The sequence below is a fragment of the Trachypithecus francoisi genome, unplaced genomic scaffold (genome assembly GCF_009764315.1).
Source record: "Trachypithecus francoisi isolate TF-2019V2 unplaced genomic scaffold, Tfra_2.0 Lachesis_group10, whole genome shotgun sequence".
Lineage (NCBI taxonomy): Eukaryota > Metazoa > Chordata > Mammalia > Primates > Cercopithecidae > Trachypithecus > Trachypithecus francoisi.
The window spans coordinates 125,547,207-125,686,531 of NW_022681455.1; the positions used below are offsets into that span (position 1 = coordinate 125,547,207).

The following is a 139,325-nucleotide window of genomic DNA, read 5'->3' on the forward strand; positions in this document are numbered from 1 at the left end:
TTCTGTCACCCAGGCTGGAGTGCAGTGGTGCAACCTCAGCTTACTGCAACCTCCGCCTTCAGGGCTCAAGCGATTCTCCTGCCTCAGCCTCCCCAGTAGCTGGGATTACAGGCATGCATCACCATATCCGGCTAATTTTTGTATTTTTAGTAGAGATGGGGTTTCACCATGTTGGCCAGGCTGGTTTTGAACTCCTGACCTCAGATGATCTGCCCACCTCAGACTCCCAAAGTGCTAGGATTACAGGCATGAGCCACTGCGCCCAGCCAGAACAGCTGACTTTTAGTGTTGTTGTTTGCTCCTGAAGCACAGAGGTTGATGTTCTCATCCCCATTCCCCAGATGAAGAAAACCAAGCCCTGGAGAGCCTGAGCCACATGCCCAGTGTCTCAAGTGAGAAAATGGTGGGCTGGAATCCAAACCTGGGAGGTGGGCAGCTGGCCACTGGGCCATGGTGCCTCCGCATAGGGTGAGTCCAGAGCCCCCAACCAAAATGGCAGATGGGCTGCAGGAGAAAGGAGGGACTGATGTGACTTCTACATGTGTCAAGTGGACAGGGTGCAGGACCAGTTTCAGGGGAGCAGGAGGGGAAGAGAGGAGTCCAGAGTCCTCGACCATGCCATATGCTTCCAGTTACAGAACATTCTAGAACAGGCAAGCAAGTCTACAGCAAAGCAACAGAAAGCAGATCCATGGTTGCTGGGGGAGGTGGGACGCAGATGGAAGGTGCAGACTAACTGGAGTGGGGCGTGGGCGTGTTGGGAACATTCTGTTTCATGGTGGTAGTTGGGCGGGTGTAGACATCTGTTTCTCATGCAGCTGTCCACTTAAATGGGTACACGTTCTTGTGTATAAACCCCACCCCCTGTAAGGTTAATGTTAAAAATGCTTCTGAGGCCTCCTGTTGGTGACATTGCTCAGGTCAGTGGACATCAGGGGATCATATTTCTTAGAACACAGGGATGTCTTTCCGTAGTTTGAATTTCCGGCTAGCTGACCTTTTACCTCCTCAGCTGGAGCCCCTACCTGCCTCAGGGGAACTAAGAAAGCTTAGCAGGACCTCAGCAAGAAAGCATCTTGTTTAACTTTTAGAGTTCTCAGTGAGACCAGAGCCCTGGGAAGGAATGGAGAGGGGAACGGGGTTGCCCACATCCTTTGCACCCCTTTTGCATCAAGAGTCAGGCCCGTGGTCCTCAGCAAACTAATGCAGGGACTGAAAACCAAATACTGCGTGTTCTCAATGATAAGTAGGAGCTAAATGATGAGAACACATGGACCCATAGAAGCAAACACCACCCACTGGAGCCTGTCGGAGGGTGGAGGGTGGGAGCGGGGAGGGGATCAGGAAACAGAACTCATGGATACTGGGCTTAACACCTGAGTAATGAAATAGTCTGTACAACAAACCCTCGTGACACACGTTTACCTATGTAGCAAACCTGCACATGTACCCCTGAACTTAAAAGTTAAAAAAACCCATTCTTTTAAAAAGTCAGTGAAAATTTGGCCGGGCGCGGTGGCTCAAGCCTGTAATCCCAGCACTTTGGGAGGCCGAGACGGGCGGATCACAAGTCAGGAGATCGAGACCATCCTAGCGAACACGGTGAAACCCCGTTTCTACTAAAAAAATACAAAAAACTAGCCGGGCGAGGTGGCGGGCGCCTGTAGTCCCAGCCACTCGGGAGGCTGAGGCAGGAGAATGGCGTAAACCCAGGAGGCGGAGCTTGCAGTGAGCTGAGATCCGGCCACTGCACTCCAGCCTGGGCGACAGAGCGAGACTCCGTCTCAAAAAAAAAAAAAAAAAAAAAAAGTCAGTGAAAATTTAAAAAAAAAAAAAAGTCAGGCCTATTGAACTTCAAACTTCTTATCAGCCAGAGGGGATGTAAAACCCAGTGCCTCATGGAAGGAACGCCTCAAACATAAGGAGGTGGAAAATCCTCCCTCCCAGCTCCAGCAAGGTGAAGGCTCAGGTGAAAAAGAGCTTCTGCCCTGGTCAGGACCCTGGAGTCACGGGAGGAGGCGGATTAAGGAGGAGGCTGAGAGCGAAAGTGTTAAGAGGCAACCCCATCCAGTGCAAGATGGAGGAGAACCCATGTGCACAGTGGAGCAGCCCCAGCCTGGGCGGTGCCCCAAGGCCTGTGGGCCCGTGTGGCCTGGTATGTCCAAGCTTGCTGGAGGGGGTTAAATGGTGGTCCCCAAAATGATATATCTAAGCCCTAATGCCCAGAACCTGTGAATGTGACCTTATTTGGACAAAGAATCTGGCCAGGCACGGTGGTTCATGCCTGTGATCCCAGCATTTTGAGAGGCTGAGACAGGTGGATCATCTGAGGTCAAGAGTTCGAGATCAGGGCCGGGCGCGGTGGCTCAAGCCTGTAATCCCAGCACTTTGGGAGGCCGAGGCGGGCGGATCACGAGGTCAGGAGATCGAGACCATCCTGGCTAACACGGTGAAACCCCGTCTCTACTTAAAAAATACGAAAAACTAGCCGGGCGAGGTGGTGGGCGCCTGTAGTCCCAGCTACTGGGGAGGCTGAGGCAGGAGAATGGTGTAAACCTGGGAGGCGGAGCTTGCAGTGAGCTGATATCCAGCCACTGCACTCCAGCCTGGGCGACAGAGCGAAACTCCGTCTCAAAAAAAAAAAAAAAAAGAGTTCGAGATCCGCCTGGCCAACATGGTGAAACCCCATCTCTACTAAAAATACAAAAGTTAGCTGGACTTGATGGACTTGATGGTGCATACATGTAATCCCAGCTACTCGGGAGGCTGAGGCACAAGAATCACTTGAACCCAGGAGGTGGAAGTTGCAGTGACCTGAGATCACACCACTGCACTCCAGCCTGGGTGATGGAGCGAGACTTCATCTCAAAAAATATAAATATAAATATAAATAAATAAATAAACAAATAAATAAATAAATAAAGAGGCTGGGTGCGATGGCTCATGCCTATAATCCCAGCACTTTGGGAGGTTAAGGCGAGTGGACCACAAGGTCAAGAGATCGAGATCATACTGGCCAACATGGCCAGTATGTACCACATACTAAAAATACAAAAATCAGCTGGGTGTGGTGGCGCACGCCTGTAGTCCCAGCTATTCGGGAGGCTGAGGCAGGAGAATCACTGGAACCTGGGAGGCAGAGGTTACAGTGAGCCAAGATCGTGCCACTGCACCCCAGCCTGGCGACAGAGCGAGACTCTGTCTCAAAAAAAAAAAAGAAAGAAAGAAAAAGAAAAAGTATCTTTGCTGTAATCAGCAGAAGGTCTTGAGATGAGGCCATCTGGGATGACCATGTGTGCCCTAAGTGCAACCATGAATGGCCTTAAGAGAAGAAGGCTACGCAAGGACAGAGGCAGCGATGGGAGTGATGCGGCCACAAGCCAAGGAACGCCTGGGGCTCCTAGAAGCTGGAGGAGGCAGGAAGGATCTTCCCTCTCTCAGCTCTGCAGATGCTTTGGTTTCAGACCTCTGGCCTCCAGAACTGGGAGAGAACACATCTCTGTTATTGGCCACCCAGTTTGCAGCAGTTTTTTTTAGGGCAGCCCCAGGAAATTAATCACGGCTCCAGTCATGTAAAAAGATCGGTGGGTGGGCTCCCCGTTTGCCTCCCTGCAAAACCATGAAGACCCTAAACTTCCTTCCCACTCACCTAGGGGGAGAGAAGAGGAAGGAGGGAAAGAGAGACGGCCCTGAGTGGCTCCGAGTACACATGGGTGGACTAGTTGCTGCAGAAACCACTGCAAACGAACAGAGATGATATAGAGAGGCTGAGGCTGGGCACGGTGGCTCACGCTTGTAATCAGCACTTTGGGAGGCAGAGGCGGGCGGATCACTTGAGGTCAGGAGTTTGAAACCAGCCTGGCCAACATGGTGAAACCCCATCTCTACTAAAAATACAAAAATTAGCCAGGCATGGTGGTGCAGGCCTGTAATCCCAGCACTTTGGGAGTCTGAGGCAGGCAGATCGCTTGACATCAGGGGTTTGAGACCAGCCTGACCAACATGGTGAAACCCCGCCTCTACTAAAAATACAAAAGTTAGCCGGGCATGGTGGCGCAGGCCTGTAATCCCAGCTACTGGGGAGGCTGAGGCAGGAGAATCACTTGAGCCCCAGAGGCGGAGGTTGCAGTGAGCTGAGATTGCGCCACTGCACTCCAGCCTGGGCAACAGAGCGAGACTCCAACTCAAAAAAAAAGAAGAAGAAAAGAAACCGAGAGATTCCCTATTGTCAAAGTTAAGTACTACCCCACCCCTCAACTGTCCTGTTAGGGAAAATAAGGAAGTTGCATTTTCAGATACCCAAGTGGGGCCCACCGAGATTAAAAATGCAAGAACTTGTTCACGGGATGCTAAGGATGATTGGGCTTCCTGTCCATCACCTGGGCCTGGCCAGAGCTTCTGCAGGCACTTCGGGCTCCCCGACGGTGGTGGTGATGCCGTGGGCGCTCGGGGACAGCGGGAATGCAGTGACGCCCCACGGAGGCTCTTGCACGGGTCGTCCCGGGCCATGCACAGCCTGGAACTGGCCGCTATCCAATTTTGCATCTGGGAAGTGTTCATCGATTCCTAGAAAAATAATCAGGTCCAACACAGGCCATTTCCGGTAAAGAGGCTCTAAGGAAGCACCTTCAGGCCAGATGACTCAGGACTGTGCGGAGCGTGTGTGGTCTGGGAGCGGCTGCCTGCTGGGCCCGGGTGCTCTCAGGGAAACAGTCGGCTGCCTGCGGGGTCATTCATGGCCGTTCCCCTTGGAAGGGCGGCACAGGAGCCCAGTTCTGCACCCCGCTGACGCCCTGTCACAGACACAGCTCTTCATGGATCTGTCTGGTTTCCCATGGCTGCGGTAACAAGTGACCACAAGGTTGGCAGCTGGGAACAGCATACGTATCCCACCTTATGGTTCTGGAAGCCAGAAGTCTGAGGACAGCCTCACTGGGCTAAAGTCAAGGTGTGGGCGGGGCTGGTTCCTCCTGGAACCTCCACGGGAGAATTGTCTCCTTGTCTTTTCCAGCTTCTAGAGGCTGCGTGTACTCTTGGACTCATGTGGCCCCTTCATCCATCCTCAGAGTGCATCACTCCAAACTCAGCTTCCATCATCACAGCACCTTCTCTGATGCTGACCATCCAGCCTCCCTCTTACAAGGGATGCTTGTGATTCCATGGGGCCCATAGGAGAATTCAGGCTGCTCTTCCCATGTTACCACCCTTAGCAGAATCACATCTGCGGAGAGCCTGTTAGAATGAGTGCTGGGTCGAATAGCATTTCCCAAAAATCCATGTCTACCTGGGACCTCAGAATGGGACCTTATTTGGAACTAGGGTCTTTGCAGATGTAAGCACATGTAAGATGATGTCACACTCAACTAGGATGGTCCCTAATCTAGTGCCTGATGTCTTCATAAGAAGAGGAAAGTTTGGACACAGATGCATCGGGAAGGTGGCCATGTGAAGAGGAAGTCGGAGATTGGAATGGCCACAGACGGGGACATCAGGCATTGCTGGCCACCAGAAGCTGAGACAGGTGCAGATGGATCCCCCCAGGGCCTTCGGGAAGAGCATGGCCCCTTTGACACGTTGATCTTGGACTCCTGGCCTCCAGGACTGTGGGAGAATGGATTTGCATTGTTTGAAGCCCCCTGTTTCTGGTACTTAGTTACAGCAGCCCTAGGAGCCAAATGCACCATGTAAGGGCACATTGGCAAGCTCCAGGAGTCAGGAACAGGCCTAGATGGGGTGCCATTATTCAGCCCTCCACAGACCCTTAGCAGGGCAGAGAAATGGGCCAAGCCCCCTGCCAAGGAAGAGCTGGAGAGTGGAGAGAGCACCTGGAAGGGGATCACAGTGGCGTGGCTCTGCAGAATGAGGCCTGTCACAGGCGCTCAAGCCCTTGTGGATAAGTGGATGCACAGGTGCAGGTGTGTGAGTTGAGGCTGTCCCATGCCAAGGTGGCCTCTGCTGCCACGCGGGCCATGAGACCTTTTTTTTTTTAGACAGGGTCTTGCTCTGTTACCCAGGCTGGAGTGCAGTGGTGTGATCTCAGCTCACTGCAATCTCTGCCTCCTGGGCTCAAGTGATTCTCCCACCTCACCTCAGCTTCCCAAGTAGCTGGGACTACAGGCGTGCACCACCATGCCCAGCTAATTTTTTATTTTTTGTAGAGATGAAGGTCTTGCTAGGTTGCTCAGGCTGGTTTTGAACTCCTGGCCTCAAGTTATCCTCTTGCTTTGGCCTCCCAAAGTGCTGGGATTATTGGCGTGCGCCACTGCACCCGGCCTGAGACCTTTTCTTTCTTTCTTCTTTTTTTTTTTTTTTAATTGAGGCGGAGGTTCTCTCTTATTGCCCAGGCTGGAGAGGTTCTCTCTTGTTGCCCAGGTTCTCTCGTTGCCCAGTGCAGTGGTGCAATCTCGGGTCACTGCAACCTCCACTTCCCAGATTCTCCTGCCTCAGCCTCCAAAGTAGCTAGAATACCAATCATGTGCCACCACACCCAGCTAATTTTTTGCATTTTTAGTAGCGACAGGTTTTCGCCATGTTGGCCAGGTGGGTCTCAAACTCCTGACCTCAAGTGATCTGCCCGCTTCAGCCTCCCAAGTTCTGGGATTACAGGCGTGAGCCACCGCACCTGGCCTGAGACCATTTTTTTTTTTTTTTTGGAGACGGAGTCTCGCTCTGTGTCGCCCAGGCTGGAGTGCAGTGGCCGGATCTCAGCTCACTGCAAGCTCCGCCTCCTGAGTTCACGCCATTCTCCTGCCTCAGCCTCCCCAGTCGCTGGGACTACAGGCGCCTGCCACCTCGCCCGGGTAGTTTTTTGTATTTTTTTAGTAGAGACGGGGTTTCACCATGTTAGCCAGGATGGTCTCGATCTCCTGACCTCGTGATCCACCCGTCTCAGCCTCCCAAAGTGCTGGGATTACAGGCTTGAGCCACCGCGCCCGGCCGAGACCATTTTTTTGAAAGTGTACATAGACCCCAACTGGGCGAGCTAATGGAACCACCTCAATATTCCAGAGCAAGACATAGAAGGGAGCTGAGGGAGGGACTGGCCCTGGGACACTGGGATCCCAAATCCCTGGTCCTCTTGACGCCTGCCTTCAACACACCTGCCTCTCCTCATGTGGGCCACCCTGGCCTCTGACTGTTTCAGACACTTACTTCTTCCCTGTTCCTAGAGCACTGGATGGCCACACCCTCCCACAGAGACAAACCTTTCCACCGCTCCAGCCCCGCCCCAGGCTCCACCCCCGCCCCAGGCTCCAGCCCTGCGCTCCACCCAGAGGGGATGCTGGGAGGGATAGCCCCTCCTCCGTGGGCCAGCCCTTAGCTCTGCTGGGGGCAGGTGCTGTGTGTCCTCCCTCCCCTAAGTGGACACATCCCTGGGGTTTTCATCTGTCTCAGTTCCTGCACCACCCCAAGTACCAAGTGCCAGCTCATGGTGGAGGTCACCGGAGGGCGGAGGCTGGGTGCCATGCCCCGTTATTGTCTATCCTGGCAATAAAAATCCTATTTTTGTTAGTATCGGTGATAATTAATCTTTAGTTAAACCTTAATAATGATGTTTTCTATGTGCGCAAGCATTTGCCTGTTTTATTTTAACTTGTTGCACTGGATTGGATGTTGGCCACCCAAAATTCACGTCCACTTGGACCCTCAGAAAATGGTTTTGGAAATAGGGTCCTTGTAGACATATTTAGTTAAGGTGAAGTCACATTGGATTAGGGTGGCCCTAATGACTGATGTGTCTATAAGAGAAGACACAGGCCAGGCATGGTGGCTCAAGCCTGTAATCCCAGCACTTTGGGAGGCCGAGGCGGGCGGATTGCCTGAGGTCAGGAGTTTGAGACCAGCCTGACTAACATGGAGAAACCCTATCTATACTAAAAATACAAAATTAGCAGGGCGTGGTGGTGCATGCCTGTAATCCCAGCTACTCAGGAGGCTGAGGCAGGAGAATTGCTTGAACCCAGGAGGTGGAGGTTGCTGTGAGCTGAGATCGTGCCATTGCACTCCAGCCTGGGCAATAAGAGTGAGACTCCATCTCAAATAAAAAAAAAAAAAAGAGAGGACACAGACACACACGGAGGAGAAAAATGCAGTGACCCGGGGGCAGAGACTGGAGTGGTGCAGCCAGAAGCCAGGGACCTCCAGGGATCTCCAGGGAACTCCAGGGGTCTCCAGGGAACTCCAGGGGTCTGCAGTCGCCACCGAAGCTGGCAGAAGCAGGGAGGACCTTCCTCTAGAGCCTTCAGAGGGAGCACAGCCCTGCCAGCATCTTGACGTCACTTCTGGCCTTTGGAACTAGGAGCGAATACATTTCTGCTGGTTTAATTCACCCGGTTGGGGATGATTCATTATGGCAGTCCTGAGAAAGGAATCCTGTCATTTATCTGCTTATCAAGCTTTGACCAGAAACTCGACTTATTTGAATTTTTTTTCTGGGGTGGCGGTGATTGGTGAAACCCATGGCAGGGTGATAGTGGTCATAGTGTTTATACAGACCACAGTGTTGATGACTCAGAGAGCAAAGATGGAAGGGAGATGACTAACAACGAGAACTTCCAATAGTGAGCCCACCTGGCACACAGTGTTAGGAAGGGGTCTTGGCTGGGCGCGGTGGCTCAAGCCTGTAATCCCAGCACTTTGGGAGGCCGAGACGGGTGGATCACGAGGTCAGGATATCGAGACCATCCTGGCTAACTCGGTGAAACCCCGTCTCTACTAAAAAATACAAAAAAAAACTAGCCGGGCGAGGTGGCGGGCGCCTGTAGTCCCAGCTACTCCGGAGGCTGAGGTAGGAGAATAGCGTGAACCTGGGAGGCGGAGCTTACAGTGAGCTGAGATCCAGCCACTGCACTCCAGCCTGGGTGACAGAGCGAGACTCCATCTCAAAAAAAAAAAAAAGAAGGAAGGGGTCTTATTATCATTCCCATTTTACAGATGCAACACTGAGGTGCAGAGATGCCAAGGCACGTCTCCAAGGTCTCAAGCCAGGAAGTGTTGGAGTTGGGGTTCACGCCCAACAGGGGACCTGGGGACCCAGCGTGGGTACTGCCGTGTCCTCACCAGGAGCTTGGCGGGAGAAGTTCCCATTCTGTCCCGGCCTGGTGCGCAGGGATCTGGGCTCACACAGTGGACCCAGTACCCACCCTGAAGCCAGGGACACCATCTACAGGACCTGCAGCATCCAGAGGCCTGCCTTCTTCCTGGTCTGAATCTTCTGGAAAGCGCACCCTGGATGTGAAGCCCAGGGCCCCGTCTCCTCTGGAGAAGCCTCCTGATTGTCCTCCAGGGGAGAAAGTGGTCACAGCCGCAGCATTTGCCAAAGGAGCCGCCCAGGGGCTGTGTTTCTGAGGAATTTCCACTCTCCGGCCATCACCCTGGTTCTCTGACTCCTGAGCTTGGATGATGAAGAAATGAGAGGGGCGGGAACTCGGGGGATGTTGGGAACCCAGGTGTGCTTCAGATATGAGCTTGGGCTGTCCAGGGGTAGTGGTTACAACGCGGCCTGAGCAAAAAGTCTCGGACGATAATCACGCAGTGGCGCCCCCAGCTTCTCGTAGAGATGCAATCATCGTTCCGTTCTGTGGTTTTCCCCCAAGGTTGAAGAGGTGCCAGACGGAGGATTCAAAGGAAAGAAAGCCAAGACGCAAAAACAAAAAAGAAACTCCCTTGTTCTAACGTTATGTCCGTTTTCACTTTTCTTTTCCGCTCTGTTGCCCAGGCTGGAGTGCAGTGGATCACGGCTCACTGCAGCCTCGACCTCCCAGGCTCAAGCAATCCTCTCACCTCAGCCTTCCGATTAGCTGGGAAGTCTGAAAGGAATGCTGTAGTTTGCCTGGGAACAGGTGCATGTCACCACATCCAGCTAATTTATTTTGTGTAGAGATGGGGTCTTGCTGTGTTGCCCGGGCTGTTCTTGAACTCCTGGCCTCAAGTGATTCTCCTGCCTCAGCCTCCCAAAGTGCTGGGATTCCAGGTGTGAGCCACCATGCCTGGCCTATTTTCACTTTTAAACTAAAGGTGTATCAGGTTTAGCCACTGTGGGTAACAAACACCATTCCCCTTCTCCCTCACCTAAATGGGGATAGAAATGTATCTTTCCTTTATGTAGAAGAAGTCTGACCTAGGCAGTGGGACTGGTGTAGAAACCTATAGTGTCAGGGATTCAAGACCCACCATTTGTACCTTCTGTTCCCAAAGCACCTCATGGTCCACCGTGGCTGCTTTGCTCCAGTCATCATACCCTCATTCCAGGCAGGAAGGAGGAAGGAGAACATGAAGGACACACCTCCTCCTCCCTTTAAAGAGGTGTCCTAGAAGTCATACACGACTGTCCCATTCACTTCTCTTTGGCTAAAACTTACTTGTATGGACAGGAGAAGCTGCAAGGCAGGCAGGGGAGTATCATCTTTAGTTGAGTGACAGTGCACACATTTAGAAGTCAGGAATCTTCCTGTTATTAAGGAAGAAAGCAGATAAGATATTGGGAGGTCACTTGAGCCCTCTGTGCCACTGATGGGGACTTTTGTGGTAGAAGGGACCTGGCACTGAGATGGAGACTTGGGGAAGCTGGTGTTAGAGTCCCAGGGCAGCCACCAACTGCCACCTGGGTGTTGATGACTTGGCAGCCTCGTCACTTTTTATAGATCTTTCCTTGGCTTCGGAGGAAGGATTCGTGAGCATTCCAGGATAATTTTTTATACTGTTAAAACCATAAAAGCTTTTCCATCCTAAGCCTTGTGGCTAAAGCCTCCATGAATATTCCAGTACTTTCTAACCAAAGAATTCAAGAGGACACCTCCCTCTGACCACCTCATTGCCTGAGCAGATGTCCATCTCTAGCAGAAAGCTCACAGTTGGAACTCAGGACGTGAGTGCTGGGAGAGAAAGGCCTGCACCTGGCCTACAAGTAATGAATGACCACATGACCAAATGGTGAAAAGGTCGGGGTTTGGAGCCTGCTGGGTTCACTCCCTCGGTGACTCTTGCTGTGCCATCCTTGGCACTTGTTTGATGCGTTGGAACCCCGGTTTTCTCCTCAACTAAATGGGGATCCTGCAGACCCCACCTCATAGCATTGACGTGAGGATGGGATGTAGGATTCCTATAAAGCTTCCATAGGTGATGAACCTGGCATTCCCAGTTCCCTCCCATGTGTTACTCAGGCAGTGAGCAGCACACGGATAGTGTAGGCTGTCCTGGTGTCCCCGAGACAGCCTCAGCAGGCGAGGGTCTCTGCCACTCCCTGAGCTGCACACCAAATGAAGCCTCTCTGGGTGAAGCCATTCTCCGGGCAGCCTGGGGCTTGCCAGGTGCCCACAGAGGAAGCATGCTGTTCTGGGGATGGGGATGTCATGCTCTTTGATGCCAGGAGCTCTTTCACCAAGCCACCCTCCCCACAGATTCCCCAGGATCTGTCCAAAATGGAAGTCTCACCTTTCTGGGGCTCTTCATTCTCTGTTCCCCGTGGGTTGAAGTCTAAATTCCTTTGCAGGCTTCACTCTAGTGAAGGTTCAAGTCTAAAATGCTTTGTAGGCATCTACCTCTCCAGCCTTGCCTCCATCCTGGGATTCTCACACGCACGCTTTCCTGCCTCCAATCTGCACACACCATCCTCTGCCCGGAGAGCCCTGAGCCTGTCTCCTGTGCATCCTTCTAGATTCATCTGTCTTGTCCATCTCTCTGCCAAGACCCCTTCCTTGGGGGAGCTGCTCCTCCCTCACTCGGATTATGTGACCCTGGCAGGGAGCATGTCACCCAGGCCAGCCAGTCACAAGGTCCCATCCCCTGGCCATGGCCATGGCCATGTGCTTGTTCCAATGGCTGGATGTCTCAAGTTGGGCTCCCTCCCAAACAGATTCTGAGACAGGATGTGGGTGCAAGTAGTTTACTTGAGAGATGATCCCAGGAAATACCAGGGGAGAGTGGGGATGTGAGCTGGGAAAGGCAGCCAATCAAGGGTGGGCTATGGAGTCAGCTGCCAGTGTGGGCCCCTGGAGCCCAGTCCCACGGGGGACTCTGGGAGCCACCGTGGAGCACACCTCAGGGTCCCCCAGAGAGGTGAGGGAGCTGGGGCACAAGTGCCCCCATGCCTGTGAAATCATTGGTTGAGGCTGCTGCTGAGTGGCGTGACCCACGTTGCTTCCAGCCTGCCACAGGTTCCCATGCGCAGAAAAAGCGCTCATACCGAGGAACACGTGTACTGGCAGTGGGAACTCAGGGTTCATCTGCCAGAGAGGTTATGTGACCCGAGCCAGCCAATCAGTGCCTTTCCCTGGGATTTTGTTTCTGGATTTGCAGCAAAGTTGGGTGTTGCCAGCCCGGCTGGTCACAGAGCTGGAGAGATTGAGTTGATAGCTGCCAGGGGCCATCCTCTCTGCCTCCCAGAGTAACAGGAGGGAATATGGCCATGGCTACGCAGAACCAGGAGGAAAGGGTTGCTGAGGAGAGGGCAGGAGACAATGGCTGTTGTGTTTGAGGTCCTGGGCTGAGGCGTGCCTGAAGCCCGTCCCTCCCCCTGGATCCTTCTGTGACTGCATTTAGTCCAGAGAACAGTGTCTGCCGGTCACCCAGAGTCCCTCCATCAAAATCTCTGTCTCACATGTGCCTTACTCATCTCTTTTCCCTCGAAATGCCTGCTCCAAAGAAAGTCCTCCATTGAAGGTCATCAAAAAGAAGAAAAAAATTGGCCGGGCGCGGTGGCTCAAGCCTGTAATCCCAGCACTTTGGGAGGCTGAGATGGGCGGATCACAAGGTCAGGAGATCGAGACCATCCTGGCTAACACGGTGAAACCCCGTCTCTACTAAAAAAAAAATGCAAAAAACTAGCCAGGCGAGGTGGCGGGCGCCTGTAGTCCCAGCTACTTCGGAGGCTGAGGCAGGAGAATGGCGTGAACCCGGGAGGTGGAGCTTGCAGTGAGCTGAGATCGGGCCACTGCACTCCAGCCTGGGCGACAGAGCGAGACTCCGTCCCAACAAAAAAAAAAAAAAAAGAAAGAAAGAAAAAAATGAACTTGCATTTCACAGCCCTCATCATTAATTTATTTTTAAAAATCTATTTACATTTTCTGTCTGTATTACTTCTTGTGGGGTAACCCGAGTTGGATACATTTGTTGTCAGCTGTTGGATGAAGAATTTCCTTTAATTTGACCTAAATTACTTAAACAGTAAGGGGGTGCCCATCATATTCTGGAATTTGGTGTTCACTTTTCCTACATGACTCATAGTTTTTATATAGTTAAATAATACTGACCAGGTGTGGTGGCTCATGCCTGTAATCCCAGCACTTTCGGAGGCCGAAGTGGGAAGATCGCTTGAGCCCAGGAGGTTGAGGCTGCAGTGAGCCATGATCATGCCACTGTATTCTGCTTGGGTGACAGAGGGAGACCCTGTCTCAAATAGTAATGAATAATAATAATACCACAGCTCAGCCTTTGGCTTCCCAAGCTCTCCTTGTAAAAAGTCCTCTCCTCTATTGCTGCATAGACTTCCTTGGTTCCTTCCTATTTCTCTCCCACATTTGTCAGTGAGTTACCGAGCATGCAGCAGACGCTCAACACATATTCACTGGCTACACGGATGAATGCATGACAGCCTATGAGAACAGCAGTGTTCCTAAGTACCTCTTCGCAAATGTTGGGTTCCTTAACTTAGTTTGGGTTCCCAGAATCTAACCTGGAGCTGAGGATTTGAGGGCAGGTAGTTTATCTGAGAGGTGCAATAAACATAGGAAAGAGATGGATAAATGATCCAGGGAAGGGAAGAGAGCTGATACAGTGTAGGTTATTAAGCCAGCTACCACATGGCCAACTGGAAAATCCCTCTGGGAAACTCCAGGAAACAGCTCTGAATCATCCCAGCCAAGGACGAGAAATCTGGGGTATTTATATCCCCAGCCCCATTTGCTGTTATTAGCCATTGTCCCAGGGGATATTAAATCCTAGGCACTCATGGGCCACCATGCTCATGCGCTGTGTGGGTTCTCATAGCCCAGGGGCAGCCCTCCAGCAAAGACACAGGTGTGCCTATTGGAAGTCAGGTCGGTCTTAACAGAGATGGCTGGGATCTGTGAGGACATGGGTGGAATGGGGACAGTCGGCTTCAGTCCTAGATGTAGATTATTTTCCCAAAGCTGTTGTCCCACTAAATTTAGGGCTTTTTTCTGGCTGTGTCTACAGACACTGCACAGACTCTTTGCTGTGATCAACCCCCCCAGCTCACAGCACTATTCCATCATGCTTGTGCAGCCTGATAACATCCCTTGGTGTCACTCGGTTGAACTGCAGGTGGACATCTGCTCCCAACAGACAATCTGAATCTCTCTGTAGGAAGTTGAAGTGGGAGATGGTGAGGCACAGCCTGAGCTGGGCCCTGGGACAGAGGAGATGCAGCCCCCCAAGCAGATGGGATGGCCATGTCCACAGGGAACAGGCGAGGCCTGGCTGCCCAGGGAGAAGGGAGCCATGTCCAGAGAAGGAGGAAATAGATGGAAAGTACTGCCAGAGGGCCTGATGCTTTTCCAGGACTCACTCTAGTTGTCTGAGAGTCTTACTTGCCTTGAGTTCCCAAATAACCCAGTAACCTCCCAAGCAGTCCGCTTCTCTGCTTCAGCTGACATGAGTGGATTTCTGTTACTTGCAACTGCAGTTGATCAAGACCTCACCGCCAGAGCTCCCCACTGGTAGGGTCTCCACTGCCCCCAAAGAGTGGCCTGCCAGTGTAAGATGTCCAAGTCTTCTGGAAAAGCCTTAGAACAATGGCACCACATCACACATTACCCATCACAAAATGGCACCCCTGTGTCTCCTTGCCTCAAATTGTTAATGGGTTTTGTTTTGTTTTGTTTTTCCTTTGAGACAGGGTCTGGCTTTGTTGCCCAGGCTGGAGTGCAGAGTGCAGTGGTGCAATCAGGGCTTACTGCAGCCTTGACCTCCTGAGCTCAAGCAGTCCTCCCACCTCAGCCTCCTGAGTAGCTGGGACTACAGGCACACGCCACCATGCCTGGCTAATTTTTGTATTTTTTGTAGAGATGGGGTTTCGCCATGTTGCCCAGGCTCGTTAGTGGTCTTTGATGCCAAATTGAAGGCTGGTGACATTCTGTGGCCGCTGAATGGGTGTGGCAGGAACAAAGGAAAAGCTGGGACTCTCTGGCCTTTGCCCTTGATGTCCAGTTCATAGAGCCTCCAATAAAAATAAATGGTGAATAAAAAATAGGTGTGAGGACCGGAGCCGTACAGCAATCACATCGAGAGGAAAGAAAAACCTTGATCTTTACATCACATAATTAAACATTTACGACTGCTGGCCCCACCCACTGTTCTGCAGACATGCATGCGGTCCTTCCATCAGCCCATCTTGGTCCCAAGAGAGAGTGGGCAGAGGGCTGGGCTCTCCAGGGTGGCCCCACCAGGCTTTCCTGTTCGTTTTTCCAGGTTGGGCTTCATTGTGACCAGAAGGATGACTTTTTTCCTTTGTCTCAAATTGTCCATGACTTAACTCCCTGCCTGGGTAGCAAATAGGAGGCTTTGCTGGGATGTCCAAGGGTGACCAGTTGCTTCCCAGGGGGCACTTGGGACGGGACTGGCCATCTTGCTCCTTTCCTTGGTACAACTTGGTGCTCTCCCATCCGGGACTTCCCAGGGGTCCCCCTTGCCTATGAAACATCTTTTTTTTTTTCAAATTCAAATGTTATTTTTTGGAAATTAGATTCTGAGATTGCAACATGATGGAAAGGTTGATCACCACTAAACTCCTCTCTCTCTCTTTGCTTTGCTGGCTCTAATAATAACGATATTAACTAACACTTTCTGTGTGTCAGGCCATATATTACTTCCCATCTATTAACCATTTGTGCCCCGAGAGAGAGACAGAGATGCCATTATTACCACATTCATTTCACAGATGGGGCATGGAACACAGAAACATTAAGTGACTTGCTCAAGGCCAACAACTTGGAAGCAGAGGAGCTGGGATTTTAATTGAGCCTGATGCTGGATGATGGCACAAACCAGCAAGCTAAGGACTCAGTCTGCCCCGTGGGTGATCCAGCCCGGATCCAGCAATCGTAGCTTGCAGAGCAGAAGTCTCTGGTTGCAGCTCTGCCAATGGTGTCCTTGGAGCGTCTGGGCTGGGATAGGTCTCCCCAGAGCCACCCTGGGCCAGTGAGGGTTGCCATACAAAGGATCTGTAAGGAGATGAGTGTTGGATTAGCAAAGTGGCAACCATTTCACTATTGACAACTGCCCATCCACATGCTGGGCCTATCGAAAGGCTGATTCTGTGTAGCTTTCCTTCGCCTTTGCTGGGGTGGGGATGGAGTGGGGACCCAGTTTATTCCATTCCCCTGCACCCGAGGTTTCATGGTCACAGGCAATGGCAGCTGAGTGGGTGAGAGTGTGAATTCAAATCCCAGCTCTTCTATTCAGAAGCTGGGTGGCCTCAGGGAAGTGACTTACACTGTCTGTGCTCAGTTCCCTCACTGGAAAAATGAGGCTAATAACAGTACCAGCCTGGAGGGTTGTTGGGGGTGGCAGGATTTCGAAGTATAATGCTTTGGGGTCAGGTACTCAGAAGCATCTGTTTTGTTGTTGTTTTTTGTTTGTTTTGTTTTGTTTTGAGATAGGGTCTTGCTCTGTCACCCAAGCTGGAATCCAGTGGCTCGATTTCAGCTCACTACAACCTCCACCTCCCAGGCTCAGGCAATCCTTCCATCTCAGCCTCCCGAGTAGCTGGAACCACAGGCACATGTCACCATGCTGGCTAATTTTCGTAGTGACTGGATTTCATCATGTTGCCCAGGCTGGTCCTGAGCTCAAGCCACCTGCCTTGGCCTCCCAAAGTGCTGGGATTACAGGCCTGAGCCATCGTGCCGGGCCCCCAAAGGCATCTGCTAACGCAGATCTCTTCTCCCCTTGGGTTTGTCCTTTGTCAGTCTAAGGACAGTTGTTCTGGAACAGTCTTATTCACCACTGAGCCCTCCAGTGCTTGAAACAGAGCCCAGAACATAGTAGGTGCTTAATTATTGGATGACTGCATGCCAATTGAGTGCATCTGAAGAATGATGCTTCAAAGACTGAGAAAAGTAAAACAAAAAGAGGAAAAAAAGATAACAGAAAACATCTGCATTATTATTACCCTTTTGAGAGGGAGTTTCGTTCTTATCTCCCAGGCTAGAGTGCAGTGGTACAATCTCAGTTCACTGCAACTTCTGCCTCTCAGGTTCAAGCAGTTCTCCTGCCTCAGCCTCCCAAGTAGCTGGGATTACAGGCATGCACCTCCATGCCTGGCTAATTTTTGTGTTTTTAGTAGAGACAGTTTCACCATGTTGGCCAGGCTGGTTTCGAACCCCTGGCCTCAGGTGATCTGCCCCCCTCAAACTCCCAAAGCGTTGGGATTGCAGGCGTGAGCCACCGCGACCGGCCAATCTACATTATTCTGTATCTGCATTTGAGCCGCACCAAAATCTTAGGCAGGGTTTCCCCGTTTGAGTCCACATCACGCAGGCAGCCTTCCATAGTCCTTGTTCCACCCATTCCCCATCCTTGTTTCTCCCCCGTGCCCTGGCTCCTGGGGGCCCCAGACTCTGAGATCCCAGAGGTGTCTTGTTTGTGCCAGCTGCACAGCACAGGGCCCGGCACAGAGCGACTCGATGGGTATTTGGGGAATGAGTTAACACTGAAGGAGCTAATTCCTGTGTCTTGGTGCGGAGATGAGCAATGCGGACAGGCCTCCTCCTGCCCTTGGGCCCCAGTAGCTCACCGCACAGTGCCTACATACCCGTCCACATTCTGTGACTGAGGGGGGAGCACGGGGGAGTCCCTTAGCTCTTAAAGAACGTGGATTTACCTGTTTCAAAGGTGATTTCGTCTGGCTCGAAATTGATTTACCTTTATACCTGCACAGGTTAAGAATGCTAAATGCCTTAGGGCAAAAGAGGTATGAACATGCTGCACTGCTCCTAGCTCCGGCACTTCGGGCACGCTCTTCTCCAAGCCTCAGCTACTGGATCTGTGAAATGGGATGATTTCCACCTCCCTGGATTCCTGGGAACGCGTCCTGGGGTCATTGAAGGTAAAGTGCGGAGCCTGGACCCCTGCGCTAGCGCCACCATCCGGTAACAAGTCTCCCTTTCTTCGTCTGCAAATTGGGAAGAGTGTGCCTAAGTTTTCTAAGCACGTGTAGAGGGTGGGAGTCAACTCAGTAACTGTGTACTCTGCACCGCGCCACAGTTCACAGCGCCCAGCCCTTGCGGATTTCATTTGCTAAAATCCTAAGAGGTCGCCTCCTTATTCCTATTTTCCAGTTGAGCTGCAGAGAGTTGGGGTTGGTAAATTTGCAAGCCCCTTGTGGAAAGCGCTTGGCACCGCGCCAGGCGCATAGTAAGCGCTCAATGAAAACTATACTTGTGTGGCCAGTGGCGAGGAAGCTGAGCGTCTCCTTGTCCCTAGCTGGCCCTGGAGGCCAGCGGCCCCGCCTTCTTCGCCCACCCGGCGCCCGCGCCTCAGCCCCCGCCTCCTTCAGCCAGCTGAGCCTGCGGGGCGGGGCCGGGGGCGGGGCCGGTGCTGATCGGTCCTACCAGCGCCGCCAGCCACCTGGGGGCGTGGCCTCCGTGCTCCTGGCAGCCTACAAGAGGCGGTGCGCTGAGCCCCGGCACCCACTGGCATCCCAGGGCGTCTCCAGCCGCCCCCTTTGAGCTGTCTGCTTGCTGTGCCCGCTGTGCCTGCTGTGCCTGCGCTGTCGCCGCTGCTACCGCTGCTCGACGCGGGAGACGCCAGCGAGCTGGTGATTGGAACCCTGGGGAGGTAAGTGTGACTTCCATGCCTCTCCCTTTTGCAAACGGTTACCCTCCCGAGAAGCTGGAATAACTAGAATAGATGCCACCTCGCAGGGCTGACTGTGTGAGGGCACCACACTGAGTGCTCTGCTTGCATCGCGGAACATAGCTTTGCGACAGGCCCTTTTGCAGATGGAGAAACTGAGGCTCAGCGAAGACAACTCATTTGCCCAGGACCTCGCAGCCAGGACTCCAAAGAGCCGGGCTTCAACGCGGTCTGAGTGCAGAATGCTGCTACTTGGGGGCTGTTTACTCTCTTGCCTTCCTTGTGGAGCGCTAGCATTTGTTGCATTCCTGTGTTCGTAGTGGGTGTCAATAACTGGGAAGCTGATGGCATGGATGTGGCAGGCATTAGAATGTGTCCTACTCATGTCTGGAGGAACAGGGTGATCTAGCGGCATGTGCATTCAGCTGCCGTTTGCTGCCACGCCCCTCTATGATTTCATTTGCAAGGTAGCCCTTCTTCCCATATTTCAGATGAAGATGCTGAGGGTCAGAGAGGTGAAGTAAGTTGTCCAGGCAGAGCCAGGACTGGAACCCAGCTCTGTCTGTCTCCAGAGCTTCAAATGGATGTGTAGAGACTTGGGGCCATGTCAGGGTTCTGCAGTTTGGGGGAACACGTTTCTGGGTTTCTTTAGCCAGAGCAGGCACCTGCATAACTCCTGCGTGGGGAGAGTTACCGTGGAAGCTGAGGGCTCGCTCTGGAGTGTGGGGGACATCAGTCGTCCCATGTGGACAGAGCCAGGGTTAGTCTCTCATGTGCTGCAGACCCAGAGCCTCCCTTGCTAAGGCTGGGCTGGTGGACAAGCCAGGGAGGACTTCGCTGATGCCTGCTCATCAACTGGAATTGGGCGTCTCTCAGCCAAAATGTGAGTTGCTGCCCTGGCTGAGAGAAGCAGCCGGGAACCCGTGCAAATGCCTGGCTTGCCTTGCAGCTGAGAGTGGGGTTGTGAGTTTCCCCTTTGGGCCTTTGGACCCCTTGTCCCGGTAGAATGGGGTGTGCCTGCTTTCCCCATCCAGGGTCTGGAGTCTGACAGTGAAGACAGCCTGCAGAACAGGACCGGGGTGTGGCCCTTTCCAGTAGACTGAGGCCATGAGCTGTGACTGTTGGCTGTCCCAGGACTCCTTGGGTTATATGCACCTGATTTTCTGCTTCTGCCCGGATCTGGCTGTTTCCACTCAGGAAAAGGAGCGGGTGTGGGACTGTGTTGCCCGTGTGGCAGGCACGCGGTCTGTACCACACACTTTACTTGTATTGGCATCGCTGCAACACTCCTGGGCAGTAGATCTCTCGATGCCCACTTCACAGCTGAGGAAACCGAGGCTCAGCAAGGTGAAGTGCTTGCCTAAGATCCCGCAGCTAGTATGGAAAGCTATCACCCCCAGGTGGGTCCTATCTGCACTCTTGACCCTGCTTTCTTTAAGACACTTCTCTGCCCACTGCCAACTCCACCTGTGAACCTGACCTTCACACAGGTGATGTTTTGTCTTAGAGGGACTCCAGGTAAAACCGCTGGACAATGTACCCAGGGAGGAGAAACCAAGAGGGTGATTTTGATTTTTACAGTCTCTCAAGATGTAAGAGTGGGAATAGTAATAATGCCATTTGTAATAATACAAGCAGCTGACATTTACATGATGCTTAGTACAGACCAGACATGCCCAGGGTTTCCGTGGAGGAGCTCACTGCCTGCTCTATGAGCTGGGCACTTTTTACAAGGAGTAAGTTGAGGCTCGGAATTATTAAGGTGTGTGCCCAACATGACACAGCCAGGGCGGGGTAGAGCTGCTGTCCAGGCTGGGCCCTGCGCCAGATTCTGGGGGAAGGTGCCCATCTAATGACCAGCCACATGACTGTCACGGCAGAGCTTGCTACTAGTTGAGGCTTTTCGTGCCATGTGGGAGTTTTTGTTTAACGTTGGCAGGGATCTGGGTCCCTGGTCCTGGCTGGGGTGAGGCTGGAAGGGGATCAACTGCCCCTGGGCTTGGACTCAACACTGCTGACAAGTACTGAGAGCCCTGTCCCAGGACCCAGATCAGTGCTGGCTCTCAGAGTCCTGTCTCCAGCCTGGAGAGGAGAGTTGGCTGGACTGGGAAGGCCTGAGCTAGGGAAGAAGAGTGTGAGGTCCCTTAAAACCTCTGCACTTCATCCCTCAAAAGACCCCAAGTTAAGTATGTGGCCCTTTGTAGGTTGCGTCTCCAAGTTTTTGGAGGCAGGACCCTCTGACGTCTTTGGAGGTCAGAAAGTTTTTGGAGGCAGGGCACTGACCTCTTTGGCCTGTGGGAACTGGAACTTTTCTTTCCTCTGTCACCAGCATCATTTGCTGTGTGTGGGAGGTGCCTGCATGTCTGCCTGCGCCTGACTCTGGAGGCTTTTTCTTTCTTTCTTTTCTTTTTTCTTTTTTTTGCAAACGCACTGGTTTTTGATCAGTCCCAGATGTGCAAACCCAGGGTCTCTCAAAGGGGCCGATGGCTTGTCAAGAAAGGAAAATTCAATCTGGGCATAATTTATTTCACTTCGTCTTCAGTTCATTGAGTGGAACAGATGCTCAGACCTTCCTGGGACGGGGACCCAGAGAACCTTGTAAAGTCTTAAATAGAGCATGCTGAGTTCTGGGACAGGCAAGGGACAGTCCGATCTGGGTGGTGGTTAATAGGATGGGCCATGTTCTGTTTTTCTTTTTCCTGAAAAAATGTTTTGTGGTAAAAATACACATAAACATAAAATTTACCATTTAACCCATTTTGAAGTGTACAATTCAGTGGCATTTAGTACCTTTGCAGTATTGTGCAGCCACCACCACTAATTCCAGGATGCTTCATCATCCCATAAGGAAACCCCCTACCCATCAGGCATAATTCGCCATGCTCCTCCCTTCAGCCACTAATCTCCTTTCTGTCTCTATGAACTTGCTTATTCTGGACATTCCACGTAAATGGAATCACACAATGTGTGGCTTTTTGTGTCTAGCTCCTCTCACTCAGCATCATGTCTTCAAGGTTCATCCATGTTGTTATGTGTCTGAGACCTTCATTCCTTTTTATGGCTGAGTAATATTCCATTGTATTAATAGACCACGTTTTGTTTATCCATTCTTCCACTGAAGGAAATCTGGGCCGTATCCACCTTTGGCTTTTACGAAGGCTTCTGCTATGAACATTTGCATACAAGGTTTTGTGTGGGCATATGTTTTCATATCTCTTGAGTGTTTACCTTGGAAGAATTGCTGGGTCGTATGGTAACTTTATGTTTAACTTATTGAGGAGACTGTGGCCTCTTTTTTGACTCTCTTCTTGAAGCATCAACTCAGGCCATGTCTTTCCAGAATGTGTTGCTGGCCTTCTCTATGGGTGCAGGGAAGCCCTGGCAGTTGGCATTGGTGGGCAGTGTTGGCATGCCACCTGGGTCACAGCGGTAGCCGGCAGGGCATCCTGAGACATCACCCTGCCTTCTACCCCAGGCTGTGCAATGACGGATACTCTTGGACAAAGACCCCTCTTGCAAGGCTGCGAGGACATCATGGTCCAGCCGAGGGAGATTTGTCTTTGATTGTCTTGAGTGGTGTGTCACCTTAGACAAAAACCACAGAGTCAGAGGGGAAAAAAAAAAAAACCATCCTGATGAGGATTGTGCAATTTCCGGACCATCATTTTTTAAAAAATTATAAATTATGAAATCCCACATTTTCAATCCCAATTTCTGGAACGTGTTTTATTTTGAGCACAGAATGGCAACATCCCAGGAAAAAAAGTCATGCTCCCATTTTGCTTGTAATCAAGGGAGCTGGAACTGACCCTACCCCCAATTTTTTTGAATAGGGAAAAGACTCAGCTGGACCCCTGTAAGGATTGGGAGCTGGCATCTTCTGAGTCTGACTTGAGAAGAGTCTGATAACTCCTAGAGGAAACAGGCAGGGTTTTGCGAGCCGGGGAAGATGATAGTGGGTGGGTGGGGAGTTGGCGAGGTTGTGCCAGGCAGAGGCACCGTGTGTGTGCAAAGGCCTGGAGGTGGAGAAGGGCCTGGGACTTTTGGAGAATGGCAGAATGTTTGGTGGGCCTGCAGTCTACGAGTCAGGCTCAGGGTGGCAAAGGTCTGCCCTGCAGGTGTTGTGATGAGCTGTACCGCTTAGTGGGCACCATCAAGATGAACAGAAAGTAACACGGTGGCATTACACTTGAGAACAGCTCACTCTAGAATGAACTGTGTCCCCCAAAGTGTGCAGAGCCCATACCTAGTGGTCCCCAAGGTGACTGAGCACGTGCACAGATCCAGCAGCAAATCCCCCCCGTCCAAGAGCTGTTCTTTCCGTTCTCTGTTCTTTCGGTCCTTCTGTTTATGACAAGGTGAAAGTCACAGGTGGGGTTGTCCCTAACACCTCTCCCACACTCTGATCTCCTTTTACAACAAAGAGCAAGCATCTTCTACAACAAAGCCTTTGGCTGGTATCAGCGCCTGGCTGGGAGGAAATAACTGGGTTGTTTTTACTGTTTAATTTCACTCTTGCTGTCTGTTCACGGCACTAGTGATCAGGTTCTCTGCCGGTGGGAGTGATAGAAAGTTACCTTTTTTTTTTTTTTTTTTGAGACGGAGTCTTGCTCTGTCGCCCAGGCTGGAGTGCAGTGGCTGGATCTCAGCTCACTGCAAACTCCGCCTCCCGGGTTTACGCCATTCTCCTGCCTCAGCCTCCCGAGTAGCTGGGACTACAGGCGCCCGCCACCTCGCCCGGCTAGTTTTTTATATTTTTTAGTAGAGACGGGGTTTCACCGTGTTAGCCAGGATGGTCTCGATCTCCTGACCTCGTGATCCGCCCGTCTCAGCCTCCCAAAGTGCTGGGATGACAGGCTTGAGCCACCACACCCGGCCAGAAAGTTACCTTTTTAAAGTAAATTTCTTGGAGCCCAAAAAACAAGCAAAGTTAAATAAAAATTCAAAATATGGGGCCAGGCACAGTGGCTCACACCTGTAATCCCAGCACTTTGGGAGGCCGAGGTGGGTGGATCACCTGAGGTCAGGAGTTTGAGACCAGCCTGACCAACACGGTGAAACCCCATCTCTACTAAAACTACAAAAATTAGCGAGGCGTGGTGGCAGGTGCCTGTAGTCCCAGCTACTCGGGAGGTGGAGACAGAAGTTGCTTGAACCTGGGAGGCGGAGGTTGCAGTGAGCCAAGATCGCACCACTGCACTCCAGCCTGGGTGACAGAGCGAGATGCCATCTCAAAACAAAAACAAAGTATGCACTAGTACTGGTACACGGTAGGAAGGTGGGCAGAACTCGGGAAGTGGGGGATTCAAAGGACGGGGTTTGGGAAATGCTGGATCAAGGTGGGGGAAGGAGGAGAACTGAGAGGTACTTTAGAGAAGTGCTTCTCAGAGTGAGGGCCTGCAACCAGGCGCCATGGCTCACGCCTGTAACCTTAACACTTTGGGAGTTTGAGGCGGGTGGATTGCCTGAGCCCAGGAGTTCGAGTCCAGCTTGTACAACATAGTGAGATGCTGTCTCTACAAAAAATTTAAAAATTAGCTGGTGTCTTCTCAATGTGTCTTGTCCTCTCCATGTTTCTAAAATAAAGGAAGAAAGGCCGAGCGCAGTGGCACACACCTGTAATCCCAGCACTTTGGGAGGCCGAGGCGGGCAGATCACTTGAGGTCGGGAGTTCGAGACCAGCCTGGCCAACATGGCAAAACCTTGTTTCTACTGGAAATACAAAAATTAGCTAGGCCTGGTGGTGCACACCTGTAATCCAGCTACTTGGGAGACTGAGGGAGGAGAACCGCTTGAGCCTGGGAGGCAGAGGTTGCAGTGAGCTGAGATCACGACACTGTACTCCAGCCTGGGTGACAGAGTAAGACTCTATCTCAAATAAATAAATAAACAAATAAATATAAATAAATACATAAAATAAAAGAAGAAAAAAAAAATGAGCCAGGCATGGTAGTGCACACCTGTAATTCCAGCTTCTTGGGAGGTCGGAGACTTGAGACCAGGAGGTTGAGGCTACAGGTGAGCAGTGTTCACGCCGCTGCACTGTAGCCTGAACAACAGAGTGAGATCCTGTTTCAAAAAAAAAAAGTCGGTTCCTGGCCTGGCAGCACATGGGGACTCACAGAAATGCAGGTTCTCAGGCTCCCCCGCAGACCTGGATCAGAAACTCTGGGGTGGGGCTGGCAGTCTGCTGTAACAAAGCCTCCAGCCCTTTCTGATGCAGCCTCAATTGTGGGAACTGCTGCCCTAGAAAGCTGAAGAAGGCTTGCCCTGGGGCCCTGGCACAAATGTGGGGCATGGAGAGCTGGTTACTGGGGTCAACGCTGAGCTATGTGGACGGTTCTGATCATAGGGCCTGATGTGACCAGAAAGAAGTCACGAGTGACCTGAGAGCTGAAAGACCACCTCCCTCCAGAATCGGGGAGACCCCTTGAGAACAAGCTGTTGGCATATTTGGAAGGCTTTCTTCCAGAACACTCAGCCCTTTGGCACTCTGTGCTGAGGCTGTGACTCCCCGATGCTCCGGGGCCTGAGCCAGTGTCCTGAGGATGCCGGCACCTTCCTCAGAGCACGTTTCATGCCCATGTGTGCCTGGGAAGAGCCAGCTACGCACATGTATTTATAACCCCTGAAGGGGTGAACTGTTTCCTCAGGGGCATTGAAGACACCTCTATGATGTGTGTTCATCTTCCCTGCCGTCCCTCTCTCCTGTCCCAGGCCTGCTCCCCCACCCAGCCAGTCCGTTCTCCCCGGGAGGGAAGACCCTGTTTATTCCCTGGGACCTGCGAGGCTGGGGCTGCCCTGGGACTGAGAAGGTATTTTCAGCTGGGTCTTGGCACTGCAGGACGAAGTACTCTGTCAGACTTGAGATGAACTGGGCCCTGTCTGGGAGAGCCGTGTGCGGGTCCAAGGGGGAGGCCCTACCGCCAGCTGGACTTTATCTGGGACCTGACACATTGCAGTTCACTTTGAGGGCTGCTGAGCCAGGGCCCCAGGCCTGTTTCAGTTTTGAGACTCCTGAGGGAAAGGCCCCGGGATTTTCTCTTGAATAATGGTGTGCTCTCCTTGGACCACTCCCACTCTCTTAATCCAGTCTTCAAACAGAGGTCAGAGCAACAGCAAATTTTTTTTTTTTTTTTTTTTTTAATTTCTTGTTGATGCTTAACATACCAGGGAAGAGAGCACGGCTCCATCCCTGTGCTGGCAGAGAGATTTTCACAAAGCGCCGTAGCCCCTGTCACAGCAGAGCCTGGCTGGCTCCCAGAAGCCTCTCAGGCCCTTCTCACGGTCCCGCACCCCCAAGGGTAGTCATTTCCGGACTTCTAAGGGCACAGGCTGGGTTTGCCTGGCTTGGACTTGACCTAAATGAAGCCATGCATGTTGAATCACTGGAGTCTGGCCCCTTTTGCTTGTTGAGCACCGTGTCTGCGGGGTTTGTCTGTGATGTTGTGTGTTGCAAGGCTTTCGGGACACAAATCAGACCCTGTCACCGTCCGACTTCCTTCCTTCGAGGGCCTTCTTTGCATTTAGAGCAAAACGAAGAGTCTTCACTGTGGCCTTCAAGGCCCCTCACCGTGACCTGGCCCTGGCTGCCTCCTGACCCCATTCCTCCCCAGCCTCAGGGGCCTTTCGCCTGTCCTCAGTCACGCCTCGACTGTGACCCCCTCTGAGCCTTTGTCCTTGCATTTCCTGCTGCCTGCAGCGCCCTTTCTTTTTTCTTTATTTCTTTCTTTTTTATTTTTCTTTTTTCTGAGACGGAGTCTCACTCTGTTGCCCAGGCTGGAGTGCAGTGGTGTGATCTCGGCTCGTTGCAACCTTCACCTCCCGGGTTCAAGCGATTCTCCTGCCTCAGCCTCCCAAGTAGCTGGGACTACAGGCATGTACCACCACGCCCAGCTGATTTTTGTATTTTTAGTAGAGACAGGGTTTCACCATGTTGGCCAGGCTGGTCTCAAACTCCTGACCTCAGGTGATCTGCCCGTTTCGGCCTCCCACAGTGGTGGGATTACAGGCGTGCACCACCGCATGGGGCCTACAGTGCCCCTTCTTTAAGAGCTCAGCAGGACCTTGCCGTCTACCCCAGCCAGAGTGGTTCTGCCCCCTCCTCTACCCATCTTTGCCAGCCGTTTCCCCGGGCTGTCCTGCTCACACCTTCTGTATTTACCTCTCTGCTGCTACGTTTACTCTCTGTCTCCTTCCAGTCCCGAGGGCAGATTCTGTCTTATTCACTTGCAGATCCCACAGACTCCTGGGATTTTCACCTACAGAGCACTGTGGAGGTTCCGCAGCCGGCTCTCGGCTCTCGACTCACCTTTGCAGATGCCACCTGTCAGGGAATCACGCTTCTCAGGCAGGGAGACTGGCCCAGGCTGCCAGGCTCGGAGCCCAGCGCAGAGATGATCTGGGGCCCTGAATTTACTCAGGAGGAGAAGGGAAAGAAACATCATTAAACACCATGAATTTCCTGGGATTCTGTCACTGGACCTTTATAAACATGATCCTGGGTAATCATGGTACCCTCTCTCCCCCAGCCATGGAAGAAACTCAGGGCCTCATGCATGAGTGAGGAATTGGAGGCTTGGGGAAGTTGAGGCATGCCCAGCTCCATGTGGTGGAGGCGGAATTCAAACCCAGAGCTGCCCATTCTTCTCTATGCCTTTCTGCATTGCCTTCTGGGAGTCCAAAATTCCTTTCCCTTCCTAGACGGAGGGCTCCTGCTGTTTATCTTTTAAAGCTTTGCTGGGAACATTGTTTCCAGGGAAACATCTACACATCCTCAGGAAGGGAGAAAGGTGCCCCAGGAGTTATGTCCTAGGGTTTTAAAGAATGTATTAATTTATTACCTGGTCCCCGGTCCCTTAAAAGTGGCTTTTCTTGTATATCACCTTGGCTTGCATCGAATGCACCTGCTTTTCAGTTCTTTCTTTTTTCGTTTTTTTTTTTTTTGCACATAGTAGAATAAATGAGAGTTTGTTGAATGACTATTTTGTTTTTGTCCAGAATTTTGTATATTCTTAGCATAGCATGTAAAAAATGAAAAGCATTGTATAGATTTTTTGCTCAATTAAGCATACAGACATATTGTCTCAGAAATCCCATAAGAATATATCTTTTGTTAATTGGCTGGACGTGGTGGCGGGCGCCTGTAGTCCCAGCTACTCGGGAGGCTAAGGCAAGAGAATCGCTTAAACCCAGGAGGTGGAGGTTGCAGTGAGCTGAGACCGTACCACTGCACTCCAGCCTGGGGACAGAACGAGATTCCGTCTCAAAAAAAACAAAAAACAAAAGGAGTATATCTTTTGTTGAGGGGAGAGGAGGAGAGAAGGTGCCTTGTGGGGCTGGTGTCGCCTTTAAGCTGAGTGGACTGCTGGCTGTCCTGGGGAGGTGGGGAATTCAGTGTGGTGCAGCAGCAGCTAGGAGAGGAGCTGGAGCTGGGCTGTGGCCTCCCTTGGGTCGGGCCTTAATCCTGCCAAGAAGGGTTTAAGGAAAACTGCCAGGCTGCAGTGAGTGGGGGAGAGGGGCCCCCGTTCCCTGTGTGGTGCTTACCCAGGCGCTCCTAACGGGATGTTCTGCTCAGTCAAGGGCTCTGCCAAAGACACAGGCGGGGGGAGTAGAGTACCCCTCCTTCCAGCCACGGCTTCATTCCTGGAATTTCTGGGTGGTTTGTGGGTATGACTCTGATCTGCCCTTGGCCTCTTGCTTAGATCTGAGTTCTCCTTTGATACTTCTGAGGAAGAGTAGAGCCTAGAGAACACCCCGACCCCCAGGCTGCTGGGGTCAGCTGCCCTCGTGTGGACCATGGGCCTTAGCTGAGTGGTGCGGGGCCGCAGGTCAGAACTGCCCTGACGTTTAGGAGAATTGCTGTGTGGACGAGGCAGGACTGGTAAGTGACTGGGGCATGGTGAATGATTCTACATTGTCCTCGGGCTTTCTGTATGGCCACAGGCAAGTTGCTTATCTTTTTTGAGCCTGAGTTTCCTGATCTGTAAAATAGGGCTATTATCACAGTGACCTCATCAGTTCATGGACCACATGAAATGTGCAGGGCAGGAGTAGAGGACCCAGGCCATGCCTGTGGCAGCCCCTCCCTCACCCCACGATGGCGTAGGTTTGGTGATGAACATTTGTTGGGGGCATAAAGCTGATTGAACAAGGCTCAGTGCCGGCCAATGGCGAACTGCAGCCAGCTTGGACTGGCTCATACCAGCTCGAGAGCTGATAGTTACATTTTCAGGGCCAGCTTAGTGGCTCACACCTGTAATCCCAACACTTTGGGAGGCCAAGGTGGGAGGATCGCTGGAGCTCCAGAGTTCGAGACTGGCCTGGGCAACATAGTGAAACCCCGTCTCTACTATAAATAAAAAATTTACTGTGCCTGGTGGTGCACACCTGTAGTCCCAGCAACTTGGGAGGCTGAGGTGGGAGGATCACTTGAGCCTGGGAGATTGAGGCTGCAGTGAGCCATGATTGCACCACTGCACTCCAGCCTGCGTAGTAATGAGACCCTGCCTCCAAACAAACAAATAAAAATCAATAAAAAATAAATTTTCACAAGGATTGCAAACCAGTTAAACACAACCATCATTAAATGTCACATTATAAAAACTTACAGTTAAGTTATATTTAAAGGCCGGGCATAGTGGCTCATGCCTGTAATCCCAGCACTGTGGGAGGCCGAGGTGGGTGGATCACCTGAGGTCAGGAGTTCAAGACCAGCCCGACCAATATGGTGAAACCCCGTCTCTACTAAAGATACAAAAATTAGCCAGGTGTGGTGGCGTGCACTTATAGTCCCAACTACTCGGGAGGCTGAGGCAGGAGAATTGCCTGAACCCAGGTGGTGGGGATTGCAGTAAGCCGAGATCACGCTATTGCACTCCAGCCTCAGCCTGGGCTGCAGAGTGAGACTCTGTCTTAAAAAAGAAAAAAAAAAAAAAAAAAGAAGAAAGTTTTATTTAAAATGAAAGTAATAAATAATTAAAACCTATCATTTTTGACTTTTTTCCTGCATTTTACTGTGGCCTCTGCTCTATGGGATCTGCGTGATGGAAAGGCTGCACGACTGTGTGCTTCTGGGGATCTCTTTTCAGAACCTCCATGCTCAGTGACTTCACACTGGTTGCTTGAAGTTGGCCACAGTGGGAGTATTTACACTGAGTGAATTGGCAAACACCGCAAGGCAGGGTGGTTTTTGCTTGGTTTTTGTTTTGGAAGCTGGTGTTGAATGATTTACCATCCCACCACTGTTCCAGCCCTTGAGAAGCTCGGGGTCCAGCGAGGGAGGCTGAGAGTCAGAGCAGCCACAATCCTGGGTGGGGAGCCCAGGGCCAGGGGTGCCCATGGGCCTGTCAAGTCAGCTGAGACCCAGCCATGGAAGAGGACAGAGCTCCATGATAGAAAATGACATCTGACAGGATAAACTCAGCATGAATCACCAAATACATTTGCATGGGTGACACCTGGCCAGGTGGTGACATGAATCCTCCAGACCTGGCGCATGACATATTGGACATCTGGGGAAAAATGGCCAAGTCTCAAGGCATATACTGAGCTAATATACATTTCAAATTCTGTAGAGGGTCCCCCTGCCATCCCCCAAGCACTGGACATTGAACAGATTTTTTTTTTTTCCTGTTTTTCTTTTGAGATAAGAGTTGCCCAGGCTGGAAAGCAGTAGCACGATCTACAGTCTCCATCTCCCAGGCTCAAGCAGTCCTCCCATCTCAGCCCCTCCCTGAGTAGCTGGTACTACAGGCATGTGGCACCATGCTTGGCTAATTTTTTTATTGTTATTATTTTTAGTAGAGACAGGGACTCACCATGTTGGCCAGGCTGGTCTTAAACTCCTGAGCTCAAGTGATCCTCCCATCTCAACCTCCCAAAGTGCTGGGATTATAGATGTGAGTCACCACACCTGGCCTAATAGGATTTTTATTTTTGTAATTTTTTAATTTTTTAATGTTTTATTTTTTGAGTCTTGCTGTGTCACCCAGACTGGAGTGCAGAGGCACGATCTCAGCTCACTGCAACCTCCACCTCCCAGATTCAAGCAATTCTCCTGCCTCAGGCTCCTGAGTAGCTGAAACTACAGGCACGCAACACCACACCCGGCTAAGTTTTGTGCTTTTAGTAAAGATGGGGTTTCACCAGGTTAGCCAGGCTGGTCTCGAACTCCTGACCTCAGGTGATCTACCCACCTTGGCCTCCCAAAGTTCTGGGATTACAGGTGTGAGCCACCATGCCCAGCCAGATTTTTAAACATTGGATTTTGTTAAGGCAAACGTGGGCTTTGAAATAATATGAAGAGAGAATTGTCTCTTCATAGCATTCCACATTATTAACTCCAGCCTACTAAAATCCCTTCAAACGATGCATTTTTGGAGGCTCTGGCACATCCTCATTATTATAACAGGCCTGTCACTCCCCTCCACCCACAGACATGGACTCAAGAAGCTCAGTGCTGTGTCCAAGACCACACAGCCTTCAGCAAGGTCAAGGGCCAGTGAGGGGCAAGGTCAAGACATGAACCCAGGTCTCTCTTCCCCGAGAGCCCATGCTGCAGTCAATGAAGAAGCAGCCCAAATCAGACAGAGTCCTTATATGGCTTTTCTGATCTAGCTGGGAGGAGGAGGGGGCCACATAGTCATCTCGTAAATATTTATCGAACACTGACTTACACATCGACACTTCGGTGGGGAACGAGACCCGCAGGTCTGTAGTGTGATTATGCTGGAGGTTTCTAGGAAGCCGTGATCCTCGGACTGAGTCTTAGCAATGAGCAGGAATTCATCTCCCCAGCCTGGGCCAGTGAAGCGGGGCACGTCGGGGTCATGGGATGAGCTGTGGGAACAGCATGTGCAAAAGCAGGGAGCTTGGCACAGGCCAGATGCTGAAGGCTGACAGGCTAAGTCCCGAGATTCATCTTTCTGGCAGATTCTCCTAAACACAAGGCACTTGCAGCACAGGCCAATGACGCAATGAGCTTCAGCCCAGCTCCCTCTCCCTCACTCACTTCTGAGTGTTGAGTATGATGACGCCCGAGAGATAACCATCAGGTAGACCCCTCGCTAAACTTGGACACATGGTTTGCTGATCCCCTAAATGTCCACAAAGCCTTGGCCGGGGTAGAGGGGTGCGGTTGGAGAGCTCATAGTGCAAACAAGCTGTGTTGAAAGTCCCCCAAACTTTTGGCAAGTTTGATTTCAAGTCTTGGTTCCACTTTAGCCACACAGCCTCCTATATGTCAGCCTCCCGGACTCGGCTGCACTTTCTGTAAAATGGGACTGAAAACAGTTGCCTCTCTGCTAGAGTCCAAATGCATCTCAAAGCTCTGGGCAGTGCGGGAGAAATGTGGCTCCCGTCACTTGGTTTGCCAGCCATGGGTCTCACCATTAACCCTGGGACCTGAAAGCTCTGTCCATTCCCCTCCCAGCCTCTGCTGTGTGCTGAAATCTGGTGTGTTTTCATGAGGTCTTGGAGCCGTTATCTTACTTGTGGTCTTATGGGCTCAGTTTTGCAACTCTGGCAAAAGAGAACAAACTCTTCCAGAGAGCATTTCTGCTGTGTCGTCCCGTGGCCCCCAGCAATATTTCATTATCAGTGAGTGGCCGAGCGGACAGGATGCAGGGGCATCTCTCTAGGAGTGACGAATGCACCCAGGCCCTTCCTGGGAGCATCGGGGTAGAAGAGCAGAGTTAGAGTGGCAGCCTCACTCCCCAGGTACCGAAGTGCACTCGAGGCAGCCACCAAAGCGTGGGCTCTTTTAGAACGCTAGGAGGGTACTCTGCAGGGGGCATCCATCTGCCAGGGGTCAAAGGTCAGAGGTCAGCTAATCAAATCTGGGTCAAAGGTAAGTGGGCAGCACCAATGGTGGGGGGTCGTGTTTGTGTTGGTGGAATGTCACCACGATGCGAGGATCTCCTTCGTCTCCCATGGTGGTGACACATTGGTGCCTTCTCATCAACAGAGGCACCATGTGACCCAGGAGGCCTGTGCCCTGGCTCCCTCAGCCCCGCAGCCTTCCCAAGAGGCAGAAGAGGGTGGAAGAGAACTTTAGGGCAAGATTCGGTTGTTTTGTTTGGGAGTCCCCTTCCCCCTGCATGGGTGGGGAGGGGCTTGGGATTTTCAAATCCAGAGGGAAGGCCTGCTCCGGGGGAGGCAGCAGGGCACTAAGCCAGGGGCACACCTGGGCCTCGAGGTTAGAAGACCTGCGTTCTGGCTCCAGACTTGCTGCTCACCCTGGGCAGGTTCCTTCAATTCCATAGACTTCAGCCTCCTCATCTGTAGAGTGGGGGTGCGGGAGCCCAGACTCTGGAAAGTCAGGAGGGTGAGAGGAGGCCACGGAGGTCAGGCACTCACACCGCAACTGGCGCAGGGCAGGTCTTCCCTGGCAGCCCCCTTCGTCCTAAGGGTCGCTGGCGTGAGCTCCTTCTTAACGTTGGCAAGCCCAGGCAGCCTGGGCACTTGGAGGTCCCGTCCCGTTTGGAAAGAGTTTGACATGTTTTCATTGTCAATGGAAAAGGGGCGGAAGTGCTTCGGCCCCGGTTCTGACTGAGCTGTCTCAGCAGTGGGGTAGAATGGGCAGTGTGGGCCAGGGCTGCCGGGCACCGCCCCTGTGAACTGGGCCTCAGCTGATTGGTTTGTGGCTTTGGCAGATGGCACCAACCAGGTTCCGGCCAGGACCCTGGCCTCGGCCTCCTAACTTGCCTGTCTGCCTCCCTCGTGTCTCTTCTTTACAACAGCCAGGGGCATATTTGGAAACAGTCCTGTCCACCCATGTGTTATCTGATGTGTGTTGGTCTGTTAAGCCGGCTACAGCAAAGTACCACAGACTTAAACAATGGGAATTTAGTTTCCCACAGTTCTGGAGGCCAGAAGTCTAAGATCAAGGTGCTGGCCGGGCTGGTTTCTCCTGGGGCCTCCCTCCGTGGCTGGCAGATGGCGTCTTCTCCCTGTGTCCTCACGTGGTCATCCTCTGCATGTGTCGGTCCTAATCTCTTCTAATAAAGACACTGGTCAGCTTGGTTAGGGCCCAACCTCATGGCCTCACATTACCTTAATCACCTCCACAAAGGCCCTGTCTCCAAATACATCGCATTTGGAGGTCCTGGACATTAGGGCTCCATGTGTGAGTTTGGAGAAACCCAGCTCAACCCATAGCTATGTGCTTGTTCCTGTGCACCCAGCACTGGGCTCTGGGGGTACAAACCGGAATGAGGTTCTGGCCCTTTTATGGTTACTTTTCTTTTTTTTATTTTTTTGAGATGAAGTTTCACTCTTGTCGCCCAGGCTAGAGTGCAGTGGTGTGATCTCGGCTCACTGCAACCTCCACCTCCCAGGTTCAAGTGATTCTCCTGCCTTGGCCTCCCAAGTAGCTGGGATTACAGGCATGCACCACCACGCCTGGCTAATTTTATATTTTTAGCACAGACGGGGTTTCTCCATGTTGGCCAGTCTGGTGTCGAACTTCTTAGGTAATCCACCTGCCTCGGCCTCCCAAAGTGCTAGGATTTCAGGCGTGGGCCACCACGCCCAGCCTATGGTTACTTTTCTGCTTAAAATCTCCTGTGTTCTCCTGCCCCCCAAATGTAGCAGGAGCCATCCAGATGTGGAGGAGCCTCGTCCCCTCCCAAGCAGGGACCCACCAACCCCCAGGCCCTCTGGGCTGAAGTCAGACCCAACCACTTTCAGAGCCAGCAGTACTGGCACGCCACCCAGCATGGCAGGCCTGTGTGTCCCCGGCTGGCGGCTTTTGTGGTGCACACGAGGGCACTTGGAGAACCCCCCCTCCATTCCTCTCCCTTTTTCCTCCTGTTCTTTTCCAACGTGGAGGTTTCACTAAACCTCATGGTTCTCCCAACTCTAAAGCTTCACCTGAGACTTCATAACTTCTCTTTGGAATCCTTAGAGAAGCACCAGCCTCTGAGCTGTGGGGTTCTTTTCACATTCAGAATGAAGGCGGCCAGTCAGCTCTCCCGGGCAGCCCACACTGGCTCAGGAGGGCATGCCAGAGGACTCATCTAAAAAGAGCATTTGTCTCCTGTTCTCTTGCTTTGACATTTTGTTTTATTTTGTTACGCGCAGGTTGGCCCTCCCTAATCTGACAATCCAAAATCCGAAATGCTTCAGAATCCAAAACTTTTTCAGCACTGCCCTGAAGCCACATGTGGAAAATCCCACACCTGACCTCATGGGATGGGTTGCAGTCAAAATACAGTGAAAACTTTGTTCCATGCACAAAATTATTTTAACATGTTGGATAAAATTACCTTCAGGCTATGGGTATAAGGTGTATCTCAAAGATAAACAAATTTTGTGTTTAGATTGGGTCCTATCCCCAAGAGATCTCATTATGTACATGCAGATGTGCCAAAACCTGAAAAATCCAAAATCTGAAACACTTCTGGACCCAAGCATTTCGGATGAGGGATACTCAACTTGTAATACTTAAAAAAAGAGAAAAAGGAAAAGAAAATAGACAAGTACAACGCACAGGCCCACCACAGAGGCCCTGAAGACGCCCTCCTGTGGCCACCGTTTCACAGTTCCTGGCAACTCTGCCTGTTCACCTTACACGAACAGATGTCAGCATCTTGCCATATTTGCTTGAGATTTAAAAAATAGAAATAAGGGCCAGGTGCAGTGGCCCCTGCCTGTAATCTCAGGACTTTGGGAGCCTGAGATAGGTGATTGCTTGAGCCTAGAAGTTCAAGACCAGCCTGGGCAACATGGTGAAACCTCCATCTCTACAAAAAATAAACAAAAAATTAGCCTGGCGTGGTGGCACATACCTGTAGTCCCAGCTACTCAGGAGGCTGAGGTGGGAGGATCACTTGAGCCCAGGAAGTCCAGGCTGCAGTTAGCCATGATTGCACCACTGTACTCTAGCCTGGGTGACAGAGTGAGACCCTGTCTCAAAAAAAAAAAATTGAAATAAGATATTAAAGGTAAAGATGAAACCTCTCATTTTCTCCTCCCTACTCATCCTCTACTTCAGAGTCAATCCCTACCATGAACTTGCTCTGAATTCAGTCCCAGTTTTATGACACACACATACACACCATATACATACACACACACGTACACATACATGTTTATGTGTATATATACATATATGTCCATATATGATACAAAAGTTTTGTTTTTAATTTGTACAAATAGTGGCACTAGCATAATGTTCTACAACTTGCTTTTTAAAGTCACCACCACACCAAGATTTCTTTGTGCCGATGCTCACACAGCCCCAGCCCTCCCTTTTGCCCGCTGTGTAATATTCCACCACGTGCTCCTGCCCCAACCCTAAGCATGCTGTGTTTACCAGTCCCCCTACTGATAACCATCTGAGTGGTGCCCGCTGGTGATTTAGACCAGAGTGGGGTCTTCATCTCATGGGTTCACAGCAGAGTTGCATCAGCAGTTTATGCTTCGTGCCTCTGGGGTCCCTGCTCCTCCCGTGGCTCAAGTGTGGAGCAAAACAAGTGGAGCATCGTCATGACACCAGGGGGACGTCCGTGACGCCGATTACCGCACTCTCAACCTCAGCCAGCGTCAGAGTTTTCTGGCGTCTCTTCTTTGAGGCTGGCCGCCTACAGCTGGAAATGCTCATATATGGTGGTGTGACTAACCTGAGAGAGAGAGATCAGGGATCCTGAGAAGTCCTGCATTCTTGGTCTGCTTCCCAGCAGGATGAGTGAGCGCGCAGAGGTCCTCCCCGCGCGGCCCCAGGCTGGGCTTCAGAGGAGGGCAGCCCGTCTGGCCCGCTGCAAAGCAAGCCAAGCCTCTCCTCTCCACGTGGGGCTATTTTTGTCTGAGGCGCAGGCTCAGTCAGGACCCTGGAGAGTTTCCAGGGGTCAGGAATGGGAACCTCGGCGTTCCCATAGCTCTTTGGCTCAGCCTCTGTCGCCTGGTGCCAACGTTTCTGCTTCCTGGGATGCCCATCTTGGCCTCCGTCCATCCCCTCTGTGCCTTGATCTACATCTCCCCCCTGCCCCACCCGAGGATGCCCACCTTGCACTGCCACTGTCCCAGCCAACTTGACCGGTAAACACCTGGTTGGTGCTATGGGGGTGAAAACCAGGGAGGACTCATGTGAAGAACTGAGCCCCACGGAGTTCCCATAGGTCAGCTTGAGGCACGGCCGCCACCCAACCCTCCAGACAGAGCTGCTTCCTCTGGCCCCTGAGGGCCTGGCACTGTCTTTAGAGTCAGCCTTGTCCTGCTATGTGGGGACTGTGGGTTTCCTCCTCCATCTCCCAGACCTAACTGTGAGCTCCTTGAGGCCAGGGACAGAGTCCTCTTTGTCTTCACATCCCCAGTCTCCATCTCAGAGTCCAGCACAAAATAAGGCACTCCATGGAGGTGACTGGGTGGCCCAGACTCTCCCCTGGGAGGAAAGCAGAGAGGAGGGTTGTGCGTGGACGCACTTGTTCAAGCCCTTCCTTGTCTTCTTGGGCCGATAACATACATTCTTCAGATGAAGCCAGGAGGTGGAGGTCTGCGGTTCGTGACCCTGTAATGGAGGGGAGGTAGTTGGCCCCCAGAGACAGAGGAGCCAAGGTAGCTTGCTGGAAAATTCTGGGCCTTTGTAATCATCATTTCGGATCTCAGCGTCTCTGCTTACCAGGAGGCTGGCCTCGGGCTTGTCTTGTTGCCACACTAAGCCACAGCTTTCTTATCTGTAAAATGGGGATGAGAACGGCCTGACCTCCTGGGTTGTCATGGTGACTGGGAATAACATAAACGACCGGCCTGCGTAGGTGCTTACGAAGGGTTTTCTGAGGGAACAAAAGGCGGAGGCCTTGGCTGGACTTTGTTCTGGGCAGCTGTGTCTTAGTGTGCGACAGATGTGCGGGTGGGGCCCAGGGCAAAGGCCGTGATAAGAGGAGCCATATGTCAACCACTCTTGGTAAACTGAGTCTGACTTCGCAGGGACTAGAAGTTTGCTCTCAATGTTGGTTCACGGAGCATGACTTTAGCAATCCCCTTGGGGCAGGAGATAGAAGCTAATTTGTGCCAGAGATTCACCTGAATCCTGAATGAATAAGAGATGCTGACTCCTAGTTAGAAAATGCAGGGACTCGCTCCAGGAAAACTTGAGTCCAGGAGGAACTGTTCTGGGTTATCCTCTTTGGAATCCCGACAGCTCACCTCGCTGGAAACCCTTGGCGTAAATCCCAGCTCCACCACTTCCTGTCTGTGGCACCTTGCTTGTTTAGCTTCTGTGGGCCTCAGTTTCCACATCTGTAAAATGGAGAGAGTCATGTGTGCTGCGTTTGCTGCTCGAGCCAGCGCTGTGACCGGCTTCTACTAATGTGGCTTCTCCCACCGCCCTCTGCTTTCTTTCAGAGCTCGAGTGCCCAGCTCTGTCCCAGGAGCCCAGGCTGTCCTGTGAGTCCCATAGTTGCTGCAGGAGTGGAGCCATGAGCTGTGTCCTGGGCGGTGTCATCCCCTTGGGGCTGCTGTTCCTGGTCTGCGGATCCCAAGGCTACCTCCTGCCCAACGTCACTCTCTTAGAGGAGCTGCTCAGCAAATACCAGCACAACGAGTCTCACTCCCGGGTCCGCAGAGCCATCCCCAGGGAGGACAAGGAGGAGATCCTCATGCTGCACAACAAGCTTCGAGGCCAGGTGCAGCCTCAGGCCTCCAACATGGAGTACATGGTGAGCGCCGGCTCCGGCCACAGAGGCTGGCACTGGGGGTGGGGCCCAGGCCACCAGCCTGCTCTGTGCCCCAGCCAGTGCGTGTGGTGGCTGGCTCAGGGTCTCCTCTGGCAGGGGAGGATCCCGGCTCTGTTCTGTTTTGTTTGTTTGTTTTGAGATAGGGTCTCACTCTGCCACTGAGGCTGGAGTGCAATGAAGCAATCATCGTGCACTGAAACCTTAGACTCCCGGGTCAAGCGATCCTGCTTCAGCCTCCCAAGTAGCTGGAACTACAGGCCCAGCTACATTTTAAATATTTTGTGGAGATGGGGGTCTTGCCATGTTGCCTACACTGGTCTTGAACTCCTAGGCTCAAGCAATCCTCCTGCCTCAGCCTCTCCAAGTGCTAGGATTATAGGCATGAGCCACCATGTCTGGCTCTGGCTCTGTTCTTACCATTCTGCCAAAACAACACACATGGGTTCCCCGTGCAGAGCCTGCCTTGTTGCCTTCATGTCACTCTTGGTAGCTCCACTGGGAACACAGCTCTCAGCCCTTCCCACCTGGAGGCAGAGTGGGGAGGGGCCCAGGGCTGGGCTTTGCTGATGCTGATCTCAGCTCTGCCACATGCTAGCTGCGTGACCCCGACTTCTCCTTAGCCAGTGTGAGCCTCACTTTCCACTTTGAGAGTCCTTCCTTGCATGGTTGCCATGACTGTGAGGTAAGTTGAGGCTGTGAAGGGCCCGGCACAGACTGACCCTGCCTCTCCGACCCCTAGTCTTTGCTAACCGGGAAAGGAGCTAACGGTGACAGAAGGGCAGCCAAGGTCAACCCTCCTGGGTGCTTGTGATGGGTGCTCCAGGTGTGGTTGGGGAATGCTGCTATTTGACCCCAAGCTCCAATGTGGAAACTTCCTTCCTGGCTGGTTTTCCAGAACTACAGGGAAATGGACTACAGTCTTCTAGGGTCCCTACCAGGAGCCTCCACCTTGTCCATCCATCAGCTATGAATGGCTTTTTAAACAAACCCACGTCCCAGCCTGGGTAACATGGTAAAATCCCATCTCTACAACAAAAATCCAAAAGTTAGCTGGGCGTGGTGGTACGCACCTGTAGTCCCAGCTACTGGGGGTGGGAGCTTGGCAAGGAGGATCACTTGAGCCCGGGAGATCGAGGCTGCAGTGAGCTGAGATTGCGCCACTGCACTCCAGCCTGGGTGATAGAACAAGACCCTGTCTAAAAAAAAAAGAAAAAATCCGCATCTCCCCCAGAATCTGAGTCTTTGCCACTTTGGGGGTACAGGTGTCATCATGTCTCTGGAATGAACCCATGGCCCCCTGCTGTGATTGCTCTGAGAGACACGCTGCCGTCTCATCTGTGTCTTTAAAGCTGTGGTCACGTTCCTTTGCCACAGGCTGAGGTGGCCTAGGTGATGACCCATGTCTCCCCTACAAAGCTGCCACGGAGGGTCGTGGCACGAGGGTTGAGTGGCTATTACGTGCCATGTGGATTGTGTCCTCTTTAATCCTGACAGTAATCCTGGAAAATAGAAAGTATTAGCACCAATTTGCAGGAGAGAAAACTGAGGCTCAGAGAGGTTCACCTTTAAAAGACTTGTATAAACCACACAGCTACAAATGTACAAATGGTGAAGCTTGGATTCAAAGCTACCCTATCTGTCCCCAAAACCTGCACATAGAAGGTGCTATTACATATTTATTGTTTGTGTGTGTGTGGTTTTGTTTTTGAGACAGAGTCTCCTGTGTTGCCCAGGCTGGAGTGCAGTGGCCGGATCTCAGCTCACTGCAAGCTCTGCCTCCCAGGTTCATGTCATTCCCCTGCCTCAGCCTCCCGAGTAGCTGGGACTATAGGCGCCCGCCACCTCGCCCGGCTAGTTTTTTGTATTTTTTAGTAGAGACAGGGTTTCACCGTGTTAGCCAGGATGGTCTCGATCTCCTGACCTCGTGATCCGCCCGTCTCGGCCTCCCAAAGTGCTGGGATTACAGGTGTGAGCCACCGCGCCCGGCCGTGAAACACTTTTGCTGCTGTGCCGTGTTGGGGATTGGAGAGCCCAGCAGGAAGCAGGGAGGCTGCTGGGAGGTGGCTCAGTCAGCAGGTGACGGGCAGGTGAGGAGTGAAGGGGCGGGATTGGGGTGGGATTTGGGCGGGAGGCGGGAAGAGAAGCACAAAGAGCCCTTCCGAGACCTAGGAGGCGTTGCCCATGGGTCAGGGCTACACTGGCTTTCTGGCTGGGCTTTCTGTCTTTCTCCGAGCTCTGGACGCACTGCACTGTGAGAAAGGCTCCTGGAAGCAGAGCAACCCTGCCCGGGGGCTGTTTCTGAAGGGGCAGAGCAGAGGCAGGCAGCCCTGAAGGCTTCCCTCAGAGTCACTGGCTTTCCCTGGTGCCTGCTTTAGCCTGAACATGCTCCCCTCCTCTTGTAAGTTTCCTGCCTTCTTTCTTTCTTTTCTTTTCTTTTCTTTTCTTTTCTTTTCTTTCTCTTCTTTCTTTCTTTCTCTCTCTCTTTCTCTTTTTTCTTTTCTTTCTCTCTCTCTTTCTTTCTTTCTTTCTTTCTCTCTCTCTTCTCTTTTTTCTTTTCTTTCTCTCTCTCTTTCTTTCTTCTTTCTTTCTGCTTTTTGATTTTTTTGAGACAGAGTCTAGCTCTGTGGCCCAGGCTGGAGTGCAGTGGCATGATCTCGGCTCACTGCAACCTCCACTTTCCGGTTCAAGCGACTCTCCTGCCTCAGCCTCCTGAGTAACTGGACTATAGGTGCACACCATCACACCCGGCTAATTTCTGTATTTTTAGTACAGGTGGGGTTTCACCACGTTAGCCAGGCTGGTCTGGAATTCCTGACCTCAGGTGATCCACCCACTTCAGCCTCCCAGAGTGCTGGGGTTACAGGCATGAGCCACCGCGCCCGGCCTAAGTTTTTCTTTTTTACCTTCGATTTCTAAGAGCAGAGGAGGCTTGTTGGAACGTGCTGTTGCGAGAGTTGCTTTATGAGAAATGAAAGGGAAGGGGCCACCGGAACGTTGAGACCCACCGAATGTCCCATCCGCGCATCCCTGGTGGCTTGGCCTTGGTCCTCATGGGCAAGGAGGCCCCACGTCTCTCTGGAGAGGTTGGGGCATGTGGGACTGGAGCTTGACTGAGCTCCAGGATCCCAGATACTTCCCGCCTCCCAGTCTGCAGCAGGCTAGGTTCTTGTGGATGTTCTTCTCCCTGCACCGTGTGGTCCTCCCAGTTTCATGCAAGGCTTAGCGCCAGTGAAAGGAGCTTCTTTGCAGCAGGGAAAGTCAGGCCGCCCGGGCAGCCCATAGCAGGCCTTGCATGTTTTCCTATTTGTTTACTTGGTGCTATTTCAGGATTGGAGCTGAGATCGGGGTCCTTTGGTCTAAAAGTCCGGCCTGGTGGGGAGGCTGAGCCTTTGTGGATGCTACTGAGGCCACCTCGGAGCAGGGAGGCTGGAAGGAAGGGAAAGCAGAGCCCCTGCCACTCAGCCCGGCGCCCTCAGCACTGCACTGCGTTGCCCTTCGGCTCTGGTTCACACCCAAACAAGCAATGCAGATTTGAGAATTCATCTTGGAAACGTGGCTTCCTGTTCGACCCTGCCTGCTGTGGCTTCAAGCCACAGTCCTTTGAAATAGGCTCAGCACTGAAAGGTGGATTCTGAAATGCCAAAGAGTCGAGCAGCCGGTTCTGAGGTTTTATGAGTGGACAGGCTCTGGAGCCAGCCTGCCTGCCTCCAGCCAGCTCTGTCACTGGCCAGCTTTGTGACTTTGGGCAGATTGCTTAGCCTTTCTGTTTATGTTTCCTCACCTACATGATGGGAACAAGAAACCCTTTCTCATAGGGTTGTTTGGAGGAGGCAATGAGATAATGCATGACCCGTTCTAAGTAAATGTGAATGAAGCTGTTATCATTTAGTATATCGCACAGTCAGCATATTGTATTAGCATATTTTAGTAACTTCTTATTTTAGTGGGATGGGTCTGGCACTTTGTTACAGTATGCAAGGCAGGAAGAGCCCCCTCAGTAGCCAGACAAGAGGGGGTTGTGAGAGGCTTCCTGGTTGTGTGACCTCAGGCAGGTTACTTAACATCTCCAAGACTCAAGGTTTGTTGCTCCTTGGCCGCCGAGGAGTCTTGGTGGGACACGGGAGAGAGGGAAGCGAGGTGTGCGGTTGTGTTGGGCAGGTACTTCCTGCTGGGGGTCCCAGGACTAAGACAAGACTGTCTTCCATGAGCATCTGCTGTGTGCCCGGGGCTGGGTGTGCGGAGGGCAGGGAGGCCAGCCTCTGCCTGCTTAGAGCTGGAGCACCTGTCGGGAAGACTCCAGGGAGGAAGGGCAGCGTCAACTGCCAGCTGTGAGCGGGGGCTGCCTGGCGTCTGTTCCTCCACAGAGGAGAAAGGACATGCTTGCTCTGCTCATGGGGTTCTATCCCCAGGAGTCATGTGTGTTCCTGGGGCCAGCTGTGGCAGGCTAAGCTGCAGAGCCTGTCTTCAGAGTCTCTGCTCAGACCCCTGCTCAGGCCCTGCTGATTCAGGCTGGGCCATGCTGGGAGGTGAGCAGGGCTGGGCAAGCCGAAGATGTCTCTTATCAATTTCTTTTCATTGTGGTAAAATATACAGACTATAAAATTGACCATTTTAACCATTTCTAAGTGTGCAGTTCTGTGGCACTAGGTACATTCGCACTGTTGTGCAACCATCCCCACCATCCACCTCTGGCACTTTTCTTTTCTTTCTTTCTTTTTTTGAGACAGTCTTACTTTGTCCACGCCCGGTTAATTTTTGTATTTTTAGTAGAGATGGGGTTTCACCACGTTGGCCAGGCTGGTCTCCAACTCCTGACCTCAAGTGATCCGCCCGCCTCTGCCTCCCGAAGGGCAGGGATTACAGGCGTGAGCCACGGAGCCGGGCCCATCTCCGGCACTTTCTTTTTTTTTTTTTTTTTTTTTTTTAGGCGGAGTCTCGCTCTGTCGCCCGGACTGGAGTGCAGTGGCCAGATCTCAGCTCACTGCAAGCTCTGCCTCCCGGGTTTACGCCATTCTCCTGCCTCAGCCTCCCGAGTAGCTGGGACTACAGGCGCCCGCCACCTCGCCCAGCTAGTTTTTGTATTTTTATTAGAGACGGGGTTTCACCGTGTTAGCCAGGATGGTCTCGATCTCCTGACCTCGTGATCCGCCCGTCTTCGGCCTCCCAAAGTGCTGGGATTACAGGCTTGAGCCACCGCGCCCGGCCATCTCCGGCACTTTCTATCTTCCGACTGAAATGCGGCACCCGTTCGTCTCAGGGCCCTTCTTGCCGTGTTGCCCCGCAGGTAGTGAGAATCTAAAATCCCCTGCAGGGGCCCTCGGCTGCTTTTCCTTGCAGGCCTGAGTGTGGCTGGTGTGGATAAAGCCTCCCTGACTGCAGCCAGGCCCTGGGCTGGGCCCCTCGCGGGCTTCCCCTCCCCATTACTGCCAACAGTGAGGGCTGTGGACATGCCCACGTTACAGATGAGGACAGTGAGGCTCAGACGGGATAACTGCATGCCTAGGTTCACACCACCATTCCAGGACCAGCATTCAGAACACTGATCCAATGCCACACAAATAACTTATTTCTAGCCCCTGGCCTAGGAATAGCATCCGATTATTACCTGCTGTGGCCCACACATAGCTGCGTATATGGAGACAGCTCAGGCTCTAACATCCTGAAGACCTGATTTCAAATCCTGGTTCTGCGACTGGCTGGCTGTGGGACCCAGGGAAAATGCCTTTGCTTCTTCAGGCCTTGATTTGCTTGCCTGTGAAATGGAGATAAGAAGGGTCTACTTCAGAGGCCCCTTGTTAGAATGCAATGAAAAGATTGCGGTAAAGCCCGAGGCCTGGTGTGCTTGGAACATGCGTAAGGAGAGGAAACCGGGGTCATCGGGACAGGCTTCCAGGCCAAGACCATCCCTAGAGATGGTTGCTGACCTTCCCTTTTCTTCCACACAGCAGCAGAGCATTGGCTGTAGGCTGCGCGGAAGCCCAGGCAGGGGCACTACTGCATTTATGGTTCTTACGCCCCTCCCTCATCCTCACCTCCTGGTGCCTATTTCTCCTTCTGCTGCAGACCTGGGATGACGAGCTGGAGAAGTCTGCGGTGGCATGGGCCAGTCAGTGCATCTGGGAGCACGGGCCCACCAGTCTGCTGGTGTCCATCGGGCAGAATCTGGCCGCCCACTGGGGCAGGTAAGAGCCACAAGCTTCTCTCCAGCTGCTGCAGGCCCCCATTGCTGTGTGCCGGGCTCAGCACTTGCCCGTTATCAAGTTTAGCCTGCAAAGAGAGTGAGAGAGACCACCAGTTCCATCCATATTCTGGGTAACTGAGGCTTGGCACCCGGGAACACTCCTGAGTGACAAAATGTATTCAAGCTTGATTGGCTGACCCCAGACAGTAATGATTGATTAAAGTTTGTAGTTTGGGCTTTCTTTCTTTCTTTCTTTCTTTTTCAGACAGGGTCTTATTCTGTCCTCCAGGATGGAGTGCAGTGGTGCAATCTCGGCTCACTGCAACCTCCGCCTCCTGGGTTCAAGTGATTCTCGAGCCTCAGCCTCCCAAGTAGCTGGGACTATAGGCATGTACCACTATGCCTGGCTAATTTTTGTATTTTTTGGTAGAGACAGGGTTTCACCACGTTGGCCAGGGTGGTCTTGAACTCCTGGTCTCAAGTGATCCACCCACCTCGGCCTCCTCAAGTACGGCGATGACAGGCATGAGCCACCCCGCCCAGCCTGTAGATGGGGCTTCCATTCCATCTCCTGTGCAGGGTTCCTGAGTCCCCGTTCCTGTGGGGTGAACTGCTCTGTTCGTGGTGGGTCATTTCTGTCTGGTTCTGCTCACTGTTTAAGGCTGAGCCAGGTTCCACCCTGTTGGGAAGATGCCCATTGCCTTCCCTGTGTCATCCGGCCATCGGGAAGCTCACTAACTTCTCCAGACCCCCGGGGCTTCCCTGTCTGGCAGTGGTCTGTCCCCCCTCCTTCCCTGTCTGGGAGTGGTTTGTCACCTCTCTCGTAGGAGGCATTGACGGTTGTCTGTTAAATGCAGCTGACTGGCCTTCCCCAGAGTAACCTGGACCACGTATCCGTGCTCCCAAAGAGGCCAGAAGTCCCCTTCTGGGGGCTGAGGGCTGGTTTCATTGGAGAAAGTGGGAAAATGTCTCTTGACCACGCCCAGGATAACAACTAATGACCACATGAGACTTAACGACCAACCTGTGACCGTGCCATGCCCAAGGCCGGAGTGCACGTCCTCAGACCCATCCAGGACCTAGATTGACATCCATTTTGCCCTAATGATTAAAAAGTTGGACTGGGCTTTACACAGCCTCTTAAAATGTAGGTGAGGGTTTGCTTTCACTTCCCACAGAGGGATTTCCTAGCCTGGGTTTCATCAGGCCACGGGCAGCCACACCTTCCTCTGCATCCGTGGGTTATCAGGACGAACCTGAGCAGGTGTCATGGTGGATCAACAGCTGTGACTTCACAGAGGCAAATCCACACCATGGTTTTTTCTTTGGTGAAGTTAGCTTTTTATGAAAACTGTCTCACAGGCTGGGCATGGTGGCTCACGCCTGTAATCCCAGCACTTTGGGAGGCCGAGCTGGGTGGAATACAAGGTCAGGAGTTCAAGACTATCCTGGCCAACATAGTGAAACCCCATTTCTACTAAAAACACAAAAAAATTAGCTGGGCATGGTGGCGGGCACTTGTAATCCCAGCGACTCGGGAGGCTGAGGCAGGAGAATCGCTTGAACCCCGGAGGCGGAGGCTGCAGTGAGCAAGGATTGTGCCTGGGAGATAGTACAAGACTTCGTCTTGGAAAAAAAAAAAAAAAAATCTTACAATAACATGAAAGGCAAGTGTCTAGAGCAGGGAGATCTATAATTCCACTAGCCTGGTTCGGCTCTTTTCATTTTTCTGGGCTCCTTTGTAGCACTTGGCTGGGCGCCGACATAGTTTTACAGCCTTGCGACTATAGCCTGGATCACTTTGAAATCTTTTTTTCTTTTCCTTTTCACATAACATCGGGAAATTTTCAGTGACACAGTTGTCATGAGTGTCACCCTGCAAATGCCCCAGTGGTCCCTCTGTGGACAGACCAAAGTTGACCCATTGGCTCTTGCAGATTCATTTTTGTTTTCTGTTTTTCGCTTTGTCTCACTTGAATGATTTCTTTAGGATTACTCCTGAGAAGTAGGATTGCTGGGCCAAAGGGCACAGAGACGTCCCCACTTCTTAAGGAATTTTGCTAACTTGCTTTGCAAAACAGCCCCTGACTCTGCACAGCCTCCCAGGGCAGCCGCGGGTTCCTTTCCCCATAGCTGTGCCAGTGCCAGTGCCAGCCTTGAGTCTGCGTGACCTTGAGCCTGCGGGGAAGCGGATAAGTGGCCAGCAGCCCTCTGCTCCTGCCTCCTCACTGTGTGCACGCCTTTCTGCAGAGGCTGCTGAGCACTGCTGTGCGTTCTGCTTCCAGACAGTAATTGTTACAAGACCTCTAACTGCCTCGCCGACCACATGGCCCTTAAAAATGGTCATTTACCCCGTGAGCGTTTTCTCTTCATCGAAACCACTTTGTTTATACTTGCTGGTGACAGTGTGACTGGGGACTTGCCTCCAGTTTGGTTTTTTCCCTAGTTAAAAAAAAATGGTGCCAACCTTGGCAGCTGAGTCTGAAGCAAGGGGGTGGTGGGCATGAAGCGATGACCCCACGGAGGATGTCCAGGGACCGGTGCAGCTGGTGGCTGTGGATTACAGGTGGGCACCACCACGCCCGGCTAATTTTTGTATCTTTAGTAGAGACGAGGTTTCACCATGTCGGCCAGGCTGGTCTCCAACTCCTGACCTCAGGTGATCCGCCCACCCCAGCCTCCCAAAGTGCTGGGATTACAGACGTGAACTACCATGTTTGGACTTAACTGCACTCACGTCTTAATCAGGTTTTGTCTTAGACAATAATGTCTGTGAAACATGGGCTTTGTGGGCTGGATATTTTTTCTCCAATGTACCTGAAAATAAACACCTAATTGACATAAAAAAGGACTCATTGAGAGCCAGGTTAAGATTTTTCTGCACGTGAGCCACCTGAAGAGCCTGCTAGAGACCCCAGGTGAGCTCCTCAATGATAATGGGTTTAATCACTTGTACCAGGTGCTCCTGGAATTGGGGGCTCTTCCCCCTCCTCGGCCTCCCTCCCTCCCACCTGCCCCTGGTTGCTGCCGTTTCCGCTGGCGGGTGGGGTGAGGGGCTGGGACTGAGTGAGCTGCTTCTGCCCTGCAGGTATCGCTCTCCCGGGTTCCACGTGCAGTCCTGGTATGACGAGGTGAAGGACTACACTTACCCCTACCCGAGCGAGTGCAATCCCTGGTGTCCGGAGAGGTGCTCGGGGGCCATGTGCACGCACTACACACAGGTAACTCGCGGACTGGCCACCCCCTCAGCCCTGCACCCCAATCCCAGTCATTCACCCCTGCCCCTGGGGGACTGGTGCCAAATCTGTTAAACCTCTGTGCTGTTACTGCCTTAATTTTTTAAAATTCAGTTCTATGCAAAGTACAGCTGGTAGCATAAGCTGTTTGCTACCAGCAAGGCCAGAAACTGAGTGAGCACTACAAACTCTTTTTTTTTTAATTTGAGACAGTGTCTCCCTGCTACCTGGGCTGGAGTGCAAGGGCATGATCTTAGCTCAGTGCAGCCCCCAAACTCCTGGGCTCAAGCAATCCTCCCACCTCAGCCTCCTGAGTACCTGGGACTACAGGTGTGTACTACCAGGCCTGGCTAATTTTTGTATTTTTTTTTTTTTTTTTAGAGATGGGTCTGGCTACTTTGTCCAGGCTGGTCTCAGATTCCCGGGCTCATGTGATCCTCCCCGCTCAGCTTCCCAGTGTGCTGGGATTAGAGGTGTAAGCTACTGCACCCAACCGAGAAATCTATGGCAATTTGACATTGCGGAGCATTTTCATTGTGTAGGAGTTTGTTTGCTTGCTTTTTCTTTTGAAATGGAGTCTCCCTCTGTCACCCAGGCTGGAGTGCAGTGGCATGATCTTGGCTCACTGCAATCTCTGCCCCGCAGGTTCAAGCAATTCTCCTGCCTCAGCCTCCTGAATAGCTGGGACTACAAGCGCACGCTACCACGCCTGGCTAATTTTTGTATTTTTAGTAGAGACAGGGTTTCACCATGTTGGTCAGTCTGGTCTCGAACTCCTGACCTCGTGATCTGCCTGCCTCAGCCTCCCAAAGTGCTGAGATGACAGGCATGAGCCACTGCGCCCGACCCACTTGCTTGCTTTGTAATGAAATGCATATATCTTCAATGGGTTGGGGACTAATATCTGCTTCCCCAACCCTTCACCCTTCAGTGCCAGCACCTTATACATCCAGGCCAGATTGTATCCCCCTTTTGTGCCTTGTCCCTCGAGCTGTGACACACAGATGTCATCTTTTCAGATAGTTTGGGCCACCACCAACAAGATCGGCTGTGCTGTGAACACCTGCCGGAGGATGACTGTCTGGGGAGAAGTCTGGGAGAACGCGGTCTACTTTGTCTGCAATTATTCTCCAAAGTAAGATGAGTTGATGCGGTTGTATGGGGTAGGGGTTGGGATGTGTTTGCTTGCCGTGGAGCACCCAGTGAAAACTGGCTTGAGCAGCGAAGTCTTCATTATCTCACATAACAAGAAATCTAGAGTTTGGTGCATCTGGGTTAGCTTAAAAACTCAGCAATGTCAACAAGGACCCGGGTCCTTTCCGTCTTCTTGCCGTACCATTCTCTCCTCAGGGTCCCGAGATGGCCGCAGAGCACCCACATCACATCTCCCCAAGCAGAAGGAAAGATGGTCAAAGGGCCAAAGGGCTCTCTCCTTAGGTCTTTCGCACACTGGCACACTCTCTCCTTATCTTGGCCAGAATTAGACCAATCATAGATGAGGGGAAACAAGATTGCCCCAACTGGCTTTGCAAGACGTCCTCTGAGACCTAATTGAACAAAGTCAGAAGCGGGAATAGCTGCTGGCTGGGCAGCCACCATGCCTATTTTTCTCTGAAAATGTGCAGTAGACAGCACCCTAGAAAACACGTGTTCACACAAAGCCTAGCTTCTCTGTTTCCCTCCGAAGAGGGTCCTCATGCGGCCTCCAGATCATGGTGCCTCCTCCGCCTATAGCATGCTCAGATCGTCAGTGTGGTGTCCAGCCCTTGACTCATTTGCTCATGGGACAAATATGTGCTGATTCTTGGAGAGCCGCTCCCCCAGTTCACGACCTGAGGTTTGCATGCTGGCCGCTGGCCACCGCTGTGCTCGCCCCGTGCACTGTGTAGCGTGGGCCCCGGGGCATGTTTGCTCAGTGACTGAATGAAACAGCAATGACCTCATGTATTTGTCTTGGGTCAGGAGTGGTTATGAAAAGGTGGGATGAAGGGGGAATCGCTGAGGTTGGGAGGAAAAATAGAAGCTCTCCCAAAACCATCTGGCGTGCCTGCAGTGGTGTGGCTCAGCAGCCCACATGGATAAGCGCAGCGGGTGTGTCATTGCCTGAGAGGGACACAGGCCCCATGCAAGGGCAGCAGACTGGTCCAAGGTGGTGGAATTCCCGGCCCAGTGGCAGTTGGGGAATGAGGAATCATTTGACTTGATTCTATAAAAAAATAGACACTAGAAGGTCCTATCAGAAATGAAATTCTTTCCTTCTGTAGCAACCCCCTGCTTCCTTAAAAAAAGGAATAACCCGTGTATGGTAAAATCTACTCATCTTAAGTATACAGCGTGACACAGTTTCACATGCATTATTCTGTTGGGGCTGCAACAACAGATGCCACAGCCTGGGCAGCTTACACATCAGACTTTTATCTCTCACCATTCTGGAGGCTGGAAGTCCCCTGGATCAAGGTGTGGTGGATCAAGGTGTGGCAGCATCGGGCTCCAGTGGGGACTCTCTTCCTGGCTCACCAACAGCCATCTTCTTACATGGTGGTGAGAGATGAGAACACCAATCCTATTGGATCAGGACTTCACCTGTGGACCTTATTTAACCTTAATTAGTTTCGTCAAGGCCCTATCTCCATACCACGGCCCTCCAGCCTGGGTATCTCCATGTACAGTCACACTGGGGGTGAGGGCTTCAACACTGGGATTTGCGGAGACACATACTAAAAGTCCATGGCAATAGCCCTCTACCCGTGTAACTACCATCCAGATGGAGATGGATGGTGTCTCCCGTGCCGCAGAGCCTCTCTCGTGCCCCGCAAAGTGACCACCATTCTAGCATCTTTCCCATCAGTCTGTGGTGTCTGGTTTGGGACCTCACATGAGGGGGGCTACACAGCACACTCCCCAAATGGTATTTTGCTCAACATCACATTGGTGAGGTCTCCCCATGGTGTTGTGTGTTCACTGGTTCTTTCCTTTTGTCCGCTGCGTATTACTGCGTGCTGTCCATGGCCTCTTTCTTAGAGAGAGGGCTTGAGCCCCTGGGCTATGCAGGACACTGTCTCAGGCACCAGGGTGGGAAGGGTGGCTGGGAGGGTGGGTTTGGGTATGGTGGGAGGTCAGATCCCTTGAGGGGGATTCTCAGCCTGATAGGGGGTGAGGTGGGTGTGTACATAGAGGGACTTGCACGTGAGGGAAGGTACTTCACGGTGCTATTCAAAAATTAAGGAGACTGGCCAGTGCGGTAGCACATGCCTGTAATCCCAGCCTCCTTTGGCCAAGGCAGGAGAATCGCTTGAGTCCAGGAGTTCAAGACCAGTCTTGGCAATTGGCAAAACCCCATCTCTACAAAAAAATACAAAAAGTTAGCGGGGTGTGGTGGTGCATGCCTGTATTCCCAGTTTCGTGTGAGGCTGAGGTGGGAGGATTGCTTGAGCCCAGAAGGTTGAGGCTACAGTGAGCTGTGGTCATACCACGGCCTTCCAGCCTGGGTGACAGAGCAAGACCCTGTCTCAAAAATTAAGGAAATTGTTCATCTGTAGGACCTGATGCCCAGCCGGCCTTCCATCAATGCCAACCCTGAGTATTAGGGTTGAGCTGGGAGCGTCGGTGGTGTGGTTTGTCTGAGGAAATAGAGAACCCTAGACACAAGGGAAAATGGCAGGGGCAATGGGACGTACCCATGACAGGACCACAACCATCTGAGAAACTTACTGGGCTTCACCCAGAGACAGGATAGGCTCTGGGCCCTCTCGGTCCCTTGGTGATGTTGCTTTTGGGGGAGTCATCCCAAAGGCCCCCAGGGATCTGAGCAGAGGGTATCTGAGTGGGGATGTCTTGTGGCATGGCACAGACATGGTCATTCTGCCTCTGGAATGTGAGGGGGTGGGAGAGGCTGTGTGCAGGTCATAACCCCAGACGGTGCCCAGCCCTGTCCTCCCTGCACTGCACAGCCTACTGCCCCTCCTCTGCCCACAGGCCCCGCGGGAGGTTCTAGACCACTCTGGTAAGGACAGATGCCTGTCAGACCCAGAGCGTGCTTCCTGCCATTTGTCTTCGGCCAGCACTGGCAGGGCCCCTCCCCTTCTTCCCTGGAAAGCATCAGAGCATTCCCCACACAAGCTTGTGGATTTCCCCAATTCTCAGAGCACAGCCTTCCCCATGAGTCAGGCATCAGTCCGAGGGCTTCCCCACGGTCACTCCCTCAGTCTCACAGCAGGGCAGCAGCCCTGCTGCTATGACCCCATTTTGCAGAAAGGGAGACCAAGGCTGGGGCTGGAGGAGGCTGGCGGAGCGCACACGCTGGCAGCCTGGGGACCAACTAGGGAAGCCTGCTCTTCACAGCCCGGGAGCTGCAGGAAGGGCCTTGGGATTCGGCTCACCACCGCTACCAGGCCCCTGGAGAAAGCCTTTGGTGCAGCCTCCAGTTTTCCTGCCCCTGGGAACTCCAGAGGGAGGCAGAGGGCAACTGTGAACCAAGAGGGACCTTTGGCCCAGCCCCTAGAATAGAGTGTGCCTAACTAAGGCTCTGAGCCTGACGGCCTGGGTTCAAATCCCAGCCCAGTCACTTGCTTGCTCTGTGACCTGGGGCAAGTCACTGAACCTCACTGTGCCTCAGTTTCCTCTTCTGCAAAAGTATTGAATTCTAGCTGTTCCCTCCTAGGGTGTTGGGGAGATGGGGTGAGGAGCACAGTGAAAGCACAGACAGGGATGGCGTGTGGTAAAACCTGGGAAACACAAGCCATCTCCAGAGCAGGCTGGCTTTACACATTTGAGAAATGGCTTCAAAGGGAGTCCTGACAGCTTTTCAGTGCTCAGGTGTTAGGATCCAGGGGCCCTGACAGTGTTCGGAGCCGTGTTGGTGGACGGGGGGCCACGGGGCCGACAGCCAGCCAAGGCAAAGGAACTGGGTGGAAGGGCATCTTGCAGCTAGCTCCCTTCTGCAGAATCGCTGGGATTCTGGAGCTCTCTAGACTCTCTGTGCATGGGAGGGGCCTGGGACAGTCACATTTCCCGCTTCCCACAGCACACACCTATCCCCTTGACCTGTCAATGACGGTGTCCAGGGACTCAGGTGGGCCTTGGCAGAGGATCAGTCCCAAGGCCTCACGTGGTAGTTCCCTCTGACGGTTGTTTTTGGTCTGTCCTCAGGGGGAACTGGATCGGAGAAGCCCCCTACAAGAATGGCCGGCCCTGCTCTGAGTGCCCGCCCAGCTATGGAGGCGGCTGCAGGAACAACTTGTGTTACCGAGGTAGGAAATTTACTCCCAACACTTTTGCAATGAATTTTCCCTCAGTCTGAGTCATGCGACAGCGTCACATAAAATGGGGGAATTAAAGAAGTCAGAGCCACCTCTCCCGGCCCTATTGAAGACGCTCTCAGCACTTTCCTCCCGCCTCCGTGATGAGCTGAACCTCATCTCCAGGGTCTGGGCTCAGCTTCCAGGCCCCTGGAGAGCCCCACTGCCCCGAGACGTGACTTCCCATGGGCATCCAGGCTCTGCGGATGCTGGACACAGCATTAAATGCAGACGTACTGCTCACCCTCATTAGCGTTCACAGTTTCATATGAAATAGGCCAGGGGCCGGGCACGGTGGCTCACACCTGTAATCCCAGCACTTTGGGAGGCTGAGGCAGGAGGACCATATGAGGCCATGTATTAGGGTTCTCTAGAGGGACAGAACTAATAGGATATATATAAATATATATATATGATTTATTAAGGAGTGTTAAACTCACATGATCACAAGATCCCACAATAGGCCATCTGCAAGCTGAGGAACAAGAAAGCCAGTCCGAGTCTAGAAGTGGAACAACTTCAAGCCCAATGTTTGAGGGCAGGAAGCATCCAGCACGAGAGAAAGATGGAAGCTGCTCCCAGCCTCCTTCTAAATCAGTCTAGTCTTTTCACCTTTTTCTGCCAGCTTTATATCCTAGCTGTGCTGGCAGCTGATTAGATGGTGCCCACCCAGATTGAGGGTGGGTCTGCCTTTCCCAGCCCACTGACTCAAATGTTCATCTCCTTTGGCAGCACCCCCACAGACACACCCAGGATCAATACTTTGCATCCTTCAATCCAATCAAGTTGACACTCAGTATTAAGCATCACAAGCCCACCCCTTGTCAACTTGAACCCACACACATCTCCTGAGATCATCTATAATCTTCAAATAAAGACAGTAATAAGATCCTAATTACACCTAACATAATACAACTATCCTTCGTAAAACTGGAAACTCACCACCAGTCCCCAACCCAAATGCTATGACATAAAGTTAACAATACTTAAATGTTGATATGAAGTTAATAAATCTTACGTCCCATGATAAAGGAAAAGGGAAATAACATGAAGATATTTTCTTAGTACAAGTGTATACATGCACAAACATGTTTTTAACGAAAGGAGGAAATACTCATAACAATTACAGTCCTCGTAGCTGCAACTGGTCACGTGGTCATAGCTGGTATTGATGACCACCTTCTTCTGCTGCCCATTCTGTATTCCCTTTGCCTTCAGCAAGCACCTCAGCAGGTCTTGGTTTTTTTCCTGGTGGAGTGACCCAAACCTTCATTCCTAAAGGGACTGGGCTATTCGTAGTCCTGCCTGGATTAGGCTGTTGTAGTTTCCCATTGACCTTAATCACAGGACATGGTAATACTAAGAGATGCCCCAAGGGATCTCCTGTATTCCACGCATGCTCTTCCTTACCTCCATGGTGGAGCAGTAGACTGATTTCATCTTGATAGTCCACGTCAATCACTCCAGCCAACACTGTAACTCCCTTCTTAGCCTGTTGACTTAAGGGTAGGAGGAGCCCAAAGTGTCCAGGTGGCAATCTTAGCTTCCAGTGTAATGGAATCATTGTTGTGTCTCCTGATGGCAGCGTTCCTCCCTCTGGAACTAAGACCTCTAAGCCAGGAGAAGGTAATGTCTCGGGAATAGGAAGGAAACATTTTGCTAGTGGGTCTCTAGGGGTGAGGGTAACTGATGCCACTTCCACTTCCACCCCTTCATTCCTGAACTCATGAATCTTGGCTATGGGAGAAACAATACCATACATTGGATGCTGATTGAGGGCATACATGGCCTTCTGGAGAACTTTGCCCCAGCCCTGCCAAGTATTGTCACCTAGTTGGCATTGTAATTGTGACTTCAAAAGGCCATTCCACCGTTCTGTCAATCCAGCTGCTTTAGGATGATGGGGAACATGGTAAGACCAGTGAATTCCATGAGCGTGAGCCCACTGCCACACTTTTTTGGCCATAAATTGAGTGCTTTGGTCAGAGGCAATACTGTGTGGAATACCAGGATGGTGGATAAGGCTTTCTGTGAGTCCATGGATAGTAGTCTTATCAGAAGCATTCCACGCAAAATAGGCAAACCTGTATCCAGAGTAAGCATCTGTTCCAGTGAGGACAAACCTCTGCCCTTTCCATGATGGAAGAGGTCCAATGTAATCAACCTGCTACCAGGTAGCTAACTGATCACCCTGAGGAATGGTGCCATATCGAAGGCTCAGTGTTGGTCTTTGCTGCTGGCAAATTGGGCACTCAGCAGTGGCCATAGCCAGGTCAGCCTTGGTGAGTGGAAGTCCATGTTGCTGAACCCATGCATAACCTCCACCCCCTGCCACCATGGCCACTTTGTTCATGGGCCCATAGGGCGATGACAGAGGTGACTGAGGAAAGAGACTGAGTGGTGTCCACAGAATGAGCCATCCTCTCCACTTAATTAATAAATCCTCCTCTGCTGAGGTCACCTTTTGGTGAGCATTCACATGGGATGCGAACATCTTCACAGTTCCTGACCACTCAGAGAGGTCCATCTTCATCCCTTTTTCCCAAATTGCTTTGTCACCAATTTCCCAATCATGCTTCTTCCAAGTCCCCGACCATCCCGCCAAACCATTGGCTACAGCCCATGAATCAATATAAAATTGCACATCTGGCCATTTCTCCTTCATGCAAAGTGTACAACCAGGTGCACTGCTCGAAGTCCTGCCCACTGGGAAGATTTCCCCTCACCACTGTCCCTGAAGCATGTCCTAGAAAGGGGCTGTAGGGCTGCAGCTGTCCACTGTCGGGTGGTGTCTGCATATCGTGCAGAACCATCTGTATCTGTGAACTAGGCCCTAGTCTTCTCTTCATCTGTCAACTGATGATAGGGAACTCCCCATGAGGCCATGGGTGCAGGCTGGGGGAGAGAAGGCAGGGTGGCAGGAGTGGAGACCAGGGGCAGTTGAGCCACTTCCTTATGTAACTTACTTGTGCTTTCAGGACTTGCTTGAGCCCAATCACATATACCACTTCCATTTGATGATGGAATGCTGCTGTGCACGACCCACATTATGGGTCAGAAAGCATCTAGTTCGTGATAGGCAGTTCAGGTCACATGGTGACTTGATGATCCATAGTCAAACGTTCAGTTTCCACCAAAGCCTAGTAACAGACCAAGAGCCGTCTCTCAAAAGGAAAGTAGTTATTTGCAGAAGATGGCAGGGCCTTGCTCCAAAATCCTAGAGGCCTTGTCTGTGATTCACCTATGGGGGCCTCTCAGAGGCTCCAAACAGCATCCCTATCCACTGACACCTCACGCACCACTGGAGCTGCTGGGTCACAAGGCCCATGTGGCAGAGCAGCTTGCATAGCAGCCTGTGGCAGAGCCTTCTCCTGTTCTGGACCCACTCAAAACTGGCAGCCTTTTGGGTCACTTGATAAATGAGCCAGAGTAACACACCCAAATGAGGAATGTGTTGACTCCAAAATCCTAATTGGCCCACTAGGCATTGTGCCTCTTTCTTGATTGTAGGAGGGGCCAAATGCAGCAATTATCCTTCACCTTAGAAGGAATACCTTAACAGGCCACACACCACTAGACCCCTATACATTTTACCGAGCTAGAAGTTTCCTGAATTTTAGTCGAATTTATTTCCCATCCTCTGGTATGCAAATGTCTCACCAATAAGTCCAGCGTGTTTGCTACTTCTTGCTCACTGGATCCAATCAGCAAAATGTCATCAATGCAATGGACCAGTGTGGTATCTTGCAGAAGTGAAAGCAATCACATTCTCCCTGAATCAGATTATGACACAAAGCTGGAGAGTTTATATACCCCTGAGGTAGGACAGTACAAATATATTGTTGGCCCTTCAGCTGAAGGCAAATTACTTCTGGTGGGCCTTATGGGCAGGAATGGAGAAAAAGGCATTTACCAAGTCAATGGCTGCCTACCAGGTACCAGGAGATGTGGTAATTTACTCAAGCAATGAAAGCACATCTGGTACAGCAGCTGCAGTTGGAGTCACCACTTGGTTAAGCTTACAATAATCCACTGTTATTCTCTAAGATGCATCTGTCTTCTGCACAGGCCACATGGGAGAACTGAACCAGGATGTGGTGGGAATCACCACCCTGTGTGTTTCAAGTCCTTGATGGTGGCACTAATCTCTGCAATCCCTCCAGGGATGTGATATTGTTTTTGATTTACTATTTTTCTAAGTAGAGGCAACTCTAATGGCTTCCGTTTGGCCTTTCCCATCATGATAGCCCTCCCCTAACTGTAAGGGAGCCAAAGTGGGGGTTCTGCCAGCTGCTAAGTATGTCTAAGCCAATTACGCATTCTGACACTGGGGAAATGACCACAGGATGAGTCCAGGGACCCACTGGACCCACTGTAAGCCAGACCTGAGCTAAAATTCCATTCATTGCCTGACCTCCATGAGCACCTACTTTAACTGGAGGACCACAATGATGTTTCGGGTCCCCTGGAGTCAACACCAGCTCAGAACCAGTGCTCAGCAGTCCCCAAAATGTCTGATCACTTCCCTTTCCCCAGTGCAGTTTCCCCGGTACAAGGCCAGAGGTCTCCTTGGGGAAGGATGGGAGAAAGATTAACAGCATAAATTGTTGGTAACATAGTGGGGTTCTTCCTCAAGGGGACCTGGCCTCCCCTTCATTCAAGGGGCTCTGGGTCTGTAAACTGGCTCAAGTCTGGAAATTTATGGAGGGGCTGTGATTCTCTGTTTTTATAATTCAAATTACTCTTTTGTCCACTTGATCTGGAAGTTTTCTGCTTATATAAATTAAATGGGAATGCAGTAGGCTTCCTATCAATTTCACTTCTAGGAGCAGCACAATTAATTAGTCAATGCCAGGACTCTACCTGAGTCAGACTATTCTGATTGCTGCTTTGCCTCTGTTGTCCATTATGGTAGTTATGCACACCTTGCTTTTGACGGTTGAGTGCTGCCACTTGGCCCCTGCCACCTTGGGATCCAATCATTCCCATTGCATTTAAATTTTGTAGTTGAGTGACTGCAGTTCCTACTGTTAGAGCTGATGTACAGAGAAAAGCAATTACAGAGATGCAAGTGCTGCCTTTACAAATCTATTTCACAAAGCATTAGTCAAGGGTATATCTTCTGGGGATTCTCCTGGCTGGGATGAGTAGGTCCAAAGTGACTAATCCACTCTACCATCCCAATCTCCTTAAGACTTTGGATCCCTTCCTCTACATTAAACCAAGGGAGATCAGGCATTTCCAGCTCACTCATGGTGGGCCACCTTGTAATCCATATCTCAGCTAACCAAGCAAATAACGCAAATAAAAACAGTGAAGAACCTTTTTTTAACTTCCTGAGCTGCACCATTAAATTCAACAAAGAATCCCTATTTAGTTGGCCGAAATCAATAAATTCAGCCTAATCCAACTCTATGTTCCTTCCACCATTATCCTACACCCTTAATATCCCTTCCCATGACTATTCTCCAGATTTCTGCTTATATACATTAGAAAATTCAAGCAGTTCTTTTCGAGCGTAGCATACTTTCTCATGTGTCACACTCTGAACCTCCCCTCTAGGGGCCTGCTGGGACTTTAGTCTAGTTATAGGTCTAGAAGCAAACAGGGATGTTGGAGTTGGCTCCTGAGGAGAATCAATATTATCTTGCCTGGCAGCTGCCTCAGGGGAGGCCAGCACTGTTGCCTCAGGCAGCGCAGGGTTTATCCCCTCAGACAAAGGTAGAAAGGTTGGTGGCAGCATGTGTCAGGGAGGAGATGTTGCCACTGCTGGGGATGGGGAACCTGTTTCTTCTGGCAAAAAAGGTTCATCAGCGTTTATAAGCTCAGTGTCCCCAGCTTCATCAGGGTCCTCCCACACATCCCTATTCCAAGTTTCAGGGTCCCATTCTTTTCCAATCAATGCCCTCAGTTTAATAAGTAGACACCTAGCGAGGTGTCTGTGCGTGCACCTTCATTGCAGGTCAGCCACTTGCATGAGAAGAGATTGTGTCTGTTTTTCCACAATTTCAGCTCTTTCTCTACAGGAGATAGGACTCACTCAGGGCCATCTTAGCAGATGTGAGGCTCAGTATCTGCTTCTGAAGCTGGAAGTTAAAATCCCTGAGTTCATTATTGTCTTTCGTCACTTTGTCCAGTGAACATAGAATCAACCAACCAGCTTCATTATGTTCCTTGGTTCTCCACATATAGTCAAAGGTATTATGTCTAGAGTCACTGAACTGCTTCCCTCTCATGAGCGCTGAATCAGGAGTGTCAAATGCACTTATTTTGCATAACTCTCCAAATAGCTCATGCCAAGGACTCCCAGTGTTCTCCATACTATTAGAAGTAGAGTCCTTAGCATTTTGGGGTACAGTCATATTAAGCAGCCAACTCCAGAAACCTTAAAACCAATGAAAGAACTCCATCCTTAATATTCTGTTCCTCTAGAACCACTCCTGGTACCAAAATCTGTATTCGTCAGGGTTCTCTAGAGGAATAGAACTAATAGGATATATATAGAGAGAGGAGTGTATTCAGAAGTGTTAAACTCACATAATCACAAGGTCCCACAATAGGCTGTCTGCAAGCCGAGGAGCAAGGAAGCCAGTCCGAGTCCCAAAGCTAAAGAACTTGAAGTCTGACGTTCGAGGACAGGAAGCATCCAGCATGGGAGAAAAATGTAGGCTGAGAGGCTAAGGCAGTCTAGCCTTCTCACATTTTTCTTCCTGCTTTATATCCTAGCCGCTATGGTAGCTGATTAGATGGTGCCCACCAAGATTAAGGGTGGGCCTGCCTTTCCCAGACCACTGACTCAAATGTTCGTCTCCTTTGGCGGCACCTGCATAGACACACCCAGGATCAATACTTTGCATCCTTCAACCCAGTCAAGCTGACACTCAGTATTAACCATCACAGCCCAGGAGTTCCAGATCAGCCTGCACAACATAGTGAGAACCCATCTCTATAAAAAATAAAATAGAAAATCAGCCAGGTGTGGTCACGTGCACCTGTGGTCCTGGCTGTGGCCTGAAAGGCTTAGGTGGGAAGATCGCTTGAGCCCAGGAGTTTGAGGCTGCAGTGAGCCATGATGGCACCACTGCACTCCAGCCTGGGCAACACAGCCAGACCCCAACTCTAAAAATATAAAACAGACATTTGCACAAGAATGTAAAAGCAAACAACGTGATATTCCGAATGTGCTCACTAGTGGGAAGCACCTGCAACACGGACGGCTGGGCAGGATCAGGCCTCCCGGGCTGTTTGGCCCTTTACTCCTGTGTCCTTGTCCCCATTGGCCTCCCCTTCATGTGTGTGTCTTGCTCGTGCTCCCTGACTGTGCTAGAGGTTTCTTGCCCCCATTCCCTCAGCTGTCAGGACTGGAGCTGTTGGAGGCGGTGTGATTTTCTACCTACTTCACCTTTCTTTTGAGACATGGCCTCCCTTTGTTGCCCAGGCTGGAGTGCAGTGGTGCAATCTTGGCTGACTGTAGCCACAACCTCCCGGGCTCAAGGGATCCTCCTGTCTCAGCCTCCCGAGTAGCTGGGACTACAGGCACATGCCACCATGGCTAATTTTTTAAGTTTTTTTGTAGAGATGGGTTCTCACTATATTGCCCAGGCTGGTCTCAAACTCCCAAGCAATCCTCCCTCCTTGGCCTCCCAAAGTGCTGGGATTACAGGCATGCACCATCACGCCCGCCCACCATTTCTTCACTGGTTCCCATTTAGGATGTTTCCACTTCTGCTACTATAAATAACACAGGTTTCTGGTGCCTAAAACGTTTGTCATGTTTTGGGATATTTCCTCAGGCTCCCAGAAGTTATGTCCCCGACGGGGGGTGGCTGGGCCATGGGGCTGACCATGCTCTTGTGGCTCAGGCTTTGTGTGTGTGTGTGTGTGTGTGTGTCTCCATTGGCAGCCTTGTCATGACCGAGAGGACTTGCAGAGAGTTGGGTGGGCTCTGCTGGCAGGGGAGGGTGGGGTAGATGTGGGATCAGGCTGGTGGGCTCTGGAGTGAAGAACAGGTGGGCTAGATCAGGGGTCCCAGCCCCTCAGGACCCAGGTCCTCTGTTGTCCCAGCCAGCTGTTCATGGCTGACTGCCCACTGGGGAGAGGAGACATCCTAAGTGGGGATGGGGTGGAAGAAGGAGCGATCTGAACACTAAGACAGACCATCTGGGTCTGGATCATGTATCACCTGTGGCAGTCCTGGTGTGACCCCCGCCTCCAGGGAGCCTTCCTGGACTTCACAGACAGACAGTGCACCTGCCCCATGTTCATCACCCCCCAGACTCCTTGGGAACCTTGATCGTCCTGTCGTCTTAGCTGCCAGCTCACTCCAGAGCCTCCGGGGGCACGTGGCAGGGGTGTCTTGTGTGTTGTTTGAATAAATATGCCAATAGCCACAGAGGGGCATTTTCAAAGAACAAATGTGTCCAGAGGCCTTAGATGCCAGTTTACCTCCACCAACACAGCCCCATGTATTAATTTATAAATTTTTGGTGGAAAGTATCCAACTTTCCTTGGCAGGAGCCCAATTTCCCTAGCTAATCATGCAGCAAGTCTCCCCTGAAGCAGCTTGTCTGTAGAAGCTACTTACCAAGAGCATATCCAGGAGGCCTGGTAAGGCTTTGACCTCTAATGGAGATGGAGCAGGGATGAGGATATAAAAAAAGAGGTATTCTCCCCTCTCACCCCCGCCTGTGTGGTGATAGAAGGCACAGGCTTCGGGGAAAGGTGGTTTGACTCCCAGCCCAGCTACTTCCCAGCTGTGTGAGCCTGGGCAGGGCCCTTGCCCTCTCTGAGCCTTCTTCCTCCTCTGTGAAATGTGGCCAATCATGCCTCCAAAGGCAAATGGGAGGCTGACAGGAGAAAATGTCAGGGATGGCTGGGCATGGTGGCTCATGCCTGTAATTCCAGCACTTTGGGAGGCTGAGGCAGGTGGATCACCTGAGGTCGGGAGTTCAAGACCAGCCTGAACCACATGGAGAAACCCTGTCACTACTAAAAATACAAAATTAGCCAGGCGTGGTGGCACATGCCTGTAATCCCAGGCTGAGGTAGGAGAATCGCTTGAACCCAGGAGGCGGAGGTTGCGATGAGCCGAGATTGCACCATTGCACTCCAGCCTGGGCAACAAGAGCAAAACTCTGTCTCAAAAAGAAAGAGAGAGAGACAGAGAGAGAGAGAGAGAGAGAAGGAGAGAAAGAAAGAAAATGCCAGGGAGGGCCCAGCCGGCATCTGGTCAGTGCTCAGTGAACGTTAGCTCTGAGTGTGGTCACCAGGTTTAGAACCAGGAGGGAATCTGCAGAGTGACATAGACAATGCCCTGAGACTCCGGCCCGGAGCAGAATGGGGCACAGAATAACCTTGCCATGACCTCTGCACGGAATTTCCCCAGGCCCGTGCGGGGCCATACAAATGTCTTCATTAGGAGGTACTCGGATCCAGCCCATCCTGCGGGTAAAGCCTTCTACTTTTCACATGTGGGTGTGAGAGCCAGGACTGTCTGTCTGCCCATTTTCTTAAATAGAGAGTCCTCAAATGCTTTAGACCGCTTTACCAAACTCTCTTCAGCTAAATAAAGCTGCGATTATGAGGTCTCAACATCCTAAAGGCCAGTGGAAGAAAACCCGGCTTATTCTCGAGCCAGCTCCCGCTCTCAGTGAGGGCAAGCCTGAATAGCCTCATTGACGGGAAGAACAGACATGCGCCCAGGCAGCCTCTGCAAACCCGGTGTCTTCCTGAAGCTTCCACAGATAGCTTTTGCTGCCAGAGGCGTTTTCAGAGTTCTCTTTTTGAATGTCTTTAAGCTCTGTTGCTGGACATATGCTCTTTTCTTTAGGTGACAGGATTCTCTGGGGGTTTTGATGATTCATGCATTTGGTGAATTTTGTTGAGCAACTGCTGTGTGCTGGGTGCCAGGTATGAGGCAGGCTGGCCCCTGGCCTCTGGAAGTTTGCAGCTGGTGGATGAGGCAGGTGGTGGGGAAATGACAGCTGCGAGCAAGCTGCTGGGGAACAGTGCAGGGTGACCCATGAGCACATCCAAGATTGGAATTGGGGCTCAGAATGGCTTCCACCTTCCGACTTAAACCCGTCCCTTCCCCGTGTGGGACAGGACCAGCCTCGGTGGTGGTTGTAGGGTAGTGAAACTGGCCAGTGAAGCAGCTATACCCCAGCCTGGGAAGGCGTCAGGGAGTCAGTCATTTGCCCCTCGTTTGGCTGTTTGGTGTTGTGTGGACACAAAACACTTGCTCTGTCCTTTAGCAAAGAAAGCTTATGTATTTTAAGAAGTGGAAATAAGACTTAGGGATTGAGGAACACTTGATGAAACTTGGATTTTTTTTTTTTTTTTTTTTTGAGATGGAGTTTCACTCCGTCACCCAGGCTGGAGTGCAGTGGCACAATCTCCACTCATAACAACCTCCACCTCTCTACCTCCCAGGTTCAAGCAATTCTCCTGCCTCAGCCCCCCAAGAAACTGGGAATACAGGCACCTGCCACCATGCCCAGCTAAATTCTGTATTTTCAGTAGAGACAGGGTTTCACCATCTTGGCCAGGCTGGTCTCGAACTCCTGACCTCATGCAATCCACCCACCTCGGCTTCCCAAAGTGCTGGGATTACAGGTATGAGCCACCACACCTGGCCCTGAAACTTGGATTTTAATCCAAAACCACAAAGAGACCTGCGAGGGAGCTCTAGTTATTCTCCTTGAAATTGTTGTCACCCAAATACATCTATTGCCCTTTTTGCTTGGGGAGCTTGGAGGCCACAGGTTTCCAGCTCTGGTCCAAAGCCATCTGTTGGGGCACGGGAGGGGCGTGCCATAAGTGAAGATATTAACAGTCCCTAGCAGAGATGCTCATGAATTTGTCTTTGATGAGGCCGCTCTGGCAACTGAAAATAGCAGTTTCTTTGATTTAGCTGGAGTTTACAGATTGGTATCCTGCTGGTCTCATTGCAGGTTCTGGTGAGCAGTTTGTAGTTGTCTTTCAGGTTGAAAACTGGAAGATAAGCTAACTGAGGTTTAATAAGTGCCATCTGTTTGGTTAATTAAAATGTTTTACAACATGGGTCATGGTCATAGTTGGAGAAATAATAATATACCATGTCCTTGAATAAGGAAAAGATTGTTCTTTTGGATAGTCGGATAGTTCTACATGTTGAGTGTGACATTATTGGACAGGAAAACTCCAGTACAGAAGTAACAGTTGAGCTGGTTAAGTGGCCCTGACTGGCAGGGGGAGAGAAGGGATGGAAATGGGCTGGTGTGAGGTGCAGTTGGGGTCTAGGAGCACTGAGGCTGGCTTTTGTGCGCCATGATGGGTGCATCATGAGGAAGACCCTTCCCCAGTGAAAACCCAGGGATAGGGAGGGGACTTCCTGGGAGTCCACCATGGCTTTGGGCCAGCGGCTGAGGAAGTTTTTTGCTTTGTTTTGTTTGAGACAGAGTTTCGCTCTTGTCACCTAGGCCGGACTGCAATGGTGCAATCTCGCTCGGCTCACTGCAACCTCCACCTCCCGGGTTCAAGCGATTCTCCTGCCTCAGCACCCCCCAAGTATCTAGAATTACAGGCGCCCGCCACCATGTCCAGCTAATTTTTGTATTTTTAGTAGAGACGGGGTTTTGCCATGTTAGCCAGGCTGGTCTCAAACTCCTGACTTCAGGTGATCCGCTCACCTCAGCCTCCCAAAGTGCTGGGATTACAGGCGTGGGCCACCATGCCCGGCCTGAGGCAGCTTCTTGAAGTTGCTTCTTGGGGGCAGAGGGTCAGGTGGAGGAGGAGATGGGATAGCATTATGATAACCCAGGTGTGGGCGGGAGGCCTGCTAACCTCTGGGCAGCCTGGCTGGTCTTGGGTCCAAAGCAAACGCGGTGAGCGGAGAGCGTCCCCATCTCATCTGGGCTGGTAGAATTCCACCTGGCCAGGTCTGTTCTGAAATGTAACTTTCTCTTTGCCACTGAAATGATTCTTTGTAAAACCAAACCTCAAACACGTTTAGTTTTCAAATTGCTTTTTTTTTTCCCCGAAGTGCGTTTTTGTTGAATCCCAGTGTGTTATTTTTTTCCACCCTCTCCAATATTAAGAAGAAACCTACACTCCAAAACCTGAACCGGACGAGATGAACGAGGTGGAAACGGCTCCCATTCCTGAAGAAAACCATGTTTGGCTCCAACCGAGGGTGATGAGACCCACCAAGCCCAAGAAAAGCTCTGCGGTCAACTACATGAGTGAGTTCGGGCCCTCCTCCACGCAGCCTGCCCTCCCAGCCGCCTCCAAAGGGGACAGGGTGGGTGGAGGAGGGGAGCTAGCGGATTTAGGTCTGCAAATCCACCAACAGTGGGAAACAGGGTGCGGCGAAGCTCACGGCGGCACAACCGTAAGACGTTTTTCAGAAACGATATTTTTAAGTCATTTCAAAAGCAAGCATTATAGGACTTGCCCTTGGGTGGCATTTTTTCCCCCCAGACAGGTATTTTAAGGTTAGACCTTCCCTTTTCCTTTCAGAAGGGACCTGGGCTGAAGTTGGGTTCCTCTGGAAAGCGCTGGCCGCGCAGAGGGCAGGAAGCATCCAGGCTGGCTCTGGCAGGTTCCACTCCTTCCTCACCAGGTCCTGGCTCTGGACTCAGTTGGCGCATCCATGAAGTAGGGGATAGTGGTGCCGCATCAGGGTTGCCCGGAGGATGAGCTGCAGCAACGCGGGTCACCCAGTGCCAGCTGAGGCCTCCCTGTACATTGAGATAATTGCAGAGTTGCCTATAACTCTTTTTTGAGATGGAGTTTCACTCTTGTCACCCAGGCTGGAGTGCAATGCACGATCTCGGCTCACTGCAACCTTCGCCTTCATGGTTCAAGCCATTCTCCTGCCTCAGCCCCCTGAGTAGCTGGGACTACAGGTGCCCACCACCATGCCCAGCTAATTTTTGCATTTTTAGTAGAGAAGGGGAGATGTTTCCCCCTGAGACTTCAGGAATCCCCAAAATATTGGGGATTGCTCACCTCTGGCCCTTTGGCTCCCCAGGCACCTCAGCTCCCCAAGCTTTTGTTCTCCCAGCTTTCACCTCCCCAGGGTGGAGCTCAGCTCACCTTCAATTTCCCCGGACACTGCTGCGGGGCCTCATTCGCAGCCGCTGTTTCTGCAGGCCTGGGGCTGTGCACTGCTGCGGGGCCTCATTCGCAGCCGCTGTTTCTGCAGGCCTGGGGCTGTGCACTGCTGCGTGACCTCATTCGCAGCCGCTGTTTCTGCAGGCCTGGGGCTGTGCACTGCTGCGGGACCTCATTCGCAGCCGCTGTTTCTATAGGCCTGGGGCTGTGCAGGGGTGTTTTCGCTCAGGCGGGGCTGGAGGCCTAGGCTGGATGCCCTTGGCTCTCCCCGTTTGCTCCACAAGCCTCAAAGGCCCTACAACTGGACCCCTCTTGGAGGAACAGCCTCACACCCGCCTTCTCAGAGCCCCTCTCTTCTTTTCATAACTCCCGTCTCCCCTGCCCCCACCAGTCTTTCTGTCCTCCTCAAATGTCTTTCTCTATGATGCTGGAGCATTCTGTAGCTTGCTTTGACCAGGAAATATGCGGAGGCCTCGTCCGTCCAGGAGTTCAAAATGGTGCCATTGTTTCTTTTAATAACATACGTTTACATCCCTTTTCAAACTATAACATGACTCCAAGACTGATATGTTCCCATAAAATAAAGCAAAAAGCTTTGCAAAAGGTATCTTGGCGATGGGGGAGATGACTCGGGTGAGCCTGGCTGGGTCCTCCGCCCCACAGATTCGGAGCAACGTCCTCCCTACCCCCTCAGGAGTCCTGCCCTGCAGAGCCCTGTGGGACCACAGGCACATAGTGTATGCCAGGCACCCTGCCAAGGTCAGAGTGCACTTTCTCTGTCAATGCTCACAAAAGCCCTTGGAGGTGGATACTGTCACTGCCCCCATTGTTCATATGTGGAAATTGAACCTCAGAGGGGGAAGTAACTTGTCCAAGGTCACTCTGCTACTGTAAAGCAGTGGGCCTGGGGTCTGAGCCCCCAGCGGAAGCCTTCAACCATCAGGCATCGCCCTTGCTCTTAGAATAGCATGGATTGGATTGCAGAATGTGCCAAAATGTCCCTCAGCATGGGGAAGGGTCTTCTCACCCTCCTGCTTTCGTGCCGTGATGTGTATTTCCGCACTTCTCTCCTAGCCCAAGTCGTCAGATGTGACACCAAGATGAAGGACAAGTGCAAAGGGTCCACGTGTAACAGGTGAGCCTGTGCTGGGCTGTCCTGCCACTGTGGCCTCTGAGGCTGTGCTGGGCTGTCCTGCTGTTGCATATTTAGCAAGCTACTCTCACCAAGCAGAACAGGGGTTAGGGCTGGGCAGTGTCCGGGCACGTGCTCACCTCGGCCATTGGCAGATCTTATGGGAATGCTGCAGGATCTGAGCAGGCTGCTCCCAGTGGGCCCCACTGGACGGATGGGCCACCCCTGTATCCCCTCCATGGTAGATGAATAAATCCATCTAGCTGATGCAGTCACTCAGATGACAAACACTGTCTGCCAAAAAGAATGAGTTTGGTTTTGGCAGTGTGACTGCTGGGCTGTTCTTTGTGGTAGTAAGCAGCCAACAGGTGCAGCCGCCGCATGCATACCCCCAGAGTCAAATGGGAAAACCGTGTCATTGGGAGAGGGGACCTTGCTCGTCTTCCTACAAATTCTGCCATCAGTTTGCCAAAAGCTGAATCGAGTTATTTAAAGCACATGTTAAAAAGGGAAGGTAGAATCTTCGGTTTTATATCACAAGGGTTTGGAATTTAGTTTGCCAGGAGAACACTTCACTTAGATGTTGGCAGGACTGTGATGAGAGGGGCTTGAGCAGCCAGGATGAGGCGGCTCAGTGGGCTCACATGTGGTGCTGTCGTTTGTTGGTGAAATGAGCCCAATGTGTCAACAGTCAGTGGCGGAATAACAGTGCCTAAAACCTCGCACTCAGTGTTAGGGTAGCACCTGCATGTCTCCATGCTGGGCGAATTGGGGAAAAGCAGGCAGTGCCTGGCAGGGGCCTCCGCCGTGTGCACTGCCCAGTGTGGGCTGCCAAGAAACTGGAGGTGTCCTTTTGTGGCGATGCATCTTTCTGAATGCTAAGCGCATCATGAGAGCTTCTCCCCTGAGTAGTACTCAGTGGAAAAAGGTGAGCACGTGTTGGAGAACATTCCTTGTCAGACAACATCAAGGCAGTTCCAGAGCTGGGGTGGGTGGGGCACTCCCCACACAGGGAGGAGGCGGGAATCTGTCCACACGAAGGCTGTTAGAGGTCTCCAGTCAAGAAGAGTTACTCAGCCCCAATCTGCCATGGTGGGAGCATCCTGAGTCTCGCTGTAGAAGCCGCCCACAGTCTGGCACACCTGTTTTCTGTTCATTGTGCTTTTACAAAAATAATAGTCAGTGGGCTTTTTTTTCTGACTTGAAAAGGTATCTACGCTCATTGATAATGATTCAAGAAAAACAACAACAAAAAGGTAGAAAGAAAAAAATGTGTCCCAAAATCTCATCAATACCAGTAGCAGTTTGATGTATTTCCTTCCAGTCTTTTTTTCTGTGCACAGATGAGGCTAATGCTGCTTATGTATTTTCTTTTTCTTTTCTTTTCTTTTCTTTTTTTTTTTTTTGAATTGGAGTCTTGCTCTGTCACCCAGGCTGGAGTGCAGTGGCACGATCTCAGCTCACTGCAACCTCTGCCTCCTGGGTTCAAGTGATTCTCCTACCTTAGCCTACCAAGTAGCTGGAACTACAGGCTCACACCACCACATCCAGTTCATATTTTGTATTTTTGGTAGAAATGGGGTTTCACCATGTTGGCCAGGCTGGTCTCGAACTCCTGACCTCAAATGATCCACTTGCCTTGGTCTTCCAGAGTGCTGGGATTATAGGCATGAGCCACTGTGCCTGACCTGCTTATGTATTTTTACTTAGTGTTTTCCAAGTATCCCTCACAGACTTCATGCTCAGTGACTGCCTGACACTCTGACCTACGACTGTACATGAACGTGTTTAGCCATTGCTTTGCTGTCTGCTGGCTTATTTCCAGCTTTTCACCATTATAAACAGTTGGGGCCAGGCACAGTGGCTCATGCCTGTAATCCCAGCACTTTGGGAGGCCAAGGCGGGTGCATCACTTGCGGCCAAGAGTTTGAGACCAGCCTGGCCAACTGGTGAAACCCCGTCTGTACTAAAAATACAAAAGTTAGCTGGACATGGTGGCACACCCCTATAGACCCAGCTACTCGGGAGGCTGAGGCACAAGAATCGCTTGAACCTGGGAGGTAGAGGCTGCAATGAGCCAAGATTGCGCCACTGCACTCTGGCCTGGGTGACAGAGCGAGCGAGACTCTGTCTCAAAAATAAAAAAGAATAAATAAATAAATAAACAGTTGAGATACGCTTGCAGGTCTGGCTTTCTGACTTTTGCTTTGTAAATATATTTACAAGGGAAACTGAAGAGCTAATGGATATGAATGTTTTTAAGTCTTTCTTAAAGGTTTTCTTAAACATCAGAGTGATTTATACTTCCATGAATAGCCGCACCATCATTGAGTTTTACCCTATTAAAAAATCCTTGCAGGCCAGGCATGGTGGCTTGTGCCTGTAACCTCAACACTTTGGGAGGCCAAGGTGGGTGAATTGCTCCAGCCCAGGAGTTCAAAACCAGCCTGGGCAACATGGCAAAACCCCCCCAAATTAGCTGGGTGTTGTTGTGCATACCTCTAGTCCCAGCTACTTGGGAGACTGAGGTGGGAGGATCACCTGAGCCCAGGAAGTTGAGGCTACAGTGAGCTGTGATCGTGCCACTGCACTCCAGCCTGGGTGATGGAGTGAGACTCTGTCTTGGGGTTTTTTTGTTTGTTTGTTTTTTGGGACTGAGTCTTGCTCTGTTGCCCAGGCTGGAGTGCAGTGGCACAGTCTTGGCTCACTGCAACCTCTGCCTCCCGGGTTCAAGTGATTTTCCTGCCTCAGCCTCCCAAGTAGCTGGGACTACAGGCACCTGTCACTACACTCAGCTAATGTTTGTATTTTTAGTACAGACAGGGTTTTGCCATGTTGGCCAGGCTGCTCTCGAACTCCTGACCTCACGTGATCCGCCTGCCTTGGCCTCCCAAAGTGCTGGGATTACAGGCGTGAGCCACCACGTCTGGCTTTGTTTGTTTTTAATGAAAAAAAAAAAAAAAAAAAACTATGGTTGACCTTCTATTTCTGTGGATTCCATCAGCCTCCGATTCAACCAACCTTGGATTCAATCAACTGCAGATCAAAAATATGTATTTTTAAAGTGTATGGTATTACAATACAATGATAAAAGACTGGTACAAATTTTAAAAACAATACAGTGTAACAACCGTCTACATAGCATTTACCTTGTGGTAGGTATTATAAGTAATCTAGAGATGCTTTAAAGCATACGGGAAAAGACCAAAGGTTATACACAAATACTAGGACACTTTACATAAGCGGCTCAAGCATCTGCAGACTTTGGTATCCTAGGGAAGTTCTGGAACCAATCCCCCATGATACCGAGGGACAACTGTGTTGTGCTTGTGTGAATATAAACTTCAGTCTGTGCCTGGGTAAAGTCTGACTTGTCCAGAAACAATGGAATCTGCATAAATGAAGCTTTTCTATATTTAGCAATAGAGCTATCGATGAAAAAAATGATAAACTCATTTTGAGATGTAATCAACGTGCTTATCTCTGAACATCATTTTGTTTCTTCCTTGTCAGGTACCAGTGCCCAGCAGGCTGCCTGAACCACAAGGCGAAGATCTTTGGAACTCTGTTCTATGAAAGCGTGAGTGTGGCCAGTCCTCCTCTCCATGGCTTGTGTGGGATCCCGTTGCATATGTTTAAAGCAGGTGGTTGGCTTTAGTAGGAAAAGATTTTCTTTCCACTCCTTAGTCAAGCCTGGCATTTCTAGAACTGGGGCGGGTGTATATTTATGGGCTTACAAACTAGCAAAGCCACTTTTGGGGACCGATCCTCCTGAAGGCCAGTCTACGTCTTAGACGGAGCATTCACACAGCGGACTAAGCAGGGAGAAGGGGCTGTTTGTCACTGTTCTTAGTTTGTAAAGCAACTCGGATGAGTTTTTAAGGTAAGCAACCCCAGGAACAAATGTGTGGTTATGGACAGAGGCGAGAGGCAGGAGCAGCGTGAGTTTTGGCTTGTCCTTCAGGCTTTTAGTGAGTTGAGGACAAATGTTTGGGTATTTCTGGTGAAACCTGCTGACAGAAGTTGAGAATATGACTCTGGTCTTCCCTCCCCTTCCCGCTAGTCGTCCAGCATATGCCGCGCCGCCATCCACTACGGGGTCCTGGATGACAAGGGCGGCCTGGTGGACATTACCAGGAACGGAAAGGTCCCCTTCTTCGTGAAGTCTGAGAGACACGGCGTGCAGTCCCTCAGGTAACTACTTGTGATCAGGGCTCCGTGAAACGGCTTTCCTGTTTGTGACGGTGTTGTTGAAACTTTGAAAAGTATCACACAGACCAGGTGTGGTGGCTCACACCTGCACTTTGGGAAGCCGAGGCAGGTGGATCACCTGAGGTCAGGAGTTCAAGACCAGCCTGACCAACATGGTGAAATTCCATCTCTACTAAAAATACAAAATTTAGCCAGGCATGGTGGCACGCACCTGTAATCCCAGCTACTCTCAGGAGGCTGAGGCAGGAGAACCGCTTGAGCCCGAGGCGGAGGTTGCAGTGAGCCAAGATAGTGTCACTGCACTCCAGCCTGGGCGACACAGCAAGACTCCGTCCCAAAAAAACAAAACAAAACAAAAAACAAACCCACAGCTCTAACTCTAATGCAAATGTGGTTTTATAATTTGATCATGATATTAATATAATAACTAACTTCCTTTATAATGTTTTTAATTTATCTTTTAAAAATTCGTTTATTTTGCAGCTGTGCTTAGATTAAATTTATCTTATATATTTGAAAACCATTATTCTTAGAAGGGGTCTATAGGCCTCACCAGGCTACCAGAGGAGTCCTTGATACAAAAAAAGTTAAGATACCCTGCTCTAGAACATTCTAAGAGCTCTCAGGCCGATAGGAAACAAGTAGAAAAGTGTCAAGTCAAGACTGCAAATAAGATAAGTATAGGAGTAAGTGTTCACTTGTAGAAGCGATTCTATTTGCATTTACCTAATGGCTTTTTTTTTTTCCTTAACAGCAAATACAAACCTTCCAGCTCATTCATGGTGTCAAAAGTGAAAGGTAAGCTGGCCAGTCTCTTTTGCAACCATAATACCTGGGTTATCTCAGATTTTCGTGGAAATTTCACTTCCTTGAGTCACTGACTGAATGTTTATCCTGCCTGTGAACATTATGGTTCTCATCATTGTCAAGGCTTTTTCAAGATGTCATTTCTTCAACCAGCTTCTAAGAATATCTGGACTTGGAATTGGCCCGAGATCACTGAACCAGAAACACAGGGCTGAGGTTGCCAGCTGAATGTCACAGATGTACTGACGCCTAGGGCTAGTGTGGCTGAGAGGTTTCACTGGGAGTGCCACTTTCTGTCAATTGGTAATGGCTACTTGGAGTGTTGTGTTAAGAAGGATTCTGAGGCCTCAATCTGGGCTCAGCAGAAAACAGAGCTTGATAGATTAGTAATGTCTGCCATGGACAAGAGAGGGAGGTAAAGGGAAGTGTGTGGCACTTACTTGCCGTCTCTGGCCCAGCTTTTTACATTGCTCAGTGTATGTTCATTTGGAAGGTGGGATGCACGATGGGTGAGCATGCTCCAACCAGAAGTGAGGGGATGGGTCATAGCTGCCCACATGGCGCCCTTGACTGGAATGATCTCAGGCAAGCAGGGATGTAGAAGCCATTCCAGCTTCCTCCCCGGAGCTCTGCCGGCAGACCATGCCATTGTTTTGGGACAGCAACTCTTATCATTTGCCCTCCATGCAAAAGTTCTAGTTAGATATCTTTATTAAAATATGTAGTAGCTTTTTTTCTTATTGCAAAAAGAATGCCTGTTTATTCCAGATAATTTAAACATGGAGTGGAACATTTTTTTTTTTGTAGTGATGACCTAAATTCCAGCAGCCAGAGATAACCATGGTGAACACTTTGGCAAATATTCCAGTTTGTTTTCTCTAAGTATTAGAAGTATGTACATTGGTAATATATATGTTGATGACTTTTAAAACTTGAAATGGAGTTACCTACAATTTGGTAACCTAATTTTTTCTTAAGTAATTATGCGTCTGGCTGATATAGTAGCTCATACCTGTAATCTCAGCACTTTGGGAGGCTGAGGCGGGAGGACTGCTTGAGCCCAGGAGTTTGAGACCAGCCCTGGCAACACAGTAAGACCTCGTCTCTACAAAAAATACACAAAATTAGCTGGGCAGGGTAGCACACACCTGTATCTCAGCTACTTCGGAGTCTGAGATGGGAGGGTTGCTTGAGCCTGGAAGCTCAAGGCTGCAGTGAGTCATGATCATGCCGCTAGACTACTCCTCCAGCCTGGGTGACAGAGCAAGACCCTGTCTCAAAAAAAAAAAAAAAAAATATATATATATATATATATGTGTGTGTGTGTGTGTGTGTGTGTGTAATATATTTCTGTGCCTTTAAATCAAGCTTGTACAACCCACAGCCCATTGGCTGCATGTGGCCCTGGATGACTCTGAATATGGCCCAACACAAATTAGTAAACATGAGATTTATGCATGGACCTTTTTTTTTTGTAGCTCATCAGCTATCATTGGTGTTAGTGTATTTTATGTGTAGCCCGAGACAATTCTTTCTCCAGTGTGGCCCAGGGAAGCCAAAAGACTGGACACCTTTGCTTTTTTATTTTTTTTGAGACAGAGTCTTGCTCTTCACCCAGGCTGGAGTGCAGTGGTGCGATCTCAGCTCACTCCAACCTCCTCCTCATGGGTTCAAGCAATTCTCCTGCCTCAGCCACCTGAATAGCTGGGATTACAGGTACCTGCCACCATGCCTGGCTAATTTTTTTTTTTTTTTTTTTTTTTGGAGACACAGGGTTTCGCCATGTTGGCCAGACTGGTCTTGAACTCCTGACCTCAGGTGATCTGCCCACCTGGGCCTCCCAAAGTGCTAGGATTACATGCCTGAGCCACCGTGCCTGGCCTGGACACCCTTGTTTTAAATGTTCTTCCAAACCTAATGTGAATGATCTCCCCATTGAATAGAAGTCCCTTGATGTACTAAACCAATCTCCTTTGTGGAATAGCTATGTAGAGCCACGGCCTGTTCAAGTGATAGACTGGACCAGCAGAGTTCAGCAAATGATGACTCATGGGTTAAATCCTGCCTATTGCCTGCTTTTGTAAATAAAGTCTTGTTGGAACACAGCTACACCTATTCATTCACACATCATCTATAGCTCCTCTCTACTACAGCAGCAGGATTGATTAATCTTGACATTGACCATAAGGACCACAAAGCCAAATATGTTTGCTCTATGGTCCTTAAAGAAAAAAGTTTGCCTGGTCGGGTGTGGTGGCTCACGCCTATAATGCCAGCACTTTGAGAGGCCGAGGCAGATGGATCACCTGAAGTCAGGAGTTTGAGACCAGCCTGGCCAACATGGTGAAGCCCCGTCTCTACTAAAAATACAAAAATTAGCCAGGCGTGGTGGCAGGCACCTGTAATCCCAGCTACTCGGGAGGTTGAAGTAGGAGAATTGCTTGAACCCAGGAGGTGAAGGTTGCAGTGAGCCAAGATCATGCCGTGGCACGTCAGCCTGGGCGACAGAGTAAGACTCCATCTCAAAAAAAGAGGCCGGGTGCTGTGGCTCCCACCTGTAATCCTAGCACTTTGGGAGGCTGAGGCGAGTGGATCACCTGAGGTCAGGAGTTCGAGACCAGCCTGGCCAACATGGTGAAAGACAGAGTCTTGCTCTTCAAGACTCTATTTTCTACTGAAAATAGAAAAAATAGCCAGGCGTGGTGGCGTGTGCCTGTAATCCCAGCTACTCGGGAGGCTGAGGCAGGAGAATCACTTGAACCCGGGGTGGAGGTTGCAGTGAGCCAAGATCGTGCCATTGTACTCCAGCCCGGGCAACAAGAGCAAAATTCTGTCTCAAAGAAAAAAAGAAAAAGAAAAAGTTTACCTAGCCCTGGACTAAATAAAGATATGCTGTCAAAGATCACAGGTGGCCCGTATTAGAACTGTTTCCTTACCTCTGTTGTTTAAACACAATAAATGACCTTGAAAAAAAAAAAGCCCCTCGCCCCTCAGCAGGGATGAATGTGCTTTGACTAACAGCAGGAGGTGGGTGGCACGTCAGCAAGAGCTCTAGAGCAGGCACTGGAAACCTGAGCTCCCACCTCAGTCCTGGGAGGCCTCCAGGGGCACTCCCAGCTCTCTGGGCTCCCATTTCCTCATCTGCGTACTCAGAGTAACACCTGCTATGAGGAGCAAAGGTGATCAAGTCAGGAAAAGCTTCCAAATAAGACAGTCACCATTCAGATGAAAAGCACCATCAGCTCCACAGAGAAACCACTGGGGGTGACAACACCCTCAACCCGCAGACACACTCAGGCCGTGGGTTTGGTCTCATCTCTTGAGTGCCCCTAGGTGGGGTACGAGGAGCCTGCTGGGTCCTAGTCCCAGCTCTGTTCAAGGGCCCAGGGAACCCATAGGCCCTGGTAGTCTAGTGACCCATTTCACAGCCCGGTAGCCTGAGGCCCAGGCATGCTGGGACCTGACCCTTTCCCCCTTGCTCCTGTTCACAGTGCAGGATTTGGACTGCTACACCACCGTTGCTCAGCTGTGCCCTTTTGAAAAGCCAGCGACTCACTGCCCAAGGTAAGGTGGGCCTGATCTGTCATCTTTTCTATGCATGATGTTAGATGTAGCTTTTTAGGTTGGGTGAGGTGGCTTATGCCTGTAATCCCAGCACTTTGGGAGGCCGAGGCAGGTGGATCACTTGAGGCCAGGAGTTGGTGACCAGCCTGGCCAACATGGTGGAACCCCATTTCTACTAAATTAAAAACAAATTAGTCAGCCATGGTGGTGGGTGCCTGTAATCCCACCTATTCGGGAAGCTGAGGCAGGAGAATTGCTTGAACCCGGGAGGCAGAGGTTGCAATGAGCTGAGATCACGTCATTGTCCCCCAGCCTGGGTGACAAGAGTGAAACTCTGCCCCAAAATAAATAAAATAAAAATAAAAAATCAGCTTTATTGAGGTACATGATACCATCCACCCATTAGAAGTACACAATGTGGGCCAGGTGCAGTGGCTCACGCCTGTAATCTCAGCACTTTGGGAGGCCGAGACGGGCGGATCACAAGGTCAGGAGATCGAGACCATCCTGGCTAACACGGTGAAACCCCGTCTCTACTAAAAAATACAAAAAATTAGCCAGGTGTGGTGGCGGGCGCCTGTAGTCCCAGCTACTCGGGAGGCTGAGGCAGGAGAATGGCGTGAACCCAGGAGGCGGAGCTTGCAGTGAGCTGAGATCCGGCCACTGCACTCCAGCCTGGGCGACAGAGCGAGACTCCGTCTCAAAAAAAGAAAAAAAAAGAAGTACACGATGTGTTTTGGTCAAGGCATACAGGTCACGACCACCACCCATCAAAGCATAGGACACTGTCACCACCCCATGTCATTACTGCCCTGGTGGTCAGTCCCTCTCCCTCCACCTCTCAGCCACGCCCCTGCCACCAGGGAGCTTCTTTCTATTGCTCTGATTTTGCTTTTTCAGCAAAATTATGGCGCCGTGGTGGGGTGTGGTCCTGGGTGTCTGTGGCTTCTCTCCGTCTGTGTCACGTGTTGGAGACTCAGCCGTGTTGTGGAGCGTGTTTGTTTATTCTTTCAAATCCTTACGCGGCATTCCATTCTGTGGATACGTGACAACGGGTTCGTCCCAGGAATCAGTTCTACAGGCAGCTAACCCCAAATGACTAATCCGTGGAGGATGAGGCCTCCCAGCATAAAATAAAGGGTGTCCTGGCAATACCTGTCACTGAAGTTCCTGGTAGATCCTCTTGGGAAGGGAACGCAGGACACATGCTCGTATTTGAATGGGTTGAGGCGCCTCCTCAGATGGAAAAGACCACGGGTCTCTGGGACGTCTCCACTTTATAGATGTTCCCCAGGGTTCAGATCATATAATACATCTGTAATGCTAAGCTGCCCTTCAAACAGAGCACACTTTCTGACTTAGCTCCATTGTAAAATTAGAAATAGAATGAGAGTCCCAGGACCCTGGGTTGAAATGCTCTGAGGATGAAGACATCTGCCCTGGAGGCTGGGTGGTGTGGCCTTCATGAGCCCTTATACGGGGCTGGAGACCTGTGGATTCTCCAAGGGACAATAAGTGGGGACCCCAGGGTCTGAGCAGGGAAAGGCCTGGGAGGGCAATGGTTGGGAGGGGCCCAGACTCCTTTCCCTTGGCCACCACCCCACTTCAGCCTTTCTCTGGGCCTCCACTGCCTCCGCACCACCGTCTTCATCCCCCTTGAATGTTCGAGTGGGGATAACAGCCTTTTAGTAGATTTTCCCTGATTATTAGAAAGAAGCAGAAGGAAAGAATTTCAGAAAATACAAACAGAAAAACTTGACAGAATACAGTATCCAAAATGTTAATTTCTGACCTGCCATTCCAAAAGAAGTAGGAGAGAATGGAGAATGTTCTTAGACTCTCTCCAATTCTTTTTTTTGTTTGTTTTCTTTGTTTTTGAGACCAAGTTTTGCTCTTGTTGCCCAGGCTGGAGTGCAGTGGTGCATCTTGGCTCACTGCAACCTCTGCCTCCCAGGTTCAAGCCATTCTCCTGCCTCAGCCTCCCTAGTAGCTGGGATTACAGGCCTGCACCACCACGCCTGGCTAATTTTGTATTTTTAGTAGAGATGGGGTTTCCCCATGTTGGCCAGGCTGGTCTTGAACTCCCGACCTCAGGTGATCCACCTGCCTCAGCCTTCCAAAGTGCTGGCGTTACAGTTGTGAGCCACCACACCTGGCCTTTTTTTTTTTTTTTTTTTTTTTAAATCCACACACACACCCTTTCTCTCTACCCACTCATTTCCCTTTCTCCCCGCCCCTAAGAACTGTTTCAACTTCTCAGTACGTTTGCCAGGCCTTCTTCCTTCCTGTAATTCTGCCCATCTGGGGCCCTATGGCCTCTAGCTGCCATTTTGGTTTCTTGATCCCTGGGCTCCAGCCCACGGTGGACTGTTCCGGATAAACAAAGAAGATCTTTTCTTAAGTAAAGCCCGTGCTCTTTCCCAGCTTGAGTTTGTCAAACCACCCAGGGGTCACTCATTTCCAGTTTGAGGTGCTTTCCTCATCCCCTGGAGCATCTGTGGGGACTGACACGGAGTGATCTAACCCCTTCCACCGCAGGTTATCAGTGCCCCATCCTTGGAATATTCTGTGACTCACTGAGGTGAGGGCCCTCCACCCTTTCCTCCTCCACACAGGGAAGCGGCCTTAGAAAAAGTCTCTCGATGCTAATCTCCGTAATGTACCCACAGTATGAACTGGCCAACACCCAAGAATGGGAGGGGCGGCCTCACAATTCCACACTCTTCTCTCTTAGATGTTGATTCCCTTTACCTTTTTGTTTATGCATGTCTTTCGTGGATGTGTATTTAAAATTTAAAAAAAAATTTTTTTTTTAATTCTATCTACACTGTTTTTAAAAATTCTATCTACACTGTTTAAGAGAAGCAAAAATATGAATATCTTTACCTCTGCTGAGGGTGGGAAGTATTGTTTTTTTTCTTGATGAGGAAAACTCTATGGTGGTTTCCTTTCGTCTAAGAGCTTAAATCTTGGAATTCAAATAAAGAGAGCCAGCTTAAGAAGTTTGGTTTTCTGTGCTCAGACCCATCACATAAATGCTTCCTGTTTTCCAGAGTCCGTTGTCCGGCACACTGTAAAGACGAGCCTTCCTACTGGGCTCCGGTGTTTGGAACCAACATCTACGCAGATGTGAGTAGGATGCATTTGCAACAACTGCCTCTCAAAGCCTGTTAAGACCTCGACATGCAAGCTCCAAAATCTGGATACTTGAGACTTTATTCCAGTGCCTCTTAGCTAAATTAATTAATTAATTAATTTATTTATTTAGAGACGGAGTCTCACTCTGTTGCCCAGACTGGAGTGTAGTGGAGTAATCTTGGCTCACTGTAACCTCTGCCTGCCGGGTTCAAATGATTCCCATACCTCAGCCTCCCAAGTAACTGGGGTTACACAGTGCACCACCATGACTAGCTAATTTTTGTATTTTTAGTAGAGACAGGGTTTCACCATGTTGGCCAGGCTGGTTTTGAACTCCCGACCTCAGATGATCCGCCCACCTCTGCTTCCCAAAGCACTGGGATTCCAGGTGTGAGTCACTGCAGCCAGCCAACCCCTTAGCTAAGTTTAGATCACTCATTTCTGCAAACATTGCCCCCATTTCCCCATTTCTAGAGATAGTAGTGCTTCCGCCTACCTGTCCTCATGAATGTAGATTCAGGAGTGCCTGGCCTTACTCAATGTTTTCATAGTTTGAAGGCTCTCATGCTTCAGACAGTTCATTTTTCCAGCTATTTAGTCATCTTCCCAGCTCTCTGGATGCATTTATAGAAACTGGTCCACGCACTGTATTTCTTCTCGGTTATGCACACACCTAGCTAAAAGCACAAAGACGATAATACAGACTACCCTAATTTACTGCTTGTTAATAGCACTCTTGTTATACGAATCTCTTCCTCTATTTTTTCCCTCCAAATTTTAACCAGGGAGCTTTAGCCTGGTTTTTCTTAGGTGAATCCTGCAGAACATAGTCTGTTCCCTCTGGTTGTCCAGGGTTTGGGGACATGATGACACAGACGATGTGATTGTGGTCCCAGTTCTGCTGCCAGCAGGCTATGTGATCTTGCCAAGCTATTTCCTTGTGGTTGAATGGCCCAGAACTGGGATTATCAAATCCAGGGAATCTTCTAGATCTAAAATTCTGTGATTAGGGCAGCATCATTCATCTCTAGCTAATGTTTTTTATTTTTTATTTTCTGAATAGAGACAGGGTCTCACTATGTTGCCCAGGCTGATCTCGAACTCCTGGGATCGAGCAATCCATCCTCCTTGGCCTCCCAAAGTGCTGGGATTATAGGGGTGAGCCACCACACCCAGCCTGCAGATAGTGCTTTACTCAGCTGCTTGTCATCATCCCCTCCTTTACAGCTCTCCCCCGCCTCCCCACCACCATCTTTGCCTCTGTCTGCATTAATTTGTTCCAGATTCCTGTAAATATGAGGTCACTGGGCTCTGTAAGGTCAGAGCAGGCTTCATGACTAAGCGTTTTCCCCCTATCTTTTTTCTTTCCTCTTTAAATGGGTCTTTTTTTCTTCTTGAAAGTGATTCAGCTAAAATTGAGTTATAAGGGTTAGAATTTTTATGAAGGAGTAAAATAATATATGTCGATTATTACACCAAATGTTTGAACCAAATTCTACCATTAAGAGACAGAGGCTGAGGTTTTCAAATGATATAAAAATAAAGAGCTGGGCAAAGCTATCCCAGTCAAATACAAACACACACATGAAAAGCAAGAGTGGCAATATTCCTCTCTGAAAAAGTGGAATTTAAAGTTAAATGTACTGAATGAGATAAAGTAATGTTACACAATGGCACAAAAAATACGATTTACTGGAAAAGGAATAAAAACTATACACACCAAACAATATAGCAGCTAAACCTATAAAGCAAAAAAAAAAGAAAAAAGAAAAAAAGAAATGCAAGAACTTAATGGATGTTTGCAACAATAGAAGGCTACTTTTTTTTTTTTTTGAGACAGAGTTTCACTCCTGTCCCCCAGGCTGGAGTGCAATGGCACAATCTCGGCTCACTGCAGCCTCCCAGGTTCAAGCGATTCTCCTGCCTCAGCCTCCCAAGTAGCTGGAATTACAGGCGCCTGCCACCACACCCAGCTAATTTTTGTATTTTTAGTAGAGATGGGGTTTCACCATGTTGGCCAGGCTGGTCTCGAACTCCTGACCTCAGGTGATCCACCCGCTTTGGCCTCCCAAAGTGCTGGGATTACCTGCATGAGCCACTGTGCCCGGCCAGAAGGCTACCTTTTATTCAACACATACTATGTTTTAGGTCCTTTTAAAACACCACTTCTAGGTATCTTTATCCTTATCCCTGTCGGAAGAAAACAAGGCTCATCGTAACCTGTCCAAATCCACGCAGTAAGCACGTGGCAAAGATGACAAACAGATGAAGATGTGTCCGGCTTTAGACTCTGCTCCTTCCCTGGTCTATCTTGCCTTGCTTAATGTTACCTGCATTCATGGTTACACCGATATGAACAGGCATGAGGGTCAAGAGCTGCGTGCAGTCTTCATGAACAAGTGTCACTAGGATTTTGAGTTTTTGGGACCACAGTGCTCATGACAGGGCTTGACACAATCATTGTTTGTTGGAGGAATAAATCAATGAAGACAGTGCAGTAGTCAAGACTTAAACAGCTCTTAAAAAAGGAAGAAAGAATGAAGCAGGGAAGAGGGAAGGAGACAAGGAGGGAAGGAAGAAAGCCACCTCCGTGTGAGAGGTTCTTTTCTGGCCTTAGTTTCTAGGTCACTGTATTCTGGGAAATGATGATGGCTTTTGGAAAATGTCTGTTTAGCTATGAGATTGATTTTGGGAGAGTTGCCTCCAGACCTTCAAAGGGCCTGTTCCTGCCTGTGGCTCCCGCCTGTTCACCAGGACTGCATTTCCTGGCAGACCCCTCGCTGTGTGGCGAGCTGCAGACAGAAGCATCGGGGTGTGGCCCAGGGAGCCGAGCCACGGCGGTGACATTTGCCAGTTGTGGGAAGCCGGGCAACCTTTCCCCTCCTCTGAACCTCAGTCTTCTGTCCTCCCTGTCCTCCTTAGTGCTTGGATACGTTCGCAGACTTGTGCACGTATCGGAATCCACCCCCGCGCCTCCCTGAGGGCTGGAGCAGATTTCCAGGACTTGCCCTGGAATCGTTCAGGATCAGTGGGGCCGGGTGAAGCCAGAGAATCTGCATTTCCAACAAGTTCCGAGGTGACCCTGCTGGTCTGGAACTGCATGTTGAGGACCCCTGGGCTGGCGAGGACAAGCCCTTGGGAGTTTTCTATTCTGGCGGTGGTGACTATGACAAGCATGGCGGTGGCATTTGTCTTGACTGACACCTACTAAGCATGTGCTGTGTGCCATCCTGCGTTAAGCCTGGGGTCTTATTTAATCTTTTTTTTTTTTTTTTGAGACAGAGTCTCACTCTCTGTCACCCAGGCTGGAGTGCAGTGGCGTGACCTGGGCTCACTACAACCTCCGCCTCCTGGGTTCAAGCAATTCTCCTGCCCCAGCCTCCTAAGTAGCTGGGATTACAGGCGTGCGCCACCACACCAAGCTAATCTTTGTATTTTTAGTAGAGACGGGGTTTCTCCATGTTGGCCAGGCTGGTCTCGAACTCCTGACCTCAAGTGATCTGTCTGCCTCAGCCTCCCAAAGTGCTGGGCTTACAGGTGTGAGCCACCGTGCTCAGCCCTTCTTTAATCTTCACAGGAGCCCTCTTCTTCCTCACTGTCATCACCCTACGTAGGACAGTGGACAGACTGCGGGCTCCACCTCCACGGCTCCACGGCTCCACACGGCAGTCCCGCCTCTGATCTTTATCAGCTGAGTGATTTGGGGCAAGGTGCGAGCCCCCTGCCCCTCAGTCTGCCTGTCTGTTGAAAGGGAATGATAATGATAACACCTACCTGGTAGAGTTGTTGGGATCACTGTGTCAACGCACGTGAAATGCTTAGAACAAAGACGCATGAAGATGTGACCTGATCTGCTTTATATGGAGAAAGGAGGGGCTCTGGGGTTCACACAGGTCATCCCAGGTCACATAGCCAGCAAGCGCTGGATATAGGATTGGTTACCAACCTCATGGATATCAATTGTTAATAAACACTCAGGTATTCCTGTTGCAACAGGCCCTGAGAAAAGGAATTGGACGCCTTGTCCCGTTTACTGAAGCCTGCTGAGAGGAGAGGTGTGGGAGGAAGGAAGGGAGAAAGGAAAGGTGTTTGCGTGGGAGATGTGCCTATTGATAACAGGGCCTGTGGCGTGAGAAAGATCCCGCCATGGGTGTGAGCTTTTCATACTGATGCCCTGCAGCTTGATGTTATCACAGAAAACTTTGTGTCCCTTTTGTGTCCAGAAATCCTTCAGGGACTGAGTCAAAGCACCGCCTCTGAGGCTGCCTACCAGAACCTCTTGGCCCGTCTCAGCCAGGAGGGTGCCCCTCCCCGGCCAGGGCTTTTAGAGGTTGAGCTTGCGACACCGAAGGGATGGGTCCCTCCTGGCGTTCCATTGGGAAACAGCCCGGGCCTCGCTCCTGGTGCTGCAGCAGTTGGCAGTGTGAGCAATGCTCAGAGAGACAGAAAGCCTGGAGGCCTTATTTCATCTTGTTGTTGTTGTTGGAAATGCAAATTCTCTGGCTCCACTCGACCACTGATCCTGAATGCTGAGAGCGGGGCCTAGAAATCTGCTCCAGCCCTCGGGCAGGGGCGGGGGTGGATTCTGAAACCTGCACAAGTATGAGAACTTATCCAAGCACCAAGGCCTCCGCCTGCTGTAAAGAACAATGAGCGTGATTGTGTTCACTTACCAAACTTGCCCCTTTTGAGAAGAATTCTAAAATGGTCACTTCATCTTCAAGTCTCCTCGCTTCTCTTTGAGTTGGATGCAAAGTTATTGCTCCTTAGTCCTTAGCCGGGCACAGAGCTCTCTGAGAATTAAGAAGTTGTGGATCTTTCCTCTGAAGGGGGAAAATGCGTCTTGGTTCAGGCAGGGAGGCTGAACTTTTTGCCGAGGTTTGCCGAGGGCTGAGGGGTTTCCCGTGCCCTGTGCTAACACCAGCCCCTGCCGGTTCACAGCCTTCTGCCTGCAGCTCCAGGGCCTCCCAGATACCCAGGACCCCGCTTTGGGCTAAGGAACCCCGCCCTCATCTGCTTAGTTTATTTATTGAAGAAAATGAAGACATGTTAGCACAGGGATTTTAGAAAGTGGCCTTCAATTACTCAGTAAACGAATCCTGGAAAGCAGGAAATCCACTTTTCAGGTCTTTGATATGAATGTGTGTGTTGGCTCCACTTGTCTCTTTTGTTTTTTATTTTTCTGAATAGGCCTATGACTGTTAATGTGGGAATGTTGGATCCACTTTTTTTTTTTTTTTTTTGAAATGGGGTCTCGAGCTCTGTTGCACAGGCTGGAGTGCAGTGGTGCCATCGCAGCCCACTGCAGCCTCAACCTCCTGGGCTCAAGCGTTCCTTCCACCTCAGTCACCCATGTAGCTGGAACTACAGGCATGTGCCACGACGCCTGACTAACTTTTAAAATTTTTTGTAGAGACCAGGTCTCGCTATGTTGTCCAGGCTCGTCTTGATCCATGCCCAACTAATTTTTATATTTTTAAAAGAGACAGGGTTTTGCCATGTTGGCCAGGCTGGTCTTGAACTCCTGACCTCAGGTGATCTGCCTGCCTCGGCCTCCCAAAGTCCTGGGATTACAGGTGTGAGCCACCGCACCCAGCCAAACTGGTATTTTCAAAGAATCCACCTCTGTCCATTCCCTTATGCCTGGAACCTGCTAGATTGTGTTGTTTGTCACATTCAAAGGGCAGCTCAGGGTGCATTTTCCAGACAAACTGTCCTTTTACAGTGGATCCTGAGACACAGGCTCTCTTTCGCTTTAGCAATGCTTCCAGGGCCCCCAGATGGGCCGAGGACAGTGGTAAGGACGGGGACAAAGGAGCTATGAGACTGTGCCGGGGACGGTGGTGGTCTGGCCTCTCTCGAGGGGTCACATTATTTCTGCAAAGGCTCCCCAAGCTTGGGTTTAGCTGCCCACTCCCTTCTCTGTTGTAGTTAAAAAATATATACAACATAAGCCGGGCAATGGCTCACACCTGTAATCCCGGCGTTTTGAGAGGCCAAGGTGGGAGGATCGTTTGAGGCCAGGAGTTTGAGACCAGCCTGAGCAACATGGTGAAACCCCATCTCTAAAGAAAATGGAAAAATTAGTCAGGCGTGGTGGTGCGTGCCTGCAGTCCCAGCTACGTGGGAAGCTGAGGTGGGAGGATCCCTTGAGCCCGGGAGGTCAAAGCTCTGCTGAACCCAGATGGTATCACTGCACTCCAGCCTGGGTGACAAAGTGAGACCCTGCCCCCGCCCAAAAAAAATACGTAACATAAAACTTACCTGCTTAACCATTTTTAAGTGCACAGCTTAGTTGTGTTAAGCATATTCACGTTGTCATGGGTTAGACCTCCGGAACGGTTTCGTCTTGCAAATCTGAAACTCTGTACCCACTGAACTGCAATTTCCTAATTCCCCTCCGCCAGCCCCTGTACTTTCTGTCCCCATGAATTTGACTTCTTTGGATACCTCCTATAAATGAAATCATCCCAGCTTCATCTTCTCCACCATGTCTTGCTCTTTTCTTGAAGGAGGTGCCAGCTTGGTGAACCAGTGGCTGGGACTTCATCTTCTCCCCGATGACCCCTGGGGCTCGGGTGCTGTGCAGCGGGGAGGGTTTCAGAGGTGACAGAGCCCAGCCCTGCCCTCCGGCTGAGTGACCCATTGCTGGATGTTAAGCTTTCAGGCTCAAACCTGCTGGTGGTGGCTTCTGTCTGCACACTACACACGTGGGGAGGACAGAACATGGGAGCCTGCACCGTTCACCTCCCCACCCTTGACCCACAGAGTGCCTGGGGGCTCAGTCCCCTGACAGCCACGGCCGTGACGTCACTCAGTTGTGAATGGAGGCAAGACTGGAGTCTGTCTTCCTGCTCTATAGACAATGGGTCCGGCTTTTCATCTTTCCTTAAATTAGCAAGTTGCTGCGGGGGACTGATCAGACGAGTCCATGAGCCTGGGTGAGCCTGTTGTCCAGACATCTATGGTGCCATTCTCCTGGAGATTCTGTTTCCTATAAATCTGAAGTCAGGCCGGGCGCGGAGGCTGACGCCTGTAATCCCATTACTTTGGGAGGCCAAGGCGGGTGGATCACCTGAGGTCAGGAGTTTGAGACCAGCCTGACCAACATGGAGAAACCCTGTCTCTACTAAAAACACAATAGCCGGGCATGGTGGTGCATGTCTGTAATCCCAGCTACTTAAGAGACTGAGGCAGAAGAATCACTTGAACCCAGGAGGCAGAGGCAGAGGCTGCAGTAAGCTGAGATTGCACCATTGCACTCCAGCCTGGGCAATAAGAGTGAAACTCCATCTCAAAAAATAGATAGATAGATAGATAGATAGATAAATTTGAAGTCATCAGACTTGAGGGACTTCATAAATCAGATCACTAGATCTACCACAGTGGGGACACTTTTGCGGACAGTGGTTAGAAGCTGTTAAGTTCCTATACTTTGAATAAATCACCCACCCAGCACTTTGGGAGGCCGAGACGGGCGGATCACGAGGTCAGGAGCTCGAGACCATCCTGGCTAACACGGTGAAACCCCGTCTCTACTAAAAATACAAAAAAAAAAAAAAAAAAAAAAAAAAAAAAAAACTAGGGGCGAGGTGGCGGGCGCCTGTAGTCCCAGCTACTTGGGAGGCGAGGCAGGAGAATGGCGTAAACCGGGAGGCGAGCTTGCAGTGAGCTGAGATCCGGCCACTGCACTCCAGCCCGGGCGACAGAGCGAGACTCCGCCTCAAAAAAAAAAAAAAAAAAAAAAAAAAAAAAGAATAAATCACCACAGACATGGTGGCTTAAAGAACCCAGGTTTATTATATTGACAGTTCTGGAGGCCAGAAGTCCAATGTGGGTGTCACCAGGCTAAAATCAAGGTGGCAACAAGGCTGGTTCCTTCTAGAGGCTTCAAAGGAGAATCAGTTTTCTTGCCTTTTCCGGCTTCTAGAGGCCACCTGCATTCCTTGGCTCATGGCCTCTTATTCTATCTTCAAAACCAGCAATGAGGCTGGGTGCAGTGGCTCATGCCTGTCATCCCAGCACTTTGAGAGGCCAAGGCAGGAGGATTGCCTGAACCCAGGAGTTCAGGACCAACGTGAGCAACACAGCGAGACCTTGTCCCTACAAATAATTTGTAAAAGTTAGCCAGGTGTCGTGGTCCACAACTGTAGTCCCAGCCACTTGCGAGGCTGAGGTGGGAGGATCCCTTGAGCCTGGAAGGTTTCATCACCCAGAAATTGAACTCCTTGATGATGTCAGAAAACAGCACATCCTGCCTCTGCATGGTACCCAGCTGCTCCCTTATACCTAGAATAGTCCAGAACCCACCCTGTGTCCAGTCTACACAGCATGAATGGCCCCTGCCCACACCTCCTGCCACGTTCTGCCTGACTCACTGTATTCCAGCCACCCTGTCCGTCTATTTCTTGGACGTGATGAGTTCACATCCACCTCAGGGCGTTTGCACGAGCCTTTCCCTCTGCCTGGGATGCTCTGTGCAGAGACGTTCCCACGGCTGTGACGGCTTCCTGTCTGTCATTCAGTCTTCCCTGAGCAGTTCCCCCGATGAAACTACTCTCAGGTAGGCCCCCTCCACCCAGGCATTTAGCTGGTTTTGTTTTCTTCATAACCGGCGCTACCTCATTTGTGTATTTATTTATTTGCTCACTTGACTCCATGAAGGCAAGGTCTTTATCTTGTTCCCTGCTGAATTCCCCCAGTTCCTAATACAGTGCCTGGCATATAATAGGTGCTTAGAAAACACTTGTTGAACGAATGAATGAATGCATAATGTCCAGTCTCTCTGGAGAGACCACCGAGGAATCAAGGTAGTGATGATTATTTCCTAGGGGTTGTGGTCAACACCCCACCGGCCAGGGCGCCTGGCAGTGAATGGTTGAGCCCCAGCTGGCTTGACCTGTGAACTGGAACCCCCGTCCCTGACTACAGTCCCTCCTGTGCTTCCAGACCTCGAGCATCTGCAAGACAGCCGTGCACGCAGGGGTCATCAGCAACGAGAGCGGGGGTGACGTGGACGTGATGCCCGTGGATAAAAAGAAGACTTACGTGGGCTCGCTCAGGAACGGAGTTCAGTCTGAAAGGTAGGGCGGTGTTCTCCAGCCTTTGACACCCAAGCCTGGCTGCTAATGGTCCCTCAGGGGGCCTAGGAAGAGACCCAGAGTCATTACCCTTTAAAATAAAACTCCGGTAGACTTGCATGAATTCTTACCAGGACTCCCAGGTAAGAGCCTTCCTTGCTTTTCTCTTTCTTTTGTTTTTCAAAATAGGGAATGCTTTTCCCTACTATCACATTTGGGATTAAGAAAAAAAAAAAAGAACTTTTTTTCCTATTATCAATGAACGTTTTTATAGAACATTTAGAATCCGTAGGAACATCAGATAAGCTCAAAGATAAACAATCATCCGTAACTCATCAGCTTGGCGTGCATCCTTCCAGTTGTTTTTCTTTGTGTGTGTGTGCATTTTTTTTTCCCACAAAAAATGGGATCAAATGATAGTTACATACTAGTCATATAAAGCTACATCATAATATAGTTACATAGAGTTAAATAAGATCAGGGAGCCTGGAGTCCTACAGACTTGGGTCCTGTTTCTTACCAGCTTTGTGGCCCCGAGCAAGCCACCTGATTTCCTTGAGCCTCAGTTTTCTCATCTGTGAAATAGGGATAATAATAGACCCTGCCCCACAGGGCTGTTGGGAGGTGAACGGAGATGGTGCCTACCTAGTGCCTGGCAGTAAGAAGCACTCTGCAAATGAGGGTTATGTTGATTACTCCATATTCCCACTCGAGACCATACCTTTATGGAAATGTACAACCATAAGTCATTGGTAGTGACTGCGAATGACTGTAGCATGCTTCTCTTCATAGCTGGTGTAAGTCCTTTCCATCCCGGGAGGCAGATCCTCCCCTAGTAAGTAGCCTTCTCCGGGAATCTCTGCACACACTGTGATTGTTTCCTTAAATCCCTAGAAGTGGGCCAGTGTGCTGACTCAAGCCTGTAATCCCAGCACCGTGGGAGGCAGAGGTGGGTGGATCACCTGAGGTCAGGTGAGGCAGGAGAATCGCTTGAACCCGGGAGGTGGAGGCTCTAGTGAGCCAGGATTGCACCACTGCACTCCAGCCTGGGCAACAAGAGCAAAAGTCTGTCTCAAAAAAAAGAAAAAACAAAAGGAAGTCTCTAGAAGTAAAATTCTCAAGTGGGGCCTTTCCCGAGTGTCCTTCAGAAAAGGCACTCAGCCTCCCGAGTAACTGGGATTACAGGCATGCGCCGCCACCCCCTACTAATTTTTGTATTTTTACTAGAGATGGGGTTTCGCCGTGTTGGCCAAGCTGGTCTCAAACTCCTGACCTCAGGTGATGCACCTGGCTTGGCCTCCCAAAGTGCTGGGATTACAGGCGTGAGCCACTGCACTGGGCCTCTGTGATTATCTCTTTAAAGATCTCCAAATACAGTCACATTCTGAGGTGCACTTGAGCGTTAGGACTTTTAGGACTTTAACATGTGGATTTTGAGGGACCACAGCGAGCTCATAACAGGGCAATGTTGAAGATTTCATATTTGAGGGCCGCTCTTTAGAGAAGGAATAAAATCAAGACTGTAACATGTCCTGGGACGTTGGACACTCAAGCCTCCCTGCCTGCTGGAACACGGCCCCTGCTTCCACCGCCAGCCTCCTGGGCACTTTGAGCAGCGGGCTCACCCTGTGAAGACGCCGCAGCGTCACTTGTACCCAGATCGTGCCCATTCTTCCCGGGACCCCTGCCCGGTGACTCTGCCATCGGCAGCCCCGAAGAGCTTGAGTAGACAACTTCCACGTTTTCTCCTTCAGCACGTGCGGCCTTTGTTTGGGAAAAGCTTAATGAAGGGAAATTCCACTGATTTAATGGGAGGGAAATGAAGTAGCTGATTAGGAGGAATTTCCTGGCGGGGCTGGAAAGAAATCCCAGAGCGTCAATTTACTGAGCTCTTTGTACCCTCTTTAAGAGAAAACAGTCTCCCTGAGCAGTGCAGCCAGCTGGGATTTGTTCCCTGTCGGGCTGATTCATGAGAACATCACGGCAGTGCCCTGTGGGCTGGGGACAGGGGCCTCATTGTGGGGCCCCATTGGTAGGCGCCTGGGGAGGGCAGGGACGGAGAGAAGGCCCCCAAAGCAGCTTCCCCACCCCCGCCGCTATCACCCAGGGTTTGGGGGGCTGCTGGTCTTTCTCTCTTCCTGTGACACCCACCCAGATTGCCACTGTCGCTGTCTTTGTAGTTCTCTTCCAGGCAGCCCTCCCAAGCACAGATGTCACTGGTGCCTTCTGCACTCTAGAAAGATTTTAGTGATTTTCTGCAGCATTTCCAGAGTTAAGACATTGCTTCTCTGCCTTCTCGGACTCTCTGCTCCTTCGTCCTGTGGACTGGCATCTGTGATAATGCTTGGTTTCAGCTTTTCTGTGCCTCAGTTTCCTCACTTATAAAGGGAGGAATAATATTACCTACCCCCTGGGGTGGCGGCAGGGCAGGAGGTCTCCAGGTGGGGTCCCCAGGCTGACAGTGTCCGTATCAAGCCAGAGCTTGTTGGAAAAGCACATCCTCCGGCCCCACGCAGCCCCGCTGAATCGGAATCTCTGTGAGAGGCCCAGCAGCCTGTGTCTGAGCAGGCCCTCCGGGGCGTTGTGAGTGTGACAGCTGCTGTTCTAAGAGTGACCCGAACCTGGCAAACCTGAAATGAGTCAGTCAGCACTCACGCCCCACCCTTGCTCCAGCCTGGCTTGGGGGAAGAGTGCAGAGCCTGTTAGATGTGGAAATAACAGCTCCATAGTTTCTGTTTCTTAGGGTTTCTGGACACATAGAGGGATTTTCAGTCATCCAACCCTTGAGATTCTCAGCCCTGAGTTGTCCAATACAGTAGCCAGCAGTGGTGGGTGCTCACTGAGACCTGAAACGGGCTTATCCTGAGCCCATTTGGAGATGTGCATAAGTGTGAAACACACACCACATCTTCAAGATTTTATACCCATGACTCTGATATTATTTTGCTACTAAGAGTCATTCAGCGAGGAGTGGTGGCTCACACCTGTAATCCCAGCGCTTTGGGAGGCCAGGCGGATCATCTAAGTTCAGGAGTTCAAGACCAGCCTGACCAATATTGTGAAACCCCGTCTTTACTAAAAATACAAAAATTAGTGGGCATGGTAGGGCACGCCTGTAATCCCAGCTACTCGAGAGGCTGAAGCAGGAGAATCGCTTGAAACCAGGAATTGGAGGTTGCAGTGAGCCGAGGTCACGCCACTGCATTCCAGCCTGAGTGACAGAGCAAGACTCCATCTCAAAAAACAGCAATAACAAGAAAAAGAGTCATTCATTTACTGAGTATTCATCGCACACCTGTGCTGGGACCCCAGAACTCGTATCTCAGAAGGGGAGTGAGCACTGGAGCCCCCCCCAGCCTGGTGGCCAGGACAGTACGTGGCACCCACTGCGCTGAGGACGCTGCTCACCCACTCCCCGATGGGGTCACCTCGGGCAGGCAGTCTCCCCAAGCCTTGGCGGCTCCTCTATCTAATGGGTCACCATGAGAATTATGTGAGAGAGTGTGTGCGAAACCCTCGGCTAGTGGCTCAGAGGAAGCGTGACGTAAAACCCAGGGGCACCTGTTGCTGCAACCTCAAAAGATGCCATGGTTCTTTTCTCGTAGGGTCAGGTGGCTCAATCCTAAGAATGGCCTACGTGACTCATCTCTCAGGATAAGGAGTCAGGGATCTTCCAGGAATTCGTTCTTTCATCCTGGCTTCCTTCCTTCCAACGCTCACTCCATGCAGGTATCATATACTTAGTGAGTGCAGATAATGTCCCAGGTACCCAGGATCCCACAGGGAGCATAACAGTGGACCTCTGCCATCGTGGCATTTGCCATCTAGTGAGAAGACACAGTGCAGAAATGACAATGCCAGCGGCAGGGCCCAGGAGGTGACTGTTGTGGAGGGACGGTTCAGAGAGGCATCGAGAGGGCCAGTCTTACTCTCCAGAGGGGACTCGACATGGCTCTCGAGAGAACCCTGCAGAGACACCTGGGCATGGCCATGCCCTGTTCTTTCCTTATTTCGATGGGACCTCAGCCACCGTCTCTGCACAAAGCACGGGGCTGGGAAATTTCCCAGGAGCCTGTTCCCAATAGGGGCTGTGGAAACCCAGCCCGGAGCCAGAGGGTGGCTCTGTCCCTGATGGCTGCTGAGCCCTAGAGGGGTCATAGGCAGTCCCAACGGAGATGCAGATGTTGTATATACTGTGACCAGTTCACGGCAAACTGTATTTTAAATGTAGGGAATCCTTCAATCACACAAACCACCAAAACCCCCAGACGGAATTCTCAGCACATGGGGCCAAAGTCAGTTCTGCTTCACAGTGGTTTTGGTTGAGCAATGATCCTCTTCTAGAAGAGGACTTCCTGGACGTTTCGAAAGGCAGCCATGCAGAAATGAGGCAACATAAGAGACTAGCACCTGCTCTCTCACCCCCGCCTGCCAGGGTGGCAAAGGAAAGAAAAGACATCAGGAAGAGCTTTCAATACTGGGACGAAAGTGTCTGAATATTCTTGGGGAAATGCCGGACATCTGGATGGATGTCAGTTCAGAATTTTTTCTTAGACCAGAACCATTTTTAATACAGATTTTGCAAGAGATTGGGAAATATATCAAAAATGATGGTGAGCATTCTTGCTCACTTGATGTTTTGAAATTTCACCTTTATACAAAGGTATACATGGGTGGACATCCATCTGAATTGCAAATTCATTCACCTAACACTTACGGGCAGCCCCTGGGCTAGGGACTGGGGACACAGCCGGGAACAGAAGAGAAAAAATCCCTGTCCTCAGAGGGGTGTGGTCTGCTGTAGCAAGTGTGGTAGAGATATGATGTGAGCATGCATGGAATTCTAAAGTTTCTAGAAGCCAAAGGAAGAAGTAATGGAAGGGAAATTTTAGGATGCATTTTACTTATCCCAGCATATCCATATTATTTCGATATGTAATCAATAGAAAATTATTATTAGAAATAAGAAATTTACATTCTGTTTTGGATACAAGACCTTGGAGATCTGGTGTGTATTTCACACTTATGCACATCTCCATTCGGACAAGCCCGTTTTGGATCTCAGTGAGCACCCACGACTGGTGGCTACTCTATTAGACAACTCAGCACTGAGAATCTCAAGGCTTGGGTGACTGAAGATCTCACTATGTGTCCAGAAATCCTGAGAAACAGAAACTACTGAGCTATCATTTCCAGATCTAAGGAGCACTGCACTCTCTCCCAAGTCAGGCTATACCAAGGCTGGGACATGAGGTTCTCTCTGCTCAGGAGCTGCTGATAGCAGACAGGCGGGTGCCCATTCCCTCCACCCGTATCCCGAACTTCCACTGGCTCTGCACACATTAGCACATCTAATTCCCCAACAGCCCTGCAAGGTAGGAAATGTCATTATCCCTATTTTATCATTAAAGAAAGGGAAGCACAGAGAGGTTAAGCAACTTGCCCAAGGTCACCCAGCCTACCAGGGGCAGAGCTGGGACCCAAACCTAGGCCACCTGTACCAGAATCCATGCTTTTAAGCAGCACTCCTGACATCCTCAGCCTGGACAGGCCACTGAACTTGGGGCACAGACCCTTCCCAACAAGGGGCCAGGGAGAACCTTGAATGCCAAGATAAACTTGTTCCTATCTTTACAATAGAAGAAATATATACTTAGTATTTAAATAATACATCCAGGGAGCAAAAAGTGAGAGTCCCAACAGGTGCCCTGTTAACCGCAGTTAACTGCTGATTTATACCTTTTCTTGACCTGCTTTCCCCCCATGCACATAAAACACACATAGAAATCAAAATAGAGATTGTGTTATACGTGCTAGTCTGAAACCTTTTCCCCCGAAGAATAATGATATATTTCATTAAATAAGATGAAGAAGTTTGACGGTTCCCTAGAGTGTGGGCTTTGTGAGGATAGTTCCCTCACCACGTGTGCATACCCGGCCTGCGCTCCCCACATTCCCACTGTGAAGGGAGGGCGAGGTTTAAGCCTAGCAGGGGCAATGGCATTTGTAGCTCCCGGCTACTGAGCACCTGCTGGATGCTCGCCTCTGGCCCAGGTACCTTCCTGGAGAGGCTCGTGGACTTTTTACAGTGTCCCTAAGGAGTGCACACTTCGATGAACCCAGTTTACAGATGTGGAAACTGAGGCTCAGAGAAAAGGATTAACCAGCCCAAGGTCCTAAAGATAAGCGCCAAACCTGTATCTGTCTAACTTTTAAATATTCCTGAGGGATCAGTAGAGGGGTGAGACTCTGGGAGAACAGGATTGGAATCCTTTTTTTTTTTTTTTGATGGAGTCTCCCTGTGTCGCTGAGGCTGGGGTGCAGTGGCGCGATCTCAGCTCACCGCAACCTCTGCCTCCTGGCTTCAAGTGATTCTTCTGCCTCAGCCTCCCGAGTAGCTGGAATTACAGGCACCTGCCACCACACCTGGCTAATTTTTTTTTTTTTTTTTTGATATGTTTAGTAGAGATGGGGTTTCACCATGTTGGCCAGGCTGGTCTCGAATTCCTGACCTCAAGTGATCCGCCCACCTCGGCCCCCCAAAGTGCTGGGATTACAGGTGTGAGCCACCGTGCCCAGCCAGGATTGGAATCCTTTAAAAAAAAAATTATATATAGAGAGAGACACACACAGTTAACATACACAGACACACACACACACACAGACATGTACACATATGCAGACAGTCCTAGACACTTAAGATCGTTCAACTTATGACTTTTCAACTTTATAATGGTGTGAGAGCCATATGTATTCAGCAAAAACCATACTTCAAATTTTGCGTTTTGATTGAAAATTCTTTATACTAACTTCCTTGTAAAATAGGCCTGTGTTAGGTGATTTTGCCCAACTGTGGGCTAAGGTCAGTGTCCTGAGCACACGGAAGGTAGGCGAGGCTGAGCTGTGACGGAGGCGAGGTGTATTCGGTGCGTTTCTGATGTGGACTTCTGACTTCCGATGGGTTTATCAGGACGCTACGCACTGTAAGTCGGGGAGCATCGGTGTCCACAGTCATGTATGTACACTTATACATATAGAGACAGTTATGTACATATAAATGATATTTCTTAATAATTAAAAAGAAATTACACTTTTTAAAAGCCAGAAGACCAAGCACTCAGGGGGTTCCTCTTCTGCCATCCTGTTAATGCTGGGTTCGGGACTCCACGGGCAGCTTTCCTGTCTGCCCACGGAACCAGAACTGGCCGTCCACCCTCCTTAATCCTGTCCACCCTCCTTGATCCCATCCACCCTCCTTAATCCCATCCACCCTCCTTAATCCCGTCTGTGTGTCGGATGATGCCAAAAGGCAAGCTCTTCCTCCCTGGGTCACTTTCAAGGCAACTGAAGAGGATGCAGCCCTGTGTGCCTGTCCCTGGCTGGCCTCCAAGAGGGAGCCCCGTGATTCTGGAGAGTTCTTTAGAGAATCCCTGGATTGTTCCTGCCCCTTTACTCTGGCCTTTAAAGGGCATCTCTAGGCCGGGTGCAGTGGCTCATGCCTCTAATCCAAGCACACCGGGAGGCTGAGGTGGGAGGATCACATGAAGCCAGGAGTTCAAGACCAGCTTGGCCAACAGGGCAAAACCCCGTCTCTACTAAAAATACAAAAAAAAAAAAAGGCCAGGCGCGGTGGCTCAAGCCTGTAATCCCAGCACTTTGGGAGGCCGAGACGGGCGGATCACGGGGTCAGGAGATCGAGACCATCCTGGCTAACACAGTGAAACCCCGTCTCTACTAAAAAAATACAAAAAACTAGCCGGGTGTGGTGGCGGGCGCCTGTAGTCCCAGCTACTCGGGAGGCTGAGGCAGGAGAATGGCGTAAACCTGGGAGGCGGAGCTTGCAGTGAGCTGAGATCTGGCCACTGCACTCCAGCCTGGGCGACAGAGCAAGACTCCGTCTCAAAAAAAAAAAAAAAAAAAAAAAAAAAGCCAGGCATGGTGGCACGCACCTGTAGTCCCAGCTATTCGGGAGGCTGAGGCAGGAGAATTGCTTGAACCCGGGAGGTGGAGGAGGCTACAGTGAACGGAGATTGCACCACTGCACTCCAGCCTGGGCGACAGAGCAAGACCGTGTCTCAAAAAGAAGACTAGAGAAACCTCAACAATATAGTGAAAATAATTTTAAGACCTTAATAGCCGACACCTAGAAACAACCTCTGTAAACATTCCAGAGTATTTTCTTTCAGGTTTCTTCTATGTTTACATATAAACACGCTTTTTTGTTGTTTGTTTGTTTGAGACAGAGTCTCACTCTTTCGCCCAGGCTGGAGTGCAGTGGTGTGATCTCGGCGCATTGCAACCTCTGCCCCCCAGGTTCAAGTGATTCTTGCGCCTCAGCCTCCCTTGTAGCTGGGATTACAGGCGCCCACCACCAGGCTGGGCTAATTTTTTGTTTGTTTTTTGTTTTTTGTTTTTCGTTTTTGAGACGGAGTAGCGCCCTGTCACCCAGGCTGGAGTGCAGTGGTGCGATCTGGGCTCACTGCAAGCTCCGCCTCCTCGGTTCACGCCATTCTCCTGCCTCAGCCACCCCAGTAGCTGGGACTACAGGCGCCCGCCACCACGCCCAGCTAAATTTTTGTGTTTTTAGTAGAGGCGGGGTTTCACTGTATTAGCCAGGATGATCTCCTGACCTCGTGATCCGCCCACCTCAGCCTCCCAAAGTGCTGGAATTACAGGCGTGAGCCACCGCGCCCGGCCAATTTTTGTATTTTTAATAGAGATGGGGTTTCGCCATGTTGGCCAGGCTGGTCTCGGACTCCTGACCTCAGGTGATTCGCCTGCTTTGGCCTCCCAAAGTGCTGGGATTACAGGCGTGAGCCACCACACCCAGCTTAAATACGCTTTTTAAAAAGGGATTATGCTATTAGTATTGTCTAGTTAATCGGACTGTGACTAGCTCTTCAAGCCCTAGCCTATCTAGCCACACCGTGGCTGCAATGGCTGCATGCACAGATTCCAAGGCATGGATAGACCATCATCCATGTATCATCACTGATGGACACTCAGATTGTTTCCGTTTTTCTTTCACTGTAATAAACAACAGTAGAAAGAACATTTTTGTGCAAGCCTGTGCACTTTCTTGACCATTTATTTAGGTAACTTCCTCTTAGTAGAACAGCCACAGCCACAGCCACCAAAGTGCTGTCCTAATGCAATGCACAGTGTTGCGCTAAGTGAAAAAGTCAGCACATCCTCTCCTGTGTAAGGCTCCCCTCCAGTGATTGCCCTTGCACTAAGAATCAAATCGCCCCTCCCATTCAAGGCCACAGCTGCCTCAGCCCCTGCCCGCTTCCCCACCCTGTCTGTGCATCTTCCTCCCACATTTCCACCTCCCTGGCCTCTCTGGTCCTTGACTGCACCAAGATTGTGCACACCTCAGAGCTTCTGTAGCTGCCGTCTGGTACCCTCTGGGCTCTCGTGCGTTCCCCGGCTGTGTTTAGACTGAAATGGCCCCTCCCTAGGACGCGTTCTCCACCATCCAGCCTGCGCTTGTCCTCTTGCTCCCTGATGGATCTGTGCCATTTGCCCTGACTCATCACCTTCTGAAACTGTTTCTTGCACGTTTTGCTACTTCTCTCCCCACCCCAGACTGTAAACTTCCTGAAGGCAAGAGCCTCACTGGTCTTACTAACCCCACCTCCCTGACGCTGCCCAGCTCCTGGCACATAGCAGGTGCCCAGTAAACACTGGTTGAATGACAGACTTTGCTGAGTTCAGCGATTGGTTCAGAGCTGGTTGAGGGCTTTTATTTTCTTAATTGAGACAGGGTCTCACTTATGTTACCCAGTTACGCCACTGCACTCCAGCCTGGGCATCATAGGTGAGACCCTGCAGCCTCACCTGCAGTGGTTTGTGGTTGCACCATTGCACTCCTGGGCTCAAGCAGTCCTTCCACCTCAGCCTCCCAAGTTGCTGGGACCACAGGTGCATACCACATCTGGCTAATGTTTTTACTTTTGTAGAGACAGGGTCTCACTATGTTGCCCAGGCTGGTCTCAAACTCCTGGGCTCAAGCAGTTGCCTACCTTAGCCTCCCGAAGTACTGAGACTACAGGCGTGAGCTACTGTGCCCTGCCTGAGGGATTTGTAATACCCTTTATCAAAGTTGTTTAGTGCTGTTTATGAAAGTTGCTTGGCCGGGCACGGTGGCTCAAGCCTGTAATCCCAGCACTTTGGGAGGCCGAGACGGGCGGATCACAAGGTCAGGAGATCGAGACCATCCTGGCTAATACGGTGAAACCCTGTCTCTACTTAAAAATACAAAAAACTAGCCGGGCGACGAGGCGGGCGCCTGTAGTCCCAGCTACTCGGGAGGCTGAGGCAGGAGAATGGCATAAACCCGGGAGGCGGAGCTTGCAGTGAGCTGAGATCCGGCCACTGCACTCCAGCCTGGGTGGCAGAGCAAGACTCCGTCTCAAAAAAAAAAAAAAAAAAAAAAAAAAAAAAAAAAAAAAGAAAGTTGCTTGACACACTTGATAAAAAGTCCAATGATTTTTATGAAAATTACCCAGAAATACTGCAGCAATTTATACTCCTTCAGGCATGTATGAGAGTTACAAGCTAATCCAAAAAGATAACCAGAGGGCAAGATCTGGGAAAGAATTGGGGGGAAGGGTGATAATTTGATAATTATCAAGCCACACTCATTATTCATCAGACACGTACAACTACCAACTTTCCCAGCATACCTGGAGCTTAATAACTGCTTAAGGCATGAACAACCCGCCTGAAGGTGGGGAATTTTTCTTGGCAACCCAAAGCTGTGGGAATTTTTACCTGTGGCAGTGGATGGTATCAACATTTGATGCTGCCAGTTGCATGGTGACATCCTGGGTGGTGTCAGCACATTCTTTGATGGGTTAGGAAATACTTGCCCAGCTTGTCGGGGCCTGCTCTTACCTCCAAGGTGGGCAGGTTGTTTAATGCGGTGCGTGGTTGTCCAGGCAGGACACCCAGGGCCCTTGGGATGGCAGTGTACACATCTGGACAGCAGCCTGAATGACTCCCTTGTCCCTGCGCCATCCATAGAATCTGCAGACCCATACTAAGTCAGGAGGGACACAGACCCCTGGTAATTTTCCCCAACGTGGCTTGCCCCCCATGCAGAATTACCACAATAACTTGTGGCCCTGGTTGATTCTCCCAGGACATTCATTTGGACAGAGAATTCAGGGAAATCTTACGTCCCCCAAGGCCTGAGGAGGGCCCTGGAATCTGAGCTTTCCAGAAACCAGCAGGGCCTCCAGGGTCACCCCAGCCCCTGGCCACTCTGTCTCCTCCTCTTGGTCCAGAGCCACCTGAGGCCGAGCGTTCTGCCTGGGTCTTGGCTCTTGGCGTTTCTTCGCAGCTCCATCTCTCCGCGTGCTCCCATCTGATACACATTTCAAAAGTTCAATTCCAGGGTAGCCAAAAGCATGAGGCTGCCATGGAGAACGGCTGAAAAACAACCAGGAATTGCAAGCAGCCTGCTCTCGGAGGACTGCAGATCTTACCGGGCAGTCTGAGGGGCCGGGGTCTCCTGGCTAGTCTGGCAGTTTCCTATCTGGGGGCTCTCTTTGTTTGGAGCGGGGATCCTAAAGGAAACCTTGCCCATAAATCCTGACTAGGCTGTTAATCTTATGCTCAAACTCCTTCATCATGAGCAAGATGCAAACGCAAATGATATCTGGATGCCACTCCCTACCTTCTATTGGTCAAGAACCAAAAGCAAGACATCACATGGCACCGGGGGCATCACACAGCCCTGCTGTCATTGTCCGGGCAGTCTGCAGGTGTTATCTTTATGCAGGGCAGGTTGGCAGCTGTCAGGATGCAAATGCATGTCCTTTGGTCCAGCAATTCCACTCTTAGGAGCTCACTCTCAGGCACCCTCACACAGAGGCAAAAAGTCCCATGGGCAACAATAACACTGTTTGCAAATGTAAAAAGTTAGAAAACAGGGGCTCAGTGGCTCGCCCCTGTAATCCAGGCACTTTGGGAGGCTGAGACAGAAGGATTGCTTGAGCCCAGGAGTTTGAGATCTGCCTGGGCAACATGGTGAAATCCCATCTCTAAAAAATACAAAAATTAACCAGGCATGGTGGTATGCACCTGTGGTCCCAGCTTCTGGGGAAGCTGAGGTGGGAATATCACTTGAGCCCAGGAAGTTGAGGCTGCAGTGAATCATGATGGCGCCACTGCACACACACATAAACACACACACACACACACACAAGATTAGAAAGAACTAAATGTCCACCAGTAGAGACCCAGTTAAATATAACACTTTAGTACAAAGGAATACTATGCAGCTGATAAAAAGAATGAGTTATTTCTGTATAGTAAAGCAACAAATCCCAAGATATATTATTAAGCTAAAAACGCAAAGTGCAGAGTGGTATGTCTATGGTAGTATGCATATAATATTTGTGTGAAAAACTGGGTGAGGGAAAAAAATGTAGTAATCGTTTACATCCGCATAAGATGTGAACATCTCTCCTCTGGGGAGAACTTGGTGCAAAAAGACAGAGTTGAGAGGGAGCATGTTTTTTGCCTTTAAAATCTAGAATAATGTGCGAGGATTGTGTATTCAAAACTAAACTGTGCGGCTATGATTAGACTTTTCCATTTTAATTTCGATGTGGAAAGAACACTCCTGGTTGCACTTTTGTTTGCTTTTTTTCTTTATTTTGACAGAGAGTCTTACTGTGTCGCCCAGGCTGGAGTGCAGTGGCGTGATCTTGGCTCGTTGCAGCATCCACCCCCTGGGTTCAAATGATTCTCCTGCCTCAGCCTCCTGAGCTGCTGGGATTACAGGCAGCTGCCACCACACCCGGCTAATTTTTGTTTTTGTATTTTTGGTAGACATGGGGTTTCACCATGTTGGCCAAGCTGGTCTTGAACTCCTGACCTCAAGTGATCCGCCCGCCTCGATCTCAAAGTGTTGGGATTACAGGCGTGAGCCACTGCACCCAGCCCTGGTTGCACTTTGTGAACAATGCTTTGGGGTCTACAAGGCACCATGCTGCCTTCTAGAGCACAATTTCAACAAATGCGAGTGTGCAAGATCGAACCGGCTTTTATTAGCAATTCGTGTATCAGGCAATATCCCATGTACAGAATAGAAGGTGTTCTCATGAACTGAGCAGCGAGGGGAGGTTTTAGAGTCAGCAAAAGGCTGCATGCAGAGAGTACAAACAATGAACAGGCCAGGCGTGGTGGCTCACACCTGTAATCCCAGCACTTTGGGAGGCTGAGGAGGGCGAATCACGAGGTCAGGAGATCGAGACCATCTTGGCTAACAAGGTGAAAATACAAAAAAAAATTAGCCAGGCATGGTGGTGGACACCTGTAGTCCCAGCTACTGGGGAGGCTGACGCAGGAGAATGGTGTGAACCCAGGAGGCAGAGGTTGCAGTGAGCAGAGATCGTGCCACTGCACTCCAGCCTGGGCGACAGAGTGAGACTCCGTCTCAAAAAAAAAAGAAACAACAAAATTCAGATGGGTCGTCCCAGTTACTTTCCTTGTAGGATTAAAGCAGGGAGGCCGCACTGTCCTGCTGGCTCAGATGGATTGGAGCCCTCTGGATTGGTTGCTGCTGTGTATCTTCTAGTTTTGGAAAATCGGCCCATTGCTTTTTTTTTTTTTTTTTTGAGACAGAGTCTCACTCTGTTACCCAGGCCAGAGTGCAGTGGTATGATCTCACTCACTGCAACCTCCACCTCCTGGGTTCAAGCGATTCTCCTGCCTCAGCCTCCCAAGTAGCTGGGATTACTGGCACCTGCCACCATGCCCAGCTAATTTTTGTATTTTTAGTAGGAGTTTGACTGTGTTGAGCAGGCTGGTCTTGAACTCCTGACTTCAAGTGATCTGCCCACCTCAGCCTCCCAAAGTGCTGGGATTACAGGAATGATCCACCATGCCTGGCCTAAAACCAGCCCATTTCTAAGTTCAGTTTGATGAGGGGCACCTAGCAGGGCAACTCCAATCTGATTTGGTTTGGTCTGTCGGGCTTAGCCCAGTCCAAAACAATGGCCTCCCGTCATCAATTTAACACTCCCCTCCTCCTACCTTCTGGGTCTCCTCTCCAGCCTGGCCCCTACCTGGACCTTCCCCCACAACCCAGGTACCCCCGAACATCGGCACTGTCACAGAACATTCCGGAAACTATCCTTAGAAGTCCAAAAAGACAGGGCTGGGCTTGGTGGCTTACGCCTGTAATCCCAGCACTTTGGGAGGCCGAGGCAGCTGGATCACGAGGTCAGGTGTTCGAGACCAACATGGCCAATATGGTGAAACCCTGTCTGTACTAAAAATATAAGAATTAGCTGGGTGTGGTGGCGCATGCCTGTAATTCCAGCTACTTGGGAGGCTGAGGCAGGAGAATCGCTTGAACCCGGGAGGTGGAGGTTGCAGTGAGCCGAGATCATACCATTGCACTCCAGCCTGGGCAACAGGGCAAGACTCCATCTCAAAATAAAGATAAAAATAAAAAATAAGCCCAAAGAGACGTAGCGACTTGCCCACCGTCCCACAGTTACTAAATGTTGGTGTGGGGATGGAGACTCGCGTCTGGAAGATGCGCTCCAGAGGTGAGATTTACAGAATGCCAAAGCAGGATGCATGGGAAATCTTCTTCCCAAAAGCAGTGTGCAAAAACAGCTGTTTCAGGACTCCAGAAACACACCACAGAGGCATACAACAAATAGGGAGGTGTTTGTTCAAAACAATGTGGAGCTCGGGTAAGAACAGAGGGATCTGTGGTGTCTGAGCCTGGGACCGCTCCTGTTCACCCCCACCAGCTCCTATGGCTGGAAGTTCTATGGGGGCGGGACTGTGCCAACCAGCGGTTTTCTTGATTTGAAGCAGAGCCAGGAAAACCACACACCTCTGGCCGCTGTCAGAAACAGTATCAAACCTAGTGGCCAGGACACAGGAAGGCCAGTTAGTCCAAATGTGCAGTTATCATCTGGGGCAGAAAATCGGGGAGGATCTAGAGAATGAGATAGCCATGGTGGCCCTTGGTAAGCTCCCAGGCATCCCTGGTGTTCCAGAAGGCTGTGCCCACAGCAAGAAGAGCAAAGTGGAAGGGGGCACTTAGGCTTCCCAATCCTGAAACATCCTGTACAGTGACAATAATCAAGATGGTGGTGCTCACATCAGGACAGAGATCAAGAGAATGTGATCGGGCCTGGTACAGTGGCTCATGCCTGTAATCCCAGCACTTTCGGAGGCCGAGGCGGGAGGATCATGAAGCCAGGAGTTCCAGACCAGCCTGGCCAACGTGGCAAAACCCCATCTCTGCTAAAAATACAAAAATTAGCCCAGCATGGTGGCATGCACCTGTAATCCCAGCTAGTTCGGAGACTGAGGATAGAGAATCGCTTGAACCTGGGAGGCAGAGGTTTCAGTGAGCCAGTATTACACCACTGTACTCCAGCCTGGGCGACAGAGCAAGACTCAGTCTCAAAAAAAGGTAAAAAAAAAAAAAAAAAAACACGATTGAAAGTCCATAAATAAACCATCACACTTCTAGTCAATTAATTTTGACAAGAGTGCCAAGACCATTCAGTGGGCAGAGAATAGTTTCTCAACAAATGATGCAAGGGCAATTAGATATTTACATGTAAAACTGTGATGTTGGACCTTTGCCTCACACCATATATAAAAATTAACTCAAAATGGATCCAAGACTGAAATATAAGAGCTAAAAATTACAGAAGTCTAAGAAAGCAAGTATAAATCCTTCATGACCTGGAATGGTTTACTAGATATGATGCCAAAAGCACAATCTATAAATGAAAACAAATTGATAAGTTGAATTCTATCAAAGTTTAAAACTTTTATGCCTTGAAAGACACCATTAGGCCTGGCATGGTGGCTCACACCCATAATCCCAGCACTTTGGGAGGCTGAGACAGGAGGATCACTTGGGCCCAGGAGTTTGAGACCAGCCTGGGCAAAATAGTGAGACTCCATCTGCACAAAAAATAAAATGTATCAATCAGGCGTGGTGACATGCTACTCAGGAGGCTGAGGAGGGAGGATCGCTTGAGCCTAGGAGGTCAAGGCCGAAGTAAGCCATGATCATGCCACTGCACTCTGGCCTGGGTGACAGACCTTGTGTCTAAAACAATTTTTAAAAATTATCTAACACTGGATTGTGGAGATGATTGCACAACCGTATAAAGTCTCTAAAAACCATTGAATTGTACACTTAGAAAGGATAAGTTTACAAGGTATGTTACACTTGATAAAGCTGGTTTGTTTTTTTTTGAAACAGAGTCACACTCTTGCCCAGGCTGGAGTGCAGTAGCAAAATCTTGGCTCACTGCAAATTCTACCTCCCAGGTTCAAGTGATTCTCCTGCCTCAACCTCCAACTAGCTAGGATTACAGGGGCACACCATCATGCCTGGCTAATTTTTTTGTAGAGGCAGGGTTTCACCACGTTGGCCAGACTGGTCTCGAACTCCAGACCTCAAGTGATCCACCTGCCTCGGCCTCTCAAAGTGGTGGGATTCCAGGTGTGAGCCACTGTGCCTGACCAATAAACCTTCTTTTTTTTTCTTTTTTTGAGACAAAGTCTCACTCTTGTCCCCCAGACTGGAGTGCAATGGTGTGATCTCAGCTCACTGCAACCTCCGCCTCCCGGGTTCAAGTGATTCTCCTGCCTCAGCCTCCTGAGTAGCTCGGATTATAGGCGCCCACCACCATGCCCAGCTAATTTTCGTATTTTTCATAGAGATGGGGTTTTACCGTGTTGGCCAGGCTGGTCTTCAACTCCGGACCTCAGGTGATCCGCCCGCCTCGGCCTCCCAAAGTGCTGGGGTTCCAGGCGTGAGCCACCACGCCTGGCCTAAAACTCTTTTTTAAAAATCGTCTTTGATTAGCTGAAGGATTTAACTCCTCTTGTGAGAGGGCAGTTTTTACTAGCCGTGGGACCCTGGGTCAATGACTTTATTTCCTGGTGTCTCCGTTTCCTCCCCTGTGAACGAGGGATAACAGCTCCCTCCGGAGGAAGGTGAAAGGCGGTGAAGCACCTGGCATACGCAGTAGTGCTGAGATAGCGCGTTAATCTCTCCCAAGACACCACTGTTCCGGTTGACAGATGGTAGTGAAAGCAAGCAGAATTCTCGGAGGGTGAGTCCAATCCAGACAGACTGGGGCCAGCACATCCCTGAGTTCAAAGGAAATAACTTCGCAGCCCTGACCTAGAATCAGGCGGATGCTCATGTGCAAAGAAAGTGGGACGTGCCAGCTGTTCTCAACCCAAAGCAGGCTCTGTTTCTGGTGGCTGTGGGGAAGCATCCCTTGGCCATGGCTCTTCCACTACAGGCTCAAGAAGGGGACACCCAGGTCTCCCTGCCCAGCCCGAGTCCCTGCAGGAGGCCCTCCGGATCTCTCAGTAACGGGCCCTCTTTCTTCTTTTTCAGCCTGGGGACTCCTCGGGATGGAAAGGCCTTCCGGATCTTTGCTGTCAGGCAGTGAATTTCCAGCACCAGGGGAGAAGGGGCGTCTTCAAGAGGGCTTCGGGGTTTTGCTGTAATTTTTATTTTGTCATTGTGGGGAGGGGTATATGGAGAGTCAGGAAACGTCCTTTGACTGATGTTCAGTGTCCATCACTTTGTGGCCTTTGGGTGAGGTGACATCTCATCCCCTCATGGAAGCAACAGAATCCCAGGGTGCTCAGCCGGACCCCTGGTGCCCAGTGTTGCCGGGGCCCCGGGGTCTCCATCTGGGCGCCCTCTCTCCTTTAGAGATCTGACCTGTCTCTTAAAGGGGACAGTTGCCCAAAATGTTCCTTGCTGTATGTTCTTCTGTTGGTGGAGGAAGTTGATTTCAACCCCCCTGCCAAGAGAACAAACCATCTGGAGCTTGCAATTGTGAAGCATTCCCAGTGTCGGAAGCGGCCTTTCGAGCAACTGCCGGTGAGGTTCAGGAACGAGTAGTTATTTAAAAATAAAAACCACAGTCCGTCCCTACCAACAGAGAAAAATCGTTTTAATGTTTGCTGGTCAGACAGACAGATGGGCTAGAATAAGAGGGCTGGGGGTATGAGAGACCCTGGCTCTGCCCTGGCACGTGTCCTTGCTGGTGGCCTGCCACAGGCCCCCTTCAGTGGCCGCATTCAGGCCGGCTCTATACACAGCAGTGCTGGTTTATGTAGAGTTCAGCAGTCACTTCAGAGATGTATCTTGTCTTTGTCAGGTCGTTCGTCTTTGTGGCCCACCTGTTTTCTGCCGTGACCTTTGGTCCCATTGAGGACTAAGGATTAGGACCCTTTCTTTACTCCCTACCCGTTGTGGCTCCCACCCTGCCTCAGACTGGTTTACGTGTCCTGGTTCACACCCAGGACTTTTCTTTGCAAGCGATCCTGTTTGAAGCCCACTTCTTAACTCCTGGTCTCATAAGTCTGGGAACAACCAAAGAAGGGCTGCTCTTTGCTCCTTTTAAAAATGACGGTTAAATGTGCAGATTCCCCATGCACCCAATGACCTATTTTTTCAGCCGTGGGAGGAATGGAGTCTTTGGTACATTCCTCCCTGAGGTTAGCAGCTCAGTTTGTGGTTATGAAACCATCCTATGGCCTCATGACAGCGAGAGATGAGAATACACTAGAAGGATCTCTTTTCCTGTTTTTGTGAAACAACTCTTGCCAAACGTTCCCGAGGTGCTGAGGAGTGTAGTACATCCTGGCTGCCATCACTGTATAAAAGTGCTTCATGAGCCCAGACCAAAAGCCCACAGTGAAATGAAATACCCTTTTGTAAATAGCATTTTTTTGCAGAAGGTAAAAATTCCACTCTCTACCACCAGGCCAGCCAATAGATCACTTTGGCGAATGCTAGTTTCAGATTTGATTCAAAATATTTCTTAGGCGAAAGAACTAGCAGAAAGCAAAAAACTAAGCTACTGTAGACTGGACAAGAAACTCTACCTGGGCACCTAGGTGATGCCTCCTTTCTTTGATTGCCTTTCTAATAAATGCACAATCTGAAGGTAAATAGGTTTAAAACAAAACAAAAACCCACCCCTTTAAGGAGTTGGCAAAAAGCAGTTCAACTCTGAGCCTGACTGAGCTAAAATGTGCAGGATTCTATCTGTGCTTTGTGCATTGTAAGCTAGTCGTAATTCATAGGTAACTGACTCTTCAGCCCCAAATGTCGGAGAGGAAGAATTTGGTCAGCCTGTCAGGTCATGAGTCCAGTTACCACCAAACATCTGGGAAACTTCTGGGTGCTGAGTGCTCTGCTGCTGGACTTTTGTGGCTGTGGCTGTGTCTGCAAGATAAATTAGATCACCTTGTGTGGTTTTGCCAAATTAGTGAAGAGTCCAGGACAATCTCAGTGGTCTCACTTCCAAAGCATCCCACCCAAGGGAGACTTGAAACTTCCAGTGTGAGTTGACCCCATCATTTAAAAATAAAGTCCCCAGGTTCCCTAACGCCTCCTTCACTGGGCCTTCCTAGCAGGATAGAAAGTCCTCGCCCAGAGCAGGACCTGGCTGTCTTTTTTTTTCCCCCCTTTGAGAACAAGTTTCACTCTGTTGTCCAGGCTAGAGTGCAGTGGCATGATCTCCACTCACTGCAACTGCCGCCTCCCGGGTTCAAGCGATTGTCGTGCCTCAGCCTCCCAAGTAGCTGGGACTACAGACGTGAGCCACCATGCCCGGCTACTTTTTGTATTTTAATAAAGATGGGCTTTCATTTTGTTGGCCAGGCTGGTCTCGAACCCCTTACCTCAGGTGATCCACCCACCTCGGCCTCCCAAAGTGCTGGGATTACAGGCATGAGCCACTGCGCCCGGCCATGGACCTGGCTGTCTTTATCATCCCCACAAACATTTTGAAACTGGAATATTTGTCTTCAGAAAATGGAAACAAGACTATAAATTACAAGCCCTGTCCCTAGCACCACCTCTCCTGTGTGTGGACTACAGCCCCTCATGCTATCAGCACTTACCCTGTGTTTAAAAAGATCTTGCACCAAGCCAATGGCGTTCCTGGCTCTCCTGCCCCAGAATGAACATTTTCGGCTTCCTTAGGAGTTTTGCCCTACCGTATTCCAAAGCGTGTGCTGGTTTCTCATATTGTCTGTAGGCTCACTCGGCCCGCAGTTTATGTGTGTGCTTTTTTCTATGAAAAATGATGTATTTTGCTACTTCCTGTGTACAAAGTTTTATTGTAAATGTTTTTTGTGCTTTGCATGAACAGGGGCCACGTTGTTGCAATTGTTTCAGTAAAACTGGTTTGATTTCTAAAATGTTCCTGTAACATATCTTTTATGAACAAATCTGAACAATTTGTGAAATAAAACATTGAAAACCATCTTTCAGTCTCTGGCCTGTTTTGTGTTGGCTGCTTCTCCTAGGATGTCTCATATACGCGGAGATGCCGACAGCCAGGGCCTGGTGGAGACCTCCACCCCATCCACAGGAAGGAGGGAGGAACTTGCCAAAATGCACATTCAGGCTCAGCAAGGCTGGGATGGGGCCAGGGACTGTCAATTTCTCACAAGATCCTGGTGACATGAATGCTGCCAGTCCCCAGATCACATTCTGAGTGGTGGCAGGCTCAAGGCCATTCTGTCATTGTCTAAGCTCGGGCTGCCCTAACAAAATACCATAGACTGGGTGACTTAACCCACAGAGATCTCTTCCTCACAGTGCTGGAGGCTGGAAGTCCAAGATCAGGGTGACAACAGCACTGGTTTCCTCTGCGGCCTCTCTTTGGTTTGCAGGTGGCTGCCTCCTGGCCATATCCTCACATGGCCTTTCCTCTGGGCATGTACACTCCTGGTGTCTCTCTCTTATAAGGACACTGGTCATACTGGGTCTGGGCCCCACCCTTAGGACCCATTTAACCTGAATTACCTCCTTAAAGGCCCTACCTTGAAATACACAGGCTGGCTCATGCCTGTAATACCAGCACTTTGGGAGGCTGAGGCAGGAGGATCACTTGAGTCCAAGAGTTCAAGAGCAGTCCAGGCAACATGGGGAAACCTTATCTCTACAAAAAAATACAAAAATTAGCTGGGCATGGTGGCACACTCATGTAGTCCCAGCTACTCAGGAGGCTGAGGCAGGAGAATTGCTTGAGCCCGGGAGGCAGAGGTTGCAGTGAGCTGAGATTGTGCCACTGCACTCCAGCCTGGGTGACAGAGCGAGACTCACACACACACATGCATGAAATACATTGGGGGGTAGGGTTTGTTTTGTGTGGTTACAATAAGGAAATGATCAAAGTACGATTTCACAAATCACACAGTTTATTGCTACACAGAGATTTTTTTCCCTTAGGTTCCCAGTGCTTAAACAGGGAGAGAATGAGACCCAGCCTCACAGAGAATACACTCGACAGACGAAGCCCATTAACCCCGCAGTGAGTGAGCTCCAGAATGATCAAGGCCTACTTGCTCACTTAGAATGGCAGCAGGCCTCAGTTTGAGGTGCACCTTCTACCAGCTGTTCTCAGGAGCACTGTAAGGTCCCTGGTCCCTAGAAGGCAGTGCCAGCATTGGCCAGAGGCTTCTGAGAGTAGCTCCAAGGCTGGCAGGGTGACCTGTCACAGCTGGAGCTCCCAGCCTTGGGAGAAGAGGCCAAGGGTGCAGCTGGCCACAGCCAGAGCTCCCAAGGGGGTCCGTCCACTCGCAGGTCTGCGTGTGTTTGGAAGTCCAGTCGTGAGGGTCAGGAGCTCGCAGATGGGGTCCGATAAGGGGTGAGGCCACATTCTCCAGGGAAGAAGGGGCGCATCAAGTTCTTAGCGCAGCAAAATGCGTCACTCGCGTAGCAACCTCTGGAAGTGTCTGGAATCATTTCAAAGCCCTACAGGCCGGGCACAGTGGCTCATGTCTGTAATCTCAGCACTTTGGGAGGCCGAGGTGGGTGAATTCCTTGAGGTCAGGCGTTCGAGACCAACCTGGCCAATATGGTGAAACCCTGTCTCTACTAGAAATACAAAAATTAGTCAGGCGTGGTGTTGGGCGCCTGTAATCCCAGCTACTTGGGAGACTGAGGCAGGAGAATGGCTTGAACCCAGGAGGTGGAGATTGTGGTAAGCCGAGATTGCACCACTGCACTCCATCCTGGGCAATACAGTGAGACTTTATCTCAAAAACAAAACAAAACAAAACAAAACAAAACAAAACCCTATGTGTTTGTTCAAGGTGGGAAATTTAGTCCATAACAGTCACCTTCTTCCCAGGCATCAGCCCAAAGGCAGCCCCTTTTCACCCAGGCACAGTCACATCTCCCCGAGTGCCCCAATTCACTGAAGCCCCACAACAATTTGGGAGCACAGGGCTGGCCTTTCCTCTCCCCGGTGAAGGCGCCTGCCTGCCTCTCAGGCTCTAGTGCGGTCCTTTTCCGTGCATGGTGGGGATAGCTTTCCTCTTTAATAAATACCAGGCTTTTAAAATGTTGAGTAAGTTAAGATTGTGCAGGTCAATTGCAAAAATCACCAAGATTGGATAATAAGGGCTGATGTTTGTGAAACGCTTCCAGCTCTGTCCACAGCATCCTCAATGGGTGGCATACATCCTGTGACATACAGATGGTTACTGCTCCTAATATCATTATTTTGACCAATGCATTTGGCATTCCCTGCACTGTTTTCTCCTCTAAAACTGTCTCCCAAGCCTTCACTGCTTTAGCCACTGCTTTCCTGGCTTCTACCCCAGGGAAGGGAGGCCACAGCCCAATAGCAGGAACAAAGGGGTCAATGTCAGCTTTTGAGTTTCTAAACTGACTTCTTGTTTGTTTGTTTTGAGACAGAGTCTCTCTCTGTCACTCAGGCTGGAGTGCAATGGTGCAATCTAGGCTCGCTGTAACCTCTGCCTCCCAGACTCAAGCAATTCTCCCACCTCAGCCTCCCAAGTAGATGGGACTACAGGTGCACGCCACCACGCGCAGCTGATTTTTGTATTTTTTGTAGAGACGGGGTTTGGCCATGTTGCCCAGGCTGGTCTCGAACTTCTGGGCTCAAACGATCCTCCCATCTCAGCTCCTCAAAGTGCTGGGATTACAGGCACAAGTCACCACACCCCGCCTGTTTGTTTTTTAATTTTTTTATTTTGATACAATTTCAGACTGGCAGAAAAGTTGCAAGAAGAATACAAAGAATTCCCATATACATTTCATTCAGAGTCCCAGACACTAGCATTGGATTGCACTGGTCATTTTCTTTCTGTATCTCATCTCTAAATTATTTGAGAGAATTGCAGGCATCACACTCCTTTTATCTCAATACTTTGAGTGTATATTGCCTAAGAATGAGGACCTTCTCTTACATAGCCATGATATAATTCTCTAAATCAGGAAATTAACATTAGTGCAATATATCATCTAATCTATAGACTTTGTTCAGATTTTACCAGTTGTCTCAGTAACGTCCTTTATGGCAAAAGAAAATCTCAGGTCGTGAGGTATATTCAGTTTTCTTTTCTTTTTTTTTTTTTTTTTTTGAAACAGGGTCTTCATCTGCTGTCATCCAGGCTGGAGTGCAGTGGCACAATCAGGGTTCACTGCAGCCTCAATCTCCTAAGCTCAAGAGATCCTCCCGCCTCAGCCTCTGGAGTAGCTGGGATCACAGGTATGTGTCAACATGCCCGACTAATTATTGGTTTTGGTTTTCGTTTAATTTTTTTATAGAGATGGGGTTTTGCCATGTTGCCCAGACTGATCTCAACTCCTGAGCTCCACTGATCCTTCCACCTCGGCCCCCCTAAGCCCTGGCATTACAGGTGTGAGCCACCACACCGGGAAGCCTTCATATCTTTTTAGTATCCTTGCATCGGGAATTGCTCCTTAGTTTATCTTTGTGGTTTTTTGTTTTGTTTTTTTGTACAGTAGCATGATCTTGGCTCACTGCAACCTCTGCCTCCCAGGTTCAAGTGATTCTCCAGCCTCAGCCTCCTGTGTAGCTGGGATTACAGGCGTGTGCCACCATGCCCAGCTAATTTTTATAATTTTAGTAGAGCTGGAGTTTTGCCATATCAGTCAGGCTGGTCTTGAACTCCTGACCTCAGGTGATCGGCCTGCCTCAGCCTCCTAAAGTGCTGGGATTACAAGTGTGAGCCACCGGCCCCAGCCTATCTTTGCCTTTTACGATGCTGACTTTTTTAGTTAAAGATCACTGGCCAATATTTCGAAGAATGTCCCTGAACCTGAGTTTGTCTGGTGTTTCTTTGCCATGAGGCTCAGGGTTTACACTTTTAGCAGATACCCTAAGGGAGACACTGTGTCCTTCTCCATGGCTGATATCAGAAGCTGTGTCTGTCTGTCCTGTTCCTGCAGCTGCTGACTCTGATGGCTTGGCTGAGGCACTAGCAGATCTCTACACTGTGAATTTCCTATCTATTTAGAGACAGGATCTGACTCTGTTGCCCGGGCTGGGGTGCTATGGCATGAACATGGCTCAATGCAGCCTCCACTTCCCCTGGCTCAGGTGATCCTCCCACCTCAGCCTCCTAAGTAGCTGGGACCACAGGTGTGTGCCACCGTGCCTGGCTGTTTTTGTATTTTTGGTAGAGATGGGGTTTTGCCATGTTGTCCAGTCTGGTCTTAAACTCCTGGGCTCAAGCATTCCACCTGCCTCAGCCTCCCACAGTGCTGGGGTTACAGGTGTGGGCCACCGTGCTTGGCTTCTGTTTTTTTTTACACTAAGTAATTATCTTCTGGAGAGATATATTGAGACTATGTAAATAGCCTATTCCCCATAAAACCTTTGCCCACTAGTTTTTGCCTCTGTTGATGATTCTTTCTTGAGACAACTATTTCATGATGGTTGCCAGAGGTGAACTTTCTAACTCCACTACTCTTTCTGCATTTATTAGTTGGCATTGTACTGTAAGGAACAGATTTCCCTTTTCCTCTGTTTATTTATTTAGTTGCATGCACACATGCACGTGTGTGTATACTGATATATGGGTATGTTATATAATTGGTAGATATAGATATACAATCTCTATCTAAATATATATTATGTATATATGATATATAGATGTAGATATGATATAATTATATCATTGATCTATAATATACACACATATACATTGGCATGGACTCAGAAATTCTTATTTTATGCAGTGGATTAAAATGCTTTCCTATCAGTTTTATTTGGATGCTCAAACTGTCCCAGATTTGGAGAGGGGAGCTCCGTCCAGCTGGCTCCATGTCCTCCCAGCGCGGCCTGTCAATTCGAGGACTTCCTGACTTTCTGGCACAACAAGATGTTCCTGGCTCATCTTGTACTTCCCCTGCCCAGCCCTGGAATCAGCCATTTCTCCAAGGAGCCCTGGTTCCTTCTGGTGGAGAATGGTGTCTAAATAGGAAAAAAAAAAAAAAAAAAAAAACTGGCAGAGAAAACAGGTTGAGGGAAGAGATGCTTGTATCTCAAAAATAACAGATTTGGGGAGAGTCTGGTTCCTCACCCCATACCGACCTGATGATGGAGAGCAAAAGCCTAAACCCAGATGCTGGCAATGGTCTGAGGGGCTCCCCAGACCTACGAGGCAGGGCCCCCTCCCCCTGTAGAAACTTCAAGTATCTGACGCTCACTTTCCCAGACTCCCTTGCAGCTTGTGCACATGCAAGGGGTGGGGTCCAGAAAGCTCTCAGGGGAGCGGTGGGGGCTTCAGGGGCAGCATGTGGGAATGCCAAATTTAGGCAAAATAAAATAATAATAAAAGATGGTATGGGACACGCTTAGCCCCAAAACGTACTTATTGCTTATCTGCAGTTCCTGTTGAACTGGCCTGCTGTTAATATGGCACCCCCAGTGTGGGTCTAACAGGAGAGCCCGGGCTCCCACCCTAGGGGGCTGCATGGAGCCATAGCGCTGCCACCAAGCAGGCGGGTGCCCTCAGACAGCTCCGTGGCAGGACCTGGGAGCCACTCCCGGCTGCAGAGCTACCCTGCTTGGTCCTCCAGCTCTCCCTGAGATTCTGTGGGACCTTCAAGATGCTTTTAACAAATCCCTTTTCCACTTAAATGAACTCGGGGTTCTGGAAAGAGTCACCTGCTCCCACCTCTCACAGAGACAAATCCAGCTGGGAAAAGGGAGAAAGTGCCAGGTCAGTTCTGGAAAACCAAAGAGGAGAAGGGGCCTGTTCCACATTTCCACTCAGAACCCGCAGTATTCCCCACCCTCCACTCTGCAAGCTGAATCTCTCTCTCGCGACAGGGCTCTGGGAGGGAATCCAGGGCAGCAAGCCTCAAGCCGCCCAGTAAGGCAGCAATGCCCTGGATTGGTGTGGGAGGGCTGGCAGAGGCTCCCATGCCCCCAAAAGAGAGAGCCAAGAGATCCTGAAGGGGATCTCCCCACAGGGAAAGGGCATGGGTGGGAGACCTGGCCCTCTCAGCAGATGCCGCCACAGAGAACACAGCAATGACACCTTGTAGCTAGTGCTATCCTGAACAAATGGCACCATAATCTGATAGCTCCCTGCAGACCAGGGAGGCTCTATGCACCCTGATCCAATTATGCCTTGGTAGGCTGAGGCAGCAGAATCGCTTGAACCCGGGAGGCGGAGGTTGCAATGAGCTGAGATCACACCCTGTACTCCAGCCTGGGTGACAGAGTGAGACTCCATCTCAGAAAGGAAAAAAAAAACAAAAGAGGAGAGGATAGGAGAAAGGGTTAATGAGCCAGTCCAGGGAGAGTGATGTGGATAAGAAGGACGTCCCGGCCTGTCCGGGTCTGGGTGGTCCCTCAGCACCTTCCGAGGAAGAGTCTTTTAGGTGGGCAGGGCCTTCGGCGGCAGACGCCAGGCACTTACCACCGTGACAGCAAGACAGTGTCTGTTAAGACAGCCGGTTCAAGCTGGGGGAGTCCTGCTCCCTTTATGGCCACAGAGTCTTTTAGCAGGGACTGAGAGAGGAAGAGAGTGTGCCCGGAGTCCTCATCTGAATAGGCGCAGTCTTTGCGGATTAGGCAAAACATCTGGTCCCTGTTACCATGATGCCTTTTGAAATGTAGGATGGAGTCTTTCTCCAGGACGGAGTTACTTATGTCAAGGATGCCCTCTACAGTGCCTATATCCAGTGCCACTTTGAAGAACGAATGAGCGAATGAATGAACATACAGCTGGTGGCATGACCAACCCTAGAGGAGCAAGTGCGGACACGGGTCTCGTTTTCTGATTTCAGCAGCTCCAGGCTGCAGGTCGGGATGTGTATGGCTGTAAACCGCTGCCCCATGGGGGAGGAGAGGCCGCAAAGTGTGACTTCCTGGGTAGGAAAGACAGGTGCCTCTGCTTCCACCTGCTCAGCCCTGGGGAGAAGAGACTTTGTTTCTGTGACTCCCCTTCCTGACTTTTTGCCTGGGCCTTTCGACGTTTTCCTGTTCAATGAAGGGCTAAAAGGAAGCAGAAAGTAAATGGGGCGGATTTCTCCTGAGTGAGTTGACAAACAGCATGGAGAACCAGGAGCTCCCTTGAGAGTTTCAACCTCCTCCCTCCTCGCCCATCACCTTGCCTGGTGGGCTGGGCTCAAGAAACTGATGGAGAAAAGGGGCTCTGTGTCTCCTCCATGTGTGCATGTGTGCATGTGTGTATGTGTGTGTGTGTGCGCGCATGTGTAAAGGGGGAGCCCAAGGGAAAGGAAGGGGTAAAACATGAATACATTTCTAGTGACTGAGCCACTGTGTCCCTGGGCCCAGAAAGAGAGTAATGCAAGCTGCATCTTGAAGATGGTGTGATCGAAACCAGACAGCTACTCTATTTCCAAAGTGCTCCATCTTACCTGTGCCAGGCACTGCCTTCACCTCTATAAATATCAATTTGTTTGTTTGTTTGTTTGTTTTGAGATGGAGTTTTACTCTTGTCGCCCAGGCTGGAGTGCAATGGCAGTGATCTCAACTCACTGCAATCTCCATCTCCTAGGATCAAGCGATTCTCCTGCCTCAGTCTCCCGAGTAGCTTGAATTACAGGAGCCCACCAATACGCCCGGCTAATTTTTAGTAGAGACAAGGTTTCACCATGTTGATCAGGCTAATCTCAAAATCCTGACCTCAGGTGATCCACCCACCTTGGCGTCCCAAAGTGCTAGGATTACAGGTGTGAACCACTGTGCCTGGCCTAATATTAATTTCTTAATCCTCATAGCAACCCCATGAGGTAGGTGTCATTTTTATCCCTATTTTACAGATGAAGAAACTGAGGCACAGAGAGGGTAAGTGACTCACGCAAGTTCACACAGACTGGAGGGAACAGAACTGGGATTTGAGCCTGAGCCAGCCGGTTCCTGGGGCCTTCAATTGCATAACGCACTCAATCCTCCAAAGCTGTCTCAGGATAGCTCTCGGGTCCCAGACTCCTGGGTCAAAACCAGCAGCACAGTCATGAAGAACATCACATCAAGAAAGATACAAAAGCATCAGTCGGGCATGGGGCACACCTGTCGCCCTAGCTGCTCAGAAGGCTGAGGCAGGAAGATGGTTTGAGCCCGAGAGGTGGAGGCTGCGGTGAGCTATGATCCCGCCACGGCACGCTAGCCTGGGTTACAGAGCAAGACCCTGTCTCGAGAATATGACAATCAATTCAATTCAATGCAGATACTAATCGTCCCCATATCACTGGCTCTGTGCTCAGCAAACTTTATCATAAGGGCAGCGATGTGGATCAAAGTGACGACCACTTCACAGACGACACACTTCACTCCCTGCCTGCCGCCCAGATGCTAAGGAGGGAGAAGCCAAGTCTCAGCCTTCGACGGCTCCTTCCCTTCCAGACTGCGTGGGTTGGTTTTTCCTCTAGCTGCTTTGCCAATTCAAGAGCAACAAACCCCACCACCTGCCATGTACTAAGAGGAAAATTATTTTTTTTTAAACAAAAGGACACTGAATACAGCAGGGACACCCTGAGGTGTCGGCAGAGATGGGTCCCAGCTTGGAGTGGCCACAGGCGCTCCTGTTTGACCCCCCAGTGGCCCCATCATGTGGAATTTCTGCACTGTCCCCAGGGACTTGGGGACCTAACCCCAAAGTGTAGCCAAGGCAAGGGAGTTTCGATGCTGCCAGTGTCTCCGGGCTGCCTGTGTGGCCTCAGCTTACCTCGCCAGCTGTCTTTCAAAACTGCCCCGGTGGCTCGCTCACCAGTCAGTGGTGACAAGAGACAATTCGACAGTCGTAAGAGTGGGAGGGTGTGGGCCTCGCTGCAGGCTGGGAGTCATGCAGCAGCAGAACACCGGGGCCAAGGCTGCCTTTGGCAACTGCAGTTCCCCTCCCAGCTCAGGAAGCAAGGCCTGAAGGGATTTTCGGGGACTTGTGTCTCTAGTCCTACTTTCTGCTCAGCTGTTTCCCCAGTATCTCTCTTTAGACTAAGAGCCAGCTCTATTTCTCCGATAACAAAATGAGGGTGACGGTGCCGTCCTCGGCACTTAGGGTGGCAGATGCCAGAATGCGGTGGGTGTTCAGAGATGCATCCTGCGAGTCACGATGCCACCCTAACATCATGCTTGCGGATGTGCAATGAGAGCTTTCTCATTCATTCTATCAACAAAGGAGGTTCTCAAGTGACTGCTCAGGATTGAGCACCAGAGAGAGAGCTGTTCCCAGATCAGGGGAGGGGAAAACAACAGTCCCACAAATAGTAGCGGTAGTCAGTGGCATGTGGCGTTGAAGCGGGGGACTTTGTGTGTAAAGACAGGGAAGCTTCCTGGAGGAGGAATCTGGTCTTTATCTTAGGAGCAATGGCCACAGTCATGGAAGTGTTCATCAAGGGTGCTGGGATGAGATTTGCATCTCCAAGGCTCCTTCTGATGGCAGCATGGAAAAGGGGTAGACAGGTCCAGCGTGGAGGCAAGGAGACCAGGTGGAGGCTGTTTCCCAGCCCAGGTGAGAGATTTCAGCAGCTCAGACTGGGATGGTGGCCACTGGGATGGAGAGAAGCTGGGCTGAGGCAAAGACACTGGCTTGGGAGTACATAGGCTTCGGGGAGCGGGAGAAGCAGGGTCAGACACCTCCCGGTTACCTGGCTTCACGAAGCTGGACCGGTGGCGTTGTCAATCAATGCAGGTACCTTTGGGTTGAAGAAGAAGGTAGAAAGAAACATCGTGGCCATAGTAAATTTTTAAAAAAATACACAGTATAATCTACAATGTGACAGCATCTTTGTTTTAAAATGTACAGAAAAAAGACGGAAAGGAATTTACTACAGATTAACGAGGTTCTCTCTGAACAGGGGATTGTTTTCTTTCTGCTTTTCTCCATTTCTCAAATTTTCATTAATGATCACATAAAATACCACGATTAGGGAAAATCGCACTTGAAACAAGCATCGTATATTTGACCAACTCTGGAGAAATCCATGCCTTTTATAGAGGGAGCTTTTCCATTTTTTCAGAGCAGGGAGCAGACAATCCCAGTGCTGGGACTCAGTGACCCTTGGTTAAACCTCACCCATTTCCAAGATGATTTGCCAGACAGGCACAGCCTCACACGAGGAGCCTCTCAGAAGAAGCTTTTTTTGTTGTTGTTGTATTATTTTGTTTTGTTTTGTTGTTCCATTTATTAAATCTGGGTTTGTGCATCATGTTCTGAATTATAACAGTTCATTGTAAGTTTTTTTTTTTTAAGTTCAATATTATATTTTCTCTCTTTCTCCCAAAGAAACATTTAAGTCAAACCACAGGATGAAGTTGACATTTGTTTGCAACTTTTGGGCCTTTTAAAAAATAAGAGGAGCTCCCTTCCCTGGCTTTGAAAGGGTAAAAGGGTGTTCTGTTTTGTTTCACTTCTGGACTTGGGTAGAGAAGAACCACTTTGAAGAAACCGCCACCATAAATCCCGTCTGCTTGCTTGGGAAGAATGGTTGGCTGGGGTCCTTTTAAGCTGGGAGCATGAGAAGCTGGAAACGGTGTGGGGCTTCCCTGACACCCAGGAGCCATCAGGAAGAACACAGATGCATTCCAGGGGAGATAAACCGAGCTGCTCCCCAAGCGGCGGGGGAGGGGGGTGGCGTGGGGGTGGGGAGGCAGGGAGCAGCAAAAGCTCTGCCTCTGCACGGCCAGCTGCCAGCTGCGACTTTCTAGGGCACCGCCCATGCCTCTGAGTCCTCCAACTGAACCAGGCTGAGACTCAGCCACCAAGTGTAGGGCATTAGTTGGGTTCTTGCTCCCAGAGCCCAGAGCTAAGTCATTAGGCATGGGAGGCGGCTGTGCATGCATGGAGGGTCAAGCTCTTCGGCCTCGACTAAACAAATAGTAATAGTAGAAGTAGTAGTAACAGCAGTAATAATAGTAACAGTAGTAATAATGATAGCAGCAGTAACAGTAACAGCAGTAAGTGGTGGTTGTAGTGGTAATACTGCTATTAGTGGTAATAATCCTAGTAATAATAGTAATATTAATAATAGTATTAGTAACAGTAATAATGGAACTGGTAATAATAGTAGGAACAGCAGTGGTGATAATAATGGTGAGCAGAGGAGAACCACCCCAACAACCTGAGCACAGCTGGTCTTCACTGGACACCATGAGCCGCTGTCCAGACCTTCTTCACTCCCACCAACACCAGCCGCTCCACTAACTATGAGATGCTCAAGAAGGAGCAAGAGGTGGCTGTGCTGGGGGCGTCCCACAACCCTGCTCCCCTGATGTCCACCGTGATCTTCATCCGCTGCGAGACCTCTGTGTCCAACCATGTCATCTGGTCCCTATTTAACACCCTCTTCATGAACTCCTGCTGCCTGGGCTTCATAGCATTGGCCTCCTCCGTGAAGTCTAGGGACAGGAAGATGGTTGGCGACCTGACCAGGGCCCTGGCCTGTGCCTCCACCGCCAAGTGCCTGGACATTGGGGCCCTGATGGTGAGCATCCTCATGACCATTCTGCTCATCGTCATCCCAGTATTGATCTTCCAAGTCTATCGAAAGATCAGGAGGCACCATCCAGGTCAGAAGCTCTGCCCACGCCCTGTCTCCCACGTGCTCCACCTTCCATTCCTTCCCCTGCCCCCAGAGCCAAGTCCTGTATCAGCCCTTTACCCTCACATGCTTTTCTACAGTGGCATTCAATAAAGCCCACGTGTTCCTGGAAAAATAACTAAATAATGGTCATCGTAATACTGACACTAGCAATGGCAGCAGCTATCATTTAGTGTCCTCTGCATCCCAAACACCCCTGTAAGCACGTTCAGAGACAAACGCATTTAATCTCCAAGACACCTGTGAGGAAGGCAGTATGTTACCACCCTCAGTTCATAGATAAAGAAACTGAGGCACAGGGCTTTGATGTGATTTGCCCAAGGTCTCCCCACTACTAAAAGACAGGGCCACCAGGCACAGTGGCTCATTCTTGTAATCCCAGCACTTTGGAAGGCCAAGGCCAGAGCATCACTTGAGTTCAGGAGTTGGAGACCAGCCTGGGCAACATGGCAAAACCCCGTCTCTCCAAAGAATACAAAAATTAGCCAGGCGTGGTGATGTGCACCTGTGGTCCCAGCCACTTGGGAGGCTGAGTTGGGAGGATCACTTGAGCCCAGGAAATCGAGGCTGCAGTGAGCCAAGATCGCACCACTGCACTCCAGCCTGGGTGACAGAATGAAACCTAGTCTCAAAAATAAATAAATAAAGAGGCAGGACCAGGACTTGAATCCAAATCTGTGTCACTTCAGAGGCCCCGTGTGCCCTTTCATCCAAACCGGTGGTTCTCCTGCAGCTGCCCACAAGTCCCTGGAAACATCTAAGCGTCTGTGGTGCACCTTCGGGGACTCAGCTACAGTCTAAGCTGAGTTCCCACACGTGGAGGACCCAGCTCTTCTGCCTCAAGTAAACCAACAGTACTAGTAGAAGTAGTCGCAGTGATAACAGTAGCGCAGTGATAGCAATGGCAGTAGTGATGGTAGCCTTAGTAGTGGGGGCAGTAGTAGTGATAGTGCCATGAGTGGTAGTTGTTGGGTTTCATTGGGGGTCACGTGGTATTGGAATCTGCCTCTTGCTGCTCTACACCAGGGGTTCTCCTGCGCCGGCCTGGATCTAAATCCCTTAATGGGCTCGACAAAATACAGATCGCCAGGCCCAGCCCCAGCCCCAGCCCCAGCCCCAGAGCATCTGATTCAGGAGTTCTGGGGCGGGGCCTGACAACCTGCATTCTAACAAGCTCCCAGGGGATGCTGATTGGGCTGGCCCGGGAATCCTGCTTTGTGAGCCACTGCTCCGGGCCAATCCTTCCTCCCTGGAGGAAACTCCATCACGCACATGAGCGCATATGTTCATCCAACCCTCACTCAGCACTCACCACGGGCCAAGTGCTGTGCTAAGCACAGAGGGTGACAAGGCAAAACACACAAGTCCTTGCCCTTGGAGAGCTTCAGTCCCATTGCCTGCTCTTCTGGCTTTGACAGCAGGGATCCTCTGGGGCTGAGAGGGGCGTTGGGGAGTGGATAAGATAAGATGCCTGTTCCTGTTGGCGGGAGAGGACCTGCCCGCCCTAGGAAAGGCTCAGTTTGTTCTTGGCCCCTCAGCGAATCCATGGTCCAAACCTCCCCTCTAAACCAGTTATATAAGTGTTCCCTGAGGCCCGGAAACTTCCAGATGGCCACACGGCCCACTCCACCAGCTGCTCCCGGGATGTCAGCTCCGGCCACTTCCCGGGTCCTGGAATTCCCAGAGCAGTCAGACACAAAGCAGCTGTCTAAACGTCAGGAAGGCCAGGCACGCCGAGTGTGAGACGGGCTGACAACAGTCTGTGTGTACTCCTGGCCCCTCTCCAACAGCAGCTGGGCCCAGAGGGCGGTGGGGGCCCCAGTGCAGGCAAGGATGGGGCAGGGTCCCCATGACCCCAAATATCTGGGGCCCCAGCACACACCAGCTGTCCATCAGCCCCAGAGGGAGGTGCGCCAGCAATCTCCCCCTTACCCTGAACAGGCCACCCTGTCCCCCCTGCCTTTCTGCTCAGACACATTCCTGGTCCCTTCTGGTTGACAAACTCCCCCCACCTGCTCCTAAGCCATCCTCACCATATCAGGGAACCACGAGGGGCATCAGAAACACCCAGAAAACGTGTCTAGAGTGCCCATTCCTGGGCCCCACCCACAGTCTAATCCCACAGGTCTGAAAGCTGGCCTGGGAGTCTTTAGTTTTACGAAGCCCCAGGCAACTGTGACGCAGGAGTTCCTCAGGCCATCCTTCGAAAAACGCTGACACAGATGGCACGCTCTCATTTTATAGGACATAGGATCTATATGCAACGGAGAATATTTTATATCTACATGTGGTTGTCCGTAGCTGCAGCCTGACTACTTACCTATAGACGGATGATGGATGACAGATACCGACATACCCCAGGACACCCAAGTCTCCACCTCACCTTCACAAGGCTTTCTTTCTCCCCTTGTTTCCTATAAGGACACCTGTCACAGAATGTGGGGCCACCCTAATCAAGAATGATCCCATCTCAAAATCCTTCACTTCATCACACCTGCAAAGACCCTTTTCCCAGATGAGGTCCCAATCATAATTCTTTGGGGTTAGGATGTGGATGAATCTTTTTGAAGATTCAAACTACTACCATGGTATGATATAAACTAATAGTTTATATTAGTTTAATGTAAACTATTCTAAAGAATATAGATATTCTCCTTGGACATTGGATCTCGCCAGGCATGCTGGCTCATGTCTGCAATCCCAGCATTTAGGGAGGCAGAGGCAGAAGGATCAGTTGAGCCCAGGAGTTCAAGACCACCGTGGACAACATAGGGAGACCCCATCTCTCCAAAAAAAAAGAAAAAAGGGAGGAAAAAACAAGTTTGAAAATTGGACTTCAAGCAAAAAACACAGGAAAGACATTTGAATTCAAGTGCCCCAGAGGACGGAGCCTCAGGCTGTCTCTGGGCCCCTCTTCAAAGTGGGCGGGCTTTGCACTACAGCCAAGCAGAACAGCCAATCAAATGGTGAGATTTTTCTTGAAGGTCACAAACCGTCCGTTATTGTCTGCCTGTAAGCCCCGTGCATGCTTCACGCCCTCGCGGTTTCTCTCCTTCCTTCCCCGGCCTCTCCGCCCCACTCCCTTCCTGGTCCCCGCTAACTGGCCGACCCTGGGCCTCTTCCCTTCTCCCCGGGCTCCCTCTCCCCTGCAGTCATCCCATCCATCCCTTGCCTTACACATCATCTGCATGTGTGCCTCCGGCCCATCCCCACTCCACATCTTCAGCTCTTGCCTCTCTGAGGCCCAGGTCCATAGAGCCCACTGGCCAATGGCCATCTCCACGCCCTGACTGATGCCTCTTAGCCTGTCTGGGCTCCCATTGCCTGGCGTGTAAAATAATGATGACTTTGGATGGCCACTGTACATGTGCAGGAGGCTACAGCAAAGACACTCAGCACGTGGTAAGTGCTGAAGTTCTGAGGATGGTGTCTTCGAAGGCAGCACGCAAACAGCATGGCCGCTCCCCTCGAGGTGGAGGAGACTTTGGGAAGCAGGCCCATAGCCAGGTCCTCCCAGGTTCAGGGGTCAGGGTACACAGCTGTTCAGCAAGACTCTTGGGAGGACCCTCCCCTTCCTTCCCTGGTGCATGAGGCTGCAATTCTCGGGCAGAGCCTTCCTGTTCTTTAGCAACGAGCCACGGGGTTTAAGTGTAAATCGCCCCCAGGAGACAAGAATCAAGGACTTGGACTTATTCTCACTAAAGTGCATGTGACTGACAGCAGATCAGTTCCCAAGAGAGAGCAAGTATGAGGACCCTGGCAGTGGGGTCCAGCTTGGCGCCCCGGCTTCAGGCAGCACTCAATGGTCTCACGCCCCTCAAAGGGGGCAGTGCAGAATTGCCCACCACCAGGGGGCAGCAGAGCACCAGGGACCAATTTCTACCACTCCCCAGAGGGGTGAGAACGGATGCCTCTGACCCCGGCCCGTCTAGGCAGCGTCTCTTCCTTCCAGTTCGATATCTGCTCCCTCCGTGCCCTCCAGGGATCTAGAGAGGCCTCCAGGGAAGCAGGAACCCCATTTCTTAGAGGCCGTTTAGCCCAAGTAGTGACTGAAGCCCTTGACCTGTTATCCAAGAAGAAGGGTCCAACCCCCATCCCAGGGGCCCAGCCCCCATCTCCGGGACTTCTTAATGCCTTAAAGCGGGATCCCTGGGCCAGAGGCAGCAGCTTCACCTGGGAGCTTGTTGTAAATGCTGATTCTCGGGCCCCACACCAGACCGACAGAAGCAGACTCTCCGGGAGTGGGCCTGCAATGTGGGTTTGAAGATGCCCTCTAGGAAATTCTGATGCAGCTCAAACATGAGAACCAATGAATCCGGCCAAATAGGAACGCTGCTTTCATTTGCACAGCCAGTGTTGCCATCAGGAAGGACAACATGGTGTGGTGGCAGTGCCCTGCACTATGAGGAGGCTGACCTGGAACGAGGGCACTGGACTCTGCTGGCCTGGCCTGTGCTGGCGGCAGTAGGTGGCTCATATGTCCTGATGGATGAATGAGCTGAGCATGGTGACGGCCACGACACACAGCGCCCATGACCCAGCTCCCATCAGATCCAGAAGGAAGAGTTAAAAGTACCCTCAGGGTTGCCAGTTCTCCAAAATGAGCACTTCTGTGGCTGAAACGGAGCCCCAGTCCTCCGCAGACTGGGCACTTAAGTAGAGGCCACTCATCAGGAAGCATCAGAAGGGAGGGGACCCCACAGCCTGGATTCGAATCCCTGATTCATACGAGCTGGGATTTGAATCTACTCAGGTGTCACAACCTCTCTGATCCCCAGCTTTCCCGCCCTGTCCACTGGGGACAGTAAAAGAACCGACCAAATAAGCTTGTTGTGAGGACAAAATGAGATCACTCATGGGACATCCTGGCCCGTAGTAAACATTCACCAGTATCAGCGAATTTTCTTAGTAAACAGGTCATGTAAGTTGTAAAAATCTATGTGTTCTCAATCTGGCTGTTCCTCCAAAGGTTAAACATAGCGTTTCCATGGGACCCAGCCATTCCACTTGTGAGTTTACACCCAAGAGAAATGAAAACACGTTCACACAAACACATGTGCGAGAGCACTCTTGGCAGCACTATTCACAGTAGCCAAAACACAGTGGAAACAGCCCACATGTCCATCAGCTGCTGATGGACAAACAAAATGTGCTCCATTCACTCAACGGAACATTATTGGGCCATGAAAAAGGAATGGTGTTCAGGTACGTGCGACAACGTTCATGACTTTGAAGACGTGGTGCTGAGTGAAAGAAGCCAGACACAAAGAACCACAGACTGCATGATGCCATTTACAGGAAACGTCCAGAACAGGCAAATCCAGACAGACTGAAAGTGGATTCATGGTTAGCAGGGGCTGGAGGAAGTTGGGGAACTGGGGATGATGGCTAAAGTGCAGGGATTTTTGGGGGGTGAAATAAAATATTCTAAAGAGGATTGTAGTGATGGCTGCACACCTCTGTGGATACACTAGAAACTACTGAACTGTGGGCTTTTAACAGGTGAATTGTGTCTATGTGAATTATATCTCCAAAAAAAAGGTGTTAAAAAAAAATCCAGGCTTCTCCCATAAGATTCTCTACAGCTATTTTAATTGTTAATGAGAGTAAACAGGTGTGCCCCATGACCATTTTAATTTTTAACTGATCCCTAAGCAAAAGAGTTTAGAAAAGGTGCCCGAGGTCACGTGCGGTGGCTCACGACTGTAATCTCAGTGCTTTGAGAGGGAGGCTGAGACAGACAAATTGCTCGAGGCCAGGAGTTCGAGACCAGTCTGTGCAACATAGGGAGACCCTTATCTTTATAAAAATATTTTAAAAATCAGCCGGGCATGGTGGCATGAGCCTGTAATCACAGCTACTCGGGAGGCTGAGGCATTGAGCACAGGAATTTGAGGCTGCTGTGAGCCAGGACCATACCACAGCAGTGCAGCAAGACAGCAAGACCCCATCTCAAAACAAAGAAAGAGAGAGAGGGCCGGGCGCGGTGGCTCAAGCCTGTAATCCCAGCACTTTGGGAGGCCGAGACGGGCGGATCACGAAGTCAGGAGATCGAGACCATCCTGGCTAACACGGTGAAACCCCGTCTCTACTAAAAATACAAAAACTAGCTGGGCGAGGTGGCGGGCGCCTGTAGTCCCAGCTACTCGGGAGGCTGAGGCAGGAGAATGGCGTAAAAACCCGGGAGGCGGAGCTTGCAGTGAGCTGAGATCCGGCCACTGCACTCCAGCCTGGGCGACAGAGCCAGACTCCGTCTCAAAAAAAAAAAAAAAAAAAAAAAAGAAAGAGAAAAGAACAAAAAAACACAGGTGCTTGAGCTCAATTCCACATCCAAGTTAGGGGCTCTGTCACGAGCCCTCCTTCAAGTGGCCGGGCCTTCATAGCACACCAAAGCAAAGCAGTGCACTGAGTATTGCATTTGTTTAAAGACCACAGACTTTCTCGTCAGATTTGTCTGTAAACTCCATATAATCCTTGAAGTGGGCTAAGCCCCCTGAGTTCCTCAGGGGTTCGAGGCTAACTTATCACCAGAAAAAAACCCAGCGTCTCCAGGCCCAGAGAGTCAGGCTGGGAGCCCGCAGCCATCCATGAAGCCAGCTCCAGGGAGGTCTGGCCTTGAGCCTGCCCCGGCCTTATCTCCAAGAGGATGTGTTCTCGCCCTACTCCAACTGTTTGTCCAGAAGACAAAGGCCCAGGCAGGGTCCCGAAAAGTGAAGTGTCGCCCTTCAGTGATCGGGGGAAGCGTCCCCGGCCCAGCCCTGGCAGAGTCACCGAGAGAACGGATGGGGCTCCTGGCACAAGGACCCTGTGTCTTCTGTCCCCTCCCTCACTCAGACCCTCCCACAGGGTGCTCTCACCATCCCATTGGCCTTTAGGCTCTGAGGGTGGCCTTTGGGTTCCCCGCCTTGACCACTGGCCACCTGCACGCCCTGCCCCTCCTCCCACTCCCAGGCACCTCTGGGCCTCCGCTCAGGCCGTCAAACCCAGCTCTACCAGGCCCCGGCCGTGTGCCCTTGGACAAGTGCACTCTCCAGAGCCTCAGCCCCCTGTTTGCAAGAGCTTGTGAGCTAAAGCATGCCGGGGCCTGAATACAAGGCCGGGGCGAACTGGCATTCCTGCTGGCTCTGGCCTCTGGGACGGCAACTCCTCCAGCTCACTGCCCTCCACCCTTCTAGCTGCAGCTCCCTCCTGTGCCCCAGAACTGCCCGGCACTCTGGGGCTCCCAGGCTCATCTGGGCACGACTCTGCGCTCCTGACAGAGGGTTCTGCACACCCCCTCCCTAGCCTGGCCCATCGCAGCTCTTCACAAAGACGCTTCATGGAGTGAGTGAGTTTCCAAAGCACTTCTCCTTCCATTATCTCATTTGGTCCTCACAGCACCTGGAGGCGGGCAGACAGGCTGTTGCTCCATTTTACAGGTGAGAAACAGAGACTCGGAGCCCTGGGCTCCAGGCCAGCCTTCTCCCCTTCAGCTTCATGGGGTTTCAAGACGGGGGGAGAGGGGCGCTGGCCGGGGTTAAATGTGGTGCTGTCCACAGCCCCTGCATGGCCTGTTACTCGGAACAGTCCTTTGAAAGGACACACTTTAAACAAAGCCTCCCAGCCCAGCCAGGGGGAGCGGTCCCCATTTCCCTGGGCCTGGCTTGACCCATCCCAAGGGTGGGGCTGTGCCTTCGCTGACTCAGTCCTGGTCCCGGGCCAGGGATCCGGCCAGAGCCAGAGCCGCTCTGCCTCCCTGGCCCGGCCTCAGACCCACAGCACCGGCTCAGTTTATCTTCCTTGTCAGTAAAAGAGGGAAGTGGCCCTACGGACCCTGAGGGCCACTCTCCTGGAAAATGTGGACAAGCTGTTCAGGCCAGTGAGAAGGGATGGTTCTTTGCAGCCAGTTCCTGCAACAGCCCAGAAACAGAAAATAGAGCTGTCCAGGGGCTTCGATGCCAAGCCAGACCTGGGTCTGCACCTGGCCCCTCTGGTTCCCAGCACTGTGACCTTGGGAGACCTTGGGAACCCCTCCAGCCCGTTTCCTTATCTACAAAATGGAGAAAAGGCTGCCTAATAATTATCCTTGTTCGGAAGGGCAATCAGTATGTTTAAAGGAGGTTATGCAGTCTAGGAAATGTTGGGCACAGTGCCAGACACATAAGTAGTCCGCGATGAATGTCACTTATTTTTTTTTTTTTTTTTTTTTTTTTGAGGCGGAGTCTCGCTCTGTCGCCCGGACTAGAGTGCAGTGGCCGGATCTCAGCTCACTGCAAGCTCCGTCTCCCAGGTTTACGCCATTCTCCTGCCTCAGCCTCCCGAGTAGCTGGGACTACAGGCGCCCGCCACCTCGCCCGGCTAGTTTTTTTTGTATTTTTAGTAGAGACGGGGTTTCACCGTGTTCGCCAGGATGGTCTCGATCTCCTGACCTCGTGATCCGCCCGTCTCGGCCTCCCAAAGTGCTGGGATTACAGGCTTGAGCCACCGCGCCCGGCTGTCACTTATTTTTAAAAAGCTTGCTTATTGGTAACATTCACCAGAAATCCTCCAGGGAGAGGCAGAGTGAGAAAAAACTACATTGCCAGAGTAGGGGGTTACAGGGGAACCCTCGGTGAGAGAGGAGCAGGAGAAGTGGATGGATGCGATGCCGCCAGATGCTGCGGCCATGAGCGAGGGTGGGACCCCCAGCGGCCAGCAGGACGGAGGGTGGGGGGGAGTGCCCGGCACAGGGAGGGGCATGGAGAGGAGGAAGGGGAGAAAGGCCAGATGAGCCTTCAATCTGAGTGATTTGGGGCGATGTGAGAGGTTTTGAGGGGGCTGGGGGCAGTTAGTGGGCCTGAGTGACTCTGACACGATCCCATCAGGGGCAGGAGTGGTGCGAGGGCTGTTTCAAGAGCTGTTGTTGAGGTGGGAGGTTGGTCTCACTTGGATGTTCTTTCAAAGTCCCTTGGCAGTTGCAAAGCAGAGATTGAAACTCTTCAACTTCTGCTGGCTGCTGGGCCGTTTCTTTGGGGGGCTACAACGTGCTGAACCCTGGGAACTAGCCGGGTTGCATGTTTCTGTCCTCAGTGGATGATAGGAGGGCCTAGTGGAAGGCCCCCAAAGTGGGTAAAGACACCAGGGGCCAGGTCTCAGTCAGGGTGCAGCCCCACACGCAGATCAGGACTCAGAGGAGCCGTGGAGAGCCCAGGCTGCCGTCCCCACGCTCTCAAGCCAGAAGGAGCCTTGGGGTTAAGCGGGGGCGTGTGTTCCCCGGCACGCGTGTTCATTCCTAAGGCCACCCCAGCCAACGGCTGCAAATGCGGGGGCTGAAACCAGCCTAAGCACATAGAAGGCCCCGGGGCACGCCATTCAGTGTGATTTCGGTTCAACGTTAATGGGGGGACATCGCTTCCCGGCTGGGGCGCCTGTGTGAGTGGCATCTGCACTCTCTGCCATGTCTGCGTGGGTTTTCTGGGGGCACTCTGCTTTCCTCCTACATCAAAGATGGAATGTTAGGGAAATAGCACGTCTGTGTGGTGCCATCCTGAGTGGGTGTGGATGTGGGTGGGTGTCGGTGTAGGTGTGGATAAATGGGTGTGGATGTGGGTGAGTGGGTGTGGGTGGGTGTGGGTGTGGGTGAGTGGGTGTGGGTGGGTGTGGATGTGGGTAAGTGGGTGTGGGTGAATGGGTGTGGGTGAGTGGTTGTGGGTGGGTGTGGGTGAGTGGGTGTGGGTGTGGATGAGTGGGTGGGCGTGGGTGTGGGTGAGTGGGTGGGTGTCGATGTGGGTGAGTCGGTGTGGGTGGGTGTGGGTGTGGGTGAATGGGTGTGGGTGTGGGTGAGCGGGTGTGGGTGTGGGTGGGTGTGGGTGTGGGTGTGGGTGAGTGGGTGTGGGTGGGTGAATGGGTGTGGGTGAGTGGCTGTGGGTGAGTGGGTGTGGGTCTGGGTGAGTGGGTGTGGGTGGGTGTGGATGTGGGTGTAGGTGAATGGGTGTGGGTGAATGGGTGTGAGTGGGTGTGGGAGGGGGTGAGTGGGTATGGGTGTGGCTGAGTGGGTGTGGGTGTGAGTGGGTGGGTGGTTGTGAGTGTGGGTGAGTGGTTGTGGGTGAGTGGGCCTGGGTGTGGATAAGTGGGTGTGGGCATGGGTGTGGATGTGGGCATTGGTGAGTCGGTATGGCAAGGGCATGGTGTGGGCATGGGCATGGCTGTGCTGAGTCAGGGAGATTCATCCCTTGCTTGCCTTTTCCATCTTCCTAGAGGTCGCCCGCATCCCTTGGCCCCGGTCCCCTTCCTCTGTCTTCAAAATGCATCACTCATCACTCCAACATCGAATTCTGTGGTCCCATCTCCCCTCTGACTCTGACCCCCTCACCTCCCTCTTAGAAAGGGCTCCTGTGATGACATTGGACTCGCCTAGCTAATTCAGGAAAACCTCCCCATCCAAAGGTCCTCAACTTCATCATATTGGCCAAGTCCCTTTTGTCACGTAAGGTCACATATCCACTGGTCTGGGGATTAGAACATGGACATCTTTGGGGCCATTATTCCAGTGACCACACATGCCACCACCTGTGCCTGCATAGTTGGTGCAAGCAGCCTCCATCTAATAAATGCATTGGAATTCTATTCATATGACTTCAACTTTAGGGTTTTAGTATAATAACAACTTCTCTTCCCGTAGTTGTCACCAATATCCATTTCTCTCTTCTCCTTTTGGTGATAGAATAGCTCAGCTTCCATTGGGTGGAAGACAACTTGGCTAAAACTACATTTCCCCGCCTCCTTTGCAGCAAGGGATGGCCATGTGCCTGTGGTTTGGCCAGGTGAGTTCGAGCTCAAGCAGTCTGCTCCACTTGACATTAGGCCCTTAAAAAGAATGGGCATGAGGTCCAGTTGCCTTTCCTTCCTTCCCACTATCTGGGATGCAGACATGATGGCAAGAGCTGAAGCAACCACTTTGGATCCAGAGGTTAAAAACCATGTGATGAGCCCTTAAATTCTGACATGGGAGAAATTCGTAAAAATTAAAAATAACAACAAAGCAAACCCCACGTGTTGAAGCTAGCAGAGCTGACCTCCCAGCCCCGGGCCACCTCCTCCTGTGCTATCGGAGAGAAGCAAGCGTCTATCTTGTTGAGGATCGTGTACTACAGGGCCTCTTTTTCACCACAGCTTACACGGTGACTAGCTCAGACCCTTGGGCCTCTGTGTCTGAGATGTGCCTCTGGTGAACTCCCAGGGCCTCTGCCTCTTCTCTCCAGCTCCTCACCACTGCTGAGCTTGTGGAAAGTGCAGGCAAGATGATCAAATTCCTTGTGACTCAGGCAGAGAGGGAGACTTGCCCACAGCCCTGGCCATGGACCTGCAGCATCAGCTTTGGGACCCCTGGGAGCTGGTTAGAAATGCTGATGCTCTGGTTCCAGCTCAAACCTTGTGCATTGACCTTCGAATTGTAGTGAGCCCCCAACCAGTGGGCCTGCACGTTGCCACCAGAGAAGCTCCGGGCTCAGCCCTGCAGAGTTTCGCATCATCCCTCTCCCCTCCCATTCCTTTCACCCCCATTTCTGAACTTCCAGCTGCACCCCAAATCCCTAGGGCTATTCAGGCCCCCATGAGGGAGGTGGGGAGCAGGCACGTCCAGACTCCCCATCTCTGCTCTAATGAAGGCAGTATCACATTTTTTGTTTTATTCGACAGGGTTCTGCATAAGATTAATTTGCTAAAGTAGAGAAGTCAGCAAGTCCTTGTCCCAACTAATGTTCACTTTGGGGAATACTGGAGGCTGGCAGGGCCTGAGGCAGCAGAGGCAGTGGCTGCAGGGAGCTGCAGGAACCCAGGCTCGCTGCCTTACATCCACAACTGACAATCCCCTAGCTTCCTTTGGAGGAAGCTAACGCCATGGAGTCTCGTCTCCAGGTGCATTTGACACTGTGATTTCTGCTTAGACAGTGCTGGTTTTAGGTGATTTCAATGCATATATTTAGTGATTGAATGTTTACTGCTTGCCAGGCACTGATCTGTGTTGGGACTACCCCACTGGTGACAACCAGTCACCCTTCCTCCTACAGGCTGTGTCTTAGTGCCGGAGACAGACAAAAACCACACAAGACAGATGGTGCGTCAGTGGACACATCTGCTCCAGGGGGAAAAGGGGAAGGGGCTTCCTGGAAAAGGAAGAAGGTGGAAGGCCCCACGGGTACAATTACATTGAGCAGAAGAGAAAGAGGTGAAGGTATGAGTCCAGGGAAGAGATGTCCAGGCAGAGGGAAGAGCCAGTGCAGGGGCCCTGAGGTCAGAGCATCCTGGTGTTTGCCAAACCTCGAGGCTGGCCAGAGCATCCTGGCTGGAGTAAGGGGAGGCGGCAGGAAGGACACCAGGAGAGTGGGCAGGCACGGGTTCATGGGAGCAGCTGGTCCAGCCTAGCGGATGCAGCTGGAGGCCCCAGCCATGCCCCTCCGAACACACAGTGTGGCTTACGCCAGCGGCTTCTTTCCTGCAGTCCCTGAGGGCTTTCTCTGACTGCAGGAGTCAACTTGGAGTTCATAAGGGGCTGGCCAAAAGGGCTAGAGAGAAGGGCGCCTAACTCACTCCCATCTTGCCCAGGGCATTCCTGGTTTCAGCATTGAAAGTCCCACGTCCCAGACAACCCCTCAGTGCCAGGCAACCCAGGGACAGCTGGTCACCCTACAAGGAGCTGATGTCCCCAGAGCAGCCCTCCAGCAATGAAGGTCAAGAACAGGTGTGGATGGCCAGGTACAATGGCTCATGCCGGTAATCCCAGCACTTTAGGAGGCCAAGAGGGGCAAATCACTTTGAGCTCAGGAGTTTGAGACTAGCCTGACCAACATGGTAAAATGCTGTATCTACAGAAAATACAAAAATTAGCTAGGTGTTGGTGGCTCGCACCTGTAGTCCCAGCTACTAGGGAGGCTGAGGCTGAAGAATTGCTTGAGCCCAGGAAGCAGAGATTGCACCACTGCACTCCAACCTGAGTGACAGAGTGAGATCCCATCTCAAAAAAAAAAAAAGAAAGAAAGAATGGGTGTAGAAACGCCAGCTCCCTGCCCCATACATGGATGACTCTGAGGCACGTTCTAGTTGCGCCTGGGGTCCCCAGCAGGCACCCCACTCTTTATTGCCTTCCCCACCCTGCCTTACTTCCGCACTCCCTCACCTGTGTTCCTGGGAGCACCTCCCTCCCCTTAAACTATTTGCCCTCAATTCCTTGCTTCAGGCTCTGCTTCTGGGGAACCTCATCTAAAATACAAGGAAGAAGGGCTCATGAATATTTGGAGGGTCTAGGCCACCACTTTGAGCTGCCCCTGACTTATCAGGAAGATTCTTGGAATTTTGGGCTGTCCTTGTCATGAGGCCCCTCCAGCCCTGTGCAAAGTCCTGGCCTTGAGTCAGAGCCCATCACAGCTGAGAAGCAGGAGTATGGTGCCTCCCAAGCACTGGGATCACCCCGACTGCTCTGCCATGGCCACCTCACCCTCTGACCCCTTCCGCAGCCCGTCCTCAGTGGGAGATGGCCAGGTCACAGCTCTGGCGAGCCGTCTGTGTCCTCAGGCGCACTGCTGGGAACCCCTGGGCTAGGGGGTGGCTCCTGCCCACTGCCAGGCTATCCAGCGCCCAGCCAGTATCCCAGTGCTGACTCTGGCCTGCCTGCCTGGCGTGGCTTCCGGCCTGTGCTGAGCTGCTTGGTCTGGAGCCTGGGGGCTGACCTTGGCCTGTCAGCCTGGCCTGCACTTGCTCTGTTTCCTTTCCCTGGCTCTGCCGATGTTGACCTCAACTTGCTTTCTTGGCCTTCAGCCCCTGGCCTCCCTCTCTCCATTGCCAGGGGAAGGCCAGATGAGACGATCAACTTAGCAGGGCAGCCTGCGGCCCTTTTCCATGCTGTGACCTGGCAGGGGCTTTGGTCCAGCCAGTCACACATGGGCCAGTGTGGCCTTCCCCAGCCAGCCAGGTGGCCCCTGCTGTTCTGTGCCAAGCCTGGGGGGTGCCGTGTGATCACATCCCCCAGAAACGATGGCCACTGGAGCACAACTCCCCACACCCAGCAGAGGTGTCCAAGAGCCATGCCTCACACCTGCAGCCACCTCCCGCATTCACGGCGAAACTCAAGCCTTCCTCCAACCAGTCCAGACCCTGGCACTCGCTGCTGGGAGCTGCGGGAAAACCTGTCTTCACTCAGTTCTAATTTTAATGAGCTTTCCAGAATCCCTTTCCCATCACCTGAATTTCATCCTGCACCAACATCAGCTCACCGAAAGTTCTTTTGTTCTCCGACTAACTTCACTGAATTGGCTAAATAACAATTTTGTTTTTCTGGTCATGGCCATGAAAGAATGACTCGAGGCCGGGCACGGTGGCTCACACCTGTAATCCCAGCACTTTGGGAGGCCGAGGTGGGTGGATCACGAGTCAGGAGATCGAGACCATCCTGGCTAACATGGTTGAAACGCTGTCTCTACTAAAAAAACAAAAAAACTTAGCCACGCGTGGTGGCGGGCGCCTGTAGTCCCAGCTACTCGGGAGGCTGAGGCAGGAGAATGGTGGGAACCTGGGAGGCGGAGCTCGCAGTGAGCCGAGATCGCGCCACTGCACTCCAGCCCGGGCGACAGAGTGAGACTCCATCTCAGAAAAAAAAAGAATGATTTGACTGGAGGTTTGCAAACCACTTTTCTTTTCCTTTTGTTTTGTTTTTTGTTTTTTGTTTTTTGTGATAGTCTCGCTCAGTCACGCAGGCTGGAGTACAGTGGCTCCATCTCGGCACACTGCAACCTCCACCTGCTAGGCTCAAGGGATCTTCCCACCTCACCCTCCCTGGTAGCTGGAACTACAGGCATGCACCAACACATCTGGCTAATTTTAAAATATATATTTTGGGCCGTGTGGTGGCTCACACCTGTAATCCCAGCACTTTGGGAGGCCGAGGTGGGTGGATCACCTGAGGTCAGGAGTTCGAGACCAGCCTGGCCAACATGGAGAAACCCCATCTCTACTAAAAATACAAAATTTGCCGGGCATGGTAGAACGTGTCTGTAGTCCCAGTTACTAGGGAGGCTGCAGCAGGAGAATCAATTGAACCCGGGAGGCAGAGGTTGCAGTGAGCCAAGATTGTGCCACTGCATTCCAGCCTGGGCAATCAGAGGGAAACTCCATATCAAAACATTAATTAATTAATTAATTAAATTTAAAAATATATTCTGTAGAGATGGGGTTTCAGCATGTTGCTCAGGCTGGTCCTGAACTCCTGGCCTCAAGCCATCCATCTGCTTTGGCCTCCCAAAGTGATTTGACTCCTGGCTGCAAACCACTATTTTCTAAAGGACAGTCCCATTTTCTTTCAGATGAAAAGATTCTTTTAGAACCAAAGACAATTTTGCCTTTAATGGGATGAGCCCTTAACAAGTGAATCCCACATCCTTTTTTGAATCTCAGTTATTTCATCTGTAATAAGTCCGTTTTATGTCCAAAATTCAAATCACGGTGTTTTCAGTTCCTGCTGGAACCGTCGCAGTGTGAACGGATTTGTGAAGGACAGTAAGGAAAATGCTCTTGTTATTGGCCATGTTCACGTTATAGAAGAAGTGGAAACTCTTGACCAGGCACGGTGGCTCATGCCTGTAATCCTAGCACTTTGGGAGGCCGAGGCGGGCAGATCACAAGGTCAGGAGATCGAGACCATCCTGGCCAACGTGGTGAAACCCCGTCTCTACTAAAAATATAAAAATTAGCTGGGCGGGGTGGTGGGCACCTGTAATCCCAGCTACTCAGGAGGCTGAGGCAGGAGAATGGTTTGAACCCGGGAAGCGGAGGTTGCAATGAGCCAAGATCACGCCACTGCACTCCAGCCTGGTGACAGAGCAAGACTCTGTCTTGAAAAAAAAAAAAAAAAAGTAGAATTGGATTGTTTGTAACATCAAGAAAGGATAAATGCTTGAGGGGATGGATACCCCATTTACCCTGATGTGATTATCACCCATTGTATGCCGGTTTCAAACTATCTCATGGATCCCATAAATATATATACCTACTATGTACCCACAAAAATTAAAACTTAAAAAATTTATTGAAGAAAAAGAACAGTAGGCCAGGCGCGGTGGCTCACGCCCATAATCCCAGCACTTTGGGAGGCTAAGGTGTGCAGATCACCTGAGGTAAGGAGTTCAAGACCAGCCTGACCAACATGGTGAAACCCCGTCTCAACTAAACATACAAAAATCATCTGGGCGTGGTCACAGGTGCCTATAATCCCAGCTACTTGGGAGACTGAGTAATGAGAATCGCTTGAGCCCGGGAGGCGGCGGTTGCAGTGAGCCGAGATTGTGTCACCGCACTCCTGCCTAGGCAACAAGAGCGAGACTCCATCTCAAAAAAAAAAAAAAGAAAAAGAAAGAAAGAAAAAGAACAATAATTGTTACCATTTTTCTGTAACTTTTAGGTTCAAGGGTACATGTGCTGGTTTGTTACATAGGCAAAATGTGCTGGTTTGTTATATAGGCAAACTGTGCCATGGGGGTTTGGCGTACAGGTAATTTTGTCACCTGGGCTGGGCGCGGTGGCTCACGCCTGTAATCCCAGCACTTTGGGAGGCCGAGGCGGGTGGATCACTTGAGATCAGGAGTTCGAGACCAGCCTGGCCCACATGGTGAAACCCCATCTCCAAAATTTACAAAATTTTGCCACGTGGTGGCAGGTGCCTGTGGTCTCAGCTACTTGGGAGGCTGAGGCAGGAGAATTGCTTGAACCCGGGAGGCAGAGGTTGTAGGGAGCCAAGATGGTGCCACTGCACTCCAGTCTGGGCAACAGTGTGAGACTCCATCTCAGAAAAAAAAAAAAAAAAAGATAATTTTGTCACCCGGGTAATAAGCATAATGCAATAAGCATAATGCCCAATAGGAATTGTCCTGCCCCGCTCCCTCCTCCCACTCTCCTCCCCCCGTCCTCCCAAAGTGCTGTCCCAGTGGCTGCTGTTCCAGTGGCTGCTGTTCCCTCATAACATCCGTGTGTTCTCACCACTGAGCTCCCACTTAAAAGTGGGAAGATGCTTCCATTGCTCAGTGTTTACGAGTGCCATGTCCAGTTTCAGTTAATGCTCATAACATCCCTCAGAGGGGAGCTGCATACTGTCCCCATTTTACAATTGAAGAAACAGGGCTCAGAGAGGTTAAGTTACTTGCCCAAGAGCACACAGCAAGACTCAGACCTACACCTTCCAGGGGGCCAGAGGTGCCCTGGGTGACTCATTCTGGAATATCTGAGGTTCCTTTTGGAATCAGCATTTTTTAACCCTTCTGTCTTCTTGTGGGTTTTGTTTTTCCAAATCAAAACCAGTTGTTGTTGTTTTGATTTAGTTGGGTCCCGGTAAGACTTCCCCAAAGCAGGAAACGATGTCTTTCCAGAATAAATGAAAACTGTTTACACGACAATTGTCCAATGCTGTAACAGGAAATAAGTCATATAGAGTAATGCTGAAGAGCTGAAATGAATCTGTGTGGGCAGCTGAGTTTAACCCCAAAATTGATTCCAGCTCTTTGAAAAACATCTTTCCCCTCTTTTTACATGTTTGTTTCCACTTTATTTTTTCTTGCACAAATTATCCAGACCAGGCTTTCTGAGAGGCTGAGCCAAACGATTCTGCTAACCCTCGTTTCCAGAAGGGCCACCCGGCTCACGGTTCTCTTTATTCAGGCAAAGCTGTCAAGGCCCCAGTGAGTGTTGTCCAAATGTCTTGTAGTTCATCAGGGTTCTCCACATCAGGATTCCAGATGTGGGGGTCCCTTCCCATAGAGAGACCACAGGCCATTCTGTCAGCTTGGGTCCCCGAAACCCCTCCCTGTTAGGATCCCCAACACCCTGACCTCCTGAATCTAGGAGGCTCAGAAGTCTGAATTTAGATGCACACCCCATTTTAGACCCCCTGCTCTCTCGCTCTCTTTTTTTTTTTTTGAGACAGAGGCTCCCTCTGTCGCCAGGTTGGAGTGCAGTGGTGTGATCTTGGCTCACTGCAACCTCCTCCTCCCGGGTTCAAGCGATTCTCCTGCCTCAGCCTCCTGAGTAGCTGGGACTACAGGCATGCACTCCCATGCCCAGCTAATTTTTGTATTTTTAGTAGCGACGGGGTTTCACCATGTTGGCCAGGATGGTCTTGACCTCTTGACCTTGTGATCCATCTGCCTTGGACTCCCAAAGTGCTGGGATTACAGGCATGAGCCACTGCGCCTGGCCAACCCCCTGCTGTATTAAAGAAAACCTGGGCAGGCCAGGCACGGTGGCTCACGCCTGTAATCCCAACACTTTGGGAGGCTGAAGCAGGAGGATCACCTGAGGTCAGGAGTTCGAGACCAGCCTGGTCTATTGGGTGAAACCCTATCTGTACTAAAAATGCAAAAATTAGCCAGGCATAGTGGTGGGATCCTGTAATCCCAGTTACTCAGGAGACTGAGGCAGGAGAATCGCTTAAACCCGGGAGGCAGAGGTTGCAGTGAGATGCCCACAGCCTGGGTGACAAGAGTGAGACTCTGTCTCAAAAAAGAAAACAAAAAACCTGGGCAGGCAGAATCATGTTCCACAATTCCTTGAGCCCAGGTAGGAGCTGAGGCCTCTGCGTGAGTGAGTTCACAGAGGAAAGGGTTCTTGGGATGATGGAGGAGTCTGGCCGCCCCTGACCCCAGCTCAGCACAGCCCAGCCCAGCAGGCAGCAATGCCTGGCCCAGAGAACAAACCTCTGAAGGTTTAAGGGTGGCTGAAGAGCTATGAAAACTGGTCAACTGCAGCTTGCAAAGTTGTTGCAACTTCAACAAATGACTTTTATTTGTTTCTACTTCCCTGTACCCAAAACAAGAAAAATACTTGGAGGGAGAGGTAGGGATTGTGTCAGTCACATGTTCCAAACCCGTTTACATCAGGAGAAACTGAGTAAAGAAAAACCCTGTATCTGGGTTTCCAGTTATCCATCCATCTATTCAAAAAAAAATTTTTTTTTGATACAGGATCTTCCTCTGTTGCCCAGGCTGGAGTGCAGTAGCGCAATCTCTGCTCACTGCAACCTCCGCTTCCGGGTTCAAGCGATTCTCCTGCCTCAGCCTCCCAAGTAGCTGGGATTACAGGCTTCTGCCACCACGCCTGGCTAATTTTTGTATTTTTAGTAGAGATGGGGTTTTACCATGTTGGTCAGGCTGGTCTCAAACTCCTGACCTCAAGTGATTCACCCTCCTCGGCCTCCCA

General features: G+C 50.8%; 2 protein-coding genes and 1 long non-coding RNA gene across 4 annotated transcripts; 2 read left to right on the forward strand and 1 right to left on the reverse strand.

The window, feature by feature from the left end:
- Positions 1–18,598: 18,598 nt before the first annotated feature.
- Positions 18,599–108,542, forward strand: CRISPLD2 (cysteine rich secretory protein LCCL domain containing 2). Its single transcript, XM_033219191.1, has 15 exons — positions 18,599–18,798; positions 38,161–38,474; positions 44,556–44,674; positions 47,762–47,894; positions 48,929–49,044; positions 53,058–53,158; positions 65,284–65,427; positions 67,376–67,436; positions 70,947–71,013; positions 71,497–71,627; positions 72,400–72,443; positions 75,944–76,016; positions 79,070–79,145; positions 88,104–88,237; positions 105,648–108,542. Exons 2-15 carry the CDS (start codon positions 38,235–38,237, stop codon positions 105,700–105,702), a joined length of 1,494 nt encoding a protein of 497 aa, XP_033075082.1. The 5' UTR covers positions 18,599–18,798; positions 38,161–38,234; the 3' UTR covers positions 105,703–108,542.
- A 917-nt stretch (positions 108,543–109,459) lies between these two features.
- On the reverse strand, positions 109,460–110,918 carry LOC117088142. The gene is made up of 2 exons (XR_004439013.1): positions 110,405–110,918; positions 109,460–110,005 (listed from the first exon to the last, which is right to left on the reverse strand). It is a non-coding gene; the product is annotated as an uncharacterized LOC117088142 (long non-coding RNA).
- An 828-nt stretch (positions 110,919–111,746) lies between these two features.
- On the forward strand, positions 111,747–120,257 carry LOC117088143 (interferon-induced transmembrane protein 3-like). Of its 2 annotated transcripts, XM_033219194.1 has the most exons (2): positions 111,747–111,801; positions 118,820–120,257. In XM_033219194.1, exon 2 carries the CDS (start codon positions 119,745–119,747, stop codon positions 120,225–120,227), a length of 483 nt encoding a protein of 160 aa, XP_033075085.1. In that variant the 5' UTR covers positions 111,747–111,801; positions 118,820–119,744; the 3' UTR covers positions 120,228–120,257. The 2 variants fall into 2 exon arrangements, with proteins under 2 accessions (XP_033075085.1, XP_033075084.1); XM_033219193.1 differs by lacking the exon at positions 111,747–111,801 and having other exon boundaries at positions 116,270–120,257.
- Positions 120,258–139,325: the final 19,068 nt, after the last annotated feature.

Bases quoted from the DNA above. Each gene is read 5' to 3' on its own strand.
- CRISPLD2 (XM_033219191.1), top strand. From the start codon at position 38,235: ATGAGCTGTGTCCTGGGCGGTGTCATCCCCTTGGGGCTGCTGTTCCTG. The intron at 47,895-48,928 runs GTAACTCGCGGA...TCATCTTTTCAG, and splicing joins TGTGCACGCACTACACACAG to ATAGTTTGGGCCACCACCAA. The intron at 71,014-71,496 runs GTGAGTGTGGCC...CCTTCCCGCTAG, and splicing joins GAACTCTGTTCTATGAAAGC to TCGTCCAGCATATGCCGCGC.
- LOC117088143 (XM_033219194.1), top strand. From the start codon at position 119,745: ATGCTCAAGAAGGAGCAAGAGGTGGCTGTGCTGGGGGCGTCCCACAAC.